A 144179-nucleotide genomic window follows, 5' to 3' on the forward strand; every position below is an offset into this window, starting at 1 on the left:
ATATACATACATATAATCACGTCCATACCCCCGCGGGGCAGACAGAGCCAACAGTCTTGAAATGACTAAACGGCCGCGTTCAGCTTAAATATGAATTGTTTGCCAATTGACTGGAAGATTTCCATTCATGGGATAAGTCCGCCATTGCAAGTGATTTGTTTCTTTCGTAACTATGTACTATAATCTTGTTACTGTGTAAATTTCTTATGCAATAAAGATATTACAAACAAACAAATGAATTTAACAAAGCTGCAATAAATCCATGATTTTATTACTACGGACATTTCATTGCTGTATTATTTATTCAACTGTGAAAAATTCATTATGGTGGACAAGAACATCCGGCGGAAGTCGACTTTGGAATAATTAAAAAAATACACATTTGTTGGTCATCCATCAACTTGTATTTTGTATGAGGTTTCATATATTTTAAAGTGTATAATGATTGATCAGTTTTATATTTCAATAAAGTATAAACTCGCTGTTTGAAGTGTAATATAATATGGGTGGTTCCCGGCACCAATAAAAATTCAATAGTACCACTCCGTCTCGTTCCCATGGATGTCGTAAATAGCGATTCAAGGATAGGCTTATAAACTTGGGATTCTTCTTTTAAGCGTTGGGCTAGCAACCTATCACTATTGAAACTCAAATCTATCGTTAAGCCACAGCTGAACATGGCCTATCAGTCTTTTCAAGACTATTGTCTCTGTCTACCCCGCAAGAGATCATAGTAAATAAAAGAAACTCAATTTTTTTAAACGACGCAGCAAAGAATTCAGATATGTATCTAAAACAAATATGTATAAAATTGCAAAAATATGCAACGAGAATTTCAAAGTAGATTAAATTTATTATGTCTAGTGGAATAGGGAATATACTGAGTTCACTGGCAACAGACACACATCTCATTCAGATAAAGAGGTTAAGATTAACAGATCGCTTCTTTAACATGCAAATTTTTGTATATAAAATTTGTTAAATAGCCTCTGATAACGTGTTTTATGACATTAGATTTAGAGAGAAAATTGAACAATTCATTCAGAAATGTTATTAAACTAGACAATTGTGATTTTAATCTGAATTAATTTCAACAAAATGCTAACCGTGCTAGCTAGTGCCGTGTAGTTTCCGGCACCATTAGAAAAGAAAGAATAGGACCACTCTATCGCTTTCCCATAGATGTTGTAAAAGGCGACTAAGGGATAGACTTATAAACTTGGGATTCTTCTTTTAGACGACAGACCAGCAACCTGTCACTATTCGAATCTCAATTCTATTATTAAGCCAAACAGCTAAACTTGGCCTATCAGTCTTTTTAAGACTGTTGGCTCTGTCTACTCCGCAAGGGATATGGACGAGATTATATGTATGTATGTATGTAAATGCTAGCACTTTTATTAGTGATCGGCCATGATGCGATGATTAATCGCACATTTTTCTCTGTTCTGTGCTTCTTTCCTCATCGCTTTAGTCCCGGTTGCATCCTAAGAACTCTGGAGAGGGGCCCGGGGTATTCCTTTGACTATGGATCCTACATCCCCTGACTCACCTACAGTCAGGATTTTACACGGAGCGACTCTCGTCTGGCCTTAGCCATCTTTGCGAAGAAATATTGGATCATGGTTATACAGTCAGTCGCCTGAATGTGCACGATCTTTTCCCTCACTGTAAGAGCATGAGTTAGCGCTAAAACTAAAAATACCTAAACTAAAACTAAACATAGCTTGGAAAAAAGTCATTGGCACAAAATCCCAAAAACCTAAATTTTATTTGGCACTGAGGACCACTTAGACTGATTTAGTGTTGCATATATGAAGTCTATTCTATTGCAGGAACGTTAAAACTCGTCAACTAAAGATGCAATCAGGAATGAAAGATTCAGATTCTTAGCAATCTCCCACATTCCTACAAATCTGAAGCTCGATACAACAGCTGAATATAATCCAAAGAAAATCCCGATTTTAGGCTCGTAAATTACCGAATTACACCCCGAAGTTAGTCACCATTGGGAGAAAAATGTTCAAATGGGGATAATCTGGCTGAGATAATTTCCACTCAAGCGGCCGATGTCTTCGCTTAGCAGTGAGTAACGCCGCGGGGCGCTGGGTGATGGCGACTTAACAGGAATCTCTTAATTTATAGCCCAGAATTGGTATGTGGTACAAAGAAAGGAAATTTGCTAATATACACGGTTATTTTTAATTAACTAGAAACCTTTTAGTCAGTGAATCATTACTTACATCTAACTGAACAACTTTTACTATGCAACCGATCTCGAAATCGTGATAAAACTATACAAAAAGTGCACGCACAGGCAACACAAATGTATGAAAAAGTCGATATTACAATTTCACCTGTTTAAATAATTCTAGTTAATTAAACTGTATTTAATAAAGCAACAGAGCAAAATAATAGTTTTTCATTGATTAAAAAAAATACTAAAGAACAAGCGAAGTCTAGTCTCAGGCATCTTATTATAAAAACATGAATAAGCTTCAGCAAATAAAGTTTTGAAACTTAAATAGATGATCCAAAAGATATTGCGCTATGAAAAGAACAAGAATAAGAACTGTGTACAAACACCACATAATGAAGGGTCTATAATGATATTCGAATTGTAACTAACTAACTTCGAACTCTACAACAAGATTCGTTCTGATGTATTTTATTTTCTTTATTTCAATTCAATTTGCATCCATAGTTTTACAGAGATCCAAATCATGATTAAAATTCAACAAAAAACCTTTATAGAAAACAGGAACATAAGTTAATTTCTTTATCAGGAATTTATTCAGTGTGACAGGCTGAACCACCCCCTATGTTCCTGCTAGCTAAATATTTACATACCTATATTGTTCTTCGAACAGCATAAAGTATTAACGAGGGCTATTGTCACGCAATCGACTATACACGAGAGGTAGGTTTAACAAACACAAAAGGTGCAGTTTGGAGGCTTTTGCATTTGTCAGTAGTATTGGTATCTATAGGATTGAAATTCAAGATCGGTTTGTGAGAATTTTGCCAGATATTTTCCCTATCATCTTTACCTTCACAAGTCCAGATCTGACAGGATCAAGCAAGGAACCTTAGTTAAACTAATACTGTATTTATTGTCACGATTCTGCTTCTAAATTATCTTTTAGATAACAGAGCGAATTCTTTCAGAAGTCTCCAATTGAAAGTCATATGTACTGGTTCGGCTGTTTCATCATTTTTCTATTATACCATATTGAAAACACTGCATTGTATTTTAGTTCCATCCTTTTTCCTACGCTTGCGTTTTGGAAGGGGTGCTAACTTGAGCTATATTGAGTGTGATGCTTAAAAAAATAGATAAATTGTTTCTAATTAAGAAAGAAATATCAAAACTGTAATTAACAATCCTTGTTTTTTTTGTAATTGGCTTTAATTGAACTCTTCTTTGACGCTAGCTCAATCTATGTGATTTGTGCCTTATATATCTTATTAGTAGTTATATTCTCTTATTAGTAACAGCATTCTTCAAGCGTTTTCATTCCCGCTACCGCTCGTGACTTAGACTCCTGCGCATGTTATCTACAGTCTCATAGCGGGCATGAAATAATCTGATTTGTCCATTTGCCGGTGGCGCGACGGTAACAAACGGCCAGCCTTCTCGATTAACACAATTGCTTTTAGGTATTATAGTAGTTATTGGTAGAAAAATGTGATTTTATATGTTAGGGATTACATACATAAGTATAATCGCGTCTTTATCCCCTACGGAGTAGTCAGAGTCAAGTCTCACAAAGACTAATAGGCAGCTGTTGTTAGAGATTTTTTTATGAAATTCGATGTAGAAGTATTTGATTGACTTGATAATGATAAGTAGTTGTTTTTCCTTGAAAGAGGATTTTGATATTGGTAGAGTTATAGTATGTGATATTTCTTGCGGACAAAAGCTTATTTAATTCATTATATACTCGATGGTTGTATTGTATTTCAAGACAAGAAAGTTAATAAAAATTGATGAGATTAAGTAATTCTGTTATTCTGAAATGATCACATTATTATCATCACTTTATCCTAGCGTTGCCGATCGATAGTCCACTATCGACTATTGCAACTAGCTATCTCCGATACTATCGATAAGATCGATACTATTATTGATAGTGTTGTTAGTGTCGATAGGCCTATCGATAGGGTAGATATAGTGATATAGATGAGTATAGTAAAAATATCAATAGTCCAAGTTGAGCAAGAATAAGTTGAGCTTCTTCAAGTCTCCTATCTAGTCAGCAAAACAGTTATCTTGTATATTCTAAATTCCTAATAAATAACTCAGAATGCGTATAAAGCGGAATAAGTAAGTATGCAAGAAACGTGGCAAGTGAAAAGATTCTCATTTAGCTCTTCTTAACTCTCTAACAGTTAAAATGTTACACATAACATAGTTACGTAAATAAACGAAAATTTCTGATATAAATACAACAGTGTCAACTCAATTTGATGCAGATCCCGGGTATTTGTAGGGTCAGGATTATCGTCCCGGTCGGCCCGGGGCAAAAACGGGGCCTCGACCGTCCGTAAATTATCGAGAATGATTCATGATTCGCGGAGAGGCGAAAGTTTTTGCTTGCTCAATTAATTGACGCTACTTTCAGGGAGACACAACGTGTAAATTAAAGACGGTATAGAAATAATGCAAGGAAAAATTGTGAAAGTGAAGATAAAATAATATTTTTTTAATATTACCTAAATCCTAATAAATTTTTCCTATTTGTTATGTCAAAAGCACTCAAGTTTTTAATACAAAAATATTGTAGATAGTACGTTAACACTATGGAAGCTAATGGACTAAAATTGAGAATGCCTAAGACCGATCTAATTCAAAATAAAAATGTCGGAAAGTCAAGTCTCGAAAGAGAAAGAAATCTAATTATGTATTAATAACTGTTATTAAATTATGCAACGATCATTCAAGTAATTCGTAATTAGCACTGATTTTCAAAATTTAAAATTAGTCGCAAGTAACAATTGGTATATTTAGCACTATTTTAAATCAAAATACTTACAAGAACTTTAGAGTATGTAATCCAATAAGTTTTGCTGAAATAAGACTGATATTAATACGTTGATGAATGTCGGCTGAAAAACTAGAAATCAGTAAGCCTAAATATGTGTATCAGCTTATCTTCTGTAAGTTCAATGTTTTGAGCATAAGGTGTGTTAAAGTCTGCCAATTTTGATTCGGTAATTTACATGATTAATTCACCTGCCATTTTTACAGATTGTGATTAAAAACCTTGTTCAGAAAACTTTAATGTACCTGCATGTAATTAATTAACAAACTACATACAAAGTTACTTATGTTATGTATGAAGCTTTTAAGTAAAGAATCATGTTTCGTAAATGCAAAGACTTATTTTATAATAAGTTTACTAGAACTTGGATAATAAGATATACAAAGACTTAACCAAATGCTGACTTCAGATTTTTTTAATTCCCTGATAATATTTAGTAGAAAAAAGTAAACCTTAATCGAAATTTTATCCACTTCTTTTTCTGAATCAGCTGAACTAGGATAATAGTAAAAAACTCGTTCCGGTATTTAACTTCCAACAACAGTAAATTGTAAGACAATTAAGGCGAGAGTCCACTGCCGGGGCATACCTGCACTTGCTTATAAAGCTATACATGATAATTTCGGTTTTTTCTTATTTGAACAACAAGATAATGAATTTTGTTGAATTTGGTGACCGATAGCAAACACTGTCTGTTTTTTTTATATATAACTTTAATATTATTGCTACCTTCAAATTTCCTTTATTAATCATTACCAATTACAAGCTTGTATTATTTCTGATATTTTTACTATTCTACGTCTAGCTATATTAAGTTATCTATAATATACTCTACTAACAAAATTGTGATTAAGAGAAATTGACAATCGCCAGCCATATCCATATTTATAAAGTCCTATATTTAAAATATTTATATATGCCTTCCCTTTGATTTCTTTTTAAATCTGTGTTTGGAGTGATGCAGTTAAACACTATTTTTCTACCATCATGGGCATGGCATCAAGTTAACATTTAAAATAAGTATAGTTTAAAGTAGAACATTCCACTATAGTATGCAAACTCAGTGTAGCTTAGCTATACCATGGAATACCGACCTTACGTACGTGAGGAGCGATGGTGAATTTCAAGATACTCGCCAAGACAAGCGAATTTCGTACGTAATTTAATAAGAATCGATGGGGCCAATTGGATCCAAACCGTTTGAATAAGTAGTTTTCTACGTTTGCACTCGGTAATCTAGTGGAATAGTCACAGTTTCTGACATTCATTTAGCAGATATACGATCTTTTTACTACATCATTTTTTGGTTGGTTATTTTTTTTATACGGAGCTTCATCTATTCGAAAGTTTCCTATGTTAAGAATATAATAGGAACCTCGTTATGAATTGTAGTTTGATTTGAACCTAAATCAAAATTCAGTACACTCAGTACCTACATACCTAAATCTATTTAAAATTGACAATCCATAATAAATAATATTTTATTTTTATTTATTATTAAAATCTCATATGAATAAATTAATCTGGACAATGTATTATCTCGTCCACATTTCTATTCTAAGTTTGGATAATTGTAAACTTGACATTGTTGAAGATAATGTTGCAGTGCACTTTGTTACCGCTTCTTTTGCACTGACGCCTTGGAAGCGGCAGTAAACTTAGTAATTTATTTGACGTCAACCAATGTTGTGAAACCAAAAGATTTGACAATTATTAAGCGATATAAAGTATCCTATAACAATGAATAAAAATTTTGAATTTGAATGTAGAATAGTAATTGAGTTTAAAATTGATATCTATGATTTTATATATATATATTATACTAGATATATTCTCTAGATGAAAGTTCTGATGGTCGAGCGGGTAAGGTATCCTACTTAAAAAAGCGTGCCAGCCCCTGTAGTATGGCACGCGCGACGCCATTTTTAATCCCGCTATAAACTATATAGTGCCTTGTGGTTCCCGGCGATATGAAAAAGAATAGGATCACTCCATCTCTTCCCCATGGTAGTTGTAAAAGGCGACTAAGCGGCTTATAAACTTGGGGTTCTCTTTTGGGCTAGCAACCTGTCACTATTTGAATCTCAATTCTATCAGTAGGCCTAGCAGTTGAACGTGGCCTATCAGTCCTTTAAGACTGCTGACTCTTCTATTAATTGTATATGTAACCACAATATAAGGTAGATTAGGTTCTCCTGCAAGATTGCGGAGGTCAGACCTAGAAACGCCAGGAAGACTTAAGAACTAAAACAAGGAGTCTTAACCGTTGACGCACACCATATTTACCAAAACCCTTATAGACAATATTATATTAAATAAACAAAAACGGTACCATCAAAATCAGAATATAAAGGTCAGAGAGGCCATTTCCTTTCTAAACTCACTGGCGTCTGCCGGCTAAACGGCGTATTTACCCGTAAGTTTGCGTACCATTACGTGAATGGCTGGAGGGTCTGAGGCGCGAAGCCCGCGGCGTCTCTCAATAAGGCACGCATGTAGGTACCACAAACCCAGCCTTTTGTCCCCCGGCTCGAGTGCAAATAGCCTCGCGTTCTAATTTCGAAAAGTCCACGGCGGCCATCTTACTTAATTTTTTTTTTCTTTTTTTTTTATATGCCTGTTCGGTTTGAGAATTATATTCGTGAGTGGTTTGTTGATTTTTTTTTGTTGTTCTCGTCGAAATTGTTGATTTACTTTTCACATCTTTTTCCAATGTTTGCTCCTGATATTAACTAGAGTTAATTAAAATTTGCTGTATTTTTTTAATGTTTATTCTTATTAATATGTCATACTGATTGTGGATATATTTATTGTGGCTATCAATTCCAAGAGTTCCTTATTACCAAAACCAAATTAATTTAAAAAAATTGGAGAGACCTAAAATAAATAAAAACAAAAGTCGCCTGCAGATAACTTGAGCATGTTTGATTTTGATTTTTATTAAGAGGAGTTAATGTTTTTCGACTGTACTAACTTGGACCAGAATAAAATTTTGATTCTTTTTATTTCAGGTAAGGAAAGCATGAACATCTAATTATGTGGAGTTAGTAAGTAAATCATATCACAAACGTTTTCTTTGTTCCACACTGCGAATAAGAGGTATACAAGGTATAAGAGGTAACAAACTATAAACTACATATAGCTAAAAGTGGCCTTTCTGCTTTTCGAGAGCGTTGGCTTGGTCCACCCCGTAAGGGATGAAGACGATGTTATACGTATGTCTGTATGTATGTAAAGAAGTTTGCAAGGATAATGTGAAATAGGAAGATTATGTGATCAAATCGATAGCATTATGTATACAAAATACAATTCCCACGATTTAAACAGTATCAAATTACTACGACTGCCCTACAGTCAAAGTATGTTCTCCCCTTACTTAACACTTGCTGCTGGTAATATCTAAAACATTGGATTATCACCTCTACTAACTACACAGTAAGAGCCTAAAGTTACTTCACCAATGTTTCTCAAAGTTGGCTAATATAAAAATCAGTTACAAGTGTTTGAAATGTGGAGGTCAGGGAAGGGCTGATGCATTTACCGGGTCAGTAGCCAGGTAAATATTATAACGCAAACAAATTTCACCCACTTTGATGCGCCGTTGATATTTATATTTTGTTTTGGGGGACAGAATTGAGGGGTCGTGATTGAAATCAAAAGACTGCGCTAAGCGCCCCCCCGCGCTTTTATTGCATAAGGAAAAGTAATTAGGGGTGCCTTGTAGTTCCCGGCTCCAATAGAAAAAAAAATAGGACCACTCCACGTCTTTCCCATGGTTGTCGTTAAAGCTGACTTAGGGATAGGATTATATATCTATCTATCTAGAAAGAGATGTAGTAAAAAAAGAATAGGACCAATTCACCTCTTTCCCATGGATGTCGTAAAAGGCGAGTAAGGGATAGGATTATATATCTATATATTCATGGGAAAGAGATGGAGTGGTCATATTCTTTTCTTTACTGCTACATGCCTTGTTCATATAGGGAACGTGGCTTAAGGTCAGGTCAAGCTTACCATAAACAGTCGAAAGATGTATTCTCTATGCTTACCCGAAAAGATTTTATAAACATTAAATGTGAAACTAATTCAAACACATTTTTTTTTATTTATACTATCCTGAAATCTGTAAAACATTACGATGATAAAGAGTGAGACGAAAAGAGGTGAGTTTAAAATAAACACCTTCATAATTGACTTGGTTTAAAATAAAAATTTGGTACTAACGAGTCGGCACATCAAACGATTTCTCACGGCAAGCAAAATCCAGTTACAAGAAATTGTGCGCACGATCAAAATTCTGAACTTGAATCGTGAACAAAGAGGGCTTATGACAGACTTAATTTAATTGGCTACACTGTAGTGGCAGGATTCCTATTGTTAAAGGAATAGTTGCTTTGTTGTGGCCCTGGATCGGGCAGGAATTTGATTCTGATCGCTACACTGTTCTGTGATGAAGTACCTTTTACAGAATATGGGTTTAAGCAACTGTATTATATGACTAGCTGTGCCCGCGACTTCGTCCGCGTGGAATCATTGAAGCCCTCAAGGATGAATAATTTGCCCTGTTTACTTCATATTTTCCATTATTTCTTCGCTCCTTATAGTTACAGCGTGATGTTATATAGCCTAAAGCCTTCCTCGATAAATGGTCTATTCAACAAAAAAGAGTTTTTCAATTTGAACCAGTAGTTCCCGAAATAAGCTCGATCAAACAAACAAACTCTTCAGCTTTATAATATTAGTATAGATAATTAACTCCGGATTCTACTTTTTGGCGATAGGCTAGCAACAATTTCTATTTCTATTCTATTCTAAACATGCCACTTTCTGACTCAATATCATTAAGCTATGCAGCTGAACGTGGAACTCCAGCCTCTACGAGGCTCTGTTTACCCCGGCCTATAGACGTGATTATTATTATTTTTAATTCAATATTGGATTAGGCGTTTATCTTCCATCTCACACGAGGTAAATAACGATAAAGATGATGATGTGTCATGCCTATCCAAAAGATATCCATTTATTCTTCTTTCGAATGATCGCGGACAGTACTTGCTTGTCTGGGAATATAGAGGTAGACAGTTCGTTCCACACTTCAGCCGCTCGAACCAAAAGGGAACTATCGAAATGTTTACTTCGACTATTTGGTATTTCAACGAACTAGTTCTACATTCATTCATGTTTTTTTTATGTGCTTTCGTCCATGATTTAGATTTAAGAGATCTATATTTGTATATTGACGTCCGATGAAAATGCTGCAGTGTAGTAAGTTCCGCCGCTTCTTCTATACATGCGCTTTGGAAGAGGTAGTAGTTATAATTGGATTTAAGTGATGTGACGTCAATAAGTGATACCTTTTATCGAATTTTGAAAATAAATCTATTCTATTCTAACGACAAAATGGTAAAATTTCCGTCAGCGTCTCGTTGCCTGAGTAGAGGAATAGCGAAGGTTATATTAGATCAAAAAGTGCCTTATATATATGTTTCAGATATTTGCTTACAATTATAATGACCTTTCGTAATTTATAAATAGGCTGACTGGAAGAGATCCCACTTAGCGATAAGCCCGCCTTTCTACTGTACTGTTTTATATTTGTAATGTACTCCTTTAGTGAACAACAAAGCATTAACTTACTTACTTATAACCAACAGTAAATTTACATAATAGACTTCCTCTATCTTCTGCTCATTATTTTAGGAAAGTAAAAGACGTAGTAACTTAACATAGAAAAGGAGTTTCTAAAGAAACCGATAAAGGATTGCAAATGAGAGGCGCCCTTTGGCCCTTTTAATTATAGAGAAAATTGTTTGTCCGAATTCCGGCGTTCTAATTATGGTGTCCTTTTAAATCTCGAAATTCTCTATAAACTTTACTTTTTCTTGAAAATCTAAGTAAGTAAATGCTTTATTGTTCACTAAAGGAATTATGGTGCCCTTATGAATTTCGAAATTCGCTATAAACTTTATTTTTATGCTTTATTAAATGCAAATGCTTTATTTTTTACTAAAGGAATTATGGTGCCCTTTTAAATCTCGAAATTCGCTATGAACTTAATTTTTTCTTGAAAATGTTAGTAAGTTAATTTTTTATTGCTCTTTAAAGGAGTACATTACAAATAATATAAATCAGTACCTAGTTGTAAAACGTTTTTCTTTTTTCAATATATTTCTACTTGTTTTCAAAAAGAATTGTTTAATAAAAAATACCGTTTGTTATTCCAAGTTCAAATAAAAAAAATATTTGCCTCTTTTTACCCGCGGCTTCGCTATAATAATATAATTTATAACTACAGTCTATATAATTAAAGTTTTAATATTAACCATATTATTATGTATAATGTATAAAGGCCATTTGAAAAGGTGACAGACAAATAGACAAAAAACAAACTTACTACCTATTTATGTGCCGTGCGGTTCCCGGCACCAATAAAAGAAAGAATAGGACCACTCCATCTCGTTCCCATGGATGTTGTAAAAGGCGACTAAGGGATAGGCTTACAAACTTGGGATTCTTTTTTAGGCGATAGGCTAGCAACCTGTCACTATTTGAATCTCAATTCAATCATTAGGCCAAATATCTCAATGTGGCCTATCAGTCTTTTCAAGACTGTTGGCTCTGTTTACCCCGCAAGGGATATAGACGTGATTATATGTATGTATGTACTACCTATTTTATTGGTAATATTTAAAATACCTTAACGTTTTCCCCCATTTTTCCCCAAATTCGCTGTCCTCACCGCGTCGAGTACTAGGCGCCCTGAAAGCCAAGGAGATGCCCTTTAGATGCTTCAGGACGACAACGACTGAGCGATAGGGCTGAACTTCAGTACAGCGCCGGCATCGGCGGGAGGCGCACGTGTTTTGGTTCACGGACCTGCCGTGTTTATACTTACGAATTGTGCAGTGAATGAATGGATTTTTGGTGTAGTTTATATGTTTGTGAGAAGGTTGGTGATGGGTTCGAATTCTTTGGATTTAAATTTATTGTATTTGGTTTAAATTTGTTTAAAGTTGATATAGGTACCTGTTGTATGTGTGAAAAAGAGATATTAATCAAATGGACTATTGAATTCAAAAATAAATTTCATTTCATGTAAATTAGAGATAAATTTCAATAAAATAAATTTCATCTCATGTAAATAAGAACATTCGAATAATTAGCGGTTCAAATATTTTATTCGATTTATAATCCTTATAATTATATTTACAAAATTACTCTCAAAATAATGCTCTCTACCATGTTGAACAACTTATTTTTAAATTTCTATGTCATCTTACAGTGAGCCTGATTTAAAAAATCCCTTTTGTAACTAAATAAAATAAAAATCGAATATTAATCAATTACAATGTTATGTGTCGATACAATAATAGGAAGATGTTTAAACATTTCGATGTCACACCTTATGACCAAGACCTAAGGCTTAGTCAGGAGTCAGTCAGTCAGGAGAGCGGCTTGTGTCACGGAGGTGGAAGCAGATACCTACTTCATAAGTGATACGCCACGATATCTGAATACATATTTCGCTTCATATACTTTCATCAATTCATAACGTCTTCTATTTGATATCTTATATATGAAATTCTCGTGTCACAATGTTCGTTCCCGTACTCCTCCGAAACGGCTTGACCGATTCTCATGAAATTTTGTGAGCATATTGAGTAGGTCTGAGAAACGGCCAACATATTTTTCATACCCCATATAAATTACTTACTTAAATTACTTACAAATTATTTATTATGGCAATATAAAGTTTGCCGGAACAGCTAGTAAACATATAAAGCTTTCCTCTTTGTACGCGTATAATTTTGCAAAAACGTAGGTATTTTTTAGCGAACTCCTTATCAATCGTTTCGTGCTAGCTTCAGTTTAGGGGAAATCTTGACCTGACCTTTTGCCACAAAGTTCCCGATTTAATTTACCTGAATACAGTAGTTTTCGGGAAAATAAAATTTTTGAAGCGGAGGAAGTGTGCAGAGATCGTGGCAAGTGGGAAGTGGTAGTCTCTGCCTACCCCTCCGGGAAAGAGGCGTGATTTTATTTTATGTATGTATGTAGTTTTCGCAAAAGATTTTCTCAATGTAACCTACTCACTTTCTAGTTTCTTCCATTTGAACTGAACATTTGAACAATTGAATTTACTCGGTAGTTACCAACAGTTTTGCTCGGACGATATTATTTTGCGTCTGCACGCCCAACTATACGTCAGCTGCTCCGTTTAATCAGTCTAAAACACACAAATCAATCAAATTGATTAAAGGATCAAACACCTACAATTTTACGAGCCAATCGTAACACCGCATGGTCCCGGAGAATGCATTTTTTACGCCCCTACAAGGAACAATTATTGTAAGTGCTGAAGTTACTCCGATAAAGCTCGCAATGAATAGAATTGAATGCAAAATCCACCGCCGGTTGGATACGGTGTTTTTTTTTTTCTAATTTTTTATTGTTTCTCGTTTACTTCGCTTTCAATGCGCGCCTTTTTGCCATGTTGAAAAGAACTGATTACTTTTTTTTTTTCTTAATACAAATAGATTGAATTGGAAAAGTTTAGATATAAAAAATGACTATTGTGCTTGTGTTGTCAGAAGTAAAGATATTAAATTATTTATTAAGATGCGTACGTGTCCGCATATTTTTTTTTTCGATTAATGGCATTTTTGTTGTTATCAGCTCATTAATACAAAATGTGAAGATATTTTATGATATTAAACCATAAACCATATTTTCACTTGCTTTTATTATAATAATGAAAAAGTATTGTACCATAAATATTTACAAGTGAATTTTTTTTTATAAACACTAATGAAAATGCACAAATAAACTTACATTTCAAAAATAACATTTATTTTCCAAAAAAATAAATGTTATATTGTAACTATGTATGTAAATTGTAATTGATGTGAACCACCCGGGTAGTGTGTTGTAGAGTAAAAGATACACACGGTTCATAGGTTTGTTGAACACAAATAATAAAATATTTTTTTTCACACTGTAATCTTAATTTTGATGATAAGAATATGATAAAAAATAAAAGATTTAAGTCGCAGTCAGTATTTTTCTAGACAATATATACATTCTTCTACTCTTTAGATTAAACATCAAAAGTGAAAATTCGACTGTGTAGTTTGAAAAGCCGCTTTTCCTACATATGCGCTTCGGAAGCAGTACATAATTAATTGAATTATAAGTTGTGATGACGTCATTATACTATACTTTCTGTACAATTTTGAGGAGAAATCTATATTGTATTTCATTCTTGTTCTGTTAAATATAATACAAAAGTATATAAGGATGTGGTGTAATTTATTCCTTCACGCAAAATCTACTGGAAGAATTATGCTTTAATTTAGTACACGGATAGAATATAACCTGTATAGCATAATAAGTGCTTTCTATCCCGGAATTCCCACGGAAGCGAAGCTCTGTGGCGCAGCTAGTATTTAATGAAATTAACATTTTATTGCACATCGCTATCGGCCGTGTGTCAGTGAGCAATAAACGCGATCGCCCGACAACATACGCTAATGAAATTTATAATCCATAAAGCCGCCAACCGTTGTTTTATAAAGTGTAATAATCGTAAAACCACACCGTATGCGATCGGCATCACGTCAGTCCTCCCTTAGCGGTACGAAATGCTTTTAATTTTCTACGCAATTGTACTTTTGTTACGTTTTTGTTTTTTTTTTTTGTTTAGTTTTAGAGTTGTTTGTTTCTTTAAATGATTTTAAAGTTTCGCGGTGAATTCCATGTCTATAATCCCTATCTCTTAGTCGCCTTTTACTACATCCACGGGATAGAGATGGGGTGGTCCTATTCTTTTCACTAATGGTACCGGAAACCACACGTGATTTTACATATGTAGGTATGTGGAACATACATACATATGGTCACGCCTATATCCCTTGCGGGGTAGACAGAGCCTTACGCTTAACGATAGAATTGAGATTCAAATAGTGACAGGTTTGTTAGCCTATCCTTTAGTCGCCTTTTACGACATCCATGGGAAAGAGATGGTGTGGTGTGAGATGAGAAAGAATAGGAATTCTTTTTTTTATTAGTGCCGGGAACCACACGAAACTCTACCATATAGTACTAACCATACGATATGTAGAATTCGGAATATATTATTTCTATTTCAATAGTCGTCTGATCTCAATAGTGTCTTATTTGCGAATCCCGCAAGTGTCACGGGCGGAGACGGTAACCGCAGCCCGTCCCCCAAATTCCGGGATTCCGGGATCAAAGCGGCTATCCCTTAAATTTTAAGCAGCACGTCTCGTATTGTTTTACTATGTAAATAATTATACGTATTATTTACCCATAGAATTTGGGAAATGGATCTATTTCGAGAATAGTAGGACAAATAGATTTATTTCTGTGCCTTAGTATGTCAGTATGGATGTTTGTTACTCTTTCACGCAAAAACTACTGAACCGATTACGATGAAATTTGGTATGTAGGTTGCTGAAGACTCAGAATAACATATAGGCTCCTTTTTATCCCGGAGTTCCCGCGGGATTAATAGGTTTTCCATGCGGACGAAGTCGCGGGCGGCCTCTAGTTTTATATTAATGACTTAGCTTTGATAAAGTAATATTTTTACATAAATAACACATTCTACATTGCGGTGTGGTTCCGAGCACGAATAGAAAAGAGAATAGGACCACTCTATCTCTTTCCCATGGATTTAGGTAAAGGCGACTAAGGGATAGGCTTATGAACTCGGGATTCTTTTTTAGGCGATGGGCTACCAACCCAATTATATGAATCTCAATTCTATCAGTAAGCCAAACAGCTGAACGTGGCCTATCGGAATTTTCAAGACTGTTGGCTCTGTTTACGCCGCAAGGGATATAAACACATTCATATTTAGTATTGTTTTAAACTGCCGGTGTTTAAATCCTTTTCGTATTATTTTTTTTATATGATGAATTAAAATTTTTAATGGTCACTGCGTATAGGCACCAAATCTATTCCGTAAGTTTACTCTTGGACTAAATGAAGGTTCATGAAGCTAGTGAGCTCTATCTTTGACGGCTCTGTGGCGCAGCGATCTGTGACGCCGGAGGTCCCGGGTTCGAATCCCGGCCAGCGCATGATGAGAAACGAACCTTTTCTAATTGGACTGGGTCATGGATGTTAATTTATATAAGTATTTATTAAAAAATATAGTATCGTTTAGTTAGTATCTCGTTACACAAGTTTCAAACTTACTTCGACTCAAAATCAATACCTATGTGTAATTTGTCCTGATTCCTGAATCCTGAATGTGGATTTTCAGTACCTTAACATTATTTGATATAATGTATATTTAAAGACTCACAAAATTGGGCGTTGATGTAAATCAGTCAATCAATCTATTTTCAGTCATTTCATATTTAAAAAAAATTATAATTAACGTAGTACGTTACGTCCAATTAGCAAAGTGAAATTTCGACTTTTATCAAATCAGCGGTAAGCAGATCTCGGGTCCAATTCCGATGGCTGTCAGTTCCTTTAATTTATAAATTAATTAAACTTGGAAGGACAAACTTGGTCTTCGGAATGATAAGCGGCGCATTACCATTCCGAATGACGGGATTCACCCCGCCCGAGAGTCTAACGAGTGGGTCACTACAGATTTGTCTATTTGAGTTCCGAGAGCCAAGGGTTATTCATAATTCTAAAGCATTTTGAAGGAATTATCGTAATTGATTTATATTTCTTGTTTAAATTCCGTTCTCTCAATTGAAAATAACGTTAATTACACTCATGCTTACACCATGTACAATAATAAAAAATAAAAATAAGGTCAATACTAGTGTGAATAAAACAAAATGATTTTTTAATTCAGTTTAATACCAGTAAAAATCATTTGTATTAGCTACGTTGCTTTCGCCGCATTAAAAAATAATCGATACTAAATGAAAATGTTTGAATCAATATTTGAAATAAATATCAATTACTTCGATATGCAGACGCTTTATTATCACATTTATATCGTCTAAAATAAAATTTAAAATTACATTCTCCGACTTCTTGCTTTCAAACGATAATTCAATCAAGAATAGGTACGCCACAATAAGGTAGAGTTAATAAATTTTAAAATACTATTAAACTAAACGACGTATGAAATAAACTCGGATCCGCAACAAAGACGTTTGGCAGTTAAAACTAAATCACAGTATTGTAAAATCCCTCAGTTTAATTGCTCAATACGAAGGCTGTATTTGCTGTAACTTGTCAAATAAATCCGGGGAATAGCGCTAGGTTTACGATTGGCAACGTTCCTGTTTTATAGTCGAACGGAACGCGAGGTCCAAATAATGCGTGCATAGCTGTAATTCTCATTACTGCTGTAATTAATAATAATCGTTGAAATATTCAATAATAGAGGAAATCGGTAATATTAATTCAAATTTCGATGTCTGGACAACGACAATGTATAAATTATGATTGTGAAAAATTACTTATAATATACAATACTTATACAAGCCACTGCCGCTTTCAAAGCAGACAAATATAGATGAACAAATCATCAACATATAACAGTGTCAATAGAAATAATCAAATTTATTAAATTATATATTTATCCCAAGAAACAGGTGCTTTCACGTAAATACGACAGGATTGATAGAAGTATTAAAATGTTTATGTTTTGCAATAAATAGTTTTGGAATGGTTTTAAATTTTGAAAGAAATACAAATATTTAAGTTTGAAAATAAACCTAATGACTAAGAAACCTTTCAATTCTTAAATAAATACAATACTTAAGTATATTTTATAGGTATTTAAAATTATGGTCAAATCATATTTTCAGTCTCATCACCTACTTCTCACGAATTACAATTAACAGAAGTGTCGAATTAAATAATAAATAATGAGCGTGTAAATAAACATTATGAGTGGAAAAACATTAAAATAAAAATTCAAGATGGCGTCGTTCAGTCACCAAGAGACGCAGTCGAGTCCTGCTAAAGAGTTGCCCAGGTAAGTGTCACTATTAAATATTTATTATTTAGACCGTTCTTGTTTATGACTACAACTTCTATCTTATTCTTAATACATACTCGTACAAACATACCATCATGGCTGTATCCCATTGGGGTAGGCAGAGACTATGGATTTCCACTTGTAACGATCATTACAGACCTCTCCGCTTCCTCCACACTCGTTACTCTTTTCATGCATATTCGACGATTACGGGTACTCCTAACATCTCCCTTTTATAAGATTTACGAAATTTGGTCTGAAATAAAGGACGTCCTGAAGTCCATAAAGAGTATCCGAAACCGCCGAGTTTGCATGAAGAGAGTTATGAATGTGGATGAAGCGAAATAAGTATGCAGAGATCGTGGCAAGTGGAAAAATAGTCTCTGTCTACCCTTCCGGTAGAAAGGCGTGATTTTATGTATACATGTATATATGCCTAAAAAATAAAACAATAGTTTTCAAAGGTCTTTCTTCTTCGCACTCCACACTAAATGTATAAAAAAATGATGGAAATCCAACAGACAACCAAACACACAAAACTAAATTTTTTTTTTGGACAAATTACACAGATTGAGTTAGCCTCGAAGTAAGTTCGAGACTACTTGTGTTACGAGATACTAACTCAACGATACTACCTATATATTATAATAAATACTTATATAGATAAACATCCAACACCCAGGCCAATCAGAAAAAGTTCTTTTCTCATCATGCCCTGGCCGGGATTCGAACCCAGGACCTCCGGTGTCACAGATAATAGTGTACTACCGCTGCGCCACAGAGGCCGTCAGTTGAAGTATGTTTCAGTTGAGATCTTACTTCACTAACGATTATACCCGGCTCCACTTGTGACCTCTATCTTGGAGTTTAAGGTTCTAACACAAAGCGACTCTCGTCTGTCCTCTTTAACTTTTCAGGGAAAACTGATCCATTAAGTGCATAAAATGGTTACATACGAGTATCTAGTTGTTGGACTACACAGGTTTTTAGCGATGGCAACTTCATCATAGGAGCATTGGCAGTTGGTACGCAAACTAATGTAACATAACCTGAAAACATAAGGTCTTTGGTGCAATACTTTTATATATTATATAAAAGTATAGGGCACCAAAGCACTAATGTTTTATATATACTTTTATATAGTAGTTATAATTAGATTTAAGTTATGTGACGTCAATAAGTGATACCTTGTATCCAATTTTGAAAATAAATCTATTCTATTCTATATATATAATATATAAAAGTATAATTATGCAATGCCGAAGGAAAAAGCTAGTATAGAAATAACGTTAACTTTACAGCAGACAGATTCCTCTGGGATGCTTCTGTAATACGTTCAGCTCAAAGTCGCATCGTCTGCATTTTTATTTATTGATTTTAAATTCCGCTCCAATATTTTATGCGCTACTTTGCGCAACAGTTTCGTTTATGCAGGTTTTAGGTTTTAGTAAATTTAATAAGGGATAGGTTTATAAACTTGGGATCCTTCATTTAGGCGATCACAACCTGTCTCTATTTGAATGGGTTGCTAGCCCATCGCCTACAAAAATAATCCCAAGTTTATAAGCCTATCCCTGAGTCACCTTTTACAACATCTATGGGAGAGAGATGTAGTGGTCTTATTCTAAAATATCGGGAACCACACATGAATGATTATTAATTTAAAAATTTTACTGCATACTAATATATAAATCCGGCCGTCGTTTGAAAAGTCAAAAGCATTACCAGCTTTAATCTCTTTTTATTTTTTTTTAAACAAGTTCAATTAATAATATCATCTTTGTTTTAAAAAAAGAACCTTTTATATCACGGTAGGCCCAACCGTAAAAAATCAGTGTGCCAACTGAGCGGCTTCTGAGCGCCGGCCGCTATAAATATCGACTTTACACCTTAAAGCATATTTCACACTAATCCCGATGATAATAAATCCGTGTAACACCATTTCCCGCCACCTTAAGGGGTATAAATTTACATTTTAAAAATTCAGAGGACATAACTTTAATATTAGTGAGCGGTGCGCCTAAGTTATGGCCGGATTATCGCCCATAGGTGCCGGGTTAGATGATATGAGCGCACCGATTTATGTATTTGAACATACATACATACACACATATAATCACGTCTATATCCCTTGCGGGGTAGACAAAGCCAACAGTCTTGAAAAGACTGATAGGTTACGTTCAGGCTGCTTGGCTTGATGATAGAATTGAGATTCAAATAGCGACAGGGTGCTAGCCCATCGCCTTAAATAAACAAATAACTGGACCTACTTTCACATATGATAGAAAATATGCCGTGGGTATTCCAGCACCAAAAACAAAAAAATTGGAAAATGTCTACCTCGCAAGGGATTTAGACGTGATTATATGTAAATATGTATGTATTATAGAAAATAATTAGCACCTTGGGCGCTTCAAACATTTTATTGAACAACAAGCATTATAGATGCCCGTTTATTTTTATCTGTTAACTTCAAACAAGAACAGACGTGTTAAACTACGCTGTATACATTGTTCAAGTTATTGGCGTGATGTTAAGACCAGTGTGTGACGTCTATTGGACATACTGTTTTGGTCCAGCTGCTTGATCGACAGAGAATATCATATGGCATTAAGTATATATGTTATTTATTTATTTATATATTTATGAAAATTAAAGGAAAAAAAATAAGAATAAATCTTTAAATAAAGAGAAATTCAGTACAAAGGCACTTCTATTCATTTCTAGATAAATTATTTCCAGCAGGCCCACGACAGGAAAGTGTAACCAAAGGCATTGGGCTGTGTACATAATACCTAATTAAGATATAATTTGTATACATGTATCTTCTCAAATTTTACATATCTAATTAAGTCCAGTAACGTACATTCCATGTATAACACTACTTATTTAAAGCAATTAAAGCAAGAATTATATCTTGCAACAGTATTGTACTTCAGGATTTAAAATATTTATTGAATTCTTTCCTTTATTTATTTTTTCCCAAGCCATAATATTGTCAATTAGACTATCACTGCTTTCCAATGCTGGCCGATATCTTTGGCCAGCGTCTTGCCCAATGTGAAGTTTACTTTTAACAGCTGGTGTTTACTGAAACTACGGTTATTGTTCCAACTCTTTTCATCGGCCCTTTGTTGCACATATGGGTTGATTTCACGAGTTCAATGCATAAAGGTTCTTTAATTTCAAACAAACTTTTATTATTTTTAACACGATGCCCCATAGAATACTGTTATGATATCAGACTTTGTTTTTTATGCTTGTGAGTTTATTTTTCTGTGTTGTATCAATGAAATGTTTTCAAACGCTTATTTGTTCAGGTAATTGTGTTTTTATTTTCTATGTGATAACATTTACATTTATTAAAGGATTTTGAATGCCGTAAAATATTATAGACTTTCAAGTCATGCAGTAAATATCTGAAAATCGGAAAATAAATTACTTAAATATGACTCCGGCTGCTGCCGCTTGAAACAAATAATCCCGTTTATTCCCATGACAATTTTTAATTTCTTTCATTTAGTACTTTCGACTGTAAGTTACCTGATCACTGAACAAAACATCAACCGTTTCTGATTTCTTTAATAAAGTTAATTTTTTATTTCTAAACGTCAGATACAAAACAAATTATCATTATACATGTATATCCTATTTCATAAACTGATAAAGAGAATGAAATACTGGTTGCATCGGACACAATCCATCAACACAATTAAAAAGCAATTTATCAAACAAATGTCAATCAAAAAGCCACAATGTGGTGATTTGGTGAAATTATCTCGTGTCTAGATATATGTAGTCATGACATTGACAGCTGATGATAAGGTACAGTGTAGTGGTGGAGTTGTTAGTGTAGCCGACAAGAGGTTAATGGGTTCGACACTTACTGTACAGTCAACAACAGTTCTGTTCGGTTCATTCATGTAGCATTAAGTACATCTGTTGTAGGTACATTTCACATGCATAAATAAATAAATAAATTTATGCATGTCAAATGTTCTTTTCTCATTATGCCCTGACCGGGATTCGAAATCGGGACTCCGGTGTCACAGACAAGCGCTGCTGCGCCACAGAGTCCGTCGATTCCAAAGTAACGCAAGATATATTCAGATTTACGACACGTCTAACCTGCAACAAATAAAAAACACAATTTTACCCCAGTAACCGACAGCCGCATAGTATTAAAAGTATTTTTTAACTTCAGTACGTAAGTACGTATGTCCTCACGCAAATTCGAACTCATTACCATTCGGCGCGCGGATCCTCCCCACGTCTCTAAGGGTATGTGTGAAATACATAATTTTCCCTGTTTGAGGAAAAAAACTCAATGTCATTTACATAGAATTTCCGCGCGTCCGTTCTCGTGTTACGCTCTGTAGAACGTTCACACATGTTGTGGTGCAATGTGATTATTTATTTTGTTTCGATAACTTCTTTTTTTCACATACATTTATTTATGAATAAACTTTGTCGTCTCATTATATTTTCTTTTTTTTAAAAATAAACTTTTAAACAGCCTTATTGATCACCAAACTAAGTAAGAAAATGGGGACATAAACAAGCAAAACTAGGAACAGTCAGTAGTTTTCTTATCATTGAAAATAAATGATGAAGATGACTGTTTTTGTAACATATCTGCATATGTCTGTGCCGTGTGGGTCCCGGCACGAATAAAAAAATATAATAATAGAATAGGACCATTCCATCTCGTTTCCATGGATGTCGTAAAAGGCGACTAACAGATAGGCTTATGAACTTGGAATTTTTCTTTAGGATAGGATAGGATTTTCTAAAATTTACGCGGAAGGAAGAAAATTAACGGGATATTTTCTTTAACGCGGGCAAAGTCGCGCTTATAATCTAGTATAATACTTGTACGTAATATAAATTCAAACATTTTAACGAACCATGCACTCATTTTGATTAAGCTGACGGTAGTTAAATAATTCCTCGTTACATATCCAGCTGAGTGTCCATAACTTTGTTCGTTGCGTCCATTATTAGGATTTACACATTGTACATCGCAAATAATCTTAATAAAGTACTAGTTTTGTGTAATAGAAAGGTATATATTTGAATATAATGACGAAAATCCATGTCAAAAATAGATACAAGAGTCTTGATATTATTACATGGTACTTTATATTGCAAACTTTTTCTCTAAGATACCTATAACATTTCAGATATTAATTTAAAAAAATATATAAATGAGAACACTGATTGACTGACTTAACTAGAGTCTAGAGATTTTTAATTTTGTCTGTAGATTCTTATATGGTTTGAGAACATGAAGAAAGGATTTCTCCATATTCCAAATTACTTTCAGATAACATACATACATAAAATCACGTCTATATCTCTTGCGGGGTAGACAGAGCCAAAATGGTGAAAAGACTGATAGGCCGCATTCAGCTGTTTGCCTTAATGATAGAATTGAGATTCAAATAGTGACAGGTTGCTAGTCCATCACCTCAAAAGAAGAATCACAAGTTCATAAGCATAGTTTCAAATAGATATGATGAAATAAAACTGTGTGTCTATCCCCCTAATCCCATATATATACCTAAATGGACTTTGGATTGCTATTACCAATTTCCCCTCTAACAAAAAACCGAAACAAATCGTGGTGCGCTGCTTGGGAGCACATAATCGGATGATTGTCTTCGCGGGTAATAGAAGTTCAGGTTATGAAGGCCGCTTTACACGATCAGATACGTGGAAAATAATTAAAATGGTATGATTTGGACATGGAAAAAGTAAAAGGCAACTAAGGGATAGGCTTACAAACTTTGGATTCTTTTTTAAGGCGATGGGCTAGCAACCTGTCTCTATTTGAATCTCAATTCTGTCATTAAGCCAAACAGCTGAACGTGGCCTGTCAGTGTGTTCAAGACTGTTGGCTCTGTCTTCTCACAATATATGTATGGATGTGGAATACTTCTAAGCATAACAGATTGTACGCAAATATTGATCATACAGATTTCGTCGAGTGTGCGTTCTGCACCTTAGTGCTATTAAAGACTCTGTAGTCAAAGACATAGATCCGATATTAAAGTCGTCATCGATGTCGGACACCCAATCGTGAGGTGTAAATCCTTAAGACGGCAGTCCCGTCTACGACGGCGCGTCCGGCCCGTTGATCCGCACAACTCCGCAATATCCGCGGTCGGGGACGATTCCCGGCTCGGTTTTGATTCCGTTTGTTAAATCCGATTTTATCTGTAGAGTGAAAGTGATTTCACGACTTCTACATACAATATACAAAATAAAATATAAAATGAATTTATTTAACTCGACAAGTTCTTAGTTAGATTTATACATAGTAGACAAAGATTATAGGTTTTCTATTTTTTTTTTATTATATAAAAGGGTAAATACATAAATTATTGCTAGACGAAAGAAGTTCCTTTGTAACTGGCTCAAGAAGATCAGACAGAAGATGCTGTCGAATCTATTCACCCACTCTATTTTTCTGGTCATATGGCGATGCTGGGTTTCTTTCTCTTCAAATAATCAGGAACGCCAGCTGTGTAATAAAAATCATAAAAGGCACCGTAAGTAATGCGTACTTTAAAATCGATTTTAAATCGTTTCTCAGTTCCGTCGATCCGCCAAGCGACTCGCGGTATGATAAATTAGCCTCCGACTGTGAGTTAAGACGGTCGTATATCCGAACTCGGAACACACGGATCGGAATTCCGCGCACGTCGACCATTTGTTCCGATGTGTTGCGGAGCACCTGGCCGTTTGGATATTGCTATTTGTTCCGAGGTTTTTCTCGTATTGATCCGTGTCATTTGTTTTGGGAGTATTATACGATCGCGATTAATTCCTTTTTCAAATTTCTTCGCCTTTTATGTGTTCTTTTTGGTATAAGTGTTATGCAAAAGCTTCGCAGTAACTTTATTACGTAGTTAACGTGCACTATTGAATTTGAAACTACACTAACTATATATTTTCCTCGCCTTCTTTGGATTCATTTTCAGCTAAGCTATTTTCAGTTAGTTCAGTTTCTACCTTTACCCTGCATAATATGCCACGTGTTACAAATTTAAATGATTGAGGATGAAAATATTCGGACTGAAGTGAAACTCGAACCAACGTCCGCATCTAGAGCTACCTCTCTAATAAATTAACATCACATAACATATAATCACGTCTATATCTCTCAAGGGGTAGACAGAGCAAACAGTCATCAAAACTGAAACGCTCAGCTGCTTGGCCCAATAATAGAATTGAGTTACAAATAGTGACTGGTTGCTAGCCCATCGCCTGAAAGAGGAATCCCAATAGATAAGTCTATCCCTTAGTCGCCTCGCCTGTTACAACATCCATTGGAAAGAGATGGAATGGACCTATTCTTTTTTCGTACACATCTCGCACAATCAACTAAAAATTTCCGTAGGTATTCACTGACAATCAACAACAAATTTATCCGAAAAACAAAATGTGAACCAACACGAAAAAAATAAAAGTATACATGTACATATATAAAAAATATATCCCATGTTTCCAGACAATCTCCTGATTTCCTCCGACTGAGCCGTGGGGGCCCAAACGTGATCCAATTCCTGCTGTGATTGATATGTACGCCGCACTCGTCTCAGAGGCAGACACAATTTTTTATCACTCCGATTTGACAGTCGCCCTGCGCACCGAAATGATTTATGACCTGAGGATTTTCCCTGTCATCCTTTAAGGTTCGCGGTTAGGATATAATTTGGGAATTGTTGAACGGATCTGTGATGACCTGTTCGGTTGGAAAGTTCGTTTGAATGTCAATGATGAAGATTGTTTGAATTGGCAAGATCGCTTTGGAAGCGGTAGTAGTTATAATTAGCCATTAAGTGATGTTAAAGCCAAACAGCTGAACGTGGCTTATCAGTCTTTTCAAGACTGTTGGCTCTGTCAAACCCCGCAAGGGATATAGACATGATTATATGTATGTATGTATGTAGGTGATGTTACGTCAATAAGTACCTTGTATCCAATTTTGAAAATAATTCTATTCTATTCTATGACATTCGCTGACTAAGCTGTAAGAAAAGGAACAAAGTAATGACGATGAATGTTGAATAAACTCAACGATAATGTACTGAATAAGTAAGAAACCTATATTAACGTTTGTTTATTAAAATCAATTTTTTCTTAACATATATATATATTAATATTATCACGTCCGTGTCCATTGCGGGGAAAACAGAGCCAACAGATTTGAAAAGTTTCGGGAACCACACAGCGCAAATTGAGAAAATTAATTTACCATTACTTTTAAACCAATTCTTTCACTTTCTCAATAAACTAGAGGCCGCCCGCGACTTCGTAAGCGTGGACTCAATCCCGCGGGAACTCCGGGATAAAAAGGAGCCTTTATATTATTCTTGGTCTGCAGCTACCTACATACCAAATTTCATCGTAATCGGTACAGTAGTTTTTGCGTGAAAGAGTAACAAACATCCATACTGACATCCTGATATACTCACAAACTTTCGCATTTATAATAATAGTAGGACTTTGAGTTTAGTTTTTGGATTTAAAACACTGAGAATTTTCTTCAAAATCTCTATCCGACATCTGCACACAATATTATTCAGCAAGATTCTCATATTCCCACCTAAGTTTTGATTAAGAAGTCAACTTGTAGCAGCATTAGGATTCACGGATGGTATATCCAAGGCGTAGTGGCTCGTTAAGATGCGCCCCGAACGCCAGTTCTTGAGTTATTCCCGGCCAGGCACGCTTTTTAACGAATTCCTGAAACTGGGAAAGTTTAATGTATATTAGGTTGAAAGTAAAAATAGCTGATGTGAATTGAAAAAGGAAGTTAGTAATGGTTCAATCTTGTAAACACACATAACTTTATTTTAACTTGACTGACTGACTTGGTTGATGGAAGAGGTACCTGAGTGGGATAAGTCCTTTGTATATTTTGCCTTACAAATTTACTGTATTTTTGGTTTCTTTCGTACCTATTACAATAAAGATATGTATTACAAACAAACTTTATCTTAGTCAGTCAGATTTTTACATGAAGCGACTACCATCTTACGTCCGTATTTAGCAGGCAAATCTTCCATATATAACGTCAAAGGCATACCCCGGTCTCCTCTCCAGAGTGGTGAAGATGCATACATACATACATACATATAGTCACGTCTATATCCCTTGCGGGGTAGACAGAGCCAACAATCGAAGATGAAGAAGATGCAACCGAGACTAAAGCCCGGAGGTAGAAGATAACTGAGAAAGTAGTCATAGGAACGTGACGTGGTGAGCTATATACCTGCGCATCATGCCATTTCTGTCTATCAATTTAGAAATTCGAAATTTAAATTCTTTTTTTTAGAAAATGGAATTTCTCAGTTTGAATCGAATCGTCAGTAAATAGATAAGACAGATTAGCTCACAAACGATATGTTTCTATTTAAATTCTTATTTCCTTGGCAGCAGCTGCGTCTGACATTCGATAAACGACGCGCCCGTCGATAATCTATTTGTTTTTGCACTCCACAACCGAGTATTGCTTTTTTTTGTAGATATTTTGTATTATGTACCTATCTACTTCTTCGTGGCTTTAGTCCCGGTTTCATCCTCACCATTCTAAAGAGGAGCCCGGGGTATGCCTTTGACCATGGATCCTGGATTGGGTCCAGGTTTTTACACGAAGCGACTCCCGTCTGATCTCCGTATCCTTTGTAGGTAAACCTAACCCGTATTGAATCCATCATGGTTACACATCCAGTTGCCTGTATGTGCAGGTTGCGACTTATGTCGACTTATGTATAATATACATAAGTCGCAATATATTATACTGTATTATATATATTATACTAGGTATATTATAGCGAGCGTCGCTGAAGCTAATGTACAATTTTTTTTTAATTCATAATTCAAAATTTAAATAAAAAATCTTCATTAATAGATATTCATTTCATAAATAATGAGAATAGTAAAACATACGATACTTTTTTTTTTGGACATATTCATAGCATTACTGCCAGCGATGGGGTGGACAGGTCAAACGTTCACTGATTACCGGTGTTGGTACATCGCTGTTTTTCCTCCATCCTTACTCATCGTCGTGTCAATAGTTGTTTTATCTATCATCATTATAGTTTGTGTACTGTACATTTGTATCCTGCACAGAGCTGTGAAAACTGTTGACAAAATACGAGAATTCAAGGAAAGCAACGTCGCATACGTTAATCGAGCGTTTGAACCTGAGAGCAAGAAAGTATCACGAACCACAGTAACGATAACAGTTTCAACAGAGACAGTAACAGAAGAAGACGCAATGGAAATGCACGAGATGAGTAAGACGAATATAAAGGAGAAAAGAAGCCAGAACAAGTTGAAACAGAACTTCTCAAACTTCTCGAGATACTACACACAGTCGAAAGCAATGAACTCTCCAAGCAAATTAAAAGCAGTGAAGACAGTTCTTCTTGTAACATTTTGCTTCGTTGGTACCTGGGCACCTTATTATGTAGCAATCATTATTTACGTCAAATGCGATATAATGGTACATGGATATGATTGTATACTTTTGGAGATGCTGACCTTGGGGCCTCTCTATTTGTTAGGAATCACCAACAGCTTGTTTGATCCTCTTATATATGCATGGAGACATTCTGGTTTCAAAAATTCGATAAGAAGAATTTACTGGAAATATATCTGTAAGATTAAAATGTGATCGGTTTAAGGCTAACTTATATATAACAAGTCACACCAAAAACATGATAAAATAGGTAGTTAAGTTTATTAATAAAATCGTTTGTAGAAATGATTGAAGATTTTGTATTCTATCGTATTTTAAATCATTAGCTAAACTGATGCTTAGGGTATTGCATGTCATATTACACTGATTGAGCTAGCCTCGAAGTAAGTTCGAAACTTGTGTTACGAGATACTAACTCAACGATAATATATTTTATAATAATAAATACTTATATAGATAAACATCCAAGACTCAGGCCAATTAGAAAAAGGTTATTTTCTCATCATGCCCTGACCGGGATTCGAACCCGGGACCTCCGGTGTCACAGACAAGCGTACTACCGCTGAGCCACAGAGGCCGCCTGAATACCTTACGACTCCAGAAGCCGTATCGATGTCACCGCCGGGGAGCGAGTATAATTTACATAATGTAATCAAGCAGAAGCGAGAACCAATGATTTGGGGACCCCGGGCTCGTTACAGACGCAAATCACGGAATTTTAATCCCGTTAAAAAGTCACCTCCTTTGAGAATCTGATTGATCTTTCGGAGAGCGTATTTGAAATGGAATTGTCAACTGCTCTGAAAAAAGAGAGCATTGAAAATATGTCTTATTTAATTGTGTTTAAAAAAATAAATGACAGTGTTAAACTGTCTTAATCTCCTTACATATATATCTACATTATATCGCCAAAAAAATATGCACTAAAACCTTTCAATTGATACCAATAAGGACTCAATATGTCGATGATTTTCCTAAATGATTTTAGGAAAATCATATGAATTCATTGGAAAATCCAAATAACACATTTACCGACCATATTTTGTTAAAGTCGTTGTTTAATTAAGTAACTACATCTGTCTTGTCTTTTTTATTTTATTTTTGAATTATTTATCCACATTAGAGAAAAAAATTAAAAATCTGCCACTCTGCTAAATCTCTAAGTAACTAGATAAGTCCTTTGTATTCATAGGATGAAAGAAAAGTTAAACCAGGTGCTGGCCCGCCCCTCTCCGCACTTCACCCCTCGCGTCTTGCACTTCTTTTGAAAATTTTCGAGTATTTTTAAATTACTTCTGCCTTTAGTCGTGAGCTATGAAATGTGCGATTTTCGATTGATCTGTTTTATACATTTAGTGCGAGATTTATCAAACATGACTTCTGGTATTTTATAAAAAAATGTGCTTAAAAAGTAAACTAACGTCAAAATCATCAATATCATACTCTGTCAAAAAATTTTGAAGAGTAAATATATTGATTTGTTGGTAAGCGGTACTAACACTTATCTATACTAACACTGTCTCTCTTACCAAACAATCAACTAATTAATGATTCTAAATTACATACATAAAATCACGTTTTTTCCCGGACGGGTAGGCAGAGACTACATCTTTTCACTTGCCACGATCTCTGCATTCCTCCTTCGCTTCATCCACATTCATAACTCTCTTCATGCAAGCTCGACGGTTTTGGGTTTGGTAATAAAATCAATCCTACGGAATCTACAGGACCTTTCAGTTCATATGTTAATTAGTGGCTGAAAATCACTGAAATGGTTGACACAGTTTTACGAGAATGCACCTTAGCCGTAATTACTTTCAAGCGACATGATCGTCGCGCCGGTGACGTCACATTCCGAGTCACGTGGCCCGCTTCTCTTTGACCGCCCGTTTAATGGCCCCACTTTTCTTTTCCTTTTTGCGTTCAGTGCGTACTTTTGCCGCTAGAAAGGTTTTAATGTCTCCATCTTGTCCCTTGTTATTAATCTTTAAAAAGTCATGACAATGGAGAGGACGGACGTTGAGCTGTTCCGTCTGACGAAATTTTTTAATTTTTTTTTTTAATGTTCAACGTAATGATCGTTTATAGGTACTCATTTTAAATTAAGCTTGAAAATAACGTTTTGAATATCTGAAATTTTTAACTTTTTAAGTTTGTTGTGTCGTATTCTACATAACATTACACGTCAGTTACGCGATGTCGGATAAGTTAGGTATTTACTAGAAGGATGTATAACTAAGTCACTCACAAAACAAGGAAATTACTGTCATGTGCACAGATTGAAGAAAATATGGGACATCAAACATCACTTACAATTATCACATCTTTTGGTTTGAACAAATTACATTTAGTAAAGTTTAGTGCCGCTTCCAAAGCGTCAGGGCAGGAGGAGCGGTAACAAACTGCACCGCAACATTTTTTTCAATAATATCAACTTTCCAAGCATACGTACTCAAAGACAAGGGGTGAAATCGTATATACTTTATAGTTTGGTCGTGTGGTTTTTGACACTTTAGAAAAGAACCACCCCATATCTTTCCCATGGATGTCGTTAAAGGCGATTAAGAGATAGGCTTACAAACTTGAAATTTCTCTTTTAGCCGATGGGCCCAACCTGTCACTATTTGAATCCCAAATCCATCATGAACCCATACAGGTGAACGGGGCCTTTCAGTCTTTCCGAGACTGTTAGCTCTGTCTACCCCGCAAGGGATTAAGAAGTGACTTAAACTTAAAAGTTAAAGTCGCCATATAAACATTTTGCCATTTTATTAGCCGGCTGAAACTACGCTCATTTAGCGACATGGAGTCAAAGCTGCGAAGTTTGACATTACGGCCATTTTCATTTATATTAATGACACTAACGAAGTTGTCAACTCATAAAGGGCAAATTAAAACAACGACACTTTTCATGCTGCATGTACCTTTAAGGTGAAAAGGTTGGAGCACATTATATAAAACCGACGAGTGATCATTGTCGGCTCTAAGGTTCATTCATTTATTAATTTAATTACGTCGAAATCCCTTGCGGGGTAGACAGAGCCAATAGTCTTGAAAAGACTGAAAGGTCACGTTCAGCTGTTTGGCTTAATGATAGAATTGAGATTCAAATAGTGATAGGTTGCTAGCCCATCGCCTAAAAAAGAATTCCAATTTTGTAAGCCTATCCCTTAGTCGCCTTTTACGACATCCATGGGAGAGAGATGGAATGGTCCTATTATTTTTTGTATTGGTGCCAGGAACCACACGGCATTAAATTGCATGATGCGCAGAAAGGCACAGGTTCGAATCCCACTTCGTATGGACGAATAGTCACTGGTACATGGGTACCAGTGACTATTTTCAACCAATTGACGTCTACTAATGTTGTGAAACCAAAAGATATGACAATTATTAAATGATATGAACTTACCTATAATAATAAATAAAAATTTTGATTTTGAATTTGAATGCCTTTACGGTAAGGAATAACATCGTGAAGAAACCTGCACATTCAGGCAACGGATGGTCTAGCCATGATCGATCCAATACGGATTAGGTTTACCTGCAAAGTTGTGACCAGGAGATCAGATAGGAGTCGCTTCGTGTGAAAACCTGACTCACCCATCCAGGATCTATGGTCAAAGGTATACCCCGGGCTCCTCTCCAGAGAGGATGCAACCAAGACTAGATCCTGGAGCAAGAAGACTAGAATAGAATAGAATAGATTTATTTTCAAAATTGGATATAAGGTAACACTTATTGACGTCACATAACTTAAATCGAATTATTACTACTAACAAACTACACTGCAGCATTTTCATCGGAAGTCAAGCTGAAAGCATCGAAATGTTTACTCCCATTCCCTTTTATCCAATTAAATTATTTAAATACCTACATCTAGTGTGCCCTCACCCTTCGCCATAATCGTACAAACTTCTAACTTAGACAAAATATGGCTTGTTTTGTCGCATAAGTAATGGTATAAAATAGTGCCGGTCGTAATATTAATTACCCTGTAACACGACATTACCCATTAGGAAAAGAGTTCCCGGGGGATTAAGGAAAGTAGGACGGTATTAAAGCACCGTATACACGCGGTACACACAATCCAATTTTAGGGAACCGATTTCTGTGACAATTGTGTCAAATCGACACGTCTCCAGACTTGACTTCGGACTTGAATGTTCAAGTTAAGAATTTAAAAAGTATTCTCTTATGAATTACTTGTATAACTAATTTTAAAATTTCGCGTTGCATTGTACTTACTTATATAAATACAGGGATTTAACGTTATGTATGGTAAAATGCTCGTTTAACACCTGTATTATTTATAAATATAATTATTACTAAAACCAAAAGCTTATCACTTTTTTTATCTCAGTCTGTGCGATTTGTCTCATATGTCTTTTTATAGGTTTATTTGCATCGTGTCGAGTATAAATTGATAAAAAAGTGATAATACATATGTTCTCAAACACACAAAAAATGATTCAAATTCAAATAAAAAATTTTTATTCATTACTATAGGATACTACTATACATATATCGCTTAATAATTGACAAAACGTATGGTTTAACAACATTGGTTGACGTCAAATAAATTACTTAAAAACTAAGTTTACTACCGCTTCCAAGGCGTCAGTGCAGAAGAAGCGGTAACAAACTGCACTGCAGCATTTTCTTCATTTTACAATAGCAAAAAAAGCATGCTAAGCATTGTATGTATTAGTACTTCAATTCTTTTAACTTTTTCACGCATGCAAATGATGTATAAAGAGTTAAATGTTAACTTCGACCAAATTTCAATAATTAAAATAAATTGTGTCATGGTTACATGAAGTATGAAATTGTGTTTTAACTTGGCAATCACTCTAAATTGCTCCCTAAAATTGGGTAGTGTAATAGCTACTTAATACCAAGATTATACAATGAGCTTGAACAAAGGTAAGGGAACTTGCGACAATTGAGTTTGTTACTCGCAATCCGTATTAACGGGTAATTTAAGGAATTCTAAGAAGTTATTTAATTTATAGGATTGTGGAATTAACTTACAAGATTCGTTTCGAGTTAATTCCAAATTACAAAACGTCACAAAATAGCAATAAAAATTATTAATATCGTTATTTAAATCAATGTAAATATTTAAAAAACGAAGATCTGGAATACCTGATGCAGTGTCATAATGACTCGGCTTGAACTATAGGAAGAAATAGTAATCATTCCTTATAAAAAATTGTAAAGATTGGAATCAGAAGGAGGAAACTTTTTTCTACTTAAAATTACGCCCCGAAGGGACAGGCAGAGACTACATCTTTCAACTTGCCACGATGCCTGCATACTTGTATCTTTGCATCCGCATAGTGCAACTTATATGTGTAGCTTTTAACCACAATAATATGCACTACACCATATAATCTTTCGAGAAAAATATCACAAAATGGCTAATAATATCTACTCTTACATTAAAAGCCGGATATTTCTCAAACATTCAGGTACTCTTTCACATTTATTGCACCGGCTTTCTTTCCAAATGTTATTGCTGTGACACATTTTCTTAAAATGCTCCCAACGTTTAAGTAGCACTCGCAAAATGTGTCGCGGTTCGTGATATTATGAGAAGGAAACAGTTTTCTTCGCTTTATGATTATTTCGATGACAGTTTTACTTATTTATTTATTCTTTACTGTGCCGTGTGGTTCTCGGCAGCAATAAACCAAAAGGATAGGACCACTCCATCTTTTTTCCTTGGATGTCGTGAAAGGCGACTGAGGGATAGGCCTATAAACTTGGGATTTTTCTTTTAGGCGATGGGCTAGCAACCTGTCACTATTCTAATCTTAATTCTATCACTAAGCCAAACAGCTGAAATCCATTGATAGTTAACAATGAACTTTAAGAATTTTTTTTTTACTCTGACTGAGTTAGCCTCGAAGTAAGTTGGAGACTTGTGTTACGAGATACTAACTCAACGATACTATATTTTATAATAAATACTTATATAGATAAACATCCAACACCCAGGCCAATCAGAAAAAGTTCTTTTCTCATCATGCCCTGGCCGGGATTCGAACCCGGTACCTCCGGTGACACAGACAAGCGTCTACCGCTGCGCCACAGAGGCCGTCAAGAATGATCATAATTATCCACAAATCGCCATTTAAAAAATTTTCACCCTATTTTAAAAACGTGCAGATTCTTATAAAACGTTTTGATCTGTTGACTGAGTCTTTAATATCGAATATTATGAAGACGTTATGTCTTGTCTTGTCTTGTCTTATATTAAAAATTTCTCTTATATTAAATTTTTCGTCCTGACAAAACCCTCTTTGGGTATAACTTTTAAATTGTTTGATAAAAGTAATTCGTTTTATCGGTAACTATCTCATAACTTAATTAAATATTAAAACCAAATATTATAAATGCGTAAGTTTGTGAGTATATCAGGATGTCAGTATGGATGTTTGTTACTCTGTCACGCAAAAACTACTGAACCGATTAAGATGAAATTTAGTACGTAGGTAGCTTAAGACCCAGATTCCACGCGGACGAAGTCGCGGTCGCCCTCTCGTGTAACATAATTTACATTTAATATTTTTGACTGGAATTGATTGAGGAATATTTAAAAAAATAATAGAAAGCAAAAAAAACAATGGCCTTGCGACCTGTCAATATTTGAATCTCTATTTCATCATTGAGTCATACAGCTGAAAGCATCATTCTTTACGAGACTGTTGGCTCTGTCTACCCCGTAAGGGATGCAGACGTGATTACATGTATGTATAAATTTTAAAAAAATGTTTGTCGCCAACATTTCATACATTGTATGACCTTTCCTCCAAGAAAAATACTGTTTAGGTAGGATTTCCGTTAAACAACAATCCACGAGGTAAACGTGATCCAATAGAAATATAAATATTCTGTAAAATTAGGTATTCACTTTTAGAAAAACTGACATACATTCGTATGTCAACCATAAAATCGATGGCCAAAATATATCAGCACAACAATACCTGTCAAACGCAACTCAATTACGTGCAATCTTGCGTTAATAATGTGCATAAAATGCGTAAAATAAAGCTCTGAAAGCATTGAAAGATACCGTGCGATGCGACCGTGGTAGTTTCAGGGATATCTATACTAATATTATAAAGCTGAAGAGTTTGTTTGTTTGAACGCGCTAATCTCAGGAACTACTGGTTAGAATTGAAAAATCACTTCACACACATCTTTTACACTTCTTTTTCTAAGCAGTCGAGTAAACACTATAGTACAGTCGCTATCACAAGTAAATAACGGTATTAGCGTACATCCGCGTCTCCGCTCTAATGGGAATGCAAATGTGTCGTTTGCACCGTTGTTCGCGATAGTGCAGGTTAGGGCGTATACACATTACACCTGTATATTATTACACTAGCTGTGCCCGCGACTTCGTCCGCATGGAATAGTTATTTTGGGCATCATTGAAGCGCTCAAGAATGAATAATTTTCCCCGTTTTTTTTCACATTTTCCATTATTTCTTCGATCCTTATAGTTACAGCGTGATGTTATATAGCCTAAAGCCTTCCTCGATAAATGGTGTAATCAAAACAAAAAGGATTTTCAATTCAAACCAGAGTAGTTCCTGAGATTAGTGCGTTCAAACAAACAAACTCTTCAGCTTTATAATATTAGTATAGATTGGAAAGGTCTTCTAAACATGATGATATTAACACTCCTACTCCAAATATGTCGTTTGCACTGTTGTTCGCGATAATGCAGGTTAGGGCGTAAACACACTATAGCTGCATATTAATACATTCGAAGGTCTTAAAAAAATACAAAATTCTGGTGACTTAACATCCCCACCTCATCTTAAATGCAATAGATATGTGCCGTGTTGTTACAGACACTACAATAGGACCACCTCATATCTGTCTCGCGGATGTCGTAAAAGGCGACTAAGGGAAAGGCTAATAAACTTGCGAATCTTCCTGTAGGCGATGGGCTAGCAACCTTTCTATCGCTACACGGAAAATAAACGTGTAGTCCAAGAGACAAACGCCCCACGATTTGTAGCGATTATCTGACCATTTAATCAAGATTACGGCCCTACAAAGGTTTTAAATAAATTAATACATTGCGTTGTGAGCGCCACTTTACTTTATTTCCAACGTTTCATTATTTACTAAGGGCTTTTTTACAGCAGTACCGTTCTACTTATACCTCACTACATTTTTACATACGACTATTTCCCTTGCGGGGTAGACAGAGCCGAAAGTCTCAAAAAGACTGTGGCCACGTTCAGCTGTATGGTTTCATGATAGATTGAGATTCAAATAGTGCAGGTTCCTTCAAGAGGAATCCTAAGTCTATGACCCAGTTCTATAGTCACCTTTTACAACATCCATAGAAAAAATATGGATAAGTTCTATTTTAAAGTACCGGAAACCACACGGCACTCACCTCACTACCCACACTAATATTATAAATGTGAAAGTGTGTCTGTCTTTCACGTCGAAACTACTAAATTGATTGCCGTGAAATTTTGCATACATGTAGGACATAAGGTTCTTTTAAAGTGGGAGAAGCCGCGGCCAAAAGCTAGTGTACAGACATTTATTTAAATAAGTGCGCGTTATTAGCAGAGTGGGGTAGACAGAGAAAAACGTCTTGAAAAGACTGATCGGCCACGTTCAGCTATTTGGCTTAGTGATAGAATTGAGATTCAAATAGTGACAGGTTGCTAGCCCATCGCCTAAAAAAATAATCCCAAGTTTGTAAGCCTATCCTCTGTCTACCCCACAAGGGATATAGACGTGACCATATGTATGTAAAATGACTTTTGTATGACCTCCGCAATCTTTGCAAAAGAACCTTGGATAAATCTTCTATGAATCTAATTGTCCAATGTCAAATACAAGAATCACATACATACCATCACGCCTGTTTCCCGTTGGGGTAGGCAGAGACTAAGGAATTCCACTTATAACGATCCTTACAAACCTATCCCGCTTCTTCTACACTCATTACTCTTTTCATGCGTATTCGACGATTACGGGTACGTACTTCTAACATCTCCCTTTTTCAAGACATTCGAAATTTGGTCCTTGAAAGTTCTAGAAATAATTTCGGGGAATTCCCACGTTTGCAAAGCTTTATTCAGAAGCAATTATTAATAAAATAAATAATAATTTTAACAGTTCGTGTTTCCGTTGCAATTTTGCAACCTCACAATTTTTCGCTCAGACAACGCGGCAAATTGTTAATTTATATTAAATTTACTGGCACATAGCAAAAGGTCATTCCATTCCAATATTTACAGTGGAATGAGCTGCTGCAGTGCAAAATTTGCAATTTACGACTATACCTACTGGACAAATATTTGGCCATATTAAATGATTTGAATGGGGAATTTGAAAATCAGTTATTTGATATAATTAAAGATTTGAAAATTAAATTAGAATCACATTGAATAGCAATTTTTGATTGAAGATTTATTTATTCATTAGCGTAAGTTTCGTGTTTTGGAGCTTATGATAAAGGCAGGCAGGTACCAAAAAGGAACTAAGTATCGAAGCGTTTAATTCGACTATTGGGTATTTCTACGTCAAGCAAACATACATATAATCACGTCTATATCCCTTGCGAAGTAGAGCCAACAGTCTCGAAAATACCAATGGACCATGTTTACCTGTTTGGCTTAATGATAAAATGAAGATTCAAATAGTGACAGGTTGCTAGCCCGTCGCCTGAAAGAGGAATCCTAAGTTAATATACATATCCCCTAGTCGCCCTTAACGACATCCATGGGAAAGACATGGAGTTGTCCTATTCTTATTTCTATTGGTGCCAGGTAAGTCTACATTAAAAAGAGTACTACATGCATTGCATGTATGCAAAATTTCACGGATAATAGTTTAGTAGATAACGCGTGTGAAAGCAACAAACAAATACAACAAATATGCAAATATACCTACTTACTTTCGCCTTTGTAATATTATTTTGGGGTGTAATATTAGTACATTTCTCGCACATCCTTCCAAACCTTCGCATTACAGAACTCAGTAAATTCAGAGCTCCGAATTTCAGAACACTGCCTGAACAAATAAACTCCAATTCAGCCAAGAAATTAATGTTAAACTCATTGTGTGGAAACAAACAAACAAACAAACGTCGGGACTCGTATTTAGAGATATGACAGCGTGACAGAGAACACTCGTATTCGAACCCAGACACGTAATAAGATCATGATATTGTTCGAATCGAGTTTACAACTGATATTGTGAATGTAGGGGTATGAGCGACGGTAGTGAAGCGGTTAAGATACCCGTCTTGAAAAGCGTAATGAGAAGATTCAAATCCAATTAATGAAGTCGCAAGCAACAGCTAGTCCATGATAAATAAATAAAATGAATAAATAAATATATACGGGGCAAATTACACTGATCGAGTTGGCCTCGAAGTAAGTTCGAGACTTCTGTTACGAGATAACTAATTCAACGATACTATATTTTATAATAAAACAGATAAACATCCAAGACCCAAGCCAATCAGAAAAAGTTCCTTTCTCATCATGCCCTGGCCGGGATTCGAACCCGGTACCTCCGATGTCACAGACAAGTGTACTACCGCTGCGCCACAGAGGCCGTATAATACTGAATAGCAGCTTAAAACACAAACCGCCCAGTTAATCCTACCACCGTTAGTAGCCGCCACAATTCTTGGCAGCAAGGATCTTAACCCTCTACTAACTGAGCGGGGTTTATTTGTAAAATAATGGAATTTTGTATAAAAAACTAAGTAGTCAATATTTTGACACATAAAAGTGTTTTTTTTTGTAATGGTGCCGGGAACTACACGGGGTTTCGGCACCAATAGAAAAATTAATAGTACCACTCCATCTCTCTCCTATATCGTAAAAGGCGATTATGGGTAGGCTTATAAACTTGGGATACTTCTTGTAGGCGATGACTCGTAGCAACCTATCACTATTTGAATCTCAATTCCAACATTAAGTTACACATCTGAATGTGGCATTTCAGTATTTTCGAGACTGTTAGCTATGTTTACCCCGCTAGGGATATCGATGTGACTGTATGTATACTACCAACATTTTGCCAGAAAGGTTTATGTGCCCTGGTTAATCTCCGTATAAATACGAAACAGATTATCTAAATCGACATTGATAGGTACCACATACTGAGAGAAAGCAGATTTTGGTTTTGCTAAAAATCCTCTACCATTGGAACCCTTAAGCCTTACATTTATTTTTGCAAATAATCGTAGATACGAATTTTAGAACTTTAGGTCAATAAGGTTCAGCCAAATGAGTTTCGATATACTTTTAAATTTCTTTTTAATTTCAGGATGAAAATAATGTTGTATTTTATACTAGCGATCTGCCCCGGCTTCGCACGAATGCAAAGACGATGTTATAAACCTAAATTTTTAACGCAAAATATTCTCTTGAATTACTCTATCTACAACATAATACTTTGATTAGTTTTAACAAACAAAGGGACAAACTGACTTTGTTTTATACTTAGTACTGATGTTTCTTAATTTTATTTTTATTTAAAACTTCCGCTATTTATTAAACAATACGGACATTTCACCTAAATTTAGATCGTATCAGAAACTCGATTGTAATAAATCACTCGCATTACAAAAAGGTTCTCGATGAAAAGTCACTCGAAAACTGTGAACGCAAATAGTAGAGGCTAATCCCCGGGAACCCTATCCCGAATTGGGGTTGAACAGGAATATGGTTTTTCTCATTTCCGCGCCACGGAATTCCTCTTGTACGTTTATTTTTATTCGTATTTGTATTCCTTCCCCGGCGGCCATATTTTCTCGCGACGCTAGAGGGGGCAACTTCGAAAACGTATGGAGATTTTGTCAATTATGGATTTCGTAAAGGCGGGAATTTTGGTTAGCTTCAGAAATTCCTATTTGTTCTCATGTCTAATTTCTACTCTTTGCGTATTTCAATTTGATACTTAAGCGCGAAGAATGCTGCAGTGCAGTTTGTTAACGCTCCTTCTGCACTGATGCTTTAGAAGCGGCAGTAAGCTTAGTTATTAGTTATTTATTTGACGTCAACCAATGTTGTGAAACCAAAAGATATGACAATTATTTAGTGATATTGAAACGTCTCATAATAATGAATAACAGTTTTGAATTTGAATTTGCGCGAATGTCACATTTGAAAATAGAGCCCGTGATAGATTCTCGCTATTTTAGAATATATCTAGTGTAAAAAGTGAGTGCTAATATATTTGTACCTATAATGACGGCCTCTGTGGAGCAGCGGTAGTATATTCGTAATGCTTACCTACCTAGCTACCTAACGCTAACGAATACCGGCCAGGGCATGATGAGCAGCGAACTTTTTCTGATTGGCCTGGGTCTTGAATGTTTATCTATTTAAGGATTTATTACAAAATATAGTATCGTTAAGTAAGTATCTCGAAACACCAGTTTTTAACTTACTTCGAGGTTAACTTAATCTTTGTAATTAGTCACACATGTAAGTATTTATTTTGTTTGTATGAAGTTAGTTATTTCCATTTTCAACACACAAAAAACACTAAACGACTTCTTCTTAGCTAATTTTCTACATACCTACATACATATAATCACTTCTATATCCCTTGCGGGCTAAACAGAGCCAACAGTTTTGAAAAGACTGATAGGCCACGTTCAGCTGCTTGGCTTAATGATAGAATTGAGATTCAAATAGTGACAGGTTGCTAGCCCATCGGCTAAAAGAAGAATCCCAAGTTTATAAGCCTATCCCTTAGTCGCCTTTATATACACGCTTGACAATAACGGATGTTGCCCTTAAAATTTATCTCTTTTATGAAGACACATGTAACTGAAATATATTTAAAACCAATTTTTTTTACATAAATACCGTTATGTGAAACGAAGTAGGTACTTAGTTCGTAAGGCGTGATAGTGGTACGCCTTTTTCCTCAAAATAGTAAATATCACCTACACGCGTTGCCTGCTAAACCTGTCTTGAATAAAAAAAGTCGGAGCCGCGTAACTCCTGAACTAAGCCTTACACCACGTGGAAATTCTGCTTTATGACCTCTTTTGGCTGTAGGGCTGAGAAAAAGGACATTTTACTTCTTAACTCGAATTCACTTATTAAAAGACTTCGGTATTTTTTTATGATCAGCGGATTCCTGGTTATTAGACGCATACATACATATGGTCTATATCCCTTGCGGGTTAGACAAAGCCAACAGTCTTGAAAATACTAAACGGCCACGTTCAGCTATTTGGCTTAATGATAGAATTGAGATTCAAATAGTGACAGGTTGCTAACCCATCACCTAAAAAATAATCCCATGTTTGTAAGCCTATCCCTTAGTCGCCTTTTATGACATCCCTGGGAAAGAGATGTGGTACTATTCTTTTTTGTATCGATGCCGGGAACCACACGGCTCTAATATTTTCTAATGATAGTGCCGTGTGGTTCCCGGCATGCTTGAAAAAAATCTCTTCTATACTCGTACGTATTCCTTAGATATAAAGCATATCTAAGGAATACGTACGAGTATAGAAGAGATTTTTTTTGTAATTATTTAATTATTTACTTATTTAAGGTTTATTGTAGAAAAAACAAATGTATAGCACAATTGGCGGACTTAATGCTATATAGGTCGTGCCGTGTGGTTCCCGGTATCAGTAGAAAAAGTCCTTTTTTTCCACTGATATCGTAGATAGATAGATAAAATATATATTCGACAGTGCTACAAACACAAACACATATAACAATAACAAATCCTTAAAACTAAAACAGGTGTGTTACAGCAAGTCAAAATGGTCATAACTCAGCGATCTTTTGGCACTGAAAAAGTACAAAAACGCTGATTTTCACTACGGTACTGAAACAAAAAGTTAATAAACAAATAAATATGTTTAAGGTATTGTCATAAAAGGCGATTAATGGATAGAACCATTCTTGCGCGAGTCAGACTCGCACTTGACCGAATTTTTTTACGAACATACATTATCGATTAATCTAACAAACTCATCATTACTGCGTCAACAATCAATTTTATCAATTTATCTACAAATAAAAAATCATGCACTATAATCGTGACGTCGCCATCTTGTTTTCCCCGTCACAATGACTGGCAACCCTGGATGGTTACGTCGCCTATTTTACAAATGTCAAAGCTAAAACTTGAGGAAAAGATTGTAGGGAATAAATTATCACCCCTGTGAGGGGAACAGGATTCGGGTGTATAAAGCGTTTAGAATGACTTACGATTTCGGGCTGATACGGGAACATGGGCGATTATGGAGAAATCTGGGAATGTATGATTTGTTGCATAGCATATTGTTTTGATTGTAAATCATTGGAACGATGTTAGAGGTAGTTTTATGCTGGCAGAGCATGATCAACAGCAAAATAATAATATCTAGGTATATATAATATACCTAGATCTATATACATGCCGTGTGGTTCCCGGCACCAATACAAAAAAGAATAGGACCACTCCATCTCTTTCCCGTGGATGTCGTAAAAGGCGACTAAGGCTTATAAACTTGGGATCCTTCTTTTAGGCGACGGGCTAGCAACCTGTCACTATTTGAATCACAATTCTATCATTAAGCCAATTAGCTCAATGTGGCCTATCAGTCTTTTGAAGACTGTTGGCTCTATCTACCCCGCAAGGGATATAGACGTGATTATATGTATGAACAATAAAAAGGTAGGGAAGCTTACCCACCATATTAATAAATGCATAGTCCCTCTGTGTACAAAACTCTTCATTAGAGCCATCATAGCATTGTTGCTTGTGTGAGTTGCTCCTTTATACAGGGATCGAGGATTTTTTTTTTCAAACTTAACTTTGTGTATGGTGCAAGTTACGAGAGAATGACATTTATTTTTACGAACTTCTATTCATTAATCCGACCATTGCAATGTTAGGATTAATGGTTTATAATTTACCTTTAGCAATGCTTTTGAAATTATCTAAGATATTCATCTCTCGCTTGCCACAGTCATCCGGTTTGATATTACGAGTAGATTCACTATCGCGATGCTTATTTTGTCTACCCATTAATGCTTTAATAGAACAATGTTTGATGTAAAATTTTGACAAAAGGCCACTTTGCGTCTGAAATAAAATATTACACATTTCGTGTCTTTATATCTTTCGTGGTAGATAGAGGCAGTAACATAGCATTAGTTTGACTACTACTAAAGTCAGTTCGTGGTATACAGAGCCAACAATCTTGAAAAGACTGATAGGCCTGTTTTGCTGGCTTAATGATGGAATTGAGATTCAAATAGTGACAGGTTGCTGGCCCATCGCCTGAATGAAGAATCCCAAGTTTATAAGCCTATCCCTTAGTCACCTTTTACGACATCGGCAAAGAGATGGAGTGATCCTATTCTTTTTTATATTTATGCCGGGAACTACGGCTTTTATTATCACGAAATAAGGCACAGATATACATATACATCGACTAAAATAAGAATCCGAATTGCCATCTTTTAAGAATTTATTATTGACTTGCGTAAGTCAATAAATCGCCTTACGCTTCTATTTTGCACCTCACACAAAAGGGATCAGGATAAATTGCGCCCTAAACCATGGATACATGTATGATGGCTGTATTGTAAAGCTGATGGAAAACTTTTGGCAAAGGGTGTGGGCGATTTTCACATTGTACATGATACTGTCTCTGTTTGTACGGACAAAGGGATTATTTGAAGGAGCCTTGCGCGAGGAATTAATGAATACGGGCCCTTATCGTGTCTAATAGATTTGAAGGCTGGTTTTCAGAACTGATGAAAATTATTTTGTTGATTGGTTTATTAAGGGTGAGGCATAGAATTTGACGAAACCAGTATGAGAGCTTAATTATACAAAACTAGCTGTTGGCCGCAACTTCTTCCGACTTATTTCTTATTTTTTTTTGTTTTAAGTGATGTTGTTGTTATTCCAATAGCTAAGCTATTTTACTGTATAGCTTCATGAAAGTCCGTTCAGAAGTTTCTCCGTGAAAGACTAACAAACACATATATATATATACACATAAGTGTTACAAACTTCGGCATTTATTATACTAACAAGATTTAAGTACTGAATGAAGTGTCCGCTAGGATTTTATGGCAATTTATTTACGACTGAGTTTTAATCGTACAAGGTATGACCCTTTAAAAATGTTAAATAGGCATAAAATATTTTAAAAAAAGCGTGATCAATAAAGATATTTCATATTTAGTAAATTTATGTTTGACTTTAACAATAAAATTTTACAAATTGGTATTTTAAACGATCATGTCAGTAATAAACGTACTAAAAAAAATTTTACAATAAAAAAAATTGTGTAATTTTTTTTTTCTTTTAACAATAAAAGTTGGAATTTTATTTGGCAAAGGTCATGTTAATTGTGCAAAGTCTGGCCTTTGACCGTCGTTGGTACAAAATATGTACATTTTATGTTATTTCTGCGTAAACAAGGGGAAACACGGTGATTATTGTCACGGAGTATACAATAAACCCACTGACATTTAATATTCTCAAATTTCATGAGTGTAAGGTCATAAAATTCGATGAAAAATTGTTTAAAACGGTTGTAAAAATGGAAGAAAATAATTTATATATTGTTATTTATTGTCTGTAAATCAGCTGTCTATATTTCTTACGGGGTAGACAGAGCTAGCAGTCTTTTGAAAATACTATGACCACGCGCGTTCGGCTGTAGCGGACCTGATAGCTAGAAAAAGGTTATTTTTTATTATAAACTAGCTTCCCCCCGCCACTCCGTCCGCGCGGATGTCGGTCATCGCGTGGATGGTTTATTTCTCAATCTTGAGTAATTCTAACTATGACATCTTTTAAATATCTATTGGATCCAATTACTGCTAGGCCCATAATAATTAAGGAGATCCCTCTATTGAGCTACTGCTGTTGAGTTCGCGTTCTGTAGTAAGTAATCCGGTCAATTTAGACCAAAAAATAAGAATGAAGCTACATTAATTCCCATCAAGCTGAAAATGAGTATAATTGTTTAAAACACAATTAAAAGCATTATTTCGAAATTCCCCATGATTCCGGTTTAAGGAAAAAAAATTACCCAAGGTCAAAGGTAAAAAAAATGGGTTTTTCACGATTTTCTTCAAAACGGCAAGTTATATCGGAAAAATTACCTTAGACATAGATTGTAGATCATAAAGTTATCTATTAAAAGAAATCAATATTTTTTTTCAATAAAGCTACCGTTTCTGAGATATAACGATGCAAAAAGTTGCAAGCGTCATAATATGCATAAGCACGTCTCATATATACTCTGTGTAGCAGTAATATAAGTAAAAATATTGTCCTCTCGGTAATTTTAACTTGAATTCAAAATATAAAATATACATAAGTATAATGAAACCCAGTCCCTTCATTTATACTGTAGTGAAACCTTGAGACAACATCTGTCTCTCTGTTTAATTGTCTTTATTGAAAAAAAGTATTGATACCTTTTTTATAGATAACTTTATGATCTACAATCTATGTCTAAGGTAATTTTCTGATAAAACTTATCGTTTTGAAGAAAATCGCGAAACACCCATTTTTTAACTTTGACTTTGGGTTTTTTTTTCCTTAAACCGGAATCATGGGGAATTTCGAAATAATGCTTTTGATTGTGTTTTAAATAATTATAATCATTTTCAGCTTGATGGGAATTAATGTAGCTTCGAATGTCTAGATTGACCGGACTAAAGTATTTTTTTGCCGCAAACGGTTCAAGCTAAATCCAACTTTCGGCGCTATAAGTTACGGCGCTGAATCCACTGCGGGTAACGTAACGTGTGTTCGCGGTTCTACAGAACAACGTCTATGGATAAACTGAAAAATTAAGATTTTTTCTTCTTCGTATTTTTTCAGGATAAAAAGTATCCTATTTTATGCCCAGGACAATAAGGTATAATTATACCAAGTTTCATCAAAATCGAACCGTTAGTTTTCACGTGATGCCTGAACATACAGACAGACAGACAAAAATTTTTTTAATCACATATTTGTGTTTGGTATCGATCCAGTAACACCCCCTGCTATTTATTTTTTCAATATTTTCAATGTACAGAATTGACCCTTCTACAGATTTATTATATGTATAGATAGATAGATAGAAAACTTAATGAAAATGAACTCAAATTAAAAGTAAAGCTAAAACTACTTAAAAAAAAGAAAGAAAAATAGTTAATTACGATCTAAAATTTAATTTACAAATTGTACAGTACCTACTTGCATAGCATCAACATGCGGGAGTGTGTCCAAAAGGCTGGCAGCATTGCTAGGAATAGATATCTTCCGTGCAGATTCTAAAAGTCATTCAAGAAAAGGCTAATGCCCTGGGGTTTTTCTTATAGGCGATGGGCTTGAAACTTAACTCATCAGCCTTTTAGTATTTTTAAGACTGTTGGCTAGATCTAATGCCGTAAAAGACCTAAATCAAATTGTAAAGAAGTTATTCTAAGTAACAAAGCTCTAATAAATACTGTGCCGTTTGGTTCCTGGCTTTTAAGAAAAGGACCACTCCATCTCCTTTCCCATGGATGTCGTTAAAGAAGACTAAGGGATAGGCTTGGAACCTGTCACTATTTGAATCTTTATAATGGAAATAAGGCATTAAGTTGAACTTGGCTTTTCGGTCTTTTCAAATTGGCTCTGTCTACCCTGCAAGGCATACAGACGTAATAATATGTATGTAATAGAAAATGGTTTAGGTATATCTTTTCAGTGACTGCGTTATTATACAGTGTAGAATAAAAAATATGTCTAGCCACAAAATAAAAAATGCATGCGCAACGCTCAAGTTCCAAACTTTTCAAAAGCACGTACAGTACTCACCACATCATTATATACGAGTCCATTGTATTTTGGAAACTATCACTGTGACATAAGGTCTATGTGAGGTAGTTTTATATGTTTCTAATTGTACAGTCGACCGCGTAACAAGTTAAAATGAACGGAACTATGACGCGGAAATAGAGGATACATACATACAATCACGTTTATATCCCTTGCGGGGTAGACAAATTCAAATTCAAAATTTTTATTCATTATTATAGGATACTTCAAATCGCTTAATAATTGTCAAAACGTATGGTTTAACAACATTGGTTGACGTCAAAAGACAGACAAGACAGAGCCAACAGTCTTGAAAAGACTGATAGGCCAAGTTTAGATATTCGGCTTAAAGAAAGAATTGAGATTCAAATAGTGACAGGTTGCTCACCTATCGCCTAAAAGCCCTTAGTCGCCTTTTACGACATCCATGGGAAAGAGATGTAGTGGTCCTATTATTTTTCTATTGGTGCCGTGAACCACACGAAATAGAGGATAATTTGCAGCGAATTCGGGTAGGTTGATGTGATGTTGACTGTACAAAGTTATGGCAAGCACAATTTGATATTCCATTATTCGTCTGACGTGTGAGTTTAGGCGGTCCACTAAAATATGTCGGGTTAAAAATAAATAAAATCAATTGTGTTTATTACATTTGTTTGAAAGGGTACCTAGATACCTAAGTCATTATGAAAATTTTGGCCAAAGATTTACGTACATACATACATACATATGGTCACGTCTATATCCCTTTCGGGGTAGACAGAGTCAACAATGTTATAAAAAGACTGATAGGCCACGAAGCTATCTGGCTTAATGATAGAATTGAGATACAAATAGTGATAGGTAGCTAGCCCATTGCCTAAAAGAAGAATCCCAAGTTTGTATCCTATTCCTTAGTCATCCTACGAAATTCATGGGAGAGAGATGTATAAAATCATAACCAAATAATGTATTCAAAATAAAAAACATTCTTATCATCTCAAATACTTTATGCATCGTATTCAGTGGAGTAATTTATCTGTTGCGGTTAACCTCAAAATAAGGTTATTACAAAAGAATAACTTGACGTGAGAGAAGAATTCAAATCTAAATTATATATTTGACGGCCCGTTTAATGCGATGGTTGCGAACCTACAGGAAGAATTCCAAGATTTTTATCCTATCCCTTAGTCGCCTTTTACGACATTCATGGGAAAGAGTTGTAGTGGTCCTGGTCATATTACCTTTCACTATTTGAATCTCAATTCTACCATTTAGCCAAACAGCTGAACGTGGCCTATCACTTTTTTTAGCGATGTTGGCTCTGTCTATCCCGCACGGGATATATACGTGAATATATGTATGATTTTACGAATTCTTAAATTTATAAAAGTATTAGTATTTCATATTTATTTATACTAATATTATTAAGCTGAAGAGTTTGTTTGTTTGTTTGAACGCTCTACTCTCAGGAACTACTGGTTCAAATTCAAAAATTATTTTTGTGTTGAATAGAACATTAATCGACGAAGGCTTTAGGCTATATAACATCACGCTGCAACTTTTAGGAGGAGGAGTAAACGGGGAGAATCCATCCAATTCATCTTTGAGGGCTTCAATGATGCCCAAAATAACTATTCCACGCGGACGAAGTCGCGGGCACAGCTAGTAATATATAATGGAAAGTGAGGCTATAAAACTGTTGTCGTCCTGGTTCCTCTTTAATTTGTATTGGACACCCACAAAAATGGTATAATTATGAAACGGCACATAATTCAAATCGCGGACGCGAATAAAACGTTTATGCCTCCATTAAATTGCAATGAATTAAAAATACAATGAAAGATTAAAGTTTAATGGTCGTATTAATTGGCGTTGGTGGACCGTCACGCGAACACCGGTACCTTTGACGCCTTATGATGTAAATCATAAATTATTACTTGTTTTACTTCGAAATATACATACATACATAAAATCACGCCTCTTTCCCGGAGGGGTAGGCAGAGACTACCTCTTTCCACTTGCCACGATCTCTGCATACTTCCTTAGCTTCATCCACTTCATGCAAGCTCAGCGGTTTCGGGTACTTTTGACCTGACCCTTTACCAGGACGTCCTTAATTTGATCAAGATACGTTCGTCTAGGTCTTCCCACTCCGACCTTTCCCTCCACACTCACCTTGTATATCTGCTTAGTCAACCTGCTTTCATTCATCACACATATATGGGCTGTAGCGGCAGCGATAGTTCGGACTCGACCGTCACAAAGGGATTATCTTCCGTTAGGCCATTTGATGATTTTAATTTTGGTTAATTTAACACATATCTACATATGATCACGTCTATATCCCTAGCGGGGTAGACAGAGCCACCAGTCTTGAAAAGACTGATAGGCCACGCTCAGCTGTTTGGCTTAGTGATAAAATTGAGATTCAAAGTCGCCTTTTACGACATCCGTGGGAAAGAGATGGAGTGGTCCTTTTCTTTTTGTAATGGTGCCGGGAACCACACGGCACATGGTTAATTATAATGTTAGTTTTATTTTTCATAGATGAAATACTTACCATATTTAGACAATTAGGGAGTAAATCAGTATGAAGCGAAGGCAACATTTTTTTTTATAAAACACTTTTCGCGACATGGGGTGGTTTTTTATTTTTCTATAGAAACTTGGATTTTGACACACGACAAACCTAATTACTGTGTCAAAATGTTGACGTATTCATAATGAGTTCCCAACTGCTTTTAAAATGCAACGATTTTAAAATGGTAGTTTTGGATTCGGCGATCAAAAATAATATAGACCTATTAAATGTCAAAGTAAAAAAATTATATAGGATATTTTTTATAAACTAGCTAATGCTAGCTAGTTAATTTTTTAATGTTTCCCTACATTTGTGAGGTGTATACGTTCCAAATAACAGCTATAAGTAAGTAGTTAATTGACGGCCTCTGTGGCGCAGCGGTAGTACGCTTGTCTGTGACAACAGAGGTCCCGGGTTCGAATCTCGGCCAGGGCATGATGAGAAAAGAACTTTTTCTGATTGGCCTGGGTCTTGGATGTTTATCTATATAAGTATTTATTATAAAATATAGTATCGTTGAGTTAGTATCTCGTAACACAAGTTTCGAACTTACTTCGAGGCTAACTCAATCAGTGTAATTTGTCCCGTATATATATATATATATAAGTAAGTAGTATATTTATTACATTTTATATATAAAAGTCTCGTGTCACAATGTTCGTTCCCGTACTCCTTCGAATTCCCATGAAATTTTGCGGGCATATTGAGTAGGTCTAAGAATCGGCCAACACCTATTTTTCATACCCCTTAGTGATTAGAGTTGTCCATTCTTAACATTTTTTTTTAACTTGAAATTACTTAAAAGTTATTAGTATGGCAAAACAACATTTGTCGGGACAGCTAGTACACATATATAATGACGCCTCAGAGAGACATATTTTTCCAATTTCCAAGTTCTCTGCATACTTCTTTTGCTTCACCCACATTCATGACTCTTTTCATTCAGCTCGTAGGTTTCGATTTCTAGCGGCCATTTTACAAGGGTAAATGTTTTATAATACGAAACAAATTATCTTTATTGCCCATAAAAAAAATTACATATGTAGTAGAAACATACAATACGAATTTGTTGAGCAAAGACTTATCGCTAAGCAATTTCTTCCAGCCAACCTTGATCAATATTCCTGGGCAAAAATATGGGAAAAAAAGAATAGGTGGTTTCTTAATATATAACAAAAACAAATTGAGCGACATATCAACGATCGACCCAAATCATTAGGTCTAAGATTCGTATTTTTATATAAGAATTCAGTATTACGAGTGAGGATCCGCAGACGTAGGTATCCTACTCACGTATTTAAGAAATCTTGTATTATTTCTCAAAGTTTCTAAAAACATATTTCTACGGACATATCGTTGGCTGTATGCCTTGATTTCACGGGCCGGTGGCTCCGAAAACAATCCAAAAGGCCAAGTCTTGACATTTGATAGAATGCTCCTTGGGGCGGCTACGATCTGTTGTATCCAATAGAATTATAAAGGGGAATCATTTTTATTTGCGAAAGCCAATACTTGGGAAGGGTTTGGGAAATCTATTGCTATTTTATGATTGTATTTTGTTTTTAAATAATTTCAATCGCCATGAGAATTGTAATCCTTTCCGGCTCTAAAGCACAAAAGGACCAAATTTTCAAATCGGAGTGATTTATTTAACTGTTTTACAACATGTGCGATTCATAACGACGACATATAATTGCAGACTATTTTAGTACTACCTTTATGTATGTATATTATGTTTGTATGTTTTACATTTTTCTACCCAAAAGTTGGCTGGAAGAGATTGATTAGCGATAAGTCCGCCTTTGATCAACCTATTCATATTCTACTACATAATATGTATTATTTTATGGGCAATAAAGAAAAATTGTATTCTATACATGCGCTTTGGAAGCGGTAGTAGATATAATTAGTTTTAAGTGATGTGACGTCAATAAGTGATACCTTGTATCGAATTTTGAAAATAAATCTATTCTATACTATAAATAAAAAAATAGATTTATGTATATAGTAGTACTATCATTTTACTTTTAGAGCAGAGCGTGCGCAATGAACCGAAGCTAGTGAGATACTCAGACGTAACACAAAGCGAGCGAATATTCCACATATCAGCGCTGAAGTCAGTTATCTAAACATTCCCGTATAGGAATGTTAATAGTTCCACTTCTATAAAATACGGGGAAGTTTGCACGCGATACGGAAACACGCCACGTGCGTGCTTCGCCTTTTTTTTTCTAATGCGCCTACCGAGTGCCATTATTTCATCAATCTATTTCAATTTATATGATGACGTACTTAATGTATTATACATTATCCTCTAGGGTACGATATATTACCCCTATGTTAAGGTTTCATTGTATTTTCACGTGTTTTATTTTCTTTAGCCTGTGTCTGCTTGATAGCCACACAAAAATAGTGTTCGTCTTTATCATTTACAGGGAAGCAGAGCAACAGTGACTGTAAAGACTGAAAATAAAGTGACTGGTTACTAAACAGCCTAATAATCTTATATTTAAATAGGTGGTTGATATGTATAAAACTATAAACTTCAGTAAAATATATTCCATGGACGATTTAAGAAAAACATATTAAGGTCACATCATTTTCTGTTAATGCATTACCTACTATTGGCTTAAAAACACTTTTGAGGTCGGCAAACTAATTTGCAATAAGGCGATTTTTGAACGTAGAATACGCTGCTCTCCGATCAAAATATGAAACAAGAAGTGTTGCCACATATTCAATAATAAAAAGGTACTAAATAAAAAGCAATAAGAAAAAAAAATACATAGTGTGAATTTCCAATATAAATACTGGCCTGTCATCTATTTCGAAATTCGAAGCCCATCTTCAAAATAATATGCATACCGTACACAAAATTCAGCAATTTTTCCGATATACCTACAAGAATTTTCAATTTTAAGACCCCGTCGTACGACTGCGGCATTAAAATAAAATACGACTGGTGTCGCCAGTCGTCACGTAAAAGCCATCCATCACTACCGTGTGTAGGCCCCCTAATGCCGCGACACGTGGCAGGCTGAGACGCGTCTGGTAAAAAACTACCCAGTGTGTGCCAGGCCTTTGGAAACTACTAGCAACTTTGGTTATTTTGTTTTTTTTTTTACATAATTCTTTTTTTATTATTATTGTAGTATTGTTGTAGTATATAAAAAGATAAAAGAAAAAAAAACTCTTTATAATTAAAACAACAGCGGGTAAAAAGCGTGTCAAATTTTCGAATAATAAGAAGATTTTTAATGTAGGAAAAGGAAACTTTTGCTTACACTTTTGCGATGTTTTTTTTTAAACGGGGGGTTCAAAAAAGCGCGTCGAATTTTTGAAAAATGTAAAAAGGTCACCGTCTCGCCTCTAGTCACGCGCCGCTCATTTATTCTGTTCGACTCCTTTCAGCGTTTTCGGCGCTGGTGCCGGATAAATGAGTTTTCCCTATTTTTCAATTACAATGGCTTTACGTTTCAAACGCGTGGACGTTTTGGTAGAATAAAAATAACTAGAAGAACATATTTCGGTTAGTTTTCTTACTAAGTAATTGCAACTCCGCCCATGGGAATTATCAGTGACAGTGAAAAGTACATATATACAACATTTTATCAAATTCAAATGTTTGCTTTTTTCATTATCATGGGACGTTTCAACATCACTTATTGTCATATCTTTTGGTTTCACCACATTTATTTACGTCAAATAAATTACTTAAAACCAAGTTTACTACTGTCAGTGCAGAAGAAGCGGTAACAAACTGGACTGGAGCATTTTCTTCAATAACATCAACTTCACCATTATCCAAACATTAAGAATTGAAATGTGGACGAGAGAATACATTGTTCAGATTTATTGATTTTTATGAGATTTTTATAATAAAATATATATATTTATAATTTTTATACATCGGCGATTTTAAATAGATTTATGTACAGAGCGTAATTTAATTTAGGTTCAAATCGAACTACAATATAATTCACGTGCCAAGCTCAAGCCAATAATATACTTTTGGCCGTACACGTCATCCCTTCAACCGCATCTAAACACAAATTTTTGTACCCAGGACTTCAACAACAAAATGCAGCGGCGCCTCGCCTCACAGAGAGAGACGGCGGAGAGAAGAAGAGGCAATGACTAGCGGGTTTGCCGCGGCTTTGCACAAAGTCGCTCCGCCGCCGCCGCCTGCGCTGCTCCGGAGGTTGGGCGTGAAGGAACCGACTGGAGTTGGCAAGGTGAGAATAAAAGAATAATGTAATATAACTAGCTGTCCCGGCAAACGTTGTTTTGCCATATAAATATTTTTTAAGTAATTTCTAGTTAAAAAAATGATAAGGGTGGACAACCCTTAACACTTAGGGGTATAAAAAATATATGTTAGCCGATTCTCAGACGTACTGAATATGCATGCAAAATTTGGTTAAAATCGGTAAAGCCGTTTCGGAAGAGTACGGAGACAAACATTGTGACACGAGAATTTTATATATAAGATATTTATATATAAGATATAAGTTTATCGCTCACCATAATCATTTACAGTTAAGTTAATAGAACAATATAAAAACTTAATTTTAAGATAATTGGTACAATAACAATTTTTATTCATATTTAGGTGTTAGGCTAATATAACAGTACCTTCTATAAAATTATGGCGGATTGACACCTGAACTAGGACTAGTCCTGTATCTCAGGTTATCAACCCTCCACCTCAAGAAAAATGGTCTAATAATATACTGTTGACGGTAAAATAATAAACTGAATCTACATACTAGCATAGATATAATCACGTTTATAGCACTTGTGTAACAAGATGGAGTGGTCCTATTCTTTTTTTATTGGTGCCGGAAACCACACGTTTCTCATTTCTTAATAATAATTAATTCCGAAGGAGAATCATAAATATAGGTTTACGTTTATCAAATCAGGAGAAACTAGTTCTACATTCATTCATGTTTTTTAATGTAGACAATGTGCATTCGTCCATTATTTAGATTTAAGAGATCTATATTTGTATATTGACGTCCGATGAAAATGCTGCAGTGTAGTTTGTTCCGCCGCTTCTTCTACACATGCGCTTTGGACGCGGTAGTAGATATAATTAGATCTAAGTGATGTGACGTCAATAAGTGATACCTTGTATCCAATTTTGAATTCTATTCTAAAATGATTTTACTATTCGCTAATAATTATTTCTTTGATGAATTAAATTAAGCAATATATACAAACAGTATAGACTACATTATAGTTAAACCTGATTATAGTCTCATATTGATTTGGGTGATTTACCTCGTTTCCCTGTTAAGGGCAAGTTCGTAACTCCGTAACTCTTCAATTAACAGCCCCTTAAACAAGCAATAAGGCGAATGAAACGAAGTCTTGTCAGGAACGGAGAAAATAACATAAAGCTTCGTCTAGATAGACGCGAAACTGAGAATGCCTTTTCATTTATTTATATTATTTATGTACATAAAGGGGGAAAATTGAGAACTTAAACTAAAGAGAAATTCAACAATGGGCACTACTTATTTCTAGAGAAATTTCTTCTTATTGTGGCATGTTTAAAAATTTCGGTTTTATATATGTGTATACACATGTGTATGTAAGTATTTCTTTATTTATTGTTTATTGTAACATTTACAATTTGTAAAGTATAATAGGCGGACTAATGCTAATAGCATTAACTAACAGTCCGCCATTTAAGTCTAAATTGTGTTAGAGTAGAAATGCCATATTAATTGGTAATTCGTAGCCAACTGTACTTCATAATTTATAGAAATACACGCTAAAATGAGCGAAAATGTTGAATGAGCCCTTTTAAATCAAACCAATTTTAAGGCTATACATACATACTTTTAATCACGTCTGTATCCCTTGCGGGACAGAAAGAGCCAACGGTCTCGAAAAGACTGAAAGGCCACGTTCAGCTGTTTGGCTTAAACTGGAATTGAGATTCAAATAGTGACAGTTGCCTAACCATTGCTCACAAGAAGAATCCTGGGTTTATTAAGCCTTTCCCTTAGTTCCATTTTACGACGTGCATGGGAAAGATATGGAATATGTGTAGTAAAATAAAAAAAAGTGTAATAGCGTCAGTTTAAACTCAGCTTTACACATTGTTGGCAGTTTACTAATTGGTCAACCGTTAATGAGACAGTTGAAGTTTTCAAAGTAATGAACAAAATTAGTAGGTACGTATTTAATACTAACCGCCTTTTTTTTCCAGATTTTATTGATACAAAATATTCCTGTATGAACTTCGATTTTTCATATAAATAGTTACCGTAAAATGAGAATAGGGTTGCTAAGAATCATTTTGTACATTTTTTTGAAGACGACTTGATCATTACCAAGACAAGAAAGACAAACATCCATTAAATTTTCCAAATAAGTACTTTCACTGTAAATAAAGTATTAGTCACAATTATCAAGATAGTATTTTGTGTGTGCCGTGTGGTTCCCGGCACCAATAGAAAAAAAATAATGAGGCCACTCCATCTCTTTCCCATGGATGTCGTAAAAGGCTTATAAACTTGGGATTCTTCTTTTAGGCGATGGGCTAGCAACCTTTGTCACTATTTGAATCTCAATTTTATATTAAAGCCAAATAGCCGAACGTGGCCTATCAGTCTTTTCAAGACTATTGGCTCTGTCTGTCCCGCAAGGGATATAGACGTGATTATATATATGTATGTATTAAGGGTTAACACTATATCAGAGTCCTATAATTTTGCAACAATTATCAAGCTAGTAAGTATTAATAGTTAACACTACGAGAATTTTGCTTAATTTTTTTCATTTCTGGATCGGACGTACCACGGTCTCCTCTCCATCAGAGGAGTTAGAGTGCGAGTTTTACTCGATCAAACGTGAAGTAAATGCGAATTTGTATGTGATTTGATCAACGCCACCTAGCGGTAACGCGATGGCACTAATGCAATTCCATACAAATTCCCTAAAGTCGCACTTACCCTCATGAGTGCCAATTAATTACTGAATACAGATTTTTAAGCCTATTCAGCTGATAGCCATAGAAATACTTCGCGATGATAAAAAATGAGGTGATGACGCAACCGGAATGCGATGAGTCACGATGAGAGGTAGAAAAATAGAGACTACCTCTCCGAAATAGAGGGGTAGTAAGAGACAACATCTTTCCGCTTACCACGATCCCTACTTACTTCTATTAATTCATCCACATTCATTTTTCCTTTTTTAAACTCAATATACCTAACCTAGTTTATTATAATTGCAATATATTCACAGCACGAAGATTTATTACTCTTCCCGTAAAGAAGAATCGTTTTCTCAAGAAATTAAATGGCAAATCTTTTTATCCGAGCTAATCTCTATGCAGACTCCGTGGCTAACCGCTTAACCGGAGTCTTAATTCAAAGTTGATTAAGTTAGCCCGCACACAATAGCGGTAAAGTTCTCTGAAACCTCGCATTCAGCTTTCAAATGCATTTTTCTTAACGACTTTTATGTGCAATAAATAATAAGTAAATTAGTTTTGATTACCAGTGAAACGAGTATTTTGTTTTATTATCGTGATGGCGCTAAGAATTTGTAAGAAGTCATCATGTATTTATTTTTGACCTTTTAAGCAAAGGTGAAATAGAAAGACATGTTGACTCTTTGGCGTAGCGATAGTGTTTCTGCCGAAAGTCTCAGGTTCGATCAACGATCAGGTCATGATGGAAAATTTTCCATAATTTAGAATTGAAAAAAATTTAGATTAAAAAGCTCATTAGCTTTTTTGGATTGGACCTGGGCCTTCGATATGCAAAATTTAAAGTAGCAATTTCATATCCAACTCAATGAATTTCCCTTTTTTGGTCAAATTTTCTTCTTCCTCTTAGCTTTAGTCCCGGTTTCATCCACACCACTTGGACAAGGGGCACCTGTCTTTTTGGGAACTAAATAGAGGTAATACTCAGAGCCGAAATCTCTAATAATCTTAACAATTAGCTAAGTATATCTTATAGGTGCCATGTGGTTCCCAGCACCAATATAAAAAAGAGTAGGAACACTCCATCTTATTTCCCGTGAATGTCGTAAGAGGCGACTTAGGGATAGGCTTTTAAACTTGGGATTCTTATTTAAGGCGATTTGCTAGCATATATATCATAAAGCCAAACAGCTAAATGTGGCCTGTCAGTCTCTTCAAGACTGTTGGCCTTGTCTACCCCGCAAGGGATATAGACGTGACTATATGTATGTATGTTTGTATCTTATTTAACACATCATAAGCAACAACAAAAAACTTACGTCATATTTTTACCTCCAATATTCAATACCAAACAATTTCCAAACCTCGTGACCGACCATCAAAAGGACTCTTTAAATAAGCCGCCTAAACTATAAATACATCGAATAGTTTGACTTCAGTACGTGCTTTGGTCTGCTAATGCTATAATGCTACTAACGAGGAGCGTCCCGAGCTCACAGGAATCCCAGGACGATTCCTACAGGAACGTGCTGTCTGCACTTATCGACGTCTGGGAAGAAAAAATACCTATTGGGGATAATGGAACGGTATAGGAATAAGACTTAAGACGATACGATGCGACGCGATGCGAACAGAACTGCGCCGTAGAGAGAGATAGACGCCGTTTCGCTTTTTATTATGACGTGAAACGGGACAGCCATAGGTTTTCGCGCGATAAAAATTGCATCGCGTGTGATTTCCTACGGGGGCTTGAATAACAGAATCTACGCTGTTTCATCAAAATCTTTCTCTCTCTTATCAATTTCTATTGCTCGGTACTTTGTTTCTATGGTTTATTGTCGGGATCAAGTTTTCAATATTTATCCATGTCACATCATCTTACAATGAACTTTACCTAAGAAGAATCATCATCCTACATTGAACTTAACCTAAGAAGAATCATCATCCTACATTGAACTTTACCTAAGAAGAATCATCATCCGACATTGTACTTTACCTAAGAAGAACCATCATCCTACATTGAACTTTACCTAAGAAGAATCATCATCCTACATTGAACTTTACCTAAGAAGAATCGAACATGATCCAGCATGAGGATAGAATATCACAGTAAAGCGTCTATAGTCAGGAAATTCCTAAGATATTAAATATTGGCGACATACATATATAAAATTACACCATTTTACTTATTAGGCAGAGACAAAGTTTTTCCACTTGTCACGATTTGTTCAATCAGTAATCCTGATGATGTGTAAAACTACGATTTTTCATGTGATTTTTTAATGTGCCGTGTGGTTCCCGGCACCAATAGAAAAAGAATAGGACCACTCCATATCTTTCCCATGGATGTCGTTAAAAGCGACTTAGGGATAGGCTTATAAACTTGGGATTCTTATTTTAGGCAACGACGAACTATCAACTTGTCACTTTATATGAATCACAATTCTATCAGTAAGCCAAACAACTGAACGTGGCCTATCAGTATTTTCAAGACTGTTGGCTCTATTTACCCCGCAAGGGATATAAACGTGATAATATGTATGTATGTTTTTTTTTATATTTAAGCTAACCTTATTAAGAGGGTTAGGTTAAAAACGTACCTTAAATTCAATCTCTGATGAAATTAAGGACGTCCTGGTAAAGGGTCAGGTCAAGAGCAACCGAAACCGCCGAGCTTGCATTCATGCAAGTTCTCTTTTTGTTCCACACACAGACACACACACAACTCTCTGAAGAGAGTTATGAATGTGGATGAAGCGAAGGAAGTATGCAGAGATCGTGGCAAGTAGAAAGAGGTAGTCTCTGCTAACCCCTCCGGGAAAGAGGCGTGATTTTATGTATGTAAATTCAATCATGCCACAAACGCTCAAAAACGTATCTTTTAACATTCTCCTTGTTCACGTTCGATTAAAAACCGTCCTACCGATACAGATCATCGTCTTGCTCGTTAATTTAGTTACGCGAACACCCAATTAGGGCGCCGGCAGGGTTAATGTGATAAGTGACGAGGGAACGTGTGCGGCGGTATATACAAATTGCCATTAAATATTCCAAGTCTTATTTTTAGCTTTCATGTTGAACCCTAAAACGACGTGTTTGCAATAAGAGGGTTATGAATGTGGATGAAGCGGAAGAAGTATGCCGGGATTGTGACTAATGGAAAGATGTAGACTCTGCCTATCCCCATGGAAAGAGCCGTGATTGTGTAGGTAAGCGTCTGGTACGAAGAAAAAACAAAGCGAGCTAGCTGTTTTAAAAAAATCTTTAAAGAATATTCTATATTGATGTTTTTCTTTGAGATGATTGTCTAACCTGTCAATTTTATCAAAAATGTGGACTTCGATTCGTCTTTGCTACTAGCTCTGTCTACCTCGTAAAGTTAAAAGATGTTAGTTTAAGAGTTTTGGTGGGATGGTCGAACTTCCAAAGCGCATGTGTAGAAGAAGTGGCGGAACAAACTACGCTGCAGCTACATACTACTGCGTGTACTTTTCACCTGACGTCAATTTACAAATATAGATATCTTTGAATCAAAATCGAGAACGAATGCACATTATCTACATTAAAAAACATGAATGAATAAATACACAGCTAATTATACCTTTGTCATGAGTCAAAGACTCTTTGCTAAGTAATGAACATCATTTATTCTGTTAAAGAACACATTGTGTGTATTTAACCATGATCCGATTAGGGTGAAGTTCTTCTGTAAATGTTGTGAAAGTCAAATGAAAATAACTTCGTCTAAAAACCTTATGAGTAACTCTCTGTTTTTGATTTGTAAGAGGCTTTCTGTTGGTAACTTTACAAATTACTTACATAGTAGGTGTGTGGAGAGCGGGAGAGGTCTGTAAGGATGGTAGCAAGTGGAAATCCATAGTCTCTGCCTACCCCAATGGGAGACCGGCGTGATGGTATGTGTGTATGTATGTACTCACTTTCTTTCTAAACCACAACTCTCGCTCATATTTCAATTCGATTCAAAATCATAAAGTACATCAGTTGAAGTACAGTTACTGCTTATAAATAGGTACAATATAAACCCTGTTGGGCATAGCAATTTTAAAATACTAGTTTGAATATAACAGTAATAAAAAAAATGTAGTATTATATTTGTAGTTAATATGTATAAGTTATCCAAAATAAATATAAATTATAAAATTTATTTAATTAATAAAATGATATGTTATAATTAAAAAAAAAATGACAATATTTCTATCGTTTAAGAACTCATCATTGAAACTAAGGAGCCCAACAAAACACGTCCTATTTCGTATACCGCCAACACAGTATAAAAAATTAACAGCACAACGGGTCGTGAAACCAGTGGAAATTTGCAATTCAAGAAGCAATTCACCCCAGGATAAACGAAATGCCACCAGCAAAAACTGCCACCTAGCGCCGGTCGATAGACGTCGTTATGTGGTTTACTGTGTTTAGCTGTGTCTTCACTTACGTTTGCCGTGTGGTTCTCGGCACTTTTGAATAGGACTCGGTTTCTTTCCCGTGGACGTAAAAGGCGAATAAGGGAAAGTTTAATGGCTTATTCTTCTTTTAGACGAAAAGCTAGCCACCTGTCACTATTTGAATCTCAATTCTATGCCAAAAATCTGAACGTGGTCTATCAGTCATTTTAAGACTGTTGGAGAGATTCTGAGACTGCCTAACCCGCAAGGGATATAGACGTGATTATATGTATGAATAGTAATAGTATATTAACAATATAAAGATATATATGGGAATAAATATTAAAAAAAAAAATTACATAAATACAGCAGAAAATCTACAAAATTAAACGATGTAACAGTACCTATTACGCGTAAAACTAGTGAGAACGATTTCTCTTCAAGACCATTGTTACAAGGAAGAGGGAAATATAATAACATAAAATTCCAATCCTGAAGCAATCAAAAAATTCCTCAAAAATAAACCTTTCATCCAACATGACGTAAACAATTTTAACAATTTTTCTTACCAAATAATCCATTATTTTTTTTCCTGTTTACGTCAAAAACCCAATACTTAATATAAAAATAGTCGGACCGGTAAACGTGTCAGGCGATACCCAGCCGTGTGTCAAAACAATCTCCCGTGTTATTAGGCTCTAATGCTATTGGGTTCCCGAGGGATCGGCAGAGACCGTGGCTATTATTTGGTATTTGTTCCGCTATTGAGACTTAATTTAATATGACGGCGTCTTTTGTTATGAAATATAGGAGTTGCTCAACAAAACGAAGATTAGTGGTCTAATGATTTTACCACAGATAATTGAAGCTGAATTTGAATTGCGATTTTGAAATATAGATACTACCGTGTGGTACCCAACACTTTGGAATAGGAAAACTCCATCTCCTTCATATTGATGCAGTGAAAGGTGATTGAGAGATAGGTAAATAAAATTGGGTTTATTCTTCCAGGCGATAGGCTAGCAAAAAGTAAACAGAAAAGTGCCGTGTGGTACCCGGCACAAATTTAAAAAATGAATAGGACCAACGACCAAATCGCATCTCTTTCCCATTGATTTCGTAAAAGGCGACTAGGGATAGACTTGTGTCGCCATAATTTCGCTGTTATGATGGGCGCGCTGTATTTTCACCGTGATTGGCTGATGGCATGTGACGTTTAGTGACGTCGCCACAAAATAATGAATATTGGAATATTACAATACACTTATTACGATCCTTGAAGATGTCTCCTTAAGTATTAAAATAGTATAAAAGTCCTATATACTTTGGGTGTATATTTTATGTGGTTGTCATTTCCACAATAAAGAGCATCGAATGTTTACTTTATTCCCACTATCCTGTCAATTTGTAGCATCCAATGAGACGGCGGCCGCTGCCCGTGGGATTAAACTTCTTATTGATTATTGGACCCTTTTTTATTGAAAGGCTCCAAGACAAAGGATAGAAGAGATTTTTCGCTTGGAATTTTGATGATGAAAGACATATTAGTTTAGTCTCTTTTACGACATCTGTGGAAAAGAGATAGAAGTTAATAAATAAATATATAATAAATATATACGGTACAAATTACACAGATTGAGTTAGCCTCAAAGTAAGTTCGAGACCCTGTGTTACGAGATACTATCTCAACGATACTATATTATATATACTTATATAGATAAACATACAAGACCCAGGCCAATCAGAAAAAGTTCTTTTCTCATCATGCCCTGGCCAGGATTCAAACCAGGACCTCCGGTGTCACAGACAAGCGTACTACCACTGCTAATCCTAAGTTTATAAGAAATATTAACAGTTATAATTATAATAATTCCAGATCAAGTTCTAAGCTCTTGTAACTTGAACCACAAACAGAATCCTCGTCTATAGATGATTTATACATCGGAGGGTCGCGATATTGATGGCAACATACTACAAACCTAGTTTTTTTCTTTGAAGTACTCGTGTTGGGAGGAAACATATCAATTTGTGGGTCGTTAGTGATACCTTTTTGTATGATACTTTATGTAACGTTTCAAATGTTAAGATGTTTTGTATTTAAGAGATGTAAGTTGTTTTTTCTTATGTAGTTTAACAAGCGTAGTTTTTGTAAGGTGTATTATTGTACTAGTAATGTTTATCTCATCTATGTGGTGATATGACCTTTTAAAAGAAGCATCTGCATATCTCAAAGCTGTGTTCATTACATACATACAGTCACGTCTATATCCCTTGCGGGTTAGACAGAGCCAACAGTCGAGAAAAGACTTATAGGCCACATTCAGTTGTTTGGCTTAATGATAGAATTGAGATTCAAATAGTGAAAGGTCGCTACCCCTAACAGCTTTACTTGACCTATCAGTCTTTCAAGACCGCTGACTCTATCTATCCCGTAAGGAATATAGACGGGCTTATATGGATGGTCACAATAAAATTGATCATTATTATATGAAGACTTCAGTTGTTTTAAGGTATATCTATTCACTTCTCTCCACATAATATCAACAAGGTTTTCTAAAAGCCGAGAATCGAATGCTTGACCTATTTAAGCGTTGATGGCAGTGGAGCCGGGCATACCGACCTTTGTTTCTGGATTCCGGGTCCGAAGGAATTTCCATCTGAACAATGAACCCCTGGGATATTTTCATAATAACTGGACCCTATTGTTTTAATAACAAAAGATATGGTAATTTTGTAAAAATACTTCAAGGCTTATGAATATCCTTAATGTGGAGTTATTGATTGACCATGCCACAACCCAAGCTGGGTTAGACTTAGAGTATTCCATCTCTTACTCATACATACATACATACATATAGTCACGTCTATATCCCTTGCGGGGTAGACAGAGCCAACAATCTTAAAAAGACTGAATGGCCACGTTCAGCTATTTGGCTTAATGATAGAATTGAGATTCAAATAGTGACAGGTTGCTAGCCCATCGCCTAAAGAAGAATCCCAAGTTTGTAAGCCTATCCCTTAGTCGCCTTTTACGACATCCATGGGAAAGAGATGGAGTGGTCCTATTCTTTTTTTGTATTAGTGCCGGGAACCACACGGCACTTACTCATGCATATAGTAAAAGGCGATTAAGTAAATAGGCCCATTGATTCGTCTTGTGCTTTTATCATGATCCGATATGGGTCAGATTCCCCTGATAAAGTTGCGGTCAGACAAGAATGCAAATCTTTGCTCCATGCAAAAACTTACTTACCCAACCCAGGTCAAAGTTGCACCCTTAGCTTCGAAGGCATGATGACAACGATCCTGAACTGCATAAGTCAAATGTGATTTAAAGTACCTCTATAAGATTCACGACGCAATCCTTGGTCATTAATAGATACCGGACTTCTCTCCACGGAGGTAAACATGTATCGTAAATGGTTTAGTACATACATACATACATATGATCACGTCTATATCCCTAGCGGGGTAGACAGAGCCACCAGTCTTGAAAAGACTGATTGGCCACTCTCAGCTGTTTGGCTTAGTGATAGAATTGAGATTCAAATAGTGACAGGTTGCTAGCCCATCGCCTAAAAGAGGAATCTCAAGTTTATAAGCCTATCCCTTAGTCGCCTTTTACGACATCCGTGGGAAAGAGATGGAGTGGTCCTATTCTTTTTTGTAATGGTGCCGGGAACCACACGGCACTAAAATCTAACCAGGGTCAATTGTCAGTTGCTCGCCTAAAAGATGAGACCCAAGTTAATTCAGCTACGATCCTATTAAAAATTCACCAAGTTTCATACTATCGGGTCACAACAAAAAAAGGACTTGTTATTTTTTTAAACTACAAAGGAGTTTGAGTCACCTGGGTCGGAAACTTACGATACATGCACTTTGTGAAATTATATCAACACCCGCGCAAAAGCTGTAGTTTTAAAATAAGGGGAAAATTTCGATGAAAATATGCTTTACCAGTATTTCTGCTTTCACGGGTAGAAATTTTTTTATTCAAATGCATATGGAGAGTATAATTGTTCGTGTAGCTATCGTTGTATGAATATCTCGCTTATTGTAACACTAAATTTTACCAGCATCTTCGCCCGCGTGAATTTTCATTGCATTTAATTTAAAAGAATTATTAACGCCATCGACTAAAGAATACATATTTTTCGCAAATCTACGGGAACTTTAGTTTTTACCAAGATGAAAAGTACCTTATGTCCACGCCACGCCACGCTTAATTATTCATACATACATATAATCACGTCTATATCCCTTGCGGGGTAGACAAAACCAACAGTCTCAAAAAGACAGATGGCCAACGTGCAGCTGTTAGGCTTAATGATAGTATAGAGTACATTTGGCTGATGATAACTCGTTAGTATGCTAGTGTTTATACTGGTTACGTTTCTGGGGTTAGCCCGAAGACCGTTTATATCTAGGACTCCTTCCTGTCTGACCTCTTCGGACATCGCCTTACCAAATGATGAGTATCCATCTATAATCAAGATTGTACCCTTAAATCACATCCCCACGAAATGAGCCAGTTAACCACCATACAGCGTGGTTTGAAGTCCAACATACACATATACATATGGTCACGTCTATATCCGTTGCGGGGTAGACAGAGCCTACAGTCTTGGAAGGACTGAATGGCCACGTTCAGCCATTTGGCTTAATGATAGAATTGAGATTCAAATAGTGACAGGTTGCTAGCCCATCGCCTTAAAAAGAATCCCACGTTTGTAAGCCTATCCCTTAATCGCCTTTTACGGCATCCATGAGAAAGATATGGAGTGGTCCTATTCTTTTTTGTATTGGTGCCGGGAACCACACGGCCAAAACTGCAGCAATAGCGTGGCCGGGCGTTTTTATCAAATTATTATCTGCACTTGGCTCGACTCCAATGTTGTCGTACAATTGAGCACAATCGACTCAAATATTGTTATATAAAGGTCATGTTTTATTTCTTGTTTTGGAAAGCGCTTTAAGTTAACTCAATATTGTTAACTTTACTTATTGATTTACACTTTATTGTAACATTTACAATTTGTGATTTGTGTGCCGTGTGGTTTTTGGCACTCATGAATATCAGAGTGGTGAGAATGCAACTGGGACTAAAGCCAGGATGCAAAAGAATCGTGACAAATGTAGACCTTGAGCTTTTTAGACGCCATGAATATAGTATACTAGCTGTGACCGCGACTTCGTCCGCGTGGAATAGTTTTTTTTTTTTATTATTGTATGAAAAATCTTACATAACAGGTTATTTTGGGCATCATTGAAGCCCTCAAGTATGAATGATATTACCCGTTTTTTTTTCACATTTTCCATTATTTCTTTGCTCCTTGCAGTTGCAGCGTGGTGTTATATAGCCTAAAGCCTTCCTCGATAAATGGTCTATTCAACGCAAAAATAATTTTTCAACTCGAACCAGTAGTTCCTGAGATTAGCGCGTTCAAACAAACAAACAAACATACTCTTCAGCTTTATACTATTAGTATAGATTGTATAGATTTAGTCTCACTGTTTAACGAGCGACAGTCACGCTCTTATGTCAAATCTAAATAGGATTTTTTTTAAACATTTCTGTCGACGACTGTACAGTCTAGTGGGAGCCTAATATAAGCGATTACATCGCCCGTTTTGGTCGGTTTTAACTCCCGACTAAATGCAAACAATGCCTGCAACCCGCACTTTGTCAACGCCTTTTGGCCGTTTTGCTAAATGTCTGTACGGCAACGGTTATTAACACCGTAACATGTGTTGCTTTATTGAAGTGTATGATACAGTGGATTTGTAGTTTCACTCGTAAACTTTTAATTGAGAACTTCTTTGTAGCTGTTTCTCAAGGCTTCACTTATAATTTTTGATAAAAATAAATCAATACGGGACAAATTACACAGATTGAGTTAGCCTCGAAATAAGTTTGAGACTTGTGCTACGATATACGAACTCAACGATACTATACTTTATAATAAATACTTATATAGATAAATCTTATCCTTTAGTCACCTTTTACGACGTCCATGGGAAAGATATGGAGTGGTTCTATTCTTAAGTGCCGGAAACCACACGGCACAGCCTAATTTCAACTGGTGGCAAAACACTCTCGCTGTTTTTCCATTGGAATTAATTTTCCATTGATTTCCGTTTCCGCCCAATCGGCGTCTCACTTCACCGCCTGTCCATATCAATCGAGGTTATTTTACGATTCATGGCACATTCCAAAATTGGACGGTTAACCGGTTTAATTGAAACTTCGTTTTGCAAATGGATTTATTTTTGACGATGTTGATCATCCTTTCATTGAATGTTGAGTTTGGTATTCATATTTATTTTAATACTGAAAAGTCTGTTTTTAATTACCTCTATAAAGGGTCAGGTCAAAAGTACCCGAAACCGCCGAGCTTGCATGAAGAGAGTTATGAATGTGGATGAAGCGAAGGAAGTATGCAGAGATCGTGGCAAGTGGAAAGAGGTAGTCTCTGCCTACCCCTCCGGGAAAGGCGTGATTTTATGTATGTATAAAAGTAACAAGCATACGACACGGTGTTGAATTAATTTTTAAATTATAGATCTATTTAACTTCGCTTCGCGTGACTGCTTCTTGTAGATGGAGCCTATGGCTCTGTCTACCCTGCAAGGGATATAGACATGACCATATGTATGTATGTATGTACTGCCTTAGAAGGGCATCCTTACATCAAATTCATCCATCACTCGCGACAAAAAAACATTTTTGAAATGAAAATTCCATAAGCAGCTTCGTGCACTATTTCGTCATGGGTAACACGTAACCTGCATCAAATATTCGTAAGTCTGTCATCCGGTGTAAGCATAGAAAAAATATTCAAGTTATCAGTACCGCCGCCTCTGTCAGAGTGTAATTCGTTGTTTTTTTTTTTTAATAGAGTAACATCATACTGATTTATCTATCGAACGCAATCTCGACCTATACCAATATTATTACCATAAATCAAATTCCAATACGTCCACAATCTGATAACGTAATAAACATATTACCAAAATTAAACGAGCGTATACGAAAGTCCAATTAAGGCGTCAATTTGGTGAAAATAATACCGTAATTACTGTTTACAATAATGTTAGGTACAATTAAATGACAATGTAAGCTACATGGGGGTGAAAATTACCCTCATATTGGGGAGCATTTAATCGAACTGCGCTATTGTCCGCTCAAATCTACGTTTGATAAGCTTATGAGTGCCGCAAATGTCCACAAAATTAATTAGTTGGGGTTCGACTAGCCCGCCACCGCTCATTGACTGTGGCCAGAGCCTAAGTTATAAGAGACAGCGGGTTATTTCCGATTATTGTTAAAATTGATCCGGCGAGCTTGCATGAAGAGTTATGAATGTGGATGAAGCGAAATAAGTATGCAGGGATCGTGGCAAGTGAAAATAAGTAGTCTCTGCCTACCCCTGCCCGACTTATGTATATATGTTTGTTTTGTAAAGGTATCATTTACCTATTATTTTCAGGAAATAGGCTATTTTAACTTACCACTTTTTTGCATCTCAATTTCATCATGAATTGTCAGCATAGCCTTTGAGTCTTTTAAAGACTATTGGTGTAGTGTATGTGCATATTTATAAGAGTGAAAGAGAAAGAAGTATTATTTCGCCGATAAGCCGGTGGTTAAGCGAATCACTACAATTGGTTTACCTCGTAAGAAATAAAGACGTATTTATTTGTATGTACAATTTAAATTTGCGGTGTGATTTACCTAAGATAAAAATGTGACCATTTCTTCTTTTGATATCATATATAGTGACTAAAGTATTTCAATTACTTAAAGGAAAATTTCAAAGTATAATTTGTATCAGACGTAAGTCGTAGCGCTGAAATGTCTCCTTCCTTATTTTTTTAAGAACAACGTTATAACTATTTAAATGACAAGAAGTGTAATGAAACTATTTAAGAAATAGAATTGCAAGTTTCCTACAAATTGGACCACCCGAAGTTCAAAGTCGACCACTTAGTACGTAAATCTTGGAAGTACATGTATACCTCTAAATCAATGTCCTTCTGATAAAATTCCACCCCATACGGTGCCTTACGGTCGCCTAACACGAATGTGCAAAGAAACCTTACCTCATTTACAAAGAAAGAGTGTCATGTCTTTCGACTTCTTATTATAGGTATAATAAACAGCATGTTTACAAAATTACATTGAACATAAATACATATAGTCACGTCTTTATTTCTCACGGGGTTGATAAAGTCAAGTCTTGACTGAAAGACTGATCGCTTATCGTATGGTAGGCGTTAGTGATCAAGCTAATATACGTACATGCCGTGTGGTTTCCGGCACCAATAGAAAAAAGAATATTACCACTCCGTCTCTTTCCCACGGATGTCGTAAAAGGTGACTAAGAGATAGACTTATTAACTTAGGCGATGGGCTAGCAACCTGTCACTATTTGAATCTCGATTCTATCATTAAGACAAACAGCTGAACGAGGCTTTTCAGCCTTTTTAAGAATGTTGGCTCTATCTACTCGGCAAGGGATATAGATATGATTATACGTATGTATATATGTTTATACGTCACTCTTAAAAGAGTCATGGTCGCGGTAGGATTTGAACCTATGCACCTTGCTTTTTAAGTTGTCCCATGATACTCAATGGACCATTAAATACAGGAATCAAATCACATGCCAATCATCGCTTAAAGATAAGGTGTCTGGCTTTTGGGTAATAATTAAAAGCATCCCATTCCAGTCATAAATTTGGCATTTACACATATAGTAAAAGTAAAGTAAAGTAAAGTAAAAAGAATTTATTCAAAGAACACCATAACAAACAAAGGAAACAAGAATATGTACAAAAACAAACATGTAGTATAGTGCTCCCGAAAGGGTACCCCCTCAGCATAATGCTGGCCGTAAACAATATGCTACACGGCTAGCGCTGATCTTCCGGGGGTGCCCGGGTAGGCATCACGGACATACGTACAATGAAAACAAAACAAAAAACAAACAAAAAAAAAAAGAAAAGAAATATATATACATATATATGTTCAACATACAAATAATACAAGAACAATACCTATATATTTTTATATTGCTCCTGCATCACTGCACCCATATTTATTCATATATATGTATATATATATTTTTCCCGTACATAAATACATAATTAACATTAATAACTAAATAAAAAGGAAGAAAAAAAATAACAAATAAAAATAAAATTAAAACAATAACACAACTGTCAAAGTCACTGTCAACTCGATCCTGCATCACTCACTCGTACGCATCACCAATCTATTATCTGCATTCTGTGAGCAAATGAACACAACACTTTCCTTGCAAACAAACACGCAGGTATCCGTTGTCCATTCATGGGAAAACAATAATTAAATGTAAACTTAGTAACAAAAATTCAAAGAAAGAAAGTACAACTAACAAAAATTTCATGCAATGTGAAACAGTGTGACCTCGACCGATCGAAGCATGCGTACCTAACCCCCCCAACAACATAAACACCAGTGAAAAACAAGATGTGCCTCCACAGCCAACGAAGCGAGAGATACAAAGAGGTAAGTTACGAGAAAAGCACATACATTAATAATTACTTTATATTACACTAGTGTCCTGCCTAAGCATCTCCTCACTAAGCTGGTGCTCAATGAGGAATTTTTTTAGGTTAGTCTTAAAACTATTTATGGTTTTCAGGTTTCGAATTGGTGGAGGAATATTGTTCCAACACTTGGATGCTGCATATCTAAAGCTGCCTCTAAATGCAACAGAGCGATGCTGGGGTGTTGCAAGTTGGATCGCACAGCTCCTGGCACCACATCTCTTATTTTTTCTCACCCATTCCAATTTGTCATACAGATAGGAGGGGGCTTTGTGATTCAAAATGCCAAACAAGAGACAAGCAAGGTGCAACTTCCGGCGGTGTTTCATTTTTAACATCGAGTTCCGGTTTAAAAAAGGTGTTACATGAGCTCTCAAAGGAATATTAAAACAATATCTAGCACAAGCATTCTGGATCCTCTGAAGAAGCCGTTTTGTTTTACCACATAACCTTGGCCCAACAACCACATCAGCATAATTCAGTTTGGACAAAACAAGGGCCTCCACTAGCTGGATTCTAAGGGACTCACTCAGAAAAGGTCTAGCCTTATAAAGGACCCTTAACCTATAAAAGCAATCTCTTACAGACTTTGCAATGTGTGACTCAAAACACAGATTGGAATCCATTATCAATCCCAAGTTTCTAACCTCAGACACACGCTCTACAACCTCACCAGATAAGGTGACAGTAGCTGAAAGATTAAGACAATTCAGTTGATATTTACTACCAAAAACTATGTATTTAGTTTTATGGGGATTCAACAAAAGGCAATTATCACTGGACCACTGTGCAATGGATCCAAGGTCTTGATTTAGTCGCCCTATGGCATCATCAATTTCAGACGGGTAGCATGATATATATAGCTGTGTATCATCAGCATATATGTGAAATTTGCAGTGCTTGATATGCATTTTTATGTCAGCTGTATAGAGTATGAATAAAATAGGACCTAGAATAGAGCCCTGAGGAACACCTCTCTTTATTTCCAACTTCTCTGACAGCACAGAGGACCCGTCAACACTACTATCCAGTTTTACCTGCTGAAAACGGTCACTGAGATAGCTCTGGAACCAGTTTATAGTCCCCGAGTCAAAACCATAGTAGCGCATCTTCGATAACAACAAATCTACACTTATGGAATCAAAAGCCCTGGAGTAGTCCAACATCACCAGCACAGTACACTTACCCTGGTCTTGTGCCTGGAGTATATTGTCAGTGACATCTAAAAGAGCTGTTACAGTACTGCGTTGTTTTCTAAATCCCGACTGAAACTGAGGCAAGACATTATTATTTTCTAAGAACTCAGTCAACTGTATACAAACAACCTTTTCTAGTATTTTAGACATGTATGGCAAGATGCTAATGGGTCTGAGCTCATTTAATCCAGAAGGATTAGTTACTTTGGGCAGTGGACGAACCAATGCAATTTTCCACACATCAGGAAATGTTGAGGATTCAATTGACTTATTTACAATATCCCTAACAACTTCAATGGTTTCAGGTAAAGTCAGATATATCATATCCATAGTGATACCATCATAACCTTGAGCATTTGACTTTAAGCTTTTTATTATATTAATCAAGTGTTCAATGTCAATGGTTTGAAGTTTAAAGTGAATTTTATCATCATGTCTATTGTATTCAAAAAATGTCAATAATGAGATAGTAACAAATAAAGGTCCAGGTACATTAAGGAAATAGTTATTAATAATATTAGGGTCATTGAAATTAGGCGGAAGGTCAGATCTACTTTTTGGAGTTAATGTATTTTGCAAATTTCGCCATAATAGTTTCGAATCATGGATTTTATTATTGATGTTATGGTTAAAGTAAGCAGATTTCTCATGATACAAAGCCTGTTTCACTAAAGATTTTAGGTTTTTGTAGTACACCTTCTTACTCTCTAATCCTGTTTCACGGTAAGCATTCAATGCATCATCTCGCAGCTTCATCATCAACTTAACTGTTTCAGTGATCCATGGATGAGTGCGATCCCTGATAATAACCGTTGATACAGGCGCATGAAGGTCAAATAAAGAAACTAGCAAAGTATTAAAATAAGACACCATATCATTCACGTTATCAAGGCTCAACAAATGTTCCCAGTTTAGATTGTTGAGATCCCTATTAAAATTGTCCATACAAATATTCCTTTTAGGTCTGTATTTTAGAATGAAGGGCTTAAGTTTCTCGCTTTTTATGTTAAACTCGCACACTAGCATACAATGGCCATTGTCATGTCCCATGTTGTCCAAAACTAAGTTCCTGGCCGGCAGGTCTGTGCAGATTACATCTAAGAGTTTTTGTGAATGGTCAGTAAAATGCGTAGGCAAGGTCACAAGTTGAGTCAAATTACTGTATCTAAGGAAAATGTTGAGTTTAACTGATTTCCAATCTTTTTCATTCAACAGATCCACATTAAAGTCACCCAACAGAATTATGCTATCATAACCTTGAAATGAGGTAATGGAGTCAGTCAAGGCATCCAAAAAAGTATCCAGATTTGTCCACTCAGGCCGATAAGCCGTGCCAATAATAATCCTTCTGCCGTTGACAGTCATTCTAAGCCACATTTGTTCAACAAGGGAGTGGGCGGGATCCACCGGGTGCGGACAAGCGCGCGCTGTTACGTTCCGCCTGATATAAAAGCCAACACCACCACCTCGGTTGTTGTTCCGAGGAAGAGGCCTCGGAGTGTGACGGAGCCTGTATCCAGATATTTGAGGAGCACGGGAATCCTCACCATCAAACAACCAGGTTTCATTAATTGCCAAAATATCCATACCATACCTATCAATAGCTGCAATGAGATTATCATGGTTTGCACCCAATGAGCCCGGGTTAAACAAACCAATTTTGAGATGTTTATTAATCATGGCTAAAGATTAACACACTATGTATGTCACACAACTTAATTAAATTGTTACATAATAAAAAATGTATAGAAATTTTATAGAAGCAGAAATAATTGAGGAAAAAATTATGCTCATAGATTGAGATAATAATATGTAATATTATGACCCATAAATACACACATAGACACAAGGCCCATATTGAACAGTTAAAATGCAGATCGGTCGAGTTCCCACCCTCACACATACAGCAAGCACACAAAACTCCAATCATACTACAGTGATAAGACTTATTACAAAAATTAAAATAAGAGGACGCGTCAAACGACAGGGCATCCAAAAACACGGGTAAGGTCGGTATCGGTGCGGATGAGGTAAGCTTGTTTACCATCACCTTGTCGCGCATATATGCGACCTCGCCTCGTCCAGGAATAGCGCCAGAGCTGCTTACGACATGCTTCCCTGACATTGTGGAAAAGAAGGCGGTTAACCCGTGTCAGTCGCTCGTTAATGTAAACCCTACGAGGCGGCCCGTCGTGTCCGAAGTCTGCAGTGGTGATGTTGCGCCGCACGCGCGCAGCCTGCAACAGCGCGTCGCGCGTCTGCCGGCGCGCCAGCCGCACGACCACGCGCCGCCCGCGCGCGCTCTCGCCGCCCGCGCGCACCGCCGCCCCCACCCGCTCGGCGAACACGACGTCCCGCTCCTCCAGGGTGATTCCGAGTTTGGCAGCCAGGACCGTCACCGTGTGGTAAATGTTCTCACCCTTCACCTCAGGGAGTTGTCCGATGTCAAGATCGGAGAGCAAGGCATCCTGATCGCGGTCGTTAAGATCAGACTTCAGTTGAGCAACTGTTCCTTCTAGCTCAGAGATCCTCTCACTCCCCGCTCCATCCACCCTTCCCTCAAGGGCCCCCAACCGCTGATCAAAACTATCCAACCTATCGTTGAGCCGTGAAAGGTTTAAATTTAAGGTGTCATATATACCGGACACGTAGGTTTTGATCTCCTTTATCCCCTCCATATCCCTGCGCATCTCTCCTATTTCCCCCATGAACTTCTTCAATTCTAGCCGCAAGCTGTGCGACTCCAAATCAGCTGTAGGAGTGAGAGACACGGAAGGAAGCGGTAAGCTCGGACCAGCAATTGAGGCATCCAGTCCAATCTCCAGGCTCCCGCAAACACCCTTTACAGGCGTAGAGCTGTTATCCCCCTTGCGCTGCTTCTTTTTACATTCCGGGCACACCCATTCTTTAGGTGTATTAGCCTCTGGTATCGCAACGCATCCCTTGTGGTACATGCGAGGGCATTGTGTACATCCCACAGTACCCGAAGCGGATAGAAATTTTCCACAAGCTCCACACTTAGCCATTGCAAAATTCATTTAATTATCACAAGTCTTAATGTTTATAATTGTAGTGCTTCAGGGTCTCAATAGATGGCGTTATTGGTTTGGCGAGTCCCGTATATGTACCGTGTATAATTTAAACTTATTTATGAGAATTTAGTAAATAATGCATCCACTGTTTGCTCTTTCTGTTAATTGTCCAATAAAATAACCCTTGAAATTGTTTTAATTATTCACCCAACAAAATGTCCAAGTTACCCTCCGATAAATTGTTAGTGCAATAAGTTGCCGCAATCTAGTAATACACTTTATAGGGCAGGAATACGGCTGCGCACACTCACACTACAGCTTAGCACACAGAACTAACGTGTGAACGTAATAATGCAAGGAAGAGAGACTATTTACTATTTTTACAGACAGCACTAATTGCAGAGGTATCCACTCGCACGCGAATCCGTGACGTCACATATACAATAACGTCTTTTTCCCTTGCGGGTCAAACAGAGCCAACAGTCAACAACAAGGCCACGTACAGGTATGTGCCATAATGACCGATCAAATAGTGCAAATTTTATACAATACTAGCGACCCGCCCCGGCTTCGCACGGGTGCAAAATTATAAATGTTATCATACATAAAAACCTTCCTCTTGAATCACTCTACCTGTTACAAAAAACCGCATCAAAATCCGTTGCGTAATTTTAAAGATTTAAGCATACAGACAAACAGACTAAAATAGCGACTTTGTTTTATACTATGTAGTGATGAAACAAAATCCACTCACAAATAATAATAAACCTCGCAGACAGACAATGTCTAGCATAAAAATAATCACAATGCATTCGATTTACATATCGCGCATATGCACACATTGTTTCGCACGACACCCCGACATAATAATAATTAAACTCGCCCCTTTACTTCTTTCGTAAAAATAAAAGCTGTACTTACGTTGAAACCGTTCGAATGGCGATGATGTGATCGTGTTTCATTTTCGAGTTCATGTAACATCGGGTTTCCTACTAATATTATTAATGCGAAAGTTTGTGAGTATGTCAGTATGGATGTTTGTTACTATTTCACGCAAAAACTACTGAACCGATTACGATGAAATTTGGTATATAGATAGCTGAAGACCCAGAATAACATATAGGCTACTTTATATCCCGGAGTTCCCGCGGGATTGATAGGGTTACCGTGCGGACGAAGTCGCGGGCGGCCTCTAGTCTTTCATAAAAATAAAACGTTGAAACCGTTCCGATGGCGATAATAGTCGTATAAGCGTGTTCCATGTTCAAGTTCATGTCACATCAGGTATACAAAATATGTGTACGGTTAAACATTGGGTGACGAGATCTACCCTTCAATGTTATAAATGTGAAAATCAGTTTGTTTGTCCGTCTTTCTCGTCAAAATACTAAACCAATCTCCACGAAAATTTATAAGTATATAATATGGAAAAGGACTTAGAGTACCTACTTTTTGCGAGGGTGAAAGCGATATTTTAATGTATGTAAGAGTATGCAAAAAAAAGAGTATGTCTTTCACATTAATTAGGTAAAATGTAGTCTCTGTCTACCAGACCGCGATAAGGCTTGATTTCAAAATAATCTGGAGAAAAAGCACTTTTTCCTGTCGAAACAACCGTGATCCAGACTTGGTAAGATTCTGTTGGTGGTATTACTAATAACTTGACCACTTCTCTGGACGGTACACATAGACGAACCCTTGGCATCTTTTTACGGAGATCTCAATACAACCATGATGAATGCTAGAAGGTAGAATAACACAGGCATTTCGCTAAGGAAAGAACAGTTTATTTTTTTTGAGGCAAGAAATATTCGCCTAAAAAACAAATGGAATCAGATAATTCAACTGAAAATTTGATGGGTTATGACCCATCGCTAACATTTTTTATGCGAATACCTCAAGTAACTCCACGCCCCATCACCATATACCATAACGGAAGCTCCCATGACCCAATAAACACCATATTTATAACCCATTGGCTGCATTACTAGGAGTGGAAACCAGAGGGTTGATTCCGTGACTCTTGACTATTAATTCAATTAGTACAATAAATAGTCCGGGAGTCAACGTTCAGTAATAATCATTACAATAATCGTATATTACTTGATATACAATATTTTTAAACGCGAAACGGTCGTATAAAGATCTAAGTGTGAAATAACACGCTCTACGATTTGAAGTGCTTTTAGTAAAAGTTGGATATAATTGTGACTATGCATAAAAATAATGGATAATTTTGAACGTTGCTTTAAACTAGAATTTGTCACGTTTATGTAAATTTTTCAACTTTAAAAAACAGGTTTAGGATACGAACTTACAGTTATCTCTATAGTATGACATAAAATATGTACAGCATGCCGAAACTCATAGTAGACTCTTAAAAATCAGAATTGAGTAACACTCTGGCGAAAACGAAATCTCGACGACTCAGCCGGTTGGATTTGCCGAACATTAAAATGCACTACGCCCTCTGGCGGGGAAGCTGGGGTATCGATTGTCGAGTTCAGCCTCCTAGTCTAAAATAGAAATAGGATTCTGCTTAGACATGTCTTACTTTAGCCCGTTATTTTTTTTTAAGTTTTTATTTCTTTGGCTTCATGTACAGAATTTTGAAAATTAATAATTATCCATTATGATATAAAACTGTATGTACGTTATTATTTTATAAACAGTTATTATGGATTTTAAGGGTACTTTATTATGTAAAATTTAATACCATCTAACATTCTCTATTTCAAATTAATTTCTGCTATAAATATTATTTTCAACATTAATGGTAAAATGTAAAATGAAAAATACACTGAACTAAGCCACAAGAACTCGTGCGCAGACAAAGGTGACGAAAATCAAGAAAACAATAAGTATTTCCTTTATTTAGTACCTTAGTTTTCGTAAGCCGTGTGGTTCCCGGCATCAAAAGAAAAAATAATAGCACCACGGAAAATTTTAATATCACTAAAGAGAAGATGAGATAGGTTATACACCAAAACACCATAGACACAAAAGCTTAAAATAAAGAAATACCTCTTATAAATAAGTAGTTTGTCCTGTATGTATGTATGTTGGTCCGCGATCATCTCACGTTACGAAAGTGTTTATTATACTTAGGAGAAGAATATTAGAAATTTAACCGACTTCAAAAAAGAAGGACATCGATTAGAACCGATTCCCTTTTTTTTCACACCAGTTATCTTGTTATATAACTGGTGTGAAAAAAAAGTCGAATAAAAAGCAAATAGTACATTAGTGCCGTGTGGTTCCAGGCACCAATACAAAAAGTAATAGGACCATTCCATCTCTTTCCCATGGATGTCGTAAAAGGCGACTAAGGGATAGGCTTTCAAACTTGGGATTCTTTTTAAGGCGATGGGCTAGCAACCGGTCACTATTTGAATCTCAATTCTATCATTAAGCCAAATAGCTGAACGTGGCCATTCAGTCTTTTCAAGACTGTTGGCTCTGTCTACCCCGCAAGGGATATAGACGTGACCATAGTATGTATGTATGTTTATACAAGGTGACTTTTAATTCAACTGCGTAAATTTAACTGTTAAGTTTACTCATCTAAAGGATATTAAAAAACGTTAAAAGAAAATTATCGGTTCATATTTCAGAGAGTACGAAAAAAAAATAAAAGTATCAAAATCCACAATCCTAAATACGTCATATCACCCCGGCCGGCGGAAAAACGACGCGTAAGATTCAGAGGTCAACGACACAATTCATTCAGCTGAGCGATCTCCACAACTCTGTACTTTACTCGATCTTGATACTAGAAAAATAATTTATTTTTCAGACATTTATTTACATGTTTAGTTAAAACTAAACATGTAAATTTCTTTTTGTAGTATTGGTCTGTATTAAAGCGTAGTTTTTGAGGGTTTTTTTAATGTGAAAATGATGACGTTTAATTTAAATAAAAATAGGCTCAAACGGCTCAGAAGATGGGTATAGTCTATGTTTAAAAGGATGCAGTTGTTTTAAATGTCACCCTGTATGTATAGTACATTAGTTCGCACTCCGCGAACCACAGAGTTCAACGGACTCTCCAGAGGGCGGGCTTATTAAAGTGCAGAACAATAAATTTGAATAAAGGATAGTTATGGAGTTTTCGTGTCCGCCATTGTAAAGTAACAAATGGTGACAATAGTTGGTTGTAGCGGTCGCGCTTTCTACTTATTAAATCGCTTCGGGTGCCTTGATTGGCCGGTAATGGAATTAAAAATGTTGTTTACGATGTCAACTGTTAGCAGTGTACTTAAAATAATAGTTTTTATTGTCTGACAGTATACGAGTGCATTATTTGTAGAGAAACTTGATCCCTCGTGGTTAAGGTTTATATAAAGGATATTATTCACATTCTTATTGTGCACTGTGGTTCCCGGCACCAATACAAAAAAGAATAGGACCACTCCATCTCTTTCCCATGGATGTCGTAAAAGGCTTACAAACTTGGGATTCTTTTTAGGCGATGGGCTAGCAACCTGTCGCTATTTGAATCTCAATTCTACCATTAAGCCAAATAGCTGAACGTCAATCAGTCTTTTCAATACCGTTGGCTCTGTCTACCCCGCAAGGGATATAGACGTGACCATATGTATGTATGTATTCACATCTATATCCCTTGCGTGGTAGAAAGGTCCAACAGTCTTGAAAAGACTGATTGACGTTAAGCTATTTGGCTTAATGGTAGAATTGAGATTTAAATAGAGACAGGTTGCTAGCCCATCGCCTCGATGAGAAAGAGTTGGAGTAGTCCTATTGTTTTTCTATTAATGCCGGTAACCGCACGGCAACTATATAAAGAACACGGCACGCATATTAAGAAGAGTTATATAAATGTTCTGTCATTATACCTGTATTTACAAATAATATGTTTGATTATTCCACGCTAAAGTTGGCCATATCTCGTCTCTGAAATGGACCAAATAAAAAATCATTTTCTGCAATAATAGAAGAGTATATTTTCAATTACATTCTCCTCCGTCGGCTTGGCCCTAGAAATAAGGATCTAAGTATTGAAAGCATGTAAATGGGCATCTCGCATGCCGTGAAAATAATTTAATATTTTAGTTTGCTCATCAATGATCATCAATGAAGCATTTTCACTTTGTTTTTCCGTTCTAGTGGGGTTGTGGTGCAAGAATAGATTTTATTTAAGTATTAAATTAATATAAAAACTTTACTTATAATGTGACTAAATAATCATCGTCTTTTGTTACAGGTAAAGCAGTACCAAATTATGCATTTACAGTGAGTGACATAAGACACAACACAGCACAAATAAATAATGATTATAGAATTTTTCTAATTGGCCCGGGTCTTGGATGTTTGCCTACAAAAGCATTAATTTTTTTTTAATATAGTATCGTTCGGTTAGTATCTCGTAACGCAAGTCTCGAACTTCGAAGCTAACTCAACCTGTGTAATTTGTCCCGTATATATTTATATATTATAGTTAATAGGCAAATTTATTTGTTCTTTCTTTTTTCATGCCGCGTGCCAACTTCCTTTTTTTTTTCGAAATAAAATTCTTCTTACGGACGGCCTCCCAGGTCTTCACCCGGAAAAGTGTGGGACTCCTGGCCTCAGGTGCGGGTTCTTACCATTTTGAAGACACCATGGGATCGCATGGTATTTCACCACCATACCTTCTGACTCCACCGTTCCCCGTCCTAACCTGAATTCAAAATTTACTTTATATTCTTCGATCCTGTCAGATCACGAACAAATAAATCAATACATCTTTTCATACTTTATATTCTACAACGGAACCTTAACACTTATTAACAAACATAAAAATCTTAACTAAGCCAATCAGAAAGTTGTAAATTTTCACAAAAAATATCTTCACAAGATTAAACAAATCGCACTTATAAAAGTCGGAAGTCTCAAGTGGGGGGAAATGCACAACATTTAAGGGAAGGTAAGTGGCTCGTTATACAGGGTGTTCGGAAAAACTTTTGAAGCAGGTAAGATCATTAAAGACAATTCTGACTCGACGGGACTTGGGGACTGTCGATAATGGATATTGCTTGTATTTAACCCCAGTAAGAAAGAGGGGGTCTCATTATTGTCATTATCACTGTCTGTATGACAATACTATCAATAAATAACAGATTTTGAATTTTCGCATTGTATGATACTAGAGATATTTAAAAATAAATACAATAAATTACTCTTCAAATATTACAATTACACAAATTAAAATATAAGTTTATGCCAATGATTGATTCTTAATTCATTTTACTATTACAGACATATATGGTTGTCATTCATTATATCATTATGATTACAAAAAGATAACTTGAATCATGAATAGTCTATCAGCGACATCTCTACATCACACGACATCAGCGGCGGATGCTACGCCGATAGCAGCGAAGATTCTAAATCGCGCAAGAAAAGTTTCCACGGAATGTCATGAACAACCTCCGTCTCAACATCGTCTATCGCGCGGTTCCCCAGGCATAACTCCTAGCCTAGCGAACGATTTAGGCGGTCTAGAAATTTCACTCGCGCTACAGTAAAATAGCTCAAGTCCATTATTTTATAGTTGTTTGACTGAAGTACTTATATGATAATGATCTCATGATTTTTCTGATAATAACATACGTTAGATAATTATATATGTCGATATTTTTGCGACAACAATTTTTTAAGGCTTATATAATCCTATCCTATATTTTTTTATTGGTGCCGGTAACCACTTTGTGCGACTAAGGGATAGGCTTATAAATTTGGGATTCATCTTTTAGGCGATGGGCTAGCAACCTGTCGCTATTTGAATCTAAATTCTACTATCAAGCCAAAAAGCTGAACGTGGCCTATCAGTATTTTCAAGACTGTTAGCTCTGTCTACCGCACAAGGGATAAAGACGGGATTATTTGTATGTACAATATTGTTATAACGTATGTAAGTATAGGCCATCTTACAAACCAAAACCTTAAACTAAGTACAAATTTCTTACGTAAAGACAGTGCGGTACCCTCGCCGGCTTGACAGGTCCTCGACTGATTTATATAACTTTCTACTTACAACTGCTTGCATATAAATCATGGCAAAAACTTGAAACATTGTTTTATTCCTTTTCCAAAAGAGACTAATTCCCCTTTCACTGAAAAGGAAGTGCACGTAAATAAGTACAAGGCAGTAACAAGTGAAATCTTAGATTCTTGTTGAGCTAAGGTTTGTGATTTTTTTTTAATTTTAAGACCATGCTTTGTGCCGTGTGGTTCCCGGCGCCAATAGAAAAAAGTATAGGATCACTCCATCTCTTGCTCATGGGTCTCGTTAAAGGGGACTAAATGATAGCATAAACATATGGTCTATCTTTATTGAATCGGCGCATTGTAACTTCATTAAATTGAAATATTTCATGTTTTTTTTTTACCTCACATACCTACTCTCTAAATCAAGACGTCTAATCAGCCCCGTAGCATGGCACTGATGGCACGCGTGACGCCATTTTTATAGCTGACTAGCTGTGCCCGCAACTTCGTCCACGTGGAATAGTTATTTTGGACATCATTAAAGCACTCAAGGATGAATAATTTTCCTCGTTTTTTTTCACATTATCCATTATTTCTTCGCTACTAATAGTTGCAGCGTGATGTTATATAGTCTAAAGGCTTCCTCGATAAATGGTCTATTTAACAAAAAATAATTCTTCAATTCGAACCAGTAGTTCCTGATATTAGCGCGTTCAAACAAACAAACTCTTCAGCTTTATAATATTGGTAAAGATTTAATTAACTATCGCTATTTCGCTTTAAAAACGGCGTAGCGCGTGCCATGGTCAAGAGTGTAGTAAGTAATTAATTTGATCGTGAAAATAGCTCTTTATAACACACGCAGAAAAACCTTACATTAGTTTTTAAATATATTTATGGGAAATTTCAATGCGATCAGAAAATTCTGCAAAACCGTGTCTACACTAAACTGTTCTGATATTTCCTACGGAATGTCCAAAATGGAAATACGCGAGCGAAACAGATAGAACCCCAAATCTCCGATCATCGAACCCCGCTCGCCAAGTTTAAGAGCCATTACGTGACTAAGCAGACGGGGGCACATCTTCGGCCCGCTAATGAAACAAGTTAGAATTTCGACGCGAAGTTAATTTATTAGTTAAATGTTGTAGTGTTTGAGTTTTTGTCCGTGAGTTGCTGAAACGCTGATTTTAAGTTTTGAGAAACACTTTTGGTATTTTATATATTACGACTAGCTATGCCCGCAATTTCGTGGAATAGTTATTTTAGGCATCATTGAAACCCTCAAAGATGAATAATTTTCCCCGTTTTTTTTCACATTTTCCATTATTTCTTTGCTGCTTATAGTTGAAATGTGATGTTATATGGCCTAAAGCCTTCCTCGATAAATGGTCTATTCAACGCAAAAATAATTTTTCAAATAGAACCAGTAGTTCCTGAGATTAGCGCATTCAAACAAACAAACAAACTCTTCAGCTTTATAATATTAGTATTGATTGTAGAGACACAAAAATAAATAACGCCTCTTTCCCAAAGGGTTAGGTAGTGACTATATGTTGCTTTTGATAAAAATTGCAAAATTAATTAAAAACGTTAAATTTTGAAATGAAGCTATTAAAATATGAGCTTTGTGACCAAGTTAACAGAGAATCCTTTAGTTTTTTCTACCCTCTAACTTAAAACCAATGATCCACTATCGTATATATAACACTAGCTGTGCCACTAGCCTAAAGCCTTCCTCGATCAATGGTCTATTCAACACAAAATGAATTTTTCAATTCGAACCAGTAGTGCCTGAGATTAGCGCGTTGAGACAAACAAACTCTTCAGCTTTATAATATTAGGCGTGATTTTATGTATGTATGTATGTATCGGCGTACAAAAGCTAAACATGATTTAGTGTTTGGCAACATAGTTTATGTATACCATTACGTATAAAGAAGGACTACATATATACATTCATATAATCCCTTGTGGGGTAGACAGAGCCAACAGTCTCGAAAATACCAATAGGCCACGTTAAACTGTTTTGCTTAATGATAGAATTGAAATTCAGAAATGTTGCCAGCCCATCGCCTAAAATAAGAATCTCAAGTCAACAAGCCTATCACTTAGTCACCTTTTACGACATCCATGAGGAAGAGATGGATTGGTACTATACTTTTTTGATCAAAATAGTGACCGGTTGCCAACCTATCGCTTAAAAGAGGAAACGCAAATTAGTTAGGTACTATCCTTTAATCGCCGTTTACCACATCCATGGGAAAGAGATGGAGTGGTACTATTATTTTTTCTATTGATCCCGGTAACCACACGGCAAATATAGAAAAAACAGACATATAATATTTGATTTCTTCTTTTAGGACATCGACTATAGTCTAGCACATCGGCTAACAACCATTTGAAACTCAATGCCATACAGCTGAACGCGCCCTGCCACTGTCATAAAGGCTGTTGGCTTTGTCTACTCCGTAAGGCAATAAAGACGTGATTCTTCGTATATAATATTTCTTTACATACAAAAATACATATGTACATATGATCACGTCTATATCCCTAGCGGGGGAAGACAGAGCCACCAGTCTTGAAAAGACTGATAGGCCACGCTCAGCTGTTTGACTTAGTGATAGAATTGAGATTCAAATAGTGACAGGTTGCTAGCCCATCGCCTTAAAGTGGAATCCCAAGTTTATAAGCCTATCCCTTAGTCGCCTTATACGACATCCGTGGGAAAGAGATGGAGTGGTCCTATTCTTTTTTGTAATGGTGCCGGTAATATTCCTTTAATATAATCTATTTACGTCTTTCCTTTACCTAACAGCCATAAAAACAAAGCAATTGAAACTTAAACAATTTAGCGACAATATTGGTGGCGTAAAGAGTGTGGCATGCGCAAAGATTTATGTTTGTCTATAAACTTATGCCGTATTAACTTTGGCCATACATAGCAGCGTGTTGGGATAATGTCAGTTGATGTTTGTTGTGTTTGACATGAATGTGTGACGTCACGGGATGTACAGGCGATGAGAAAATGGTTACAGTTATTTTTTTTCTTCCTGCAATCTGTTTTTCGTTTGCGAATGATTGAAAATTCAACTTATGTGAAGGGGATTTCTTCCTCATGCTACCGTATGGTTTCCGGCACTATAGGATGAGATCACTCCACATTTTACCCATGGATGTTGTAAAAGGAGACTGAGGGAAAGGCTAATAATTCGTTATGTAAGCGATGGGCTAGCAACCTAGCTTGATTTCAATCTCAATTCTATCACTAAGCCATACAGCTGAAAGAAGCCTTTCAGTATTTCCAAGACTTTTGGCTCTGTGTATCCCGCAAGGGATATAGACGTGGCTATGTGTATTATGTATGTATGTATTTTAACACGAATCCACTTCCGTCTTACTTCCGTATCCTACGCAGGGGATATCTAACCTTTCTTACATAAAGATTACGCATCCAGTTGCTTGCATGTGCAGATTTCTTCACGATAACTTTCCTTACCCTAAGAGCATCAGTTAGTACTCCTAACTGATAAACAGATAAAAGTTGTAGCGAGAACGATGAGAACGGGCTCGACCGCCACAAAGGGAAGGAATTCTGCCAGGCTGGTGTGATGCCTGGGGAACCGCGCGACAGACGATGCTGAGTCGGAGGTTGTATTTATGCTCCAATCCGTGAAATCTTTGCTTGCGCGATTTAGCATACGCACTGTGATGGGCTTGGTTACATGTCGTATTTGAGATTTGCCATAGATTCTTCTCTGCTATTGGTTGAACGTGTTGCATTGTCACTGTGATTGGCTGATGGCGTGTGTGACGTTAATGAAGTTACCACAGAGTCATAATCAGAATGTGCACTTTGAGACGCGCCAACATCTTTTAAATAATACACCCAATAATAATAAGAAGTAAGATGAACCATGCAGTTACAAAATAATGATCTAGAGCCTCTCCTACTCTGAACCAGGCATACACAATGCAGGTAAACACTTACACTAGTTTAGGTACATCCTACTGTGGAGAAAAACAAAAAAAATGTCATGTTTGGTATTATAAATTATAATATCGTTAACGTTTCCCTTTCTATACCCGATTTGGCTCAAAGCTAACAATTTTGTGTTCGACTGTACTAAACGACAACAGTGCTTTATGAGAAGGTTCTTACCAAGTGTCGGTGACCAATGAGACAGTAAGAAACAACCAAACAAATTACAGAAGTTCTTTGGATAGTGTTTTACTTAACCGTCACACTTCTGACATAAATCTAAGCAAAACTGCGAGTGGTGGTGATATGAAAACCCGTACATACATACATACATTCATATAATCACGTCTATATCCCTTGCGGGGTAGACAGAGCCAACAGTCTTGTAAAGACTGAAAGGCCACGTTCAGCTTTTTGGCTCGATGATAGAATTGAGATTCAAATAGTGACAGGTTGCTAGCCAGATAGATATGTTGCTAACCCATAGCCTAAAAAAGAATCCCAAGTTTGTAATCCCCTTTTGTTTGAAAGAGATAGAGTTGTCCTATTCTTTTTTGGATTTGTACAAAAAAGTTAATATGTATGTATAAAAATGCAAGCAAAGGATCACGAATAATAAAAAGTTATAAGTACTGGTAGGAAAACAATTTCTTTTCGCAACAACGGTATTTGTGAACTCTATATGAATTTACACAGCTGAACTTCTACTATGTTCCGTAAGTAACTAGCCTACAACGGGCCTCTAGTAATCCAATTTGCAGTAAGTTGGTTAACTTGCTGAACTCGCCAGACTTAGTTGTAGGCACTCGGTGACTCAAATTTACTGCTAGCTCCATACCTACATATGCAATGTTCAAACTTTCGGCGTTACGAAAATATCGGTCTTTGGATAGATAGGGAAGCTGATTTGCATAACAATGCTGTGGATGGTGTTAATTTTCATTAATTTATTCATATAATCACGTCTCTATCTCATGTGCTGCAGTGTAGTTTGTTCCGCCGCTTCTTCTACACATGCGCTTTGGAAGCGGGAGTAGTTATAATTAGATTTTAGTGACGTGACGTCAATAAGTGATACCTTGTATCCAATTTTGAAAATAAATCTATTCTATTCTATTTTTGCGGGGTAGACAGAGCCGGCAGTCTTGAAAGACTGATAGGCCACGTTCATCTGTTAGGCAATTGAGATCCAAATAGTGACAGGTTGCTAGCCCATCGCCTAAAAGAGGAATCCCAAGTTTATAAGCCTATCTCTTAGTCGCCTTTTGCGACATCCGTGGGAAGGAGATGGAGTGTTCCTATTCATTTTTGAAATGGTGCCGGGATCCACACGGCACATTAGTACGAATATTTAATTATTTTATCCAAACGGAACATTCTAGATCGTTTGCGGTCTTACCCGCCCTCCCCTTAACCCGGGCCACTATCAATTCCAGAAAGCAGTTGGAGTAAAATCCTGCAATGCTGACTTAATTCATTACAACGGCTCTAAACCCTTTTAATTTGAGAAAATTGTAATTGAGTTCTTACCCTTTCGGGAATAAACTGCGAGATTGAAATTTTTTTCAGCCTTTGTGCCTTTTGGATTTAAAAGAGGAGTGATAGAAGTTTGCAGTCTCCGTTTGTGTGACTGTATGTCTATCTGTAGGTACGTATCCTAACTAATTTTTTAAATGACAAAGTTTATTTGTTTGTTTACTTTACGGGTTATTTACTGAATTTACCTTCTCTAACTACTTATAACTAAGAGTTTGGTAACTTTCATCCCGGTAAAAACTATAGTTCCCGTGGGATTTGAGAAAAACCTGTATTCTTTTTTAGGTGACGCAAATTTCGTTTATAAGCCTATCCCTTGGTCGCCTTTTACGATATCTATGACACGAGAGTGATTCTATTCTTTTTTTTTAATTAATGCCGGGAACCACACGTTACCAAACTGTCTAAACATATAAAATCCCACTAAAAGACTCGTTTTTACCTATTCCCGCGAGAATTTCTCGTACATCCATATTCCATATATGGATATATTCATTTCGTAAATCGAATTATAAGTCGTACTTATCTATAATTTTTATTACAACGCAGGAAATAGCTATGAAGCCGTGACACATCTATTTTACAACCCTATATTACTCATGGCACACACTCACGTGACATTTCCCATAATTCCCATGCAACTTCCCTCTGTTTGGTTTAAATCTGGCACCCCTCTGATAATTTTCACCTGAGGCGCCCCGCCGCGTCAGTGAATTTATGAGGACATAGATTCCATCTTGGCATAAGAATTCAGGACAGAGCTAATACAAAGATGTTTGTATACTATATACGACATGAAAGAACGGATACTAATAATAAAGGGGAAAGATTTGTTTTTTTGTTATGTTTGTAACGAATAAACTTGAAAACTTCTAAACCGATTCTGATGAAATTTGGTACACAGATAGAACAGACCTTTAGGAATATAGGCTGTATATCAAAGGCTACTTATTTCTTAATATTCCCACGGGAGTGAAGCCCCACGCAAAGCTAATATTCTAGTATATTAACTCGGAAAATAATCACAAGTAGTACTTTCATATCTGCTTGATTCCAATCTCAGATACGCTAAGTAAAAGTCAAACACCTTAACATCTGAACCACCGGCGTTCCTGCTGTTAAAATTACCCGGTATCATCCAGCACTTTATAGCCCCACTTACATAAAGAGGGGGTGAAGTGTCGCTTACAATATTACAACGTTAACCACTGAGGGCGATTTGCATAATTCATTCCGATCGGGCCGTATGCTTTGATTTAATATGAACCGCACCGTAATGGGTCTAGCGAACGTTTAAACGGATTTTGTTATATATAGACATTTATTAGAATAAAAAAAAAGAAGTCGCGATGGTTTTTTGTGACATTGAAAATATCTTTAAATGTATATTGCATTGTTTTTTTTAATTTATGTTAGGTATAATTAAAAGCTTAGGATCCGAATTCTATCATTCGATCTATCTTTCAATTCTATCATTAAGCCAAACGGCTGAGCGTGGCCTTTCAGTATTTTGATGACTGTTAGCTCAGTCAACCCCGCAGGGGATATAGACGTGATTATATGTTATATTTTTATTAGTTTGGATAAATGTCTACGAAATAATTCACTTTAACTTCCCAAACTTACTTCAATAGATGAAGCGGCTTTAAATCTGATTGGTCTTACTAATTCAAGGTCGTCGTGTCTGTCTGTCCATCTGGTCCTTTGCAAATCGGATCACCTATCAAAGGATATCCCAGACTACCTAACTTGTAACCCAATATTCGGACAACACAGATTGATATCCAGAAGTTTTGTATTGGAAACACGATCAACTCATTCGAATAGAGACACAATGTCCAAAGGTACTTCAGAGAAAATATTTGTTATTTTGTTTGTGAAATATAAACTTGATAAAAAGATACATACATACATATAATCACGACTATATCCTTTGCGGGGTAGACAGAGCCAACAATAAAAAGATACAGAGACTAAAATTAAATACAGGCAATTCGAACTTATAAATAATATCAGGTAATTCCTACAGAACCCAAACCTCGAGAAAAGGTCCAGAAAAATGGTGAAATGAGACTTCGAAGTTGCTAGCAGGCTTGGCTCGTTGTAGTAGGTAAACGTTTTATTTATGAAAAGAAACTATAGCCCCAAATTCTTCATCTGAAAGTTCATTATACTCTCAACTTCTACTTCCTCCTGAATTTCTCCTAATTATACCCTCACTACCCTGGAGAGTTCCAGGTACAGGTTGATAAAACAAATATTAAATCTTCTCTCTGTCAAAGGAAAAAGAGACACAATACAATAAGTCGTTGGTCTTTTTGGCCATTCAGTCTTTTCAAGGCTCTGTCTACCACGCAAGGGGTATAGACGTGACCATATGTATGTATGTATCTCTTATCAACGTTGATGAAAGGCTCCTCTAGTGTATTCGTCCTATTTTAAAGAACTGAGATTCACATACTATAAACTTTATATAGTAAAAATAAGTAAATCTAACGATCCATCCATAATTCATGCGACACTTGGAAAATGGGGGGGCGTACATAAAAACGCGACTCGCTTATAACAAGCGCTTTTGTTTATATCCCTCGGGATCTTAACCGTGCCGTAACTGTTCTCCCGGAATAATATTTTATGAACACTCTGTTTATATGTGACACTAAAACAACATTCGTTTGCTTTGCGCTCAAATTTGTTAACCTTTTTCTAGTTTAATATGATGTAACGTCGTATATTTTATGGTTTTAAGATGAAAATACTTATATGTATTAAAGTACGGAAACTTGCAGGCCAAAAAAAAAATTTCAATATATTATTAAAGATAAGAAAAACGCACAACATGTTGTATTTTAATGGAAGGCTCACAATACTAAGATTATATATTTTATGGAGATTTATAATTTCAATTTTATTCTAGAAAAAAAAAAGAGTTGGATCTAAACCAGTCAAAACCTTTGACAAAAATAAGCCACAAATTAAAATTTTATCATCTACTAGAGGCATTGAAGTCCGCATTGAAACCCTATCAATACCGCGGGAACTCCGGGATAAAAAGTAGCCTATATGTTATTCTGAGTCTTCAGCTACCTACATTCCAAATTCCATCGTAATCAGTTCAGTAGTTTTTGCGTGAAAGAGTAACAAACATCCATACTGACATCCTGACATACTCACAAACTTTTGCATTTATAATATTAGTAGGATGACGGATTTACACCTAGTCTTAGCATATCACTCAAGTCTCAATCTAGAAGACTTTACGTTTGCATCGTGTTCGACCTCAAACGGATAAAAATAAACGGTGGAAATATCCCGTCATATTTTTCGTCAGATTTACGCAGGGCAACAAAGTGTGGCGCGATAAATCGCCGCCGTGAGGCAATGTCGATAAACGTCATTTGCGAGCGACAAATCTCTGGGCGAGGTAGTGCTGGATCGTCGATAAATCCGGTGTCGACAAATGACCTTAAATTTTTCAACAATTTCAATCGATCGAACGAGGTAGGTATCTACTTTTATTTGTGCCTTTCAAGGGAACGCGTCAACAAGTGAAGACAAACGCAAAAATAATAAAATAAAAGCAGATTTATTCATATAATCACATCTATATCCCTTGCGGCGTAGACAGAGCCAGCAGTCTTGAAAGATTGGTAGAACACGTTCATTTGATAGCTGATAGAATTGTGATCCAAATAGTGATAGGTAAATAGCCCATTGCCTAAAAGGAGAATCATAAGTGTGTACTACATAGCCTAACCCTTAGTCGCCTTTTACGAAATCCATGGGGAAAAGATGGAGTGCTCCTATTCTTTTTTATATTGGTACTGGGAAGCGAACGGCACTACCAGGAACCACACGGTGCAGCCGGGAACCACACGACACTTATTTTTTATCTTAAATTAATTCTCTAATACGAGTAGCTTACACGCATAACAATAAATATTTTCTATTTAGGACGCGCGTTAGGGACTTCGCTATTTGGCGCACTTTTTACTTGTCAAATATCGATATATTCCGATAGTGTTCCATCATCCGGGCATCACTAGTGCCGGCTACCTTAAAAGTGGAATATTTTACGGAGGCTTCCTGATGGATTGCCAACTCGTAAACAAACTCGACCGCGCGATAACCGAGTTTTTCGACGCGACGCTTTCGGGAATTTCGTGGTAATCTTATTACTGTTATGAGCGAGGGCAAAATCGATCAGGCTTTGTTGTTCTGGTGTAAAATGTAATATACTTACACGACATGTAGTTCAATCTTGGTAGAAGATAAGGTTTATTTGTCCCTAAATATGAACAGGCAGAGGCCTAAGTTGTAAAATTGTATCTGGGAAATTAATATATAGACATGTCGCTTCTGCCAAGTGCAGGTCAATTAAAACCTGGATTAATGTCATAAAAGATGATATGCATGCTAATGGTTTTAAAACTGAAGACACTGCAGATGGGGCAAAGGGCAAAAAATAATGTGGAACGCAAACAGAATCTCTCCCTCTCTTTCTCTCTCTCCATTAAAATAAAATCAAACAAATAAATAAAAAATTAGAGGCAGGCATAAGTTTATTTACTACCACGTGTCTCGTAATCGTCTCTCGAAATTTACGACATTTCTCATAGGTACATTTCGAGGTATACTTTTCTTCGCGGCTTACTATATTCATTTATTCACATAATCAATTCTATATCATTTGCGGGGTAAATAGAGCCAGAAGTCTTGAGAGTCTTCTGGCTCTATTTTGAGAGAGAGAGATAGGCGCTGCTCAGCTGATTAAGATTAGAAATAAGATTAAAATAATGACTAAATAGTTGAGAAAATTCAATAACTAGTTCATAGCTATTCTCTGTTTATTTTTTCAATTGCACCCTTTGCTGTTAAACTTACTAAATAATGGATTGAGTCGAATTTCGTGTGACCTGAATAAATTATACGCCCATATAATATCAAAGGAATGCTTTTCCAGTCGGCAAGTTTACAAAGAGAGCTACGTGTAGCGATGAAGTATTCCACTTTGTCCCACAACTTCAACCCTCCTTCTTTTACTTCATTCTCTTTCAATACTGAATGTAGGTCTCTGGCAATTGAATGTAGGTCCATCTCCTTCCAACAATCATGACAATATTTTCCGTCCATCTAGTGACTACAAAAGTCGAGTCCATTACCACGAACACTTCCTTTTCCTCAAAAGAGACACCTTTTTTGTGGACGAGACTGGTTCCTCTTCAATCACACTATCCCAGAAGTGTATCCACCTAATAAGTAGGATTGAACCACATAAAGCACAAAATGTTAAACTAGTAAAAAGGGGTGATTTTATATGTGTTCTCCTGTAGTAGAAACTGCTTACCATACTTAGTTGATTTGTCATCATTGAAGCCAGATTTTATAGCAAATGTTCAGGCATTCCACTCTGTCCCACCACAGAGGGCAGTATGATGAGGTAAAGTAGAACCATTCGTGCCAACAGATTTACTACCTAAGTTGACTTAGTAAGATTCCACTATAAATTTTCAGGTATTCCAATCTGACCCATGGCTTACGGCATGGTGAAGCAAAATGGAACCATTCGTGCCAACACACTTGCCAACTCAATCGACTTAATAAACCAGATTCGATTGCTAGAAATCAGATTATTAGTCAAATATTATACCGATTTCTTTGTCTCTTTTCCACCAGGGTGGAATGGTGGGCCAAAGTGGAGCCATTCGTGCCGACAGGCTCGATCATAACTCGTCGTTCACCTAATTTTTCCGCGCATTGGAGCGGGGCACCCCGACTTTATTATAGGAATTTCTCAGCTTAGCACATGGACACAAATTAAATATAACGCAGAAGGAAGGATACGGAAGTGGATGAAAGCTAGAATTCTTGGTGGTTGTGTACAAAGCATCATGTAACTCATTGATTAGACAAGAGACATCTCTTGTTTTTTGTTTTTTTTTTTTTTTCATTTTCATATCATAGTTTTAATTAAAAAAATAGTTTAGGAAGTTAACGTTTTGTATTTAGAGAGTTCAGATCACGCCATGTAAGTGGCCCCTATCTTTTGCAATCTGCCTGCTATATAACGAACGCGAAATCAGAAACTCTGGACATCATGACACGCAAAATTTACTAAAACATTTTCCATGTCCAGAACTAGTTTATTTTACAGCCACACAAAAAGACAGGAGGCAAATTGTAAACTTTCATCATCTTTGCCTCTCCAAGCAGCAGTTCTTCCTTCACTTCAATATTTTGCACGACGAAGGCGTTCGTTTCATTACTCTGTTTAATTTTATGCATGAACGCTCTAGTATCGTCACGATCGTTGCACTGAGACACCGCGTACCTCTCAAATTTAAATTCCCCCGAATTTTCTCGAAATATCGACGTCCAAACCGCAAATATGTGAGCCAGAAACTCCCTCGGGCGATTGCGCTGCATCGATAGATATGAGGCGTTTGAAACTTGTTTAATTATCTTGCTGGTTCAGATGACACTTTGGTTTTGTTGCTTTTGTTACGATGTGCGTTTGTACGGTATTTCTAAGTTTTGTTTGGGGTTTGAAAATCGTAGGTTCTAAAATAGTGCGTTTGTACGGTATTTCTAAGTTTTGTTTGGGGTTTGAAAATCGTAGGTTCTAAAATATTTCCGGAGCGGTTGTTTACGGCATTAGTATCTTATTAAAGTATGATAAGTTTCAGTAAGTAATTGAACGTCAGTCAGATGATGGTTTAATCTTTTCAGGATCTTTTTAGGTAAAAATGTAATCGAGACTATTCTATGTTAAAAGTTTTTGGGCAATGTGTTAGCAATAGGAACCTAAGACCTCTGAATCTCAATACCATCATTATAACAGGTAACCATGATCATCGAATTTTGTAACTTCGGACTCTTTCTATCCGTATGGGAAATAAAAAGGCATAATATGTTAAAAAGAATGCGAAATAAACATCAAACAACAATAACAAAAGAAACAAAAAGCCCACAAGCGAAATATGTAACTTATTACAAAATCTTCAACATTCCCCCGAAATTCTACGTACAAGATTTCAGGACGAGATAATTTAAATCCCTATCACTGTACCAAATGAGTTTTTGTCCCTGTTTACGCGGTGAAAGAAAGGAAAAAAGAAAAATGGCGTCGCGTCGACTCCCATTCCGCTGACAAGAGATTTGTGTTCTTTCGTCCAAATCTTACGGACGGTTTGTCATTTTGCGTAATGTGACATCTTCATAATGACGGTTTCACTGGGTGTTGTTATACGAGTACGTAAAACAGGGGTTTATGATTTAAGAATCTGACTGTGTGAAAATTTTAGAATAAGCTCTAAAAACCCATAATTAATACAAACACACACTTATATATTATCACGTCTATTTCCATTACAGGGTAGACAGAGCGAACAGTGTTGAAAAGATTGATAGGCCACGTTTAGAGCTCTTAGCTCAATGATAGAATTGAGATTCAAACAGTGACAGGTTGCTAGCCCATCGCTTAAAAAATTAATCTCAAATTTATAAGCTTAGTCACCTTTTACAACATAATTATATAGGAAGGAGATGGAGTAGTCCTATTTCTTTTTGTTTTTGGTAGTAGGTACTTTTTGTATGGCAGGTAGGTATGCCGTGTGGTTCCCGGCACCAATAAAAAAAGATAAGGTGGTTAGGTATCCACATCCGTAATTTAAAATAATACTTACGATCGCTAACTTGTACTATAACTTAAAAATAACAACTGCGGTACAGTTTCGCCATTTTTTTAAAGCCCGAGTCAAAACATGGTGCTTAACAATATCTGACGCGTTAAATCTATTCACCCAGCGTTAAAGATATACAATAGGATACGTACATACATACATATGGTCACGTCTATATCCCTTGCGGGGTAGACAGAGCCAACAGTCTTGAAAAGATTGAATGGCCACGTACAGCTATTTGGCTTAATGATAGAATTGAGATTCAAATAGTGACAGGTTGCTAGCTCATCGCCTAAAAAAGAATCTCAAGTTTGTAAGCCTATCCCTTAGTCGCCTTTTACGATATCCATGGGAAAGAGATGGAGTGGTCCTATTCCTTTTTGTATTGGTGCCGGGAACCACACGGCACGTACGGATACAGTACAGACGGCGTCAATAATCTGCAGACGAACGTGATACGGCAGTTAATTATAACAATGCTATTACAATTACCTACTCTCCGTGAATGTGTCAAGATCATAGCGGAATCTATAGTATAATGAGAGCGCACATTGTTGATATTCTATATGATTGACAAAATAGACTCATTTTGTGTTTGTGTGTTTTTCGTCCGAACGAAAATCACTGAACCGATTTCCATTAATTTAGTATATACGGTATAGGAATATGAAATGTAGTTTCAAATAGCTTCATTTTCAAAATAGGTTATATGGTATCATTTATTGACAACTAAAATATTTATAATGAAATTTGTATAATATTATGTAGGTATGTATGTGTGTGTGTATAAACAAAGATTTTATTTTGTAAATATTAACTAAATATTTCTTATTTTCTAACCTTACTAACATTTTTAAAACATAACCTGTAAACAAAGAAACAACAATAAAGTTTAATTTTAACAAAAATAAATTAACATTATAGTTAATCTTGACTTGATATTGAGAGTTATACTCGTAGAAACGCCTTTTTATAAAGTTGTTTTATCCTTCAGTCATAACGTTGTGTCAAAAGAAGAAAATACCAAAAACTTAACAAATGGGAATACTATAATAAATACATTAACAAAACCCATTCATTGGTACAAGAAAAATTATTTGCAAAAAACTACATGATAGCGGACACGTAAAAGCAACGTACTACAGATAACATTCCTCATCCATAGTTTGACCAATTATTATATTTTATACCCAGTATGCACTCTAAATGGTAAAGGGTCAGGTCAAAAGTACCCGAAACCGCCGAGCTTGCATGAAGAGAGTTATGAATGTGGATGAAGCGAAGGAAGTATGCAGAGATCGTGGCATTCGTGGCAAGTGGCATGATTTTATGTATGTATGTATGCACTCTACGCATAATACATACTCTATGGAACAATGCTATTACAATTAGTTGTCTCTGTGAATGTGTCAGTATAAATTATTCACGAGTCGTATGTGTTCAATCATTAATTTACTATCAGTGAAACGTAATTCATTATTTAGTTACGCGCCCTGAATTCAATCAAGGTAGGTTTGATGTTAGATACTACGGTAAGGAACAACAAAAAGCCATCCTTGATAAATAGTCTATTCAACACAAAAATAATGTTTCAATTCGAACCAGTAGTTCCTTAGATTAGCGCGTTCAAACAAACTCTTCAGCTTTATAATATTAGTATACATAATGTCTACTAATCAGAAACAATACAACAGACAGCATAATCAGGTGCCAGTATAATGGCTTAGAGGATTTGGTCGGTCGGTCTGCCGCTCCGATACGTCCAAACGAGCCATTAACTTCCCGAGCCCACCGCCATAATTGAATTCATTCGCGTTTTGACAGCCCACGTCATCGAGTCTTAATAAGTCGCATGAATAGGGAATGTCAAAAAAAAGTTGGTTTTTCATCGAGCGAATTCATAGACCTAATATAGTTGGCTGGGTTTATTTTTTAATTTCCTCTTGATACTTTGACAGAGCCAACAGTCTTGAAAAGACTGAATGGCCACGTTCAGCTATTTGGCTTTAAAATAGAATTGAGATTCAAATAGTGACAGGTTGCTAACCCATCGCCTAAAAAAAAATCCCAAGTTTGTGAGCATATTCCTTAGTCGCCTTTTACGACATCCATGGGAAAGAGATGGAGTGGTCCTATTATTTTTTTTCTATTGGTGCCAGGAACCACACGGCACTAATAAATAAAAAATATATATAAATTCTTCTACGCTTGTATTATTTTGATGTGCACTGTACTGCCAGTATCAGCTCGGTTGACATCCAAATCCGTAAATCCTGAGTGACGGCGTCTGGCATAATGCCGATTAGTCGAACACCGACAATACTCTCCGCTAAATGGAATTTTAACAAAAGGCAATATCGATGTTCAGAATTACAATGGGATTTGAATATGAGTATGTTTTTGAAAATCTGTTATTTTTGTTTTAAAGTGGTGTCATAATTCGTGATTTCATTCAGGCAAAAAAAAACACTTTATCGCGAATGTAGTAAAAAGTTACTTAGAGAAAAGGTAGGTATTTTCACTATTTGGCTTGTTCGCGTTGGTTGATATAAACCTACTTAAACTAGTTATATTTTAGGCAGTAAAGTTCCATTTGCTAGTCAATTCATGTTCCAAGCTTGGTAAGGTTAGATTCCCTGGTTAACAAATTTGGGAAGCTCAAATTATTGATTCATGACTCAGTCATATACCTGACTAACCCCCTCCTAGGTTTAATCATGAGCCCCGGGAGGACCTCAGACTCCTCCTAGGGAGTTCAGGAGAAGAAAATAACAGACAACGCACATCTGGTACTTTTGGTCTAAGGAAGCTGAAATTTTAATTTTAACATGATACCATCTATCTGATTGCGACGCAACTGTAGTGTCGCGTCTCTGCCTACCCCGTAAGGGTCAAGTCTACGCCATATATGTATGTATGTAAACCTTTTATAGTCATTGTGAAGACAGAGTAAAGTAATATTTTCCAAAATTTCCAAGACAAAGGGATCATAACGAGATTAAGCGCTTACAATATTGCCGACAAAATCCAGATTAATTTACCATAAGTGGTAATAAAATGAAACTAATAAAACAAGTTTGACATGCGAGCGCCATCCATCGTTACTTAGTTGTCAAGTCGTGTAATTAATCTGGAAGTAATTACTATCATGATTCCACGCCGTTGTTGCAGGTGGGACTAATGTAATAAACTAATGAGTCAATATTAACAAAGTTACCTTTTTATAGTTGGCAACAGTTTGTCTTGATAGCGTTTGGTACGTATGTCAGATTCAAGAACTATGATTAGAAATGATATAGGTAAACTTTACATCCTACTACTTAATATTATAAATGCGAAATGTTGTGAATCAAACATCCATACTTACATCCTGACATGTAAGTATGGATGTTTGCGACTCTTTCACGCAAAAATTATGTTCTGAACCGATTACGATTAAACTGGGTATGTAGGAAGCTGAAGGCCCAGAATAACATATAGGCGACTTTTTATCCCGGAGTCCCCGCGGGAATGATTGGCGGACGAAGTCGCGGGCAGGCTCTAGTAATTTATAATCGCGATTTCAGTTTAGCTACAGTCCCATCTTGAACTTTGTAATGCCTGGCCCTGTAGTAGCACGCGCGACGCCGTTTTTAACGCTCGAAATGCAATCGCTATCCATTTCTACATCATAATATAAAGCGAAACAGCGATAGTTTAGCGTGATAAATACGGCATCGCGCGTGCTATGCTACTGTTGCTGGAATAAAAGTCAGGTATTTGCACGAGGTGACTCCCATCTTACCTCCGCTACTTTTACACGAACCTAATCCATATTGGATCATGGTAAAGCTGCACTGGATGAATGTATTACCTTAGCCGCCTTTGACGACAACCATGGGGAAAACATGGAGTGGTCCTATTTTTAAGTGCCACAATACAAAACAAAAATGCAAAGATGACATCACCCCGTGGCGTAAATTTAAGCTTTTATTTTAGTTACAATAAAGTTATCATTGAGCTGCCAGCCTTCTGGGCACACTCCCGCATGTTGATGCTATGCAGGGACTGTACAATTTATAAATTAAATTTTAGTTTGTAGTCATCTTTTTTCTTTCTTTTTATAAGTAGTTTTAGTTTTAATTTGATTTAATTGTAATCTCTATTATTGTGACTAAAATGCAAATTAATAGTCCATTTTTTTTGCTGCCAGTACACGAAACAGTCAACAACACGACTATTATATCAGTGTTCGCGAATTCCAGAAAGGGTTATTGTGAAGTGAATTGCAGAAGGAGTTAGGATTTACTCTAGCATAACGGTTCGTTACACTCAAATTTAGTGGCAACATCGACGCCAAGAATCCATGACTACTAAGTCGCTGGATTTGACAATAAATGTATATTTTGATAGGTAAACATTTTAATAGTGACATCTCAAATTCAGATTTATTCGTAAGATTTTTTTTAAAATTTAAATTATCTTTTGTCAGATTCAAATTTATATAATTCAGATAAAATTATTTCGTATATAGGAGAGTATAAAAAATTAAAAATGAAATGTTTCTATTATATAGATTTAGGTAAAATTGATTCTTGTACAACAAAATTGTAATTTTAAATATATAAGTTTAAAAAATTTATAAAATAATAATTTTATGGTTTATGGAGTCCAGAAAGAAGATTATTAATAAATTATCATTTCACTACATTGTTATCATTGTTGATCAAAAAAAAAATAGACACAAATTAATTATAGTTCACATATTTCTCCTAACGAGATCCCATCTACTGAATAGCAGATCATCAGTGCTTATCATTAAATCAATATCAGAATGGATACTAAATCGGAATGATGCTAAGCCTGTTAGCCCACGCAGACGTGTGATAAGCCCGCATTAACAGTAAATCATGCATGTAATGATCGAAGAACATGTCTAGTCTATGTATAGCGAGTGATTTAGGTCTATGGTTACTCCCACTGCGTAAGTAGAAGCACGTATTCGTAATAAATTGTTAGTTTAATAAAGACCAAATTATAATTATTGTTTATTTCATTTGTATAAGATGTGTTAAGAAAATGATGTGTGGCACGCACTAATAAAAAAAGTAAAAGGCGCTATTCCTTAGTCCCCTACTAAGGGCTAGGCGTATAAACTTGGAATTCTTATACACTAACTTTATAAACTGTCACTATTTGAATCTCAATTCTATCATTTAGTCAAAGAGCTAAACTGCTGCAGTCGCCTGACTTGCCTAGCATGCCTTACCAAGATTTTTATTCGAAATATTTATAACCATACTTTCTTTAATAGGTTATAAAGAAAAAGTATTTGTAATTGCCTATATAATGAAAAACTACTATAGCCACCTTTTTGATAAAATTTGGCACAGAGCTTTTGGGAGTTACTTTTATTCTACCATTTTTTTAACGGGCAGAAAGATTTGGGGAACAGTCAAGTCTGTACACTGCATATAAATTAAGTTTTCCGACTGCAACATACAAATATAAATCACGCTTCGTTCCCGGAGATATGGGCAGAGACTACATCTTCCCACGATCCCTGCTTATATTTTTCGCTTCATTCTCATTCATAACTCTCTTACTTTAAGCAAATCAGACCTTCGGCTACTCTATTTCTTTTCGCCAAAACATATTATAATTGGTCATTTCTTGTTGCAGGTCAAAGTAATGCTGAGGGTGGGTGCTCCCGGCGAGGGGCCCTTCTCCAGTGGGTCACAGACGTTCTCCTTGGACAAACGCAAGAAGCAAGTGAGCCTCTGTGAGACCCTCCCCACCACCGCCGCGGCGCCTGAAGACAGAAAAGTGGGGGTAGCCGCGCCTAAGATGTTTGCATTTGATGCCATTTTCTCGCAAGACGATGCGCAGGTAAGACGTGTGATATTTTAAAACTCAATGTAAGGCTTCTTCTTTTTTATATCCAAATATGATTTGTTAGATTAATAGTTGGGTTGGTACGGACACATCATGAGAAGAGAGGAATGTCATGTTATAAAATAATAGAAGTGAAAGGTTTAAGAAATAGGGGAAGATCGAAAAAAAGATGGATGGACGGCGTAAAGGAAAGTATGAGAAGAAAGGGAGTAACCAGTGAGATGGCAAGTGACAGAAGTAATTGGAAAAAAACTAACATACTGTGCCGATCCCACGTAAAAATTGGGAAAAGGTAACGACAAAGAAGAAAAAGATAAATCGTTAAGTAAATTGGTCTCAGTTTCGAAATAAGAAACAGTTCATATCTCCTCAATCATCAAACTCACGGCAGGAAATTCCAGTTAGAAAGCCTCATTCTGCCACACTTAAATTTACTGGCAAACTTAACGTCAAAAATAACAGTCATTTCGACTTTTGAAATACGAACGTGAACGAAATTCCTTATACAGAGAACGTGAACCGGCTATGTCGTTGAATTTCATGCACCAAAAATGCGGGGATGGCACGACTTTACATGTTGAAATTGTTAAGCGTTGCAAAACGTTCGATATTACCAACTTTCCGAATTCCGCTCTTGCCGACTGAAAGTATTCGTCTGTCGGAATTTGTTCTGTGCTACCGTCTGTGGCTTACTTCTCTGTGTTTTTATATAGAAGGTGACTGACGCTCCAGATTTTTGTATTATCAAAAGAATGGTGTTTAGCGGGAAAAACATTAGACGGGTCAATTAGCGACATGTTATTTCTAAAACCGTGCCGTGTGGTTCCCGGCACCAATAGAAAAAGAATAGGACCACTCCATCTCTTTCTCATGGATGTCATAAAAGTTGACTGAGGGATAGGCTTATATACTTAGGATTCTATTTGAATCTCAATTCTGTCATTAAGCCAAACAGCTGAACGTGGTCTTTGAGTCAATTATTCAGGCCATTAACGACACATAATTTTAATCTAATTATATCTCCTATCGCTTCCAAATAGCTTGTGTTAAAGAAGTAACAAACTACAATGCAGTTCTGTCAACCAAAACAAACAATTCAATGGTCATTATTAATTCTGTCTAAATCATCAATTTTGTATGTTTTGTGCACGAAAACGCACAACTAAACTGTATCGGGTAGGCCCATTCATAAATTAGTACACTTTGCGGTGCATCGACAATGCCATTAATTTTATGTAATCCTCATTACCAACAACCAGCTTGGGTTCATATATGTACCGATGACTTGTTCTGACGTGCTAGTATGCTAGACTGAATTGTATAATACAATCGTATTTGGAATCCAAATTCAAATTTATATTTAGAAAGACAACTCCTTGAACGATTTGTTCTTTTTGCAAAAAAAAAAATTATACTCTTCAAATTTGTAAAATGTTTACGAATTTTATAGCAGTCGTTGGAAATGGTTTTGTTGAATGATATATAATTTATTTTAAAAGTATCTGCAAGATTAAAGATATGATAGAAGGCGGAAGGTATAACAATTCCTTGAACATAGGTTAAGATAAGACCCTGTATTTATTAAAACAAAAACAGTCTCAGCATTGTGATTATGGTATATCATTCCCAGTCTAGCGTAATACCTTAATTAATGTCAATGCACTTACACATAAATAACTAAACAAAGCATAGTCACAGTAATTACATTAGTTTGATTACAGTATTTAATTGCATACGATTACGAGACTCTAAATACAAATAGTATTTTGTTTAGAAACCTTTACTTATTGACATTATTTCCAGTCTTGGATTCGAGTCCGCTCGTTAACCGCCTTAAACCCTTACTTAGGCACTCCGACTCGCGCTTGGCCGTTTTTGCTACAAGACCAGCATGGTAGCTTACACTGGATGAACTTAAGAGATACTTTGAATGAATTAAAAATTTACTTAAATTTAGTGCCGTTTGGTTCCCGGCACCAATGGAAAATAATATGACTACTCCATCTCTTTTCCATGGATAAACTAAGATGGACTAAGGGATATGCTGTCACTATTTAAATCTCAATCCTATGAATAAGCCAAACAGGTGAACGTGGCCTTACAGTCTTTTCAAGACGAGGCTCTGTCTGCACCGCAAGAGATATAAACGTGATATGTTTGTACGGTAATTTGGTTTTATATATTTAATCTTGTTGTACAGAGCGACCGTTCCTTGCTTTTTCCCATGGGAATTGCGATAAACGATAAAGTTCCCAAGCGAATTCGCAGGCGAAAGTAATCTACTAAAACAAACAAACCCAATGCAGAGCCTTAGTCATGACAATGTTATTATTTCGTGCCATATTTCAAGTGAACTGGACATCAGGCTCAGGGGCTTAATTCTGTCAGGGGACTGAAGACCGCTATGCCAGGGCAAAGTACATTACCTATAGGTACTATATAGTATACATATAGGTATTATATAGTATACCTATAGGTACTATATAGTATAATAGTATACTGTTTCAATTTTATCGTTATAACTAGCTGTGCCCGCGACTTCGTCCGCGTGGAATAGTTATTTTGGGCATCATTGAAGAAATTTTCCCGTTTTTTTTTTCACATTCTCCATTATTTCGCCGCTTCTTATAGTTGCAGCGTGATTTTATATAGCCTAAAGCCCTCCTCGATAAATGGTCTATTCAACGCATTTTTCAATTCGAACCAGTAGTTCCTGAGAAAAGCGCGTTCAAACAAACAAACAAACTCTTCAGCTTTATAATATTAGTATAGATTATATTGGAGCAGAGAAACATAATTTTCCATTATTGCTTTACTTTATTGATTATCGTAACTGATTTCCATACTACTCATACATAAACATATTTATCGCATCCTTTTACGGTATAGACAAAGCCAATAGTTAACCGAAAACTCATTTCTTTGGCCATCAAGTTTTTTCGAAACGTTCGAGTTTTTTAATGTCGTAATATTTCCTGAAGTAAAAATAAAATGGCTGAGACATACGGACGTACAGACAAACATGACGAAACTATTTTACAAACCTTACAACGAAAACTAGTGAACTTCACATGGAATTTGAACCCACGACTTCTGAATTATTAAGCAATGGTCACCACTTGATCATCCAATCAATTATAATTACAATTTATTCAGTGACCTGATATCAAAATACTTTAAGCACACCCCCGCCCCCTTAAAATCTAAGTATTTTCAATTAGCGACACGAGAGATCATTAAAATTTTCATTCAAAACAATTTCAGTATTTCTGAGTAAGCCGGGAATAGGGTGACCAAGTTTATACCGCGCCAGAGACAAGTTTCGAGACTTGAAGAAATATATTTGTTGTTTGTACGTTTGTACTCGAATGACGCGAAAACTATTACTCCATTTTGAATGCGGTTTTCTTAGATGTGTTTGGCTCGGTTCAATTTTAAAATTATGTTAAATATTTTTTCCCCCATCGCTCTGAGAGGTTACAGGTACGATACAGGGGACCTCTTTTTACGTTGAGTATATCAAAACTCAATTCTACACAGATGAAGTCACGAGCAACAGATTGTAAAACTTATAATTATATCTACATTTTTTAAAGCGCAAGTTTAGAGGAAGAATAACACGAAGCGAAGAAACGATGGCTTGGAACCTTCGAGTGGACTAACTCGCCCGTTGAGAAATACTTCTAAAGTTTCCTCATATTCGATTCCTATGAGATGCGTCAAAAAGTAGGACAAAGTAGCCAGTAGATTCAAATTTAAATTCAAAATTATTATCCATTATTATGGAACATTTCAAATATCGCTTAATAATTGTAATATCTTTTGATTTCACCACATTGGTCGACGTCAAATAAATTACTTTAAACGAAGTTTACTGTTTCCAAATCATCAGTGCAGAAGAAGTGAAAAAAACTGCACTACAGCATTTTCTTCAATAACATCTAATTACATTTACATTAATTATAGGCTGATTTCTGAAAATAAAGCCCAAGAATGAACTAATATAAATGTTATATAGTTTAGTTATGTGTATTATGTTCTGTTTTTTATCAGATGAGACCTGATCAGACACACTAGTTAATAAGAAAACACAATAATAACATAACGTTATAATTAATAACAAAACATAAAAAATTGTGTGTCTATATTCCCAAATAAATCATTTTCTTCTTATTACAAGTGACCTACAATTTGTTATTACATCACCGCTTACCCTCCACACGTTAACATCGCTACTCAAATTTAAAATTGGAACTCGACAACGGCCACAGCACTCCGCCAATGGCGTGGAATAACAAATTCTATCTCTTTCATGCAAATGAGATGTCCTTAAAAAAGCGAAATCCGTGCGTCCCCTAGCCAGACCTAATCTCGACCTTACCTTAAGCCCTTCAATTATCTGTGCTCGGGTCGAAAGAAAACAGCGGTGGCGCGCTCTGCCGGCTTACAACGCAAACACCCTGTAAGTGCAAGATTTACCTAAATTATTCAGAGTATTATACTCACCTCCGATATTACGTGAAACTTTGCCCTTTTATAGCGGCATTTCGGATTCCCAGGCGGTACTGAATATTCGACGAGCTGACTTTATAACTCGGATAAGTGTTTATGTTCTCAAAGCCATGTTTTCGTAATAATAACTGTCTGAAAAATAAGTGTTTCCTGATGTATTTTCAGATTTACATCAATTTATTTGTCGACATTTTGTTACCCGCTTGTAAGTTACTTGATATACTTATATACTTTCATTTTATTTTCATTTTGTCGTAGTGTCGTGTAGTACCCGGCATCAATATAAAAAAGAATTGGACCACGACATCTCTTTCCCATGGATGTCGTAAAAGGCGACTTAGTGATAGCCTTTTAACCTTGGGATTCTTCTTTTAGGCTATGGGCTAGCAACCATTATATTTCATTACATATAATCACGTCTATAACACTTGCGGGGTAGACAGGGTCATCAGTCTTGATAGGCCACATTCAGCTGTTAGGCTTAATGATAGAATTGAGATTCAAGTATATAGGTAATGTAACCAAACGCCGTGTAACTTCCCGGCACCAATAGAAAAAAGAATAGAACCACTCCATCTCTCTCCCATGGATGTCGTAAAGGCGACTAAGGGGTACGCTTATAAACTTGGGATTCATCTTTTAGGCGATGAGCTACCAACCTGTCACTATTTGAATCTCAATTCTATCTTAAAGCCAAATAGCTGAACGTGGCCGCTATCAGTCTTTAAAAGACTGTTGGCTCTGTCTACCTCGCAAGGAATATAGACGTGATTATATGTATGTATGTATACAATAAACATACATACATACATATAATCACGTATGTATGTATACAATAAACATACATACATACATACAATAAACAATGTGATGTTTCAGGCGGAGATCTGCTCAAGCGCATTGACTGACGTCATACACGCCGTTATCAACGGGACGGACGGTTGCCTCTTTTGCTTCGGACACGCAGGCCTTGGTAAGTATCGATACAGTCTTCTGGTGTCGATTCCGAGTTTTGGGGATGTCCTCACCTAAGTGAGGACATCCCCAAAACGTTTTACTGGGTTCCCAGATTGGGCAAGTCAGGTTGTCTGTCTACCCCGTGAGGGATATAGACGTGACTATATGTATGTATGATATTAGTAGCTAGTAGGTAAATCTTATGTTGGAATGCGCTTTTTCGCAATCGCAAATTTCTGGTTCGGGTAAATCAGGATTTTACCCGATGAGATTCCCGTTCTGACCTCCGCAACGTTAGCAGGGGAACCAAGCCTATATTGGATCATGGTAAAAGCTACATTCCTGAATGTTTTGTCTTCCCATTGGTTGCCTTGTTATTATTATCAATTCCGTATACTTAAAATTTATACTTTAAATATAAGAATCTGGAATCGGCATCTGTGATCAAAATCCACATATTAATCCGTCTGCTTGTCGGCGTCAAAGACTAGGGATGTTATAGAGCTCAATCGAAACTGAACTATCGGATATTCGAAATAAAAATGTGTTCGAATCCAAAAGTTTTAAGACGTTTTTCATAAATTATATGAAGGAATTTAAACAGTTCGTCCTTCTTTTATCCCTGAACCAACTTTTGACTTAATTTTGGACAATTCAATTATTCACTTGCATTCACTCATATAATCACAGATTTAAGGCTTAATGATATAATGAGATAATTCACTTGCATGTTAATAAATAAGAAAATATCTTTTTGTTTTACTGAATAAGATAAAATATTTTTTTCTTCTTTTTAAGGATTAATGATAAATTCCATGACTTATTGATTAATACGAAATTCACAAACATCATTCCAAAAAATGTTTGTCAGAATTCCAAAATTTATTATTGCATAACAATTTTCTTATGAAGTCTTAATTCGTAATAACGCTACTGATTCATGTATCCGCTATCCGGATTCGATATTCTTCACCCGTAACGTCCCTAAAAGAGAGCAACTTCGTGTGAAGTAATATTAAAGGCGGTGTTTACTCCTCAGGAGGCGAGAGACTCCCGACTATTTATCAAACTTTCAATTAAGACCTCTCTTTCCATTTCCATGCAAATTTGGTGCCTCGAATGAAAACTTGCACCATATTTTATACGAATAGTGCCGTGGTTCAACATTAAAATATGTTTGAATTTATTCAAAGCAAGAGTAAGCGTGTTGCTGATAACAAGCCGTTTTCTTTTAAACCAGTTAGATTTTTGAGAAAACTATTTGATGTTATTAAAAAAAATGTTCCATAAATATTAGTTTCCATAAAAGTATGAAATGAAAAATATTACATACACATACATAAATGACGCCTCTCTCCCGGAGGGGTAGGCAGAGACCACATCTTTCCACTTGCCACGATCTCTGCATACTTCTCTTGCTTCATATTGTCACATAACATTATGGTGCGCTGTCACCCACGATAGTTAAGCCTGTGTTATGGGTGGCAGACTTTTGTGACTGACCAGTCGCAGTATTGTATAATATTAGAGTTAACTGATGATATCTTAACCTAAGTTAAATTTGTACAATGATATGAAATGGAGAAGAAACTAATTAAATATAATTTACAGATAGGATACCATTAGTTAAAATTTGTATTATGGGTTAGCAACCTGTCACTATTGGAATCTCAATACATACATACATATTGTCACGTCTATATCCCTTAAGGGGTAGACAGAGTCACTAGTCCCGAAAAGACTGAATGGCCACATCCAGCTGCTCGGCTTAATGATGGAATTGAGATCCAAATAGTGACAATTTGCAAGCCCATCGCCTAAAAAAAAAGATCGCAATTTTATAAGCCTATCCCTTAGTCGCCTTTTACGACATCCATGGGAAAGAGATGGAGTGGTCCTATTCTTTTTTGTATTGGTGCCGGGAACCACACGGCAATGAATGAAAATGAATCTCAATCCTATCATTAAGCCTAACAGCTGAACTTTTTCGATCAGTCTGCTGGCTCTATCTACCCCGCAAGGGATATAGACGTGATTATATGAATAAATGAATGAATATTTTCACACGATTTAAAAAAGGCATGCGCTCAAGTAAAACTATTTCAAAAGGATAAAGTGATAAACGCCCGTCGAGATTCAAAATGGCGTTATGTAAGACTTCGTGCCGCCAAGGATTATGGTTTTAAATGCAAATTGAATGAAAGCCTAGAGAAGTTCCCGGGAACGAACTGGGAGCCCGCTAAACCTGGATTACGTGCGACATTCCCGCTTATATCGGGAACTGTTGATTTAGCCGAGTGAATATAAACCCGCTTTTAATTATTACTTAATTTATAGGTAGGTACTTAACTATATACTTACTTGATTTAACTGAATTAGCTGAATATAAACCCGCTTTTAATTATAACTGTAGGCAACCTTCTTTATGTACGCCATAGAAACGGTTATCATGGTTTGTTTAGTTAGAAAAAAATGTTAGGAATATATTTTACTAGAGGCCGCCCGCGACTTCGTCCGCATGGAAACCCTATCAATCCCGCGGGAACTCTGGGATAAAAAGTAGCCTATGTGTTATTCTGGGTCTTCAGCTACCTACATACCAAATTTCATGGTAATCGGTTCAGTAGTTTTTGCGTGAAAGAGTAACAAACATCCATACATCCATACAAACTTTCGCCTTTATAATAGTAGCAGGACTAGAGGCCGCCCGCGACTTCGTCCGCGTGGAATCATTCCCGCGGGAACTCCGGGATAAAAAGTTCCGTTATTCTGGTTCTTTAGCTACCTACATACCTAAATATTGTTTCTTGAAAAGTAGATGAGAAAGTTGCAGGTTGATTTTGAATCTCTGCATGACTCTATTTTCCATTGATTTCAACTGATTTAAAAATTATTTATGACACATTCAATCATGATCATGTGTGCCGTGCGGTCCCGGCACCAATATTTAAAGAATAGGACCACTCCATCTCTTTCTCATTAATGTCGTAAAAGGCGACTAAGGCATGGGCTTTTAAACTTTGTATTCTTCTTTTAGGGGATGGACTAGCAGCCTGTCACTATTTGAATCTCAATTCTATCACTCGAGGTGAAGTGTACGTACATTCTGTATAAGAGTGCAAGAGAAGGAAATATTATGCCGTCTCTAGCAGACATGCAGCCTTAATTTTCTAGTGAGAGTGTATCGCCCAAATAATTTGGTGTATTTGTCCTCGTATCTCAAATAGATAAAGGTACCTAATAAAATTAAAAAAACAATATTTCTTCAACAACATATGTGTTCACAATCATGAAAAAGTTTATTCCATATTTCATTAGTCTGTAGTATGTTGAATTACATTAAGTCATTATTCCTATTTTAAAGAGCGTGGGTGACGGAACCAGTAAGAGGCTCTTACGGTGAGAGGAAAGGTTTCCTCACGATGTTTTCTCTCATCGTAAAAAGTCCAGTCCGTCAGAGGTCCGTCCAGTTGCCTAAATGTGCAGGTGCACATTTACGCAACTGGATTTGTAACCATAATCGATCCAATACTAGTTAGGTTTACCTGCAAAGGTTGCGGAGGTCAGATGGTAGTCGCTTCGTGAAAAACCTGATTCACCCAATCCAGGATCCATAGTCAAAGGCGTACTCCGGGCTCCTCTCTAGAATAATGAGGATGCAACCGGGACTAAAAGCCAGGAGGAGGAAGTACTTAAATATACTTAGTACCCTTGCTTCTGAGAGACATAAGTGTGTAATTTATAACTTCAAATTGAATAGAAACTGCTTGAAATATGCAAGGAAGAAGACATACATAAATAAAATCACGCCTCTTTCCCGGAGGGGTAGGCAAAGACTACCTCTTTCCACTTGCCACGATCTCTGCATACTTCCTTCGCTTCATTGTGTGTGTGTGTGTGTGTGTGTGGAACAAAAAGTGAACTTGCATGAATGCAAGCTCGGTGGTTTCGGGTACTCTTGACCTGACCCTTTACCAGGACGTCCTTAATTTCATCACAGATTGAATTTGAGGCATGCAAGCTCGGCGGTTTCGGGTACAAGGAAGAAGAAGAGTCATAATTCCTATTGTCAACAGGTAAATCCTTCACCATGTTGGGGCGGCCGGACTCCGCCGCTTCCCTGGGGATCATTCCCTGTGCGATCACCTGGTTGTTCCGCGGCATCACGGAGCAGCGTCACAAGTGCGGAACCCGCTTCTCTGTCAGGGTGTCAGCTGTGGAACTTTGCACGAACACCAATCAAATCAAAGATTTGTTGGCGCCTTATCAGAATGGTATGATTTCTCTTTTCTTACTCCATTGATACTAAAAAATACTTAATTAAAGTTAACACGTCACTGACACAGGGTTTAAACCCTCATTGGTTTGATACATACATATTATCACGTTTTTATCCCTTGAGGGGTAGACAGAGCCAACAGTGTTGAAAAGACTGATAGGCCCCGTTCAGCTGCTAGGCTTTAAGATAGAATTGAGATTCAAATAGTGACAGGTTTGCTAGCCCATCGCCTAAAAGAAGAATCCCATGTTTATAAGCCTATACCTTAGTCGCCTTGTACGACATCCATGGGAAAGAGATGGAGTGGTCCTATTCTTTTTCTTTTCATGCCGGGAACCACACGGCAATTATATTATAGTTATGTGAGATAAGTAATAAATTCTGCTGTTACGCATATTAAAACTCAATAAAACGAAACATTTCTGTATCAAATATGAAAATATTCCCATATTGTCATAACTGAAAGTGTATTACATGTCGGTAAGAATGTAATATTAAATTCAAAAGGAGTTTCTTTTGAATGATACTTACACGCCTTTTTCCTTTGTAATCTTCACTTCAAAAAGTTTCTGGCTGACTAGTCTTTTGACGGGTCACAAGAAATCAAAGACTTATTATGATAATAGTCTCATCTTCCTGACGGTAGTCTCTGTAGAACAAATTTATGAAGAGGTGCCCGGGGTCCGCTTGTGATGTGGACCCTGAAGTGGTTTCAACAAAGATAAATCACTGGGTAAAAGCAGTCAAGTAAAAGTAATGATTTTTGTGATCATTTGATTCCATGTTATTGACACATTAATTTCAGACTCTTGAATACTGTTTGCCCTGTCTACCCCGTAAAGGATAAATACGTGATTATATGTGTAAATGTATGTTATTTCCGACATTAAAGCCAGTGAATCTTAACTCTGACTAAAATGGTCCCAATAAAAATATTCATTTTTTACCTAAATCTGTCATAGAAATAAAACCCGATTAGGATAAGTCCAACATTGTAAATATTCTTCTAAATCCAATGACTGTTTTGTATTTTTTGTTAAATTTCTTATTTATGTGCAATAAAGAGTTTACAAATCAAATCAAATCAAATCAAACATCTTTATTGTGAAACACAGGTAAAAACAAAAAAAAATAGGTAACAAACAAACAAATAGACATATTCTCATTTTCAATCAATTTCCTACAGATTCGGAGCAGTCTCCGGGGGTGTACCTCCGTGATGATCCCCTATTCGGCACCCACCTTCAGAACCAGTCAGAGTTACGAGTCCACAGCGCGGAGAAAGCCGCTTTCTACCTCGACGCGGCGTTAGCCACCAGGGGAGCGAAGGAGGAGGGCAGAGACAGCCACCTGTTATACACCCTCCACGTCTATCAGTACAGTATTGGGGGAAAGGGTGCAGGTAAATTTGAAGATATATATTTTTTTAAGAGTACAGTATTATTTTTATATTATTTATGTACACAAAATTATATACATGAGCATTTAACACAGTAATTGTAGTACGAAAATGCTACTTATTTCAAAAGAAATCTCTTCTAGTAGCCTCACGAGAGCAGAGATTAATTTTGGAGCGGTATTCTTATTCTTCGTTGTTTGTTTTTTTAGTCGTAGGGATAGGCTTATATACTTGAGATTCTTTTTTCGGCGATGGGCTAGCAATCTGTCACTATTCGAATCTCAATTCCATCATTGAGCCAAACAGCTGAACGTGACCTATCAGTCTTTAAGAGACTGTTGGCTCTGTTTACTTTGCAAGGGATATAGACGTGATGACATGTGTGTGTGTTATAATCACAAAGACCTTATTTATTAATTCCATTCATTAAGTACCTTTTGGATCTTTTTTACAAAAGCCATCTAAGCATTTAAAATTGAACAAAACAAACTCTTTATTCACAATCCATTTCTTTGTTGCAGTTGCCGGAGGCAGAAGTCGGTTACATTTGATAGATCTCGGAAATTCTGAACGAGGAAAAACTAATGGTGGAATACCATTATCTGGCTTAGGAAATATATTATTAGCTATTTTCAATGGTCAAAGACATTTACCCTACCGAGACCATAATCTCACGCATGTATTAAAAGAATGTCTTGGATCACTTACCTGCCACACTGCAATGATCGTACATGTATCACCGAATACACAAAACTATTCAGATACATTAACAACGTTACAATTAGCATCAAGAATACATCGTTTAAGGCGAAGAAAGGTGAAATACTCATCGAACAACAATGCGGGCTCAGGAGGTAGTTCAGGTGAAGATGCCTCTAAACCAAGTAGCAGTGAGCCTGATCCATCGAGCAGTGACTTATCTGCGGACACAGTTATATACGTTGGTCCCTTAGATGATGCAACTGATGGTGAACACCCACCTGTTTATATACCACATATAAATTCAGGTGACAACAGATGCGTTTTGAGCAAAGCATTAAGAGGGTCTGCGGCTGAACACAAACATAGATCATCACTAACGAGAGTGGTTGAAGAAAAAAGTCCAATACATAAATTACACTCATCGCCTAAGTCATCACCCCTCAAAGCAGTAACACAACCATCCATTACTCCGAAATCATCACCCGTGCATTCAACTACGTCCAAATCAACACCATTGAAGAAAGTATGTACAAAACAGTTTCCAGAAGAGACAAAAAGTACTAGTGATGAACAATGGATAGATGGACCTAGAATATCTAAATCCAAACTTGTCGAAGCCCGACACATAATAAAGGAAACGCAAGGTAAAAAACGAGAAACTTGGATTGACGGCCCTATGCAGAAAAATAAAGTGATTTTACCTTTTGACCCCCAGATAAACCCTCAACCAAACACGTTACCCTTGCAAGTTAATGTTCTGAGCACACATACTGGAGAAAATATAGGTTATGGGTATATGGATAATCATAAGAAAAATATGATTAGAAAATGGGTTGAGAATCAAACATCGCAGATTCATAAATCGAGACATAATTCACCCAGCCATAAAGCTTCAATTGGTCATAAAGATTCTGGACAAAAGTTAACTGAAGATTTGGATGTAGGTCACAAAATGGAACCAGTGATCAGAGACACTAGAAGAATTCATGTAGAAGAATCAACAATAAGAACTGGTTTGAAATCAGGTTCAAAGGATATGACAATTGAAGAAGAAAATGATGGGCATGCCGATCAAAATTTAAAGAAAACTAACTCTTTTAAAGCTGTAACGAAAAATGAACAAGATGAAGATGACGATAGCGAAGAATTAGCCGAAATCCCTCCTGCCCTTCCTTTGATTCAACCCAGTAGTTTAAGTAGCAGGGAAGTTTCAATGGAGAGTTTAGACAGTAAATATAAGGAACGTATGAGAATGGATGATGAACTAATTTCAAACCACAGTAGAGACCTGGATTCACATGGAATTAGTAGAGGACATATAGATGACGAAGAAGATGAAATATTAGAAATAATTGAAGTTGAGGAACCATTAGAACCAGTTCCAATGCAAGATAGCTGTTTACAAGTGACTGAAGAAGATATAGCATTTTGTATGGGATATGAACATCCCTTTCCCGAAGCCGATCAAGATGATTCTGAAGATCACCCACTAAGGATACTTAGTCAAGAGAATTTGACAGTAGCTTCAACATTCACTGATACGTTATCTCTTTACAGTGAAGTAGAAAGACAAATTCGAAAAGACGCCCTTATTAGACAAACCTTTGGGTACTATGCTAATAGTTTTGCTTGCGGCCATTCCTTAGAAAATATAAACCCTCATGAAAATTTACCTACATCTCGTTCAAGAATCGATGATTTACTAGGATTGACCGAATTTTACAGCTCTCGACGATTGCTTGATGATGATCTCGCAGTGTCTAGATTAGCTCCTCAATTTCAATCACTGTCTTTATCAAATGTTAGGGATACGGAAGAATACCATGGTGATGGTTCAGTCTATAGTGAACCAGCATACAGACCTAGTGATAAAGTTTGTAATAGTTGTAAACGTACTATGTCTCGACCAGGTAGTGCTGTTGAAAATTGTGCATATCAAGATTTAGAAGTAACTAATAATGATTCCTATGGACCTTTTGAGAGATATCGCGGTAATGATTTGACTGATGCTAGGATAGCCAGTTTGAGGCATCCTGATGGTGCATCAGACCCAAATCTGCGGGAGGAAAGACGAATACCTGGAAATGGAGCACCTTCTTCAAATTCATTTCGTGATTTGAAATCCAATTTGCATCTAGAAGTCACTCCTCCTGTGATAACAAAAGAACCGCGTTCGGAAAAAAATGAAAAATATGACAAAAACGTAGCAAGAGTTGTAGCTAGTACTAAACCCGATGGTTATGATAGTGGGCATGAATCAACACCTAGAACTGGAAAACATAGCCCAGCTGGAACGTCTAGGCGGGCTGAATCAGGATATGATTCTGTACCCAGAGACTCTGATGCGTCGTCTTTAGATTCTTATCCTACAAGACGCGCAGCTGTTGCTCGGGCGCATGCCAAGAAGCACACGACAGCCAAATACAAACAACACAGTGATCGATCATTTTGTTCTTGGCTGAGGAATCCATTCACCTGTAAATATGCAGACACAGATCCTGAAATAAGTGATTTTTAATAAAATCATGACCTATTATAAAATATGCAAAGTTAAATACAAAATATACTGATCACTAAACTACGTTATCGAATTTAATCTGGAGACTGCTTTTGTACTCTAGATTTACTAGTATTTATAGGCTTTGGCACTAATCCGATTTAAGGTTACCACTGTATTTTTCTAAAAAGAACTCCTTTATAATGGTAGTTATCCTGAATTGTAAAAACACAAAACGTAATAATAAAACAAAGTTATCAACGAAAGTTTTTGAACTGTATCTTTAGTAATTGGGCTCATTTTGTACTTTTATACTGTCTGTAAATTTGTTTCATTTTCAACTTGGATTGTTGTTGTAAGTAGCTTTTATACGTGAATCCATAAAGATCTAAGAGTCTTCCCCTGTCTTCCCAGCTAACGACTTCGTCATATCGTAAAAATGCTATATTTTCCATAACTGCACGAGAACTGAATGTGTGGAGTAATTTTAACTCCCGTTCCAATCGTATTACAGAAAGATTTTTATATTAACAGGAGATTTTATTGTTACTCCTAATTTATTTATGTTATCAACATACTCTTTAACATAAGCTGTATCGTATTTACGATCAATGCATATATAATCTTTTATTAAAAAAAGTTATTATCGATTGGAATGGGAATTTCATTAATATTGAAATTATATGTTTAGACCTAAGACTGTCGTCTTCTCGGCCATGTTTTATATAGCTTTAATGTTTCGATGATGTATCTTTTGATGTGTCCATTTGTAAATAACATTACATTTGATTGCAATCATTAGGGCTTTATCAGATGTTGGTAAACGAAGTTATCGCTTTATTATCGATGTTTTGTTATGGTAAGATTAATATTATAAATATATATCCAAAATTTTACAATACGTTCGTATTAGTTCACAATAAATTTGTTCAATTTCAAATGATTTTGAGTTTCTTTAAGTCCTTTTAATGTTGATGAACATGCATATAGTCTACTTCTTCCTCGATTTCGTCCGCGTGGAATCAATCCCGCAGGAACTCCGGGATAAAAAGTAAGCCTATATGTTATTCTGGGTCTTCAGCTACCTACATACCAAATTTCATCGTAATCGGTTCAGAAGTTTATGCATGAAAGAGTAACAAACATCCATACTGACATCCTGACGTCCTGACGTCCTGACGTCCTGACATCCTGACATACTCACAAACTTTCGCATTTATAATATTTGTAGGATAGGATATACCTAATGGCACCTCTACCAAAATAGGCTTGGGGCGATAATTTTCTGCTATATCCATCGTCTTCCTTACGTTAGTCGCGGTAACATACTCACCACTCCGACCCAGCGTGGGTAAATCTGATTTTCAAACGAAGCGACTTGTCTAATCATTTGAAAAATTCAAACACATAATGTCACGCCTATTTCCCGCAGGAGTATAGTGTGACTATAAATTTCTACTGCCAACAATCATTACAGGTTTCTAAAGGTAAATCTGCTGTCTTTTTATACACTTAATTTTTCTTATAAGCTTTTACCCACAGCTACGCACGCGCGTGTTCAGCGTCACATACAAAAGAATACAGGTTTTTCGCAAATCTCACGATAACTTTAGGCTTAACCGGGATGAAAAGTACCCTAAGTCTTTCTGCTGACTCTTAATTATATGATGTCAAGAAGATTGTTTCAGTAGGTGACACGTGAATAGACAACAAACAAACTTATTTATAATATTAGTTATGATAAGTGTCCATTATATTTCCCTTTTTAAGGAGATTGGTAATTCTAGTTCTGAAAAATTAATCAGCTGTACTATTTCAATCATCAAATTATAATTAAAAACACGAATAACTTACTCGAGAAATAAAATATACTTATGTCATTCCCTTGTCGTTAAACTTAGTCGCGTGGCGTCCCTCGTTGAATAGAGACATTCCGCAATAGATCCGAAACATATCGATTTGATAAATTTTATACTTTTTAACTTCCACATAACTATTGGTTATTTAAGAAGAAAAATCACACTTAGGTTTAGAAAGAAAAAAAAAAATAGTCACCTCAACCTAAATCCATAATAATAAGTAGGTGCTTATTACGAAAGCCATGAATAAATAAAGAGGAACAGCGAACTTTCCATCACCCTAGAGGCGAAATCTCAGAATCTTTTGGGGATATAAAGTTTTTTCCCTCCATGTAAACTCGAATAACTTTCCCCCGTTAAAAGAGGGTGCTATTATCTTTCATTTCTACAGTAATTTAACATTCTCAGTACGCCCCACGAAAATCAAGCTATCAAATGGGACGGTTACCCTCTTTTTTGGGGGTGACAACTTTTTTCTGGGGAAATCTACCTATAATTTGTTAAAGTGGCAGCTGCTTAGCCTATAACGCTTATCGCCGCTAAAAAGATTGCCCGCTCTTTAATACCGTTGTGGTGTGGGAAGGAAATTGGCGATTTCACGAATTAGGTAATTTTATAAGTTATTTTAAAAGTTCGTAAACAAATTAAATATTAAACTTTGTGTTCAGAGCGTTTGTTGTCAAAAATTAGAATCACTCACTCTGAAAAAGAGAATTTTTTTTCTGAGAAGTTGTGATTCTAATTTTTAATATTTTAATAGTGATCTTCTCTTTCTTCGATCGAGTCTTATCTACTTCATCATACCAAACTAAAACTATATTTCCATCTCAATACATTCTGATCAATGCCGTCATACAGTTACACACACATAGCCTAGTATTACGACTATAAGGCTCTGTCTACCCCACAAAGACGTGTAATATGTGTGTATTCAATCTAATAATAGCATAAAACTATTTACGTAACCGCAACTCTCTTCAGAGCGTATTACTTTACATTGTCAATCTATTAGCTTGAGAACCTATACATACATATAATCACGTCTTTAACCCTTGCGGTGTAGTCAGAGCCAACAGTCTCGAAAAAACTAATAGGCCACATTCAGCTGTTTGGCTTAGTGATAGAATTGAGATTCAAATAGTGACAGGTTGCTAGCCCATCGCCTACGAAAAGAATCCTAAATTTATGAGCCTATCCCTTAGTCACCTTTTACGACATCCACGGGAAAGAGATGGAGTGGTCCTATTCTTTTCCTATCAGTGCCGGGAACCACACGGCATAACCACGCCACTTATGAACCTTTATAAGGAAAAATGGCAGAGGTAACTAAATATACTCATAACCGAACGCTCCCCCCGCATTTAATAAAGACACTGTCACATAATACCGCGGCTATAAGTACAAAACAAAATGTGGACAAAAATAATTCACGGACGCTAGAACACACCCCGGCACGGGGCAACGTGACGGGAAAGCTAAATACGTGGAGCGGAGACATATAACGAAATAGATACATATGGTCATGTCTATATCCCTTGCGGGGTAGACAGAGCCAACAGTCTTGAAAAGACTGAACGGCCACGTTTAGCTATTTGGCTTAATGATAGAATTGAGATTCAAATAGTGTCAGGTTGCTAGCCCATCGCCTAATACAAGAATCCCAAGTTTGTAAGCCTATCCCTTAGTCGCCTTTTACGACATCCATGGAAAAGAGATGAAGTGGTCTATTCTTTTTCTATTGGTACCGAGAACCACACGGCTCATGAACTTTTTCTTCTGTCTTTCCCGTTAAAGTAATCAACGTTCTGGTTAACTGAACTGACGTTGTCTATTTCGTACCATGTCTATGACCCAGACGTATCGAATACTACTGATTATCCAATACGCGTTGAATAATAGACCTTATTCCGCTCCAACAAGGGCTTATAGAAGGTCTTCTTGTTTATTTGAAACAGGACAGGACGTGACACGCACAGAAAACTGAGAAAATAACAAAAGCTATCGGTTTCGCTACGTAGGTTTCAATCGCTGTGACAGAGCTATGAAAACAGTTGAAAGCTCCTACAAATACATACATATAGTAACGTGTATATCCCTTGCGGGATAGACAGAGCCAACAGTCTTGAAAAGACCGATAGGCCACGTTCAGCTGTTTGGCTTAATGATAGATTGAGATTCAAATACCTAGTGACAGGTTGCTAGCCCATCGCCTAAAAGAATCTCAAGTTCATAAGCCTATCCCTTAGTCGCCTTTTACGACATTCATGGGAATGAGCCGGAGTGGTCCTTTTTTTTTCATTGGTGCCACACGGCACTAGTCTTACGAGTATACATCGCCTTTATATTTTTCTTTAGCCCACTCTCAGAAATGAGAGATCTGGTCATTAAAAATTCAGGGTTTCGTAACTAAAGCACTTGTTCAAGGCACGTTCGAAAACATAAATAAATGGAGTCGTAAATTTAGGAAAGATTCCGAAAAATCACACGAACTAAATGATATAACAATGAAATTTCAAAAAATAATTGGTAAGTTTCTTGTTTCGTAAAAAGTTATCATTATAATATTAATAATGATAACCGCAACACTGAGACTTCAGATTTTCGTAAAAACAACTTTATTATGTTATTTATAATTTGCACTTTACGAGAGTGTGAGAAAAGAGTTTACAAACAAACGCACCATACCTGTTCCAATACTATATTTCCAGCAATCATTCTTCCCCATCCTTGCTTAAGTCCCGGTTGCATCTTCATCTCTGAAGAGGAGCCCGGGGTATGCCTCTGACCATGGATTCTAGATTTGATGAGTCATGTTTATAGACGAAGCGACTCCCATCTGACCTCCGCAACCTTTGCAGGCAAACCTTACCCATATTAGATCCAAGGTTACACATCCAGTTGCCTGAATGTGCAGGTTTCCTCACAATGTTTTTCGCTCACCGTCAGACCATTGGTTAGTTTTAAAACCAATGTACATAACATTGAAAATAGTCATTGGTACACGGCCGAGAGGCACGGATTTGAACCTGTGCCTTTCTGCGCACCACTTTTTTAACCGGGCACCTTGGCGATTCGACCGTCGACGCTCTTTTTCCAGCAATAATTCTACAGCACTATTCACTTCCATTTCGATACACAAAACGAATAATCCAATTTGTTTAGCGTCGAGCACATTCATTGCAAACACAAAGGAACTTGCATGGATATGCACCGCGAGATTACCAATTCGATTTTGTGACCACTGTACAGCATGCATATTCAGAAGCATTAACGAATATTTATAAAACACTATATTTGTATTGCCGTGTGGTATCCGACACTTGAATAGAATAGAACCACTCCATGTCTTACTCGTGTATGTCGTAAAAGTCGACTAAGGGAGTGGCTAATAAACTTGTGGTTCTTGTAGGCGATGAGCTAGCAACCTGTTGGCTCTGTCCACCCCGCAAGGGATATAGACGTGACTATATGTATGTATGTATAATTTATGTATTCAATGTCAAAATATATTATTGTTGGGTTCGTTGAGTTTATAAATAAATGGAATCTACACTAATATTATAAAGCTGAAGAGTTTGTTTGTTTGTTTGTTTGAACGCGTTAATCTCAAAAACTTCTGGTTCGAATTTAAAATTTATTTTTGCGTTGAATAGACCAGTTATCGAGGAAGGCTTTAGGCTATATAACATCACGCTGCAACTATAAGAAGCAAAGAAATAATGGAACATTTGAAAAAAACGGGGAAAATTATTCATCCTTGAGGGCTTCAATGATACCGAAAATAACTATTATACGCGGACGAAGTCGCGGGCACAGCTAGTATTTAATATTTCGAAAGTCACTTGTTAACTTACTTAAACTTGAAATAATTGAGAATCGTTCCAAGATGATTCCTTGAAATTCTACCTACCCTCACTTCGACATATAGATAACGTGGGTGGTACAATCCAATAATTCTTCAACCAATCTTCGCATTGATCCTATCGACTGATTTCGCATATGTTCCACGTCAACCATGGTTCCCGCATCACCCACAAATCGAATTTGTCTGTTTATTGTTGATCCGAAACTGTTCTACTGAAAATGTGCAAGGCATAGACTTTAAGCGACTTCTTGCACGCGCGACGCCGTTTTTTATCGCGCGAAAAACTATCGCATAATTATTCCGTGCTGCGGGGGCTGGCGTTTTGTCACTATTTGAATCTCAAGTCTATCACTAAGCCAAACAGCTGAACGTGGCTTTCTTTTCAAGACTGATGGTTTTGTCTACCCCACAAAACGTGATTATTTGTATGAATGTACTACAAATAAATGAAGGCTGTATGAAAATATATTTTTTTTTTACCGAAATCCATGATTATCTATGAAAACTTAAGCAGCCAACGATCTAGGAAAGACTCTGAACATGTTAAGATGGGTCATTTAAAATATTTTTCAGTTTTAACCAGGTAGTTCAGTTAAACATTTCTACAAATTAAACAATTGTTACAATTATTTAATTTGTAGAAATATTTAAAAAGTGAATCGCTACAACTCATCACCAAGACCGAGAAGATGTGTCGAAAAGCTCCAAAAGCTTCTGCGATTTCTCAGGATTTAGCGCGATGGAAGCCTAGTTTACGCTACGCATACCGCCACCTATACATTGGGTTCCTTCCATTTAGATGTCTTTTTACTACGCTTTTATTAGCTTGGGTTGTATGTATGTATGTATGTATGTATGTATGTATGTAACGGAATCTTTGAGCTTAATTTTCACTGATTTCTAAACGTCTAATCAACTTGGAACTTTGCACACGTATCAAGGACCGATGACAATGCAATATTTTGATAAGAGTTTCTCATTATCCTTATTAAAACTGCCAGGATTAATAAATTCATTTTTAGATCCTTCGTATGAGAGTAAGAGAGACAGAGATAGCACCAGTGCCAGTAATCTCCATACAAGAAACCAAGAAGTTCTGACGTATAATGAGTCAAAAAGAGATGTAATATATTTCCATATAATGTTACTATTAACCTGAGGCTTCTTTATTTCATCGCATTGCTCCATTTAGAATTACCATTAGAAACCATAGTAGAATTAGTAGAATATTTTAAAACAATAAAAAATATATAAGTAATAAAACAAAAGTAATAAATGAAAATTTAACAACTAAATTTACAAAAATACAAGAATAAAGTTACTACCTACAGAACTTTGCGATATTTAATACGTATTTAACATATTAATGCAATTCTTGAATTAACATTAGGTATCTTTTGCCTATTTATAATAGCAACACTGTAATACTCGTTTCGAAAATGAGTGACAGTTTTTTATGTCAAATAAGTGCAGTAAGTTTTGATTGAATTCGATTCGAACACCTGTAAACTTTCTTTCTGTTGTTTTTTACCGGTGCCTGTGTATTTACCTATTTGCACTTTGTTTTGTGCTGATAACTTGTCGTTATTTGGAGTTTGGAATCTTCCGTTGAGTCGAGCTTTGTTCTTCCGGATATTCGTGTGATTTTATCATCTGAGATTGGACTCTGACTGTGTTTACTGTGTTGTGCATATATTTTGAGATAGGACTCCTGTAAAAAGTACCTTATTATTTGAGATAGGAGTCCCAAGTTTGTGTTTGTTTTTGTGAAAGACAGATTTTACAACAAAAGTGCCACGATGTCTTCAGATAAACTTTGTTGCGTTCCTGGTTGTAAAGGCAGTGGAGGTATGTTTGAAATATTTTTGTTCCTGTATCGATCTGCCTCTTAATCCTGTGGTTTGATTCCTGGCAAGGCCACAATCGAAAATTATTATGTTTGCTGGATAGTCAAAAATATTATTTACAGTGATTTATCACTATAAAATTCTTTTCAACTGGGTTTAACAATCATCATACATACATATAATCACGTCTATATCCCTTGCGGGGTAGACAGAGCCAACAGTCTTGTAAAGACTGATAGGCCACGTTCAGCTATTTGGCTTTAAGATAGAATTGAGATTCAAATAGTGACAGGTTGCAAGCCCATCGCCTTAAAAAGAATCACGATGATGAGAATATTATGAGATTTAATCCAATCAGGCCACATATATATAACTTTAAGAAAGTTAGTTGTGAAAACCTCCGGCGATGGGCGCATGGTTGCGAAAGTCTTTTCTAGTAAGATAGTTATACCAGAAGTGTTAACTTCCAAAAAATAATTGTTTAAAAAAACTAGAAATCTACCCGTTTTATTGCAAATCGAACTAAAAAATAGAAAATAAATAATAGTTTAAAAAAAACTAAAAAACTACGCTTTTATTGCTAATCAAACTAAAAAATAGAAAATAAAAATTAATGACAAAGGAATTCAGTAGTAGCAAGTCGAACAATCAGTTATAGTCAGTTGTAGTAGTAATTACCTCGGATTAAAATTATAACAAAATTAAATTTATAAACAAAACAATTTAAATCAGAGTAAAAAGCGTGGGGTGCATTTTACTTCATTTTCATAACTCTCTTGTCATAAATATATGCTAATAGAATGATTTTAATATTTACTACATCAGGCACCCCACGCTTTTTACTCTGATTTAAATTGTTTTGTTTATAAATTTAATTTTGTTATAATTTTAATCCGAGGTAATTACTACTACAACTGACTATAACTGATTGTTCGACTTGCTACTACTGAATTCCTTTGTCATTAATTTTTATTTTCTATTTTTTAGTTTGATTAGCAATAAAAGCGTAGTTTTTTAGTTTTTTTTAAACTATTATTTTTTTTCCTAAATATTTCGAAAGACATTGTTCATCCTTGTTTACTCTAAAAATCTAAAGTAACACAACATTCATTTTTTTATATTAGATAGATAGATCTTTATTGCACCATAAGAGTAAAGCACAAAACAGATAAAAAATTTAATAATTCTTTCAGTCTTTATAGAACCTTCCCTGTGGCTTTACAAAACTTTAACCGAATCGAAAAAAAAGAACCGTAAACTCATTTGGCGATTCATTTTTATTTAGATAGTTTTATTTATAAAAAATACTTTATTAACCTTATTTGCTTAAGCCCATATAAATATATATCTTAGGTATTTTCTTTCATCGTTTAGTCTGAACTCGCATCGTACGACTAAAAGATATAAAAGAGTTTAGTATTGAGTTCTTATAAGGATGTCGAGAGGATGAATGGAACCAGGTTGACTAAGCAAATATACAAAGGAAGTCTAAATGGGACTGTTGGTGTGGGAAGACCAAGACGAACGTACCTTGATCAAATCGGAGACGTTATAGCAAAAGGTCTGGTCAAGAGTACCCGAAACTGACGAGCTTCCATGAAGAGAGTTATGAATGTAGATGAAGCGAAACAAGTATGCAGGGATCATGGCAAGCCGAAAGATCAGGTCTCTGCCTACCCCTCCGGGAAAGAGGCGTGATTTGTGTTAGTATCTATGTTCTAATTAGGACAACTGCTATTATTATCTATGTGCAAATTCATATGCATAGTGAAACCCCATATTTTCACGATAGTCCTAATATTTATATTATTTTTTAGACATTTTTTAATAAGACATTATCGATAGTCGTAATATTCATATCGAGTTAAGCAGCATCGAGTCAGTTTTAGCGAGGGCCCTGGGACTTTTCGGGCCATTAAACGCGTCTCAAACGTATCGATTATCCTCGTAAAATATGTGCCGCTGAGGACACATAACGCGAACTAACACAGCACTAACACACATACAGCACGTTTGTATTATGAGCTTAGTTTTAGTGACTTATTTATAACTAGCTGTGCCCGCGACTTCGTCCGCGTGGAATAATTATCATCATTGAAGCCCTCAAGGATGAATTCTCCCTGTTTTATTTTTCACATTTTCCATTATTTCTTAGCTTCTTATAGTTGCAGCGTGATGTTATATTGCCGAAAGCCTTCCTCGATAAATGGTCTATTTCAGTTTATATAATGGTCAAAGCAAAAAGAATTTTTCAATTCGAACCAGTAGTTCCTGAGATTAGAGCGTTCAAACAAACAAACAAACAAACAAACTCTTCAGCTTTATAATATTAGTGTTAGATCGCTAGCCTATCGCTTAAAAGAAGAATTTAAAGTTTATTAACCTATCCCTTAATTGCCTTTTACGACATCTATGGAAAAGAGGACGGAGTGTTCCTATTATTTAGTGCTGGGAACCACACCACACTCTTAAAATAACAAATCCAATATATTTTTTATTAAAATACACTTATTTTTGTTCCTTTACTTTCATGTTTTCTCTTTTGTAAGTAAAAACAAACAAACACGGGCATCTCAAACATTCCTGACATTACAAAAATCATATTCAAATTCCCCCTCGTAAAAACATATACATACATACACATATAGCTAAGATATTTTATGCGAAAAAATTTTACGGTCGTTATTCTCTTAGTTAGTTTCGCTGTGAACTCATCATACCATTTTATTATACGGCCTTATTGTCTCCAATAAAAATTCTAGAAGATGATATAGCCTATAAAATTTAACGTAGGCAGTTACGTTGTAAAAAGGACCTCGGTAGAGCCAGTTGTAAATCAGATGAAATCACCGTTTCTAAATCACTTTTTCATCTCTCTCTCTCTCTGCTGTAATGTTTTTAATCACGTCTTTATCTCCTACGAGGTTGACAGAGCTAACAGTTTTGAAAAGTAAAACCCACGTTCAGCTGTATGGCTTATATTGGAATAGTGGCCTCTGTGGCGCAGCGGTAGTACGCTTGTCTGTGACACAGGAGGTCCCGGGTTCGAATCCCGGCCAGGACATGATGAGAAAAGAACTTTTTATGATTGGCCTGGGTCTTGGATGTTTATCTCCCATTGGGGTAGGCAGAGACTATGAATTTCCACTTGCTACAATCCTTACATACCTCTCCCGCTTCCTCTACACTCGTTACTCTTTTCATGCATATTCGACGATTACGGGTACTCCTAACATCTCCCTTTTCTAAGATTTAAATATTTACATCGTCGCAAATATGATCCACCGAAATTGGTATACTATGAAGAAGATTTATTTATTACTCTTAAATTATTTTTTGACAATGATTTTACGCTCGGAATCAGAGCTACCACTAAAATATTCCGCGAGTATTTTCAAAACAACTTTAAGAATTCGAGCTAGGTACGGAAAGCTATAAATTTCATTTTTTTATTTCTTATTTCAATTTATTTTGGCACAAACAGTCAAAAATACAGACAGAATTACAAATACAGTAAACAATATAGAAGACCAAACAGTGCCGATTATGTTTATGGTGTAGTAATTATAAAAGCATGCTTGTTAACAATCAGATGATCTTAATTATCCTAATCGCGATTTAGTACAGTGATGTTGTGTGAGCATTGTTATCCCATAAATATAAAAGCATCAATACAAAAAGAAAAGAAATCAAACACAAAAATACAAAAATTATTCCTTTCCATATTTCCAAAAATTTTTAACCATTAAACATAGTATATTTATCATGAAATTTATTAAACACAATATAGATTGTTAACTTTTACTTTGCTTAATTAATTTAGTGCAGACATTGTTTTTTGTAGATTGCAGTGATAAGGTAAATATGTCGATGTCTGAGAAGTTTTTATTATAATTTACCAAGCAGCGATAAAAGAAGTTGTTTCGAGTATAATTTCTACGCAACGGGGGTGGTACTAAAATGTTAAGTTTGCGAGAGGAGCGAAGCGGAAGTCTCACTTTGGCTAGGAAGTTAATTTTGGAAAGCAGTGTGGGGGAGTCAATAAGGCTGTTTATAATTTTGTGCAAAAATGCTACGTCAAATAGGGTTCGGCGGCCCTGAAGAGATAAGATTTTATAACGATTAAGAGATTCGTCGTATGAAAGGTTTGATACGTTATTTCTATAGTTAAGTATTTTGATAAATTTCTTCTGCACTTTCTCAATTGTGTCAATGTCATCCTGATAAAAAGGATTCCAAACGTTACTCCCAAAATCCAATATAGATCTGACAAAACTGAAGTATAGAATTTTTAATGTGCTAGTATTTTTGAAAGGTATGGTAATCCTATTAATAAATCCTAAATTTTTAAAAGCTTTTCGAGTGATATGGTCATAGTGACACTTAAAAGATAGTTCGCTGTCCATGATGATGCCCAGATCTCGAACTGTGTTAACTCTTTTGACGAAGTTATTGTTAAGGTGATAATTAAAATCAATGTGCTGTTTTTTGCGAGTATATGTGATTATATGACATTTATCAGTATTAAGGTAAAGTTGATTTTCAAGACAATAGCCAACAAGAGAATCAAGATCCTCTTGTATTTTGAGACAATCATTAATGTCAGTCACCACCCTAAAAAGTTTAGTATCATCTGCATATAAGAGTTGATCAGTATTCGAGAGGGCACCATGTATATCATTGATATATAAAGTAAATAAAACTGGGCCAAGATGAGAACCTTGGGGAACGCCCGAGGGAATTGGTAAAAAACTAGAGCAGTATCCTTTTACACAGACAGCTTGACTTCTATTTCGAATATATGAATCAATCCATCTAAGAAGATTACCGTGCACACCGGCCTTCCAAAGTTTTGTTATGAGTAAGTTATGATTAATTTTATCAAAAGCTTTAGAGAAGTCGGTGTACACGACATCAACTTGAGTACCCTTATCTAACGCACTTGATAGATAATCTAGAAAAGTTACCATATTTGTTTCAACACTTCTTTGCTTAAAAAATCCATGTTGCCTTTGGGATATCACATGTTTGAGTGCAGTGGATAATTGTAAACAAACTATTTTTTCAAATATTTGCCCAAATTTGCTGAGTTTAGAAATAGGTCTGTGTTCTGAGATAAGCTCACGACGATTATTTTTGGGTATGGGAGTAACAAGAGCAAGTTTCCATTTACTTGGAAAAATGCCCGTATCAATAGATCTTTTGAAAATTAAATATATTGGTAATAACAGAGCGTCTGAACAGTTATAAATAAAGCTAGGTGGTATACCATCAGCCCCCGCTCCTTTATTTAAATTAATATGTTTAAATTCATATAAGATAGTATCCTTGTCAATATTTATTGAATTGATAAGCGACAGAGAATTTTCATCCTCAGGTAGGGTAGGAGACTTAAGAGGAGAATTACCGGGTGATTGAATAAAAACGGACTGGAAATAAGAATTAAAGGCTTCACAAATATCTTTTCCTGCAGTAAGGGGACAATGATTTTTATCGTACATTAATTTGGGGATATCATTAAGTTGCTTTTTAGATTTAACATAGGTCCAGAAATAGGTTGGATTCTGTTTAATTCTATCTTCTGCCATCGTTATAAAGTTATTATAAGTAGTTTGTTCTAGCTTACGTAACCTCTTCCTTAATAGAGAGAAAGTTCTGTAATCTGAAATATTTCCGTATTTTTTCCACTTATGATGGTATTTCTTTTTCTCGTTCCTTAATTTAACTAATGGTTTGGTATACCAGGGAGGGTACCTATAAAACACCGATCGTCTTGGAATAAAAATATTCAAACATAAATACATACATATAATCACGTTGATATCCCTTGCGGGGTAGACAGAGTCAACAGTGTTGAAAAGACTGAAATGCCACGTTCAGCTGTATGTCCTATAATGATGTGGAAATTCAAATAGTGACACAAAGTTAGCCCATCGCCTACAAGAAGAATGCCAAGTTAATTAGCCATTACCTTAGTCGCCTTTAACGACATCCACGGGTAAGAGATGGAGTGGTCCAATGCTTTTTAAAGGCTGGGAACCACACGGCACCACCAGAAAATATCCATGCTAAACCTATCTTCATCAGCCAATATATGTACATATACATTGGTAAATCTCAAGGGAGTCATGAACGTTCCTTTTGTATTCCAATCGGGGAGTGAAAAAATGTGAAACGGAATGGTTTACAATTTAAATAAAAAATGTAAGTATATTATATAGGTATACCATTTCGTTTATGTTTCAAATCCAAACTCGGTTTTGTAGTGCACAGAGTATACGCACCAAGAAACGATAAAATTTATTGTCACCCATGAAACATCTGGTGCCACCCTTGTATTGGGAGGCGCAAGTTATAAACAGATCGAACGTTCTTTGTCGTGCGAATGTGCCGTGTGGTTCCCGGCACCGATAAAAAGAAAAGAATAGAAATACTCCTTGTCTTTCCCATGGATGTCGTAAAAGGCGACTAAGCGATAGGCTTATGAATTGGGATTCTTCTTTTAGGCGATGGGCTAGCAACCTGTCACTATTTGATTGTCAATTCTATCATCAAGCCAAAATGCTAAACGTATCAATCTTTTGATGACTTTTGGCTCTGTCTTCCCCGCAATGGATATAGACGTGACTATATGTATGTATGAATGAATGTTCCTTCTATCGATATAACTACCCTCTTGCTTTTATATATTTTTCTGACATTTTTAACTGCGATGTTATCCTTCATTCATTCATATAATCACTATGAAAGACATCAGTCTGGCCACGTTCACTTGTTTGGCTTAATGATAGAATTGAGATTCAAATAGCGACAGGTTTATAGCCCATCGCCTAAAAGAAGTATCCCAAATTTATAACCCTATCCCTTAGTAGCCTTTTACGACATCCACGGGAAAGAGATGGAGTGGTCTTATTCTTTGTTTATATTAGTGCCGGGAACCACACGGCATACGGCATGCTTTCCTTTGGCTTAATAAATACTGACCTACTAGCCAACCACTAAGATTGAACCAGAATATTTAAGGTGATAACTCCTAAACTGATAATCGCTTCAATCTTTTCACTCACACCATACGCTACTCCTAGAAAAGGCGGGGCAGAAGGCAAACTGTACCCGGGACCTACTCAATATTCAGGAGAATAAAACCTTCACTTTTGTAGTTGACTCTCCTAAAATGTGATCGCTTTTAAAAGGCTTTCGTGAGTTATTGCGGCACAGACAAACAAAAACATAAAAATATATGATTGGGTTTCATGGCTGATAAACAACTATCACTACATAGTATAAAACAAAGTCGCTATTTTAGTCTGTTTGTCTGTACGCTTAAATCTTTAAAATTACGCAACGGATTTTGATGCGGTTTTTTGTAACAGTTAGAGTGATTCAAGAGAAAGGTTTTTATGTATAATTTTGTCCGAATTTTGCACCCGTGCGAAGCCGGGGCGGGTCGCTAGTTATGAACTAAATTATAAAATGTGAAAATTTGATTTCTTTAAAAGCAAAAAAATACATGATATGATCACGTATTTATCCCTTACGGGGAAGACAGAGCCAGCAGTCTTGAAAATACTAGAAGGCCACGTTCGGCTGTATGGCTTAATGATGGAATTGATTTTCAAAAAATGATAGGTTGCTAGCCCATCGCCTAAAAGAAGAATCCTAAGTAGCCTATCCCTTAGTCGATTTTTACGAAATCCGTGGGAAAGAGATGGGGTTGTTAGGTGTTAGCTCTGTCAAATGAATATATAAATAAATCACATTTCTACATTCTAAACGAATCTTGTGACTGTTGCCTCTGTTTACACCGTAAATATTAACGACGTGATATATGACTTATCAAAAACTCATTTATCTTTATTTTAATAAAATATTTCGCTTTTAATATAAATTGAATTAACTGTCAGAACAATTTCTACCTCCATTTCCTACAAACCTACTTGAGATAAAGATTTTAATTCATTCCAATACGCTTTGCATATTAATTTAATTTAAGCGGGAAGAAACAAGAAAGGAAAATTGTATTTGCATAGGTTTTGTTTGCCGGGGTCTCAGGAAACATTTTACTAAAGAAATATTGAAAATCTTTAACTTTAAAAGTAATTGTTATTGTAATTATTGTGTATGTATTGTGTTATAATTACTGAGTATAGTACTCGTAGTAATTTTGATTATTACTAATGTTTAACGTATTATTATCTATGTACATTTTATTTATTACCCATACTAACGTTTACAAAATAGAGAAATTAAGCTCCCCTGAAAAAGGTTGCGGAGGTCAGACGGGAGTCGCTTTATGTCAAAATCTGACTCACCCATTCCAGGATCCATGGTCAAAGGCATAACCCGGGCTCCTCTCCAGAGTGGTGAGGATGCAACCGGGACTATATCTATCTTATTGACAGTAGTTTTCGAGATTTCGTGATCAGTGAGTGAGTGTTTATCGCTTTTATATAGAAGTTTCGTCTTCAAGAAACAAGTGACTTTTGTCCAGCGAAAAATATAATAAAAAAAAAAAAATTCAATGCCATCCGAAAATGGCAATACAAAGCGAGATTTCTCATTAGGCAAAAAGGTTTTTCCCAACATCAGTGCTCGTTATAGTATCTGCACCCCCGCAGTTAAAATTAAAGCTAATTAACTTTTTGACTCTGCCCACCCCTGTGGCCACGCGGGTGCAATTAAACCGAAACAAAAGTCAACTTTACGCCGCCCCAAGGAGTCGAATGCATCCCCTTTTTTAATGTTCGAAAGTTTACGTCGCTCAGCGTTCTTTATTTAATTAATGACGAAGTTTGGAAGAAATCAAAATTTGAAAATCGAGTTATCATGGCGGACAGTATGTTTTATTTGAAAAGAATGAAATGTTGCAATATCAATTATCCACAATATTTATATATGTATATATTTTTTTTTTTAATTTTTTTCTAATTTTTTTTATTTTTCTTTTTGTATTTATACAACTAGCTTGTTCTAAACAAGGATCTAGTTGTAATCAACATCAACAAGGCTGTTTTACAAATGTGTGCCGTGTGGTTTCTGGCACCAATACAAAAAAAGAATAGGACCACTACATAGGCTTACAAACTTGGGATCCTCTTTTAGTCGTTGGGCTAGTAACCTGCCACTTTTAGAATCTCAATTGTATCATTAAGCCAAATAGCTGAATGTGGCCATTCAGTCTTTTCAAGACTGTTGGCTCTGTCTACCCCGAAAAGGATATAGACGTGACCATATGTAGGTATGTATGTTTTAAAAATTCCACTGCCCCAGGCAAAAGCTAAGGGAAACCTATAGTAATCGAAGCAAAACAATGACGGGTACCATCTGCTATCATAAATGCACTTATACCCGAAACCCGGCCCGGATTCGTTTAAAATTACCCCGGAACGTGACCGGGAACTAAATCGATGACTATTATTTTAATAGTTTTTCTTTTTTACTCCAAGTGAGGAATTATACAGGTGAAGGATATTACGGGAAATCTTTTGGATTATGTCCTGATTGCCATTCAGTACACGAGTGGACGTTTTAGTCAGGTTTTGTTATGGTCGAGTTTTATTATAACTTATATGGTTTAACTAACATGTAAACAGCGACTTTATATATGCATAACCTTAGGTCATCTCTCATTATAAACAAAATAATAGTATGTAATAGAAAACTGTAGTTTTCACCTGGATAAAGAAAGAGTTTGGAGAAGGATAACGGGTACTTTACCCGTTTTCTCCAAACTCTTAATTATATACTGTATTTTATGTTATTTTGAGTTTGTCTTTGTTCACCACAACTTGTTGAAACAAAAATTTAAAAGGTCACTATAATTTTAATTTAGATGTGAGAATGAAATGAGAGTGTGAATAATTATGTATATGGATGGGATACATCATAATGATGATGTGATATGAGACATAAGATGAACTTGTTTTCACAATTATGTTTAATGAGTAATTTATAGTAACATCATTAGGTATACCACCGAATCGTGTGATCCGGGTTTGATTCCCGATCAGATCAAATCAAAATTTTTTTAATAAATTAACCTATGTATATGTTAAATTTATAAGTTGGTAATTGCTGCACTCCTTGGTTGTTGCTTGCTTTTCAGTAAAACAGCTTAATTTAAAAGAAATTAAAAAAAATACAAGTCAAGCTTGACATCATCAAAGATCTTGAATCTTGTCCATTCCAAAAATCACTTCGTGTCTTTTGTTAAAATAAAATTCATAGTTATTCAAATCTCGTTTATTTCCAACAGTCCCAACCGAGTCTTCCCTAAAATATACACGTATATGCGATAACTTCCGATCCGTAAAACGAACACGCTTAATCCTCTTTACTCAAAAAATACAAATCCGCGTCTTTATAGAAGCGAAATCGATAAGCAAATCAGTGATAACCGTGTTCGGTAAACTTTTACCGTTTACCCCCTCCACCCGGGGCTCCCCTCCACCGGTATCGGGACGATCTACAAATCCAATTTCCGAAAATAGGGATTGATCCGACAAATCATCTGGGCAAGTCTATTATGTAAGGGGTAGAGTGATGGCCGGCTTATGTCCAACTTAGTGGACACTGTTCAGTATTGCTAGTCTAGACATGTTGGATCTGTAGGTTATTAATATTGGTATGATATAGTTAATTTTTTGTAGTTTTAAAATAAATGATGATTGTGTTATTGTAATCAATTGTAGCTAAAGATATTATCGTTGTCATGTTAAAAAGTATAAATAAAGTATAAATATTTGACATCTAAGAGGAAAAGAATAATATATCACATTTTCGTTTTATTTGCTTAATAATAAAAGGATCTGGTCTAAAATCGTGACATCAGTCAAAAGTCTTTTAATAAGTTTAATATCTTTTAGTTCTACAGCTAGAATTTAAGTATTATTTTAGTCTGATTTCTATGAAACAGTGTAAGACAAATGATACAACAACAACTTGTAATAGACAATGTTTACAAGTACGATTATCGTATGTTATGATTATTATTATGTATAGCATAATAAAAGAAATGTAGCACTAACAAACTAAAGTTTACCTTCTAATATGCCACCAAAATTTAATTATTATTTCAATCTATGCAACCTCAATGCCAAAACGTTTGAAAAGTATCATAAACATTTAAAACCATTAGAATAAATAAAATGTTAAGAGTAATCGCCGCTCGCAACCAAACGGGAGGCATTCAGCGGGAAACACTTGGAAAATAACCGAATAAAATTCCCCTTTGAGTGAGTTTATATCTTTTTAAAATAGGTTGGAGGTGCCCTACGTCAGATGGAAAAGAAAAACCGGCCGTTTTCAGTGTAATGCGACCATAATTCTCTATGGAAAAACGCGGAACGAAAACTTTTTGGCTATTAATGTCGCAAGGGGCCAATTCCACATTTCAATGTTATTTTACGTGGCGTGGAAATTATATGGAACTCGTTAACGAACTTTCTTTGTTTAACGCTTAATTTAATTTTTATATTTCCCTGAATTCATTATTGTATATTTAATTTTTCCAACCAAATTTTTATTTTGAATAGGGCTGTGGCTACATAAAATAATGACGTCGGTGATAAACTATTCTTCAATTCTTGTTCAAGTCAAAATGTATAATTTTGTCGTACGACTTCAAGCAAAAACTATAAAATGAGATTTTTCTCTATAGTCTGATAATCATCTCCGACTTTTTGGCGCTAGTTTCGGTCGCATCTTCACTGGACAGGAGCCTGGGTTAAAGACCGAGATCCTAATGAACGCTAATGAACGATGAATTCCTGAACAAGGTTCGACAATCTTTATTAGATTATGATTACATTCAGTTTTCTTGATGTCCAGGTTTCCTCACGTTTTTTGACGTAACTCAATATAAAGTCATATCAATCGAAACCATCACCAAACATATTGACTTGCGCTGTATCAGCTACTTCTAAAATTAGTACATACATACATAAAACCACGCACTTTCCTGGAGGAGTTAGCAGATACTTCTCCAGAAAAATCAAAAATTTTGATTTTCATAATTTTTCTCTTTATGTTCATCTCGTGAAAACTCTTGCTCCGATTTTAATGCTACAGATGTGTTAGGCTTGGTTCAACATTAAAACTGGCACACAAAAATTCAAGTGTGGGGCTTTTGTCCGACTGCGCGTCATAAAAGGTGGGTAATGTGTTTATGTAAGTATGTTTGTTCCTACATGTCATTGTAGTTCAATGAACTTTTATTTGAACGAAATCGGAGCCTATAATCTGGTAAGTATACATATTAATAAATATTTTCCCTTAATTCATGGTCACCCTTGCCCGGACCGCCCCAGCAGTGTCCTATCCGACGATCTCGCCTTATCTGCGCACCCGGCTCCGCCTGCTGTGATCTCAGCTATTTCTAAAACTCACGTATTATGTTACTTTAAGAATACGAACGCAGACTTTTAACATTAGTATTGTGGACTAATATTTTGTTTAATTTGTTTTCTTTATATTATAAATAAACAAGAAGACGCCCCCGGCTCTAGCAGCGTAAAATGAAAAGTCCAAGTAATTTACGTTCATGTGGCAATTTTCAGAAATCTTCTCTTAATGTACGTACATACTCGTATATACATAATGTGACGTTTATATACCTTGCGGGATAGACGGAGCCGACAGTCTTGAAAAGATTGACAGGCCACGTTGCGCTACCTATATGGTTTTACGATGGAATTGAGATTTAAATAGTGACAGTTTGCTAGCCCATCGCTTAAAAGTGGAATCCCAACATCCATGGGAAAGACATGGAGTGATTCTCTTCTAATGTGAATTTCTTTAGATATACTTACTAAAATAAAGTTAAATAATCTTAATATGTATGTATTTTTGTTAAAAAATACACGCTCACCGAATTCTTTCAAGAACAACTCATGTGATTGCTCGTATTTTTTTTTATTCGATTTATTTCCATTTTCTCCCCTCACTTCAAATAGTGCCAAAACATTCACATGTACTTGCACAGCTATTGAGAAAAAGGTGTCCATTACTTCAAAGTAGGCTCTTGAATCACGTATCGGAAGTCGATTTACAACAAGTACGTAAGTGCAAAGCTGTGAGATGCATTTTCATGCTTTACCCAGAGCAAATTCGATGGTTTCATTTAATTATTTTTTTTGAGTTAAAAGGTCATTGAATCCCAATTCTAACATAAAGCTAAACGTGGCATTTGAGTATTTTGAAGACTGTTTGCCTGGTTTACCCCGCTAGGGATATAGACACGTGATTATATAGACAGAGCATCTACGTAGAGAGTATGTATATATAGTAGATGCTCTGTCTATATATAAATAACCAATATCTATATATATATATTGGTTGGAAGGGAAAGACATCGTGGTGATAACTGCATTATTAAATCCTTTGTGTAGTTTTAAAGATCTAAACAAACATACATAGGGATAAACGCGGGAAGCGACTTTGCTTTATACTATGTAGTTGCTATCATTTCACGCAATCGCTTAATTCACAGGCTCACTATACCAAAGATAAGCCCCGAGCTAACCCCATAGTAAGGGTGTTTATCTTCAAATAAGTGCTTTCCGTGGTCGTAGAAATAGCACTACGATTTTTCTAATAGAAGTGACAGATAATAGTCTTTCCACTCCATACTGATATTACACAGAGATAATATTTGTACTGTTTTTCTTTGTTTATACATACATAAAAACACGCCTTTCTCCCGGAGGGGTAGGCAGAGAGTCAGAGACTACATCTTTCCACTTGCCACGATCTCTGCATACTTCCTGCGCTTCATCCACATTCATAACTCTCTTTATGCAAGCTCGGCAGTTTCAAGTAAGGCCTTAATTTGATCAAGATACGTTCGTCTAGGCCTTCCCACTCCGACCTTTCCCTCCACACTCTCCTAGTATATTTGCTTATTTCTCTTTGTTTATAATTCACAAAAAATTACTTGACCTATTTTATGATTCTCGGCACAAAGAGATATTTTTTTCATTTTATTTTATTTATTACATATAATGTTCTTAGGATTAGCGAAAGACCAGCGGCGGAGCCAGAGACTTTTTTTTCCACTTGCCACGATCCTAGCTTATTAATCATTTTTTATCATGACACAATCGTCAATTAACGGTATTCCTTACCTAAGGATTCCTCAAATTGATCAATGTATCTTCACCTTGGCCTTCCCCTTCAAACGTATATTTTAATTGCAATAATTAATACATGCACAATTGCCTACCATAATAGTGCAGGGGAATAATCATCATATCCATCACGTTTATCCATTAGGCTTATATAAACTTCGGAATCTTCTTTTAGGAGATGGACTAAAAAACCTGTCATTTTTTGAATCTCTATTCTATTATCAAGCCAAGAAGCCTTAACGTGGCCTTTTCAAGACTGTTGGCTCTCTACCCCGCAAGGGTAATAGACGTGACTATATGTATGTATGTATCCATCCAGTTATGGTTACACATTTTGTTGATTGAGTGTGCCACCTTTTTAAGAGTTCAATTCAAATCAAATCTTTAACTATTACTTAAAATATACTTAGTACATCAGTTGAATTACAGTCACTGCTTTTAAGTTTCAATCGCAATTTTAAAATAACATGGACTGTAGACTAAAGTGCGTACTAACCCAGCTTAGAGACATTGGTATACCTATTTTTGAGTTAAACCTTCTTCATTTCTTTCAAATAAGTACATCATTCCTTCAGTCATATAGTCACATCTATATACCTTGCGGGGTAGACAGAGCCCACAGTCTTGAAGAGACTGAAACTGTTCATCGGTTTGGCTTTATGTTATAATTAAACTAAGACTAACTAGACTAAAAGAAGAAGCCCAAGTTTATAAGCCTATCCCTTAGTCGCCCCTTTAGACATCCGTGGGAAATGAGATAGAGTGGTCCTATTCTATTTTATATTCTTTTAAATATAACTTTTGTCATTCAAGAACATAGAAATTGAATTATAAAAAATGTAATACTTTTTTAATTGGGATCCACTTTAAGATCCCTTGGCAAGTGGAGCACAAAAAATACATTTATAAAGCTAATGTCTCGAAGTGACACGTAGGGGCTGCGATCCTTCCAATTGACGGCTGGACGGAGCCTCGCCCTACTCAAATAGACTTTTATCTCAACTTAGTTTTCCTTATAGCACACTAAATGTATGGAGATGGTATTTGTTTGTTTTTTTTCTCATAGTATGGATCTAATTAGTGTCGTGTGGTTCCCGGCACCAATATATAATAAAATGGGACCACTATCTCTTCCTATGAATGTCGTAAAAGGTGACCAAGGGAAAGGCTTATAAACTTGGGATTCTTCTTTGTGGCGATAGGCTAACACAGGTTGTTACTGCACTATTTGTTATTTATATCATTAAGCTAAATAGCTGAACGTGGCCTTTCAGTCTTTTCAAGACTGCCGGCTTTGTCTGCCCCACAAAGGATATAGACGTGATTATATGAACGAATGGATCAAATTACTCCGGTTTCTTCGTCTTCTTCTTAAAATAAGTCATGTCCTGACCTGAGAGAAGCCCGAGTGGCGCTGTTACCTATGATTGTGATTTGGGTGAATCAAGTTTTTTACACGAAGCGACTCTCATCTGACCTCCGCAACCAGCAAGTCAACATAACCATACGATATTTATTGACATACATACATAATATAATCATTCCTCATTGTAAAATATTGATGTTCCAATAGACGTACAGACCCAAATTACCTTGATATTCCTTGATAGCAATAGGAGAGCTGGTATTAGGCAAGCAGCCAATCTTGAAATCTATGCATAGCTCGACTAAACCACTACTCCGTACTTACGTTTTAATTGATCAATACGAATAGTATTTTCATTCATCATCTTTTCTAATCAACTGTTTTTAGGACCGCGTGACTTCATATCTTTATTTATTTTATAACACCTTAGAAAACTCTTAGTTACCATTGTATTTGAAAAAGATATAAAAAATTAAAATAAAAAAAAACTCCGAAACAAAAATTTCAATAAAAACACATACATAATTCATCGCAAAGTTAATAATAAATGCGCCATCTTTATTTTCCCTACTATCCGTTTCAGACAACGGTACGTTCGTCTGGCCGACGTTCGGTTAAAATTTCATGAAATAAAAAGGGTTCTTATGCGTTCATCTTCACACGGCCTCCGAGGCTTGGAGTGACGTTTTAATGGACTGCTACAAATATATTCAGATACCTTTATCTCCTGGGTAGTGGCCTGAACGGAGAAAGGATTTATAATAATAGTTTTATTTCTATTTAAAAAAAAAAAACAAGTTTCACTCATCGTAAAATAGTCGCGAGAAATGAAAAGCTCACTTTGACAGCTGTCAAAACTATTTTTGGCGGGAACTTGATTTAAAAAATATCGAAATTTATGTTTCAGCTTTTATCCGAAATTGGAGCATTTTTCTACTTTCAGTGCCTTAATATAGACCATTGATCAAGTTTAGGTTTCCTTTCAAATATAACTTTTTCACAACTACGTATAAATATTATGCAAGTTTCTCGATTTAGGGTTTTGTTCACCTGACCTTTTGCGTTTTCACACCCGTCTTAAATGTGGTGTTTATTAATGTGTTATGAAATGCAATGACGCAAATGCAACAGCAGTGCAGTGATATGAGAAGCGATGCGTCGCGACGTGCGTCGATTATGCGTTGATTGTGCGTCGCCGCGGAAGCGTAACGAGTTCATTACGAAATTAGTGACAATGTTTTCTATGCTGAAATACCTACATACATTTATCACGTTTTTGCTTTTCAGTCTTTTCAAGACTGTTATCTCTGTACATACATATAAATATGGTCACGTCTATATCCCTTGCGGGGTAGACAGAGCCAACAGTCTTGAAAAGACTGAATGGACACGTTCATCTATTTAGCTTAATAATTGAGATTCAAATAGTGACAGGTTGCTAGCCCATCGCCTAAAAAAGAATCCCAAGTTTGTAAGACTATCCCTTAGTCGCCTTTTACGACATCCATGGGAAAGAGATGTAGTGGTCCTATTCTTTTTTGTATTGGTGCCGGGAACCACACGGCACGATTAGCTCTGTCTATTAAGTAACATAGTCGCGACTATATGTACCTACGTACCATTTCGATTCGAACGACGACTAATTCAAATGCCATTATTACATTCTGTGGAAAACACAGCGTTGAAAAACAGTTCTAAAATATTGAAGAGCCACGTAAAAAACTCGTTGCTCCCATATGACGTGGTGCCCAATGGTGCTTCAAAAACTCTCCGTCAAAAGTCGGACGTGCCGATGGAAGCGGCAATTAGATTTGTTAGTCGACCAAAGGGTCTATTTTGGCAACTCACTTCAACTGACAAAAAGCGGTCATCGACCTCTTAGTTAAACCTCCCGTTAGTATTAATTATTAAGTATGTGTAGAAATTTTAAACCTTCTTTCCTCAATGTAGGTTTAATTGGAATCACTTATGTAAAATTGTGAGCAAACGCTAGTATTTTCTACACATGCATAGATATAATCACGTCTATATCCCTTGTTGGGTAGACAGAGGCAAGTCTTGATAAGATTGAAAGGCCACGTTCAGCTGTTTGGCTTAATGATAGAATTGAGATTCAAATAGTGACAGGTTGGTTAGACCATCGCCTATAAGAAGACTCCCAAGTTAATGAGCCTATCCTTTAGTCGCCTTTTACGACGTCCATGGGAAAGAGTTGTAGTAGTCCTATTATTTTTCCTATTGGGGCTGGGAAGCGCACGGCAGTATTTTGTAAGTAAAAAAATTCTTAACCAACTGATATTAATAAGTTGTAAACTCGAGTAGGTACCTACATCGTCCAATCTTACGATGAAATACTTCATTTACTTGGAAACATTTTTAATCAACCGAAAGTTTTGAACTAATATCGTCACCAAGAAATATGGACGTATAAAATTTTCTATCAGCGACACTTTATTTGCCATAAAGTTGGTTCGACGCGGGCTAACTAGCTAGACTGAAATGTTAACGTCTTCAAAAGCTAGACTTTTTCATTTAAAAGTTGTTAAAAGTTACAGAATAAGGCCAAACTGAGATTGCTCCGAGCAAAAACTATCTAAGTATATTTTGTAAATAATATTCTGTGATATATAATTAAGTATGAATCTTTACATACGAACATAGATATACTCACATCTATATCCCTTGCGGGAAACAGAGCTAACAGTCTTGAAAAGACTTTCTATTAAATTAGTATTTTGTAAATAATATTTTGTGTTATGAATGTGGATGAAGCGAAGGAAGTATGCAGAGATCGTGGCAAGTGGAAAGAGGTAGTCTCTGCCTACCCCTCCGGGAAAGAGGCGTGATTTTATGTATGTATGTATGTATATTTTGTGATATATAATTAAGTATGAATCCATACATACGTACGTATAATCTCGTCTATATCCCTTTCGGGAGACAGAGCCAAAAGTCTTGAAACGACGGAAAGGTTGCGTTTAGCTGCTAAATGAGGGAATTGAGATTCAAATAGGTTGCTAGCCAATCGCCTAAAAGAAGTATCCCAAGTATATAAACCAATCCCTTAGTCGCCTTGTACGACATCCATGGGAAAGTGATGGAGTGGTCCTATTGTATTTTCTATTGGTACCGAGGACCAATTTCTTAAGTTTTTATCGATGATGTACATGTTCAAAATTACGTTTCTTTCCCGGAAGAGAAAGATTTGACAAGGGTTATCGTAACTGACCTAACTTGCAGATGCAGAACATTTTAATGACTTCCTCTTGTCTTTTTAGTCCCGGTTGCATCCTCACCACTCTGGAGAGCAGCCCGGGGAATGCCTTTGAACATGGACCCTGGATTGGGTGAGTCAGGTTTTTACAGAAAGCGACATTTTAATTTTAATGACTGTGTGGCCTTCAAAAACTAGTATCAGAGCGTGGATTCATCACATTTAAAAAAAACGGCTTTTTTCGATTTTCGAATCGCGGAATCACGAAAATATAAGATTCGATTTTGTAATTAAACTATCGGCTACAACATTGCTGCGACAAACTTTAAATAAATTCCGTGCCACCTCGCCCCGAGGAACGTGATATGACTTAAAACCATAGCTGAACGTAGCCTTTCAGTCGTATTAAGACTGTCTACCCCTTAAGGGATAAATATAATAGTAGATAATTAATTATCTATACTAATATTATAAATGTGAAAGTTTTTGAGTGTCAGGATGTCAGTATGGATGTTTGTTACACATTCTATTCTAAGTTTAATTAATATTGTGAAGTTGACGTTGTTGAAGAAAATGCTGCAGTGCAGTTTGTTACCGCTTCTTCTGCACTGACGCCTTGGAAGCGGCAGTAAGCTTAGTTTTTAAGTAATTTATTTGACGTCAACCAATGTTGTTAAACCATACGTTTTGACAATTAGCGATATAGTATCCTATAGTAATGAATAAAAAAATTTGAATTTTGTTACTCTTTCACGCAAAAACTACTGAACTGATTACGATGAAATTTGGTATGGTAGGTAGCTGAAGACCCAGAATAACATATAGGCTACTTTTTATCCCGGAGTTCCCGCGGGATTGATTGTTAAGTTTTGATAGGGTTTCTACGCGAACGAAGTCACGGACGGCCTCTAGTATTAAAAAAAATTGTAGGCTTGGTTTTTGTTTTTGATGGCGCAGCGGTAGTGCGCTTGTCTGTGACACCGGAGGTCCCGGGTTCGAATCCCGGCCAGGGCATTATGAGAAACAAATTATCTCTGATTGGCCTGGATCTTGAATGTTAATCTATACAAGTAGGTAAGTATTTTTTACAAAATTTTATATCGTTGAGTTCGTATCTCGTAACACAAGTCTCGAACTCCCTTCGAGACTAATTCAATCTGTGTAATATATCTCTTATATACATACATATGGTTACGCCTATATCCCTTGCGGAGTAGACAGAACCAACAGTCTTGAAAAGACTGAATGGCCACGTTCAGCTATTTGGCTTCATGATAGAATTGAGATTCAAATAGTGACAAGTTGCTAGCCCATCGCCCAAAAAGATACCCAACTTTGTAAGCCTATCACTTAGTCGCCTTTTACGACATCCATGGAACATAGATGGAGTGGTCCTATTCTTTTTTTTTGGTGCCGGGAACCACACGACATATCCCTTATATACTTACATAAATATTTATTTATTTATGAAGTACAGTCACACACGGCGGCATTTTTAAAGCACGCGCAGAACGCATGACCGCCGCAGACGACTAATTGCCGGCGGACGATGCGGCGTGCATTATTCACCGGCGAATCGATACTACGTCGCGACAATGAACACTTGCGTGTGCTGTCGGCGACTGTACTTGGTATTTTTTTTTATGGTTTTAACGTTATGTACTTTGCGATAAACAAACAGAAATAATGTAAATAAAAAATTGGGGTTAATGATAGAATTGAGATTGAAATAGTGACAAGTTGTTAGCCTATCGCCTGATAAATAAAAAAAATAAAATAAAAAAAATACAACTTTTTTCCGTGATCGAAACGTTTGCGCGTGACTTTGTGATACTAGCTTGTGCCTGTGGGTCCACTAGTAATGATTGTGGTTAATCGCAAATCCTTAGAGAACAGAGCTGTTTTCTGTCTTATACGAAATGCCAAGTACGTATCTTGTGTTCTTTTCAGTATTCCTTATTGACAGAGACAGAGGTCAAATCTTAAAAAGACTGTATGCTTTTATAATCAAGCAACTAATTGCTATTTTCGAGTTAGAAAGTGTTCTTAGTTACAGAGATTACACGTAACATCACTGTAACCTGCTTTCATAAATAAAAATATAGCGATTGATCTAATCCAAATAGTGGTTTTTCAGTCTTCAAAAGATTGTTGGCTCTGTCTTATCAGTAAGAGAAAAAAACGTGATAATATATAATTAAACAAAAATACCTTGTGAGGAAAACAGAGCCTTAAAAGACTAAAAGGCCACGTTCAGTTATATGACTTAATGATGGAATTGAGATTCAAATAATGACAGGTTGCTAGCCCATTGCCTACAATGTAAGAGCGAATTATATGTATTTTATAATAAACACTTATATAGACAAACATCCAAG

The 144179-nt window shown here is 36.1% G+C and overlaps 1 protein-coding gene across 1 annotated transcript; it reads left to right on the forward strand.

Annotated features, from left to right (window-relative positions):
* The first annotated feature begins 54027 nt into the window (after window positions 1-54027).
* LOC106132815 (kinesin-like protein CG14535) lies at window positions 54028-116431 on the forward strand. The gene is made up of 6 exons (XM_013332349.2): window positions 54028-54163; window positions 100966-101172; window positions 106570-106663; window positions 110724-110921; window positions 112113-112328; window positions 112847-116431. Exons 1-6 carry the CDS (start codon window positions 54062-54064, stop codon window positions 115543-115545), a joined length of 3516 nt encoding a protein of 1171 aa, XP_013187803.2. The 5' UTR covers window positions 54028-54061; the 3' UTR covers window positions 115546-116431.
* The last annotated feature ends 27748 nt before the right edge of the window (window positions 116432-144179 follow it).

Source organism: Amyelois transitella, chromosome 14 (genome assembly GCF_032362555.1).
Source record: "Amyelois transitella isolate CPQ chromosome 14, ilAmyTran1.1, whole genome shotgun sequence".
NCBI lineage: Eukaryota > Metazoa > Arthropoda > Insecta > Lepidoptera > Pyralidae > Amyelois > Amyelois transitella.

Bases quoted from the DNA above. Each gene is read 5' to 3' on its own strand.
- LOC106132815 (XM_013332349.2), top strand. From the start codon at position 54,062: ATGACTAGCGGGTTTGCCGCGGCTTTGCACAAAGTCGCTCCGCCGCCG. The intron at 54,164-100,965 runs GTGAGAATAAAA...TTCTTGTTGCAG, and splicing joins AACCGACTGGAGTTGGCAAG to GTCAAAGTAATGCTGAGGGT. The intron at 112,329-112,846 runs GTAAATTTGAAG...TCTTTGTTGCAG, and splicing joins TATTGGGGGAAAGGGTGCAG to TTGCCGGAGGCAGAAGTCGG.